The 121,896-nt window shown below is 43.8% G+C and overlaps 4 protein-coding genes across 4 annotated transcripts; all 4 read left to right on the forward strand.

The window, feature by feature from the left end:
* Positions 1 to 69,086: 69,086 nt before the first annotated feature.
* On the forward strand, positions 69,087 to 70,059 carry LOC106026232 (keratin-associated protein 5-5-like). Its single transcript, XM_013145933.2, has one exon. It carries the CDS (start codon positions 69,121 to 69,123, stop codon positions 69,724 to 69,726), a length of 606 nt encoding a protein of 201 aa, XP_013001387.1. The 5' UTR covers positions 69,087 to 69,120; the 3' UTR covers positions 69,727 to 70,059.
* A 23,309-nt stretch (positions 70,060 to 93,368) lies between these two features.
* On the forward strand, positions 93,369 to 94,460 carry LOC111755213 (keratin-associated protein 5-4-like). Its single transcript, XM_023562443.2, has one exon. It carries the CDS (start codon positions 93,411 to 93,413, stop codon positions 94,113 to 94,115), a length of 705 nt encoding a protein of 234 aa, XP_023418211.2. The 5' UTR covers positions 93,369 to 93,410; the 3' UTR covers positions 94,116 to 94,460.
* An 11,805-nt stretch (positions 94,461 to 106,265) lies between these two features.
* LOC106026231 (keratin-associated protein 5-5-like) lies at positions 106,266 to 107,963 on the forward strand. Its single transcript, XM_013145932.3, has one exon. It carries the CDS (start codon positions 107,005 to 107,007, stop codon positions 107,614 to 107,616), a length of 612 nt encoding a protein of 203 aa, XP_013001386.1. The 5' UTR covers positions 106,266 to 107,004; the 3' UTR covers positions 107,617 to 107,963.
* An 8,591-nt stretch (positions 107,964 to 116,554) lies between these two features.
* LOC106026238 (keratin-associated protein 5-5-like) lies at positions 116,555 to 117,642 on the forward strand. The gene has a single exon (XM_013145971.3). It carries the CDS (start codon positions 116,596 to 116,598, stop codon positions 117,286 to 117,288), a length of 693 nt encoding a protein of 230 aa, XP_013001425.1. The 5' UTR covers positions 116,555 to 116,595; the 3' UTR covers positions 117,289 to 117,642.
* Positions 117,643 to 121,896: the final 4,254 nt, after the last annotated feature.

Consider the following 121,896-nt stretch of genomic DNA (forward strand, 5'->3'; position numbering starts at 1 on the left):
CATGGTTGGTGGTTTGTGTATTTGCCCTGTGGAAGCTGCCGCGCCCCGCTGTAACCGGATTCCCAGTGAGTGGCAAAGTCCCAGTGTCCTCGAAGACAAGTGTGCATTTCCTTTATGTCCAACAGCAGACGCCAGCTCTTAGCTTTGTCAGATTATCTGCTTTCCTTTCTTTCCTACTTAATTTATGTTATCTTTAGCTTCTCTCTCTTTCTGTTTAAAAAACTTAGGACATTAAAAGCCTTGCTTCTAATTTCTCTATTTTTTAACTAAAGAGCAGACCCATCACGTACATGTTTCTCTGCATCCTGATTAGTTTTCTTTCTTTCCTTTGATTGATTAACAGCTTTAATTACATGAGGAAAGTCTGATGGTGGTTAGCTGGCAGGTAGCATTGTGGTAAATTAGGGAGAGCCCCCGCCAAACCTCTTGTCTTTCTGTCCCTTGTTCCGCAATGAATTTGAATTTTCACTTGACTTTCTGTGCTAAATCAGACATGTGCACGTATTTCTTTTCTTTTTTTTTTTTTACTTAAAAAAATGGAAATATTTTAAGGTCAGCACTTTCAGACATCCCTCATCTTTCCTCATACTATCCCTTAGCGGCGTCGCACCCTTCCAAGTTCCTGGTGGAAGATTGCTGCATTTCCACATCATTTGTTTAGTGTTGTTCTGCTGTTCCCATGACACAGAGTGCAGCTGTGGATACCCTTGTTTATGAATACCTTTGTGCTGACATGTTACCGTTCTGAAACAGGGTGGAAGAGCCAAAGGATATTCACATTTCAATTTTTTAAAATGAAGACAAAAAAGACAAGCAGAAATGTGAGCACACAATGTGCTGGTAGAGTTCCTGGAGCACAGGAGAGCAAAGGAGCCAGCAGTGTCCTGCAAATGTCAAGGACGCAGCCGACCAGGTGCCACACATGCGGGCGAGCAGCAGATGGCATCGTGATCGTGGCTGGTGGCAACCATACATGTGGATGCCCTAAAGTGTTTTTTGTTTTTTTTTAAATTCTCATTGTGTATGTTACTGAAAACCCAACATCCCAGGAAACCTTCTATATCTGGAAAAATCAGGCAACCCAAGGGATCAGAGGGAGCAAATAGTTTAAGTAATCCTTCAGTAGCAGGCTGAACATTTAACATGCCCTTTCCGCCCGCCTGTCCTGCCCCAGCAGCCGTGTTCCTCTCCCATGGCTCACATCACGTCCTCATCCGTGCATGGCTCGGGCCCAGAACAAACACGGTGGTAACAGTGAAACTCCTGATCTAGTCTCCATTTTAATGGCAGTGGTTTGGGCTTTGTATTTTAGAATCTGGGTTTGCCACCGTCTTTGCGAGAGTTCTTTTTCTCATGTTTCAGCAGTTTCTAACTTTGGTGGCTGTTGAGTTTTGTTAGAAATGGTGGTTACAATTTGCATTTTAGCCAGCGCTTCTTGGGCTTTATTTGGTTTTCCAGCAACCATCTTTCCTGTCGGCACTGTTGTTTCTGGAGAAGCCCCAGCATATACAGCTTTGTGGAATGGAGTAGTTCTTTCCCAGTGACCAGCTGGCCTCTTGGGGACCAGCTCTTCTCAATGTCTAGAATGCAGAGGGGTAGGCGTCCTGCCTTCCAGGGTGTGTGACATCCTGGCTTCCTCAGAGAGCGATGGCCTTTTGTCAATATGATGGTGCTTATATCATTCAAGGGCAATTGACGTTGGATTCGTGGGGACAGAGGGCTCCGAGGCCATCTGCCATGAGAGCGACACTGCATAGAAAGCAGAGCGATGGTGGGATGACAATGCAGGCTCACCCCAGGGCTGGCCCAGCACAGATAGCACATCGGTCCTGCATTCTACATTTGTCCTTCAGCCACTGGAAAGCAGACCACAGTGACCAGCAGGCCCTCCATATTGGTTAAGACAACATGTGAAAAGGATCACTGATCCAGCAGCTGACAATCAAGGGAATAATGAGAAAGCCCACAGCAGAGTCAGCGTTCCCATCATAGCTCCAGTCCCAGCAGTATGTGCGTGGGAGTGTGAGCTTGGGCTCAGAGCACGAGTGCAGTTGGACCAGACTATGACAGCGGCTCCTGTCAGGCGGGTCTCCCTGGAGCACAATGTCCTGCATCTGCAGCTGCATGGGAACCGAGACCCTGGCAGTTAGCCTCCATCTGGAGGCAGAATACGTGCGAACTCACTTAGGTCTCCCGGACATCGCTATCCTTGGGAGATCCGCCTGTCTCACTGCCTCTCCAGAGTCCATAGCACCCCATGGGTCTCCCTGGCCTGGCACACAGAGGTCATTGTGCCTAGAAGGCTGGAGAGAGGCTGATATACATACTCAGGAAACCTCGGAGAAGGGAAGACAGCTAGGCGTGGTGGTGCGTGTCTGTAATCCCAGCTCAGGAGGCTGAGGCAGGATTGCCGCAAGTTCAAGGCAATCCTGGGCTACAGAGTGAGCTCAAGGTCAGTCTGTAATATACAGCAAGGCACAGTCTCAAAAAAATTAAGAATAAAGGGAGAAGGACAAACCAGGTGGACTCCAGAGTGTGCCATTTTGGGGCCTGACCCTGCTCCTCCTCTCTTCAGGGCAGAGACTGGTCCTCTCATCCTCTGCTGCTAAGAGAGATGAGCAAGAACTATGTGAAGTTAGAGGCATCCTAAGTGATAGCTCCCTGTGTGGCTGGCACAGAGGACCCTCAAGGTGGTTGGCCTTGCCTGAGGCCAAGGTGCCCTGGCTTCCAGCAGGGCCTCCCCATCCTCAGTTCTAACCTCAAGTGTACAGTGGATGCCAAGCAGGGTTGGATCCCATATGAAAGCTTCAGAACATTCTAGAAAGAGTTGACTGAGCAGGACCTGGGTCTTGGAACAAAACAATGCCTTCTTCATTAAAAAAAAAAAATTAAAACTCCCAGACTGGGGCTGTAATTCAGGGGGAGAGCACTTGTGCCAAGCGTGTGTGAGGCTCTAGGTCCCATCCCCAGTGCTGCAAAACAGTCCATAGCTCCCACTGTCTCCTGGGCTGCCACGGGAGAACAAAGACTGCAATCGACACCGAGTGGCTGTGGGACTCCAATGTCTGTGTGATCCGATCCTAAGTGATGCACCTCATCAGTAAGGGCAGCGGGCTCCGAGGTGGCCCTAATGAAGAAGAGTGTGCTGCAGGGACCTGGCTGGGGCTTGTCCTGGAAGCAGAAGGAAGGTGTGGGTACAGATCTCAGCCCTGCCACCTACTGCTCCCGACAGCACCATCCTCAGGCCCTCAAGGATGCACAGTGAGCAGCTGCATCCGCCTGGAGAAGTCCCTGAGTGTTGCTGTGGGGGTCCCAAAGGAGCCCTGAAGTCACAGTGACGCTTTTAGTCTGTGATTCTCAGAAACACTGAGAAGCAGTTTGAGAGCAAGCGGGAGACCCGGGGGAGAGATCTCAGGAAGACGTGGGACAAAGTGAAAGGCAACAGGCTGTGCGTGTGCGGAACATGCCACAGGGACCCTCTGCTGCAGGACGCTTGAGACCTGTCGTGCTGAGTTCCTTCTCCAGCCTCTGTCCTTTCTTCATAGAGCTTTCCTGACCCCAGGCTCCTCCACAGAGAGGCCAGGACACTGGGGCCTCCCCTGCTGACTGGAAACCCTTTCTTTACGGTTATGTGAGGAGGGAAGGGAAGAGAGACAGCGAGACAGAGACAGAGGCTTCTCTAAACAGGGCAGCACACAGATGGGGCTTGTGATATGTAGCTAACGTCTGCTTCTCGGGGCTATTTTTAAAATAATTCAGTGCATAAAATTTTGGGGTGTTGCTTGTAGGCTTTTGAGCTGACAGAAGCTGACAGAAGTGGAAAATAAGTAGTCAGAGGCCACGTGGAAGTCACCTCTGTCACGAGTTTGTGTCATGACTGCTTCAAGCTTCCTTCCTGTTGCAGTGAGTGAGCAGTTTGGGCCCTGAGGAAAGTCCACCAGGAGAGACAGGAGTGGCCTCCTTTCATCACTACCAGGCCATCCTGGGCTCCAAAAGCCACTGCACACATGCGTAAAGCAGGCATCAGGTGGTGGCCAGGGACTGCAGAGTCCTGCTCAAAGATGGAGGCACATGGAGGAATTTCCCCATTAACTCCTGTTCTGATAGTGTGTGAAAGCCGATGTGTGAAACCCTATGTTGCTGCCCTTGGCAGAACAGGATGCCCAGATCCCAGCCACATGCCACCCACCCTGGGTCTCTGTGTTCCAGTGTGTGGTTCCCAGGCCTTGGACCTTAGAGTCAGCCCAAAGAGGACCAGAGACTACATTGGCCCTCGGGGCAGCTGGAGGCTGAGGCTGGAGAATCCCCAGCATATCCCACCCAGTGCATCCACACTGAGCCCACAGTCAGCCTTGTCTTGTACCAGAGCATCCACCTGGTGGTCAGAGTCACAATAATGACCAAGCCCCGAGGACGGGCACAGCCCAGGTGGGAAGGGGTAGTCATAGAATACAGGGACCTCACAGGTACACACATCCGCCTGGGGACAAGGAAGTCCCAGAGGCTGTTTCTGAGGTTCACAGCTACATCCTGCGGATGGAAAGAGTGGGGGCGCCCACAGGAAATGGTGTGTCCGCCTGCCCCCTTGACTAAGAGAAAAACAGACCAGGACAAAAGGAAGGCCTAGCGCCTCATGATCACAGGGCTGCACTTTCCAGGACATCCCCGCAGGGTCAGGGGCCAACTCTGCAGACTTGGGCACTGATACACAAACACGAACATGCGCACCCAGTTTTAGGCGGAAAGCAAGTCTCTGCTGTCACAATGGGCTCTACTTCTCTTTTGCCATTCAACAGCACCACCTGGTGGCATCGTGGCGCAGCTACACCTGGCTCACCCGCAGTTTTCCACATTTGAAAAGGACATTTTGGAGCCCAAGGACCCTGGACATTTTGGAGCCATGGCTTTGGGGCTTTGGCTTGTTTTTAAATCACTGAGCCAAGAAAAGGTGTCAGCCTTGAATTAAAAAACGCTGGTCTCGAACTTGCAGTGATCCTCCTGCCTCAGTCTCCTAAATGCTGTGGTTACAGGAGTGTGCCACCACGTCCAGCTAGGAGTTAAATTTTCTAGAATTACTCTTGTAAAAGTCACTTGGGGCTCTAGCCCTACATGAACAGCATATACATACTCAGAAAAGGTAAGCCTCTCAGACCAAAATCAAGCGCAGTTCTGTAGCATGACACAGTGAATTAAGGACTGAAAGTTAATTTAAGGTAAACTAGTTATCACTTTCCCCTCCATTAGTTCCCCAAATGTCTAATGTTTAGCATGGCCAGCAGCGGGTGCCAGGCAATGATTCTTCAGGGTCCACTGAGGCAACAGGAAGGAGAAGCCCTCTTGTCACAAGTCCAGGGACCTGCACCACAGGGTGCTCACATCAGCCCCAGTGCATCCCCTGCAGCTGGCAGCCCTGTCTCTCAGTAAATGTGTGGGCACCCTTGGGTCAGCTCATGCTGGCCTAGATACCGTGGGACTGACCCTTTCGGGCCTGTGCATCACGCCTTTCACAGGCTGAGGGAAGCAGCAACAGGAGTGCCACTCATCTGGTAGTGACCTTAGGATGCAGCAAAAAGCAGGGTCAACCGTGGGGACCAGGATGTGCAGCCCCATGACCTGGGGGGAGCCCACGCCTCTGGATGGCTCAGGGCTGATGCTCAGAGGGTGACCCGTGGTGTGGATGCGACTCTCCAAAATCCAGGCCCCAAAACTCTAATGGCCAACATGATGGATGGAGAGAAGGGTCCCTACAAGAAGGCCAAGCCACGGGGCTCTTTTGGCGTGAGCATGATTAAGGTCCTTGATATAGACACACACAGTGTTTGGCCCTTTCCCCTTCTGTCCCTTCTATCAAATATCCTAGCTCAGCACTTTCAAGTTCTCCCTGTACAAAGACAGAAACACAATTCAGCCAAATTCTTTGCCACTATGCAGCAACATGGCCTCTCCCCCACTTTCCAAAAAGATGTTCCTCATTCCCATCTGAGCCCTCATGAGAACGGCCTTCACAGCCCAGATTTCTCCTAGCATCTCGCCATGACCCCAGGTCCTCTCTGGAGAGACTGAGACTTTCTGTGCAGCTCATCTTCTGCTTGGATTCTGTTCCTACCAGCCTGGGATTTTCCCAGAAGGCTCCTCCTCCTTATTCTTCCAGCCTCTGCCCAGCTCCAAAACTGCCTCCACATGGGCAGGTATTTGTTTCCACAGTGGGCAGGCTCGCTCACTGTCCCGCCATCTCCATGTGAGGACACAGCCCCATCTGGAAGCAGAGAGCAGCCCTTAACAGACCTGAACCTCAGGTGCCTCAGTCTTGAACCCCCAGCTTCCAGAATTGGGAAACAAATATCTGGTTTCTTTTTTTGTTTGTTTGTTTGTTTGAGACGGGGTCTCGCTATGCAGTTCAAGCAGGCCTTGAGCTCACTTTGTAGCCCAGGCTGGTCTCGAACTTGCAAGGATCCTCCTGCCTCAGCCTCCCGAGTGCTGGGATTACGGGCGTGAGCCACCACACCTGGCAAAACATCTGTTTAAGTCATCCAGTCTCAGATTTCTTGTTACAGCCATGCAGACTAACAAGGAGACAACATAGGAGCTTTTCACAGCTACGTACAGAAACGAGCTAGCTCTTGACCTGCTACTCAAGCAGTGGAGCAAAGGGAAAACAGGAAGAGGGGCCCCAGTGAATTCAGAGTGGCTTTAGCGATGGTGGCCCCAGCCATGAGCCCTTGATTTGGAGGGCGGAGGGAATCACACCAGCGTGGTCCACCAGCCAGTATGTCTACTATGGAGGGCATGGACTTGGATACAACTACCTCAAGCATCCCCACAAAAATTTGCTGACTGCCTGCTGATTACTTCCCCCATTTGAAAGGGTGAGACTTTTACTGCAGGAATTGCTAGACCATCCCAGCAGCCACTGCCCTTCAATGCAGGAAAATCACATGACAGCAGAGCTGCTGTAGCAGTTAAGACAGTACCAGCACCACAGAGAAGAGGGAGACTACTTTAACAGCATCCGGTGGGCGACTCCGGCAGTTACCCATGTGATGTGTCTCTGTAGCTGAGCTGTGGATGCTGCATGGTGCCATGTTTTAGATGAAGCTAATTCAGAGCAGTGTACTTTGAAATAGCAGATGACCTTCCATAGCATGGGTGGGCCTCACCCAATCAGTTGAAGGCACTGATATAAAAATACTGATCTCCATGAAGAAAATGTTGCCTTCAGAGTCAGTTTTAGACTCAAGATCATATCAATTCCTCCTGGAATTTCAGGCCTGGCCTGCAAATTTTGAACTTGCCAGTTTATCACAATAGTACAAGCAAATTCCTTTTTTAAAAAATTTTACTTTAAAGGGGGTAAAATTAAATACAACAAAACAGAACATAAGAAAGCAATGTAAGAGACACATATTTCAAAGCAAGACAACTGGAGATCTTCACTGTCTATCATATTGTCTCTTGTTTTCTTCCAAATTGTTGTCCATACCTTCACACACAGTGAATTCATACAAAACAACATGGTATGGAACTGATCAGAACAGAATGATGAAAGCATTTTGGATCTTCACGATCAGACAATAAAGAAGTCAACAGCGGCTGCCATAGTGTCTCTCGTTCTCTTCAAAATAGCTGTCCATACCTTCGCGTGTGTTGAAATTAAACAAAACAAAACAGACTTAAAAAATCACTCTGAACAAAGAATAATAGTATTGCTGGATTTCACATCATGACACCTCGGAATCAGCACTGGGTACCTTAGTGTCTTTTCTTCTTTAAAGTAGTTGTGCATTTTATCATGCATTATATGATCAGTTCTCATAAACTGTTTATGAGTTCTACGCATGCATGGGTCTCTACACATATTATCTATCCTTTCTGTATAACAGGATAAAACAAAACAAAACAGATTCCTAGAAGAACTTGAAATGAAAAAGTCATATAAAACCACAATACAAGGTGATCTACAGTGGTTACTATGATGTCTCTTGGTATCTTCAATGGAATTGTTTATATCACCAAGCACAATATAACTGAATATAGCAGTACATAACAATATTAATAAAAACAAAACACTAGAGACATTATAAGACTTCAAAAGCAGGTAATAATAAGTGGGTATCCTAGTGAATCTTGTCATCCTCAGTGTAGTTGCCTATACTCTCAGATTGATACTGTCAATCGTAACAGATTTGAATAAAATCAGTCAATACAAAACAGCAATCTAACAAACCAGATTCAAATAAGATCAGTCCTAACAAGACAGTGTAAGTTATACAGGGCTTCAGATTAAGTTAATAAGAATTTAAGGATGATTACCATAATATATTCTGTTATTTTGGGGATAGCTGTCTGTACCCTCAAATCTAGTACAAATAGACAAACTGGAATAGGATATAATCCATATAAACAGAGCAGTGAGAATAATGTGGGTTTTAAATCCTGATACACTGTTAACAATATCCTCTGCCTTCCTTTTTTAGACAGTTCCTCCCCTTTCACTCCCACAGGGTGCACTGCACATTTTGGGTCCCACCAACTCCCTCAATTTTTAGATTGGAGGGTAACCTGCTATTTACCTAAGTGGTTTAAACCATCTAAAGTTGTATTTTTAACCTACAAAAGCCTCAACGTTTTCCTTCGTTATAGCTGAGTAGTTCTCTACTGCACAAAAGTATTACATCTTTCCAACCTATCTGCAGGTGCTGGTTGAGTTGCCCCTGTTTCTCTCTGGTTCCCTATCACGCAGAACATTGCTTTTTCATATTTGATTTTTGATCCATAAACCCTTTTTTGGATTAATTATACTTCCTATACAGAGCATCTCGATGGACCCTACCTCCTGATCTACTCTACCTGTGTTTCTTTTTGTTAGTCTGTCAAGGCCATCTATGTTGGAGATTATAGCCAACCTTCTCTGCCTCATTTCTGTTATGCTACTTTTCTGCCATTGGTTGTTTACTTTTCCTTGATTCCAACTGTCTTCCCTGTTCATCGAGGCCTCTCTGATACTGTTCCTGAAATCCTGGTATTTTCTTTTTCTCTCTAGAAGGTTTTTCAGTATTTTTTTTACAGTTAGATTGGTGGTTACAAACTCTTTGTCATGGAAGCATCTTGTTTCTCCATTAATTTTGAGAGACAGTTTTAGAGGATACATCAGTCTGGGTTGGAGGTTATTTTTGTTCAGAGCTTGGAATATTTCACTCCAAGCTGTTCTTGTCTTGATGGTTTGTGTCGAGAAATCTGTCATGATTCTGATGGGTTTTCCTTTATAGGTGTTTTGTTTCTTTTCTCTGACAGCTTTTACTATTCTGTTCTTGTGATGAATTTCTGGGATTTTGATTATTATATGCCTGGGTGTAGCTCTGTTTTGGTTATAGGTGGCTGGAGTTCTTTACACCTCATACATCTGAGTATCATTTCCTTTTTCGATGCTTGGGAAGTTTTCCTAAATTATTTCTGTGAATAGCCTTTCTATTTCCTTTGTATGTACCCCTGCTTCTTCACTCAGATTTTTAATTCCTAAGTTATAGATCCTCTTGTCATCTTCTAGCCTTTGTATTGTTGCTGCCTGTTTCCTTGTTATTTTTAAGAGATCTTTCCTTTCACGATCAGACATTGCAAACCTATCTTCAAGTTTTGTTACTCTATCTCTAGTTCCTGTCAGGCAGTTTTTTCAGCTTTTGATGGAGTTTTTAATTTCCTGGTAATCTGTTTGAATCTGTTTCATATATTCTAGGTTTTCTTTATATTCTTCATCGAACATTTTTCTCCTTTTTTGTTCCTCCATTTTTCCATCTGCATCTTCTTGAGAGGTGCTTAGCATTTATTAATCTTCTTACATCTTGCTTTACTTGAATTAATATTTCAGTTTTAAGCTCATCTATGATGTCACGAAGACATCTCTTTATGTCAGCTGATGCCATGTCCGATATTGCATGTTTGCTGCCCTCAATCTCTTCTGTATTTACCTCTCCTGAATCAGTATTCACTGGGTTGGAGGCTGGGGCTTTTTCTTATTTCTTTCTCTTGTCATGTTTTTGGTTTCTTCCATACAAGTATATAGTGGAGGTCCCAGCTTGTTGCTTATGGTTCTTCTGAAGCACAGTGGCTAGGGATTTCTGCCATCTTCAGTTTGCTGTTGGTCGCTGAGGTGCAAGCAGGGGTGATGTATGCAGACCCCTCCCTCTGAGCCAGTCAGCCCATGGGGGCCTTCACCACATTAGTGTGTGCCACGTGTATGGAATCGGTTTGGGACAACTTCGGGGACAATTTTGTCCCTAGCTATTGAGTCTGGTCAGAGGCATTATCCAGCCCAAGTGGATCTTACCAATCTGCTCTGGGCAGGGAGCAACCAACTGAAGTCACTGCCATTCCCTGTTCATGCCCATCCTGCCTGATTCCAATACATCCTCCAGTCTCTCGCCCCTTTCCTGTGGGAGTCTTATTCTGAGCATTCACGACGGCTTAGTACAGGTCTCCACGCTGGCTCTGTTCTCCACTGGCCTCATCAACCCCCAACTTCAAGGTGGCTGTGGCTCTGGGGGCAAGCACTGCAACCTTGAGTCTGGGTGGCTCCAGTGAGAGAACCGTGGCCATGAATCTGAGCGAATCTGGGCGGCTCCAATGGTAGCACTGCGACCATGAGTTTGACCAGCTCCCTTCCCTTCGGTCTCTTCCTGGGTGTAGAGGGTCCGTTTCACTCCTCTGGTCTTCCCCAGGATGTCTTATTCTGGCAGCTGACCTTTTTCTCCCAGGGAGTTTCTATTTTGCTGCTTACTGATCTGCCATTTTTACCTACGCTGCTAATTCCTTTAAAAAAAAATTTATCTCCTCTCCTTTCCTCTCCCCTCTTTTCTCCCTCTCCCTCTCCTTTTCCCCTCCATCTCTCCCCTCCTCTCTCTCTCCCACCTTGCAATTCAGTTCATTAACTTCATTGTTTCCACAGTTCTGATTGCAAACTGAGGTAGATGAAAACAAAATCCAATTCAGTGCTTAGGTTCAGTGTTGCCTGGGGTGGGGGAGGATTGGATTCGATCTTCATCTAATTCAGTTTGTGACCAGGATCATGCAGAGAATTGATTTCATGAACTGAGGGCCCTCTGTACATTCTTATGCAGTATACATGAGTTTATTTGTAGATAAATGATAGAATGTGACTATAGAGAGCGATCCAGAGGAATATCGGTATCTATGATCCATATACCTAAATCTCTGTCTCCATATATTTATAATCTGCTTCTAGAAGGACAGAGAGAAAGAACTCAGGATCCATACACACGCTCTAGACTGCTTTGCTGGAGGTCCCTGCTGTGCTTGTGTGTATTAGGAAACCACCAGGAAGAGTCCCCTTGGCCTGAGCGGGACATAACAGGAGCTCACTAAGAGTCTTCAGCCAGGGGAGGGTGAGACGCCCTCTCTCTTGCTTGCTTTAGCTCCCTGTAGCCTTTGTGTTGGGGGCTGAAGACACTGTAGACCGCGGGTTTGTCCAGTCAACCAGGGAATGAACCCTTGGGTCAGTGGGCAACATACATGTATTGGGAGCCCCTGAGTGCTTCTACCTCATCCCACAGAGATAAAGCCAGTGTCAGTGGTGACCCTGAGATTTTTAACTTTGTGACTTGGTGATCTTTCTGAACAATGGGCTCTCTATTCCCCAAACAGGAAGACAGCAGCTTCTTTTTCATCCTGTTTATCTGGTTTCAGTGTCACGTAGGAACTCCTGGGGCAGCCCTGTTTGCTTTGACCTTGGAATGAGGAAATGATGGCTGTAAACCTGAATGTGAGCCTGTGCACTTGTCTCCAAACAGGTGTGCAGGCTTGTCCTGGCTCCACCGCCTTCCAGGTTCTGCTCCTGAGCAGTTACAACTGGCTAAAAATGTCGTCCTTGGCTAAAAATGCCTAAGGATGTCTCATGGCCCAAAGCTTTCCTCTGGCTCTACAGACAGCTGTCTTCATCTTATACCAGAAGCCCGAGGGAGGAGTGAGTTTAGACCCAGGTCTGAGCCCCTGACATCAGTTCAGGGACAACAGTGTCTCTGCCACTTCTATTCTGCAGTGCTCACAAGTCGGACAGGGGCACGGACACAGAGGGCAGGAGGGCAAGGCGAGCTCCTTGTCTGGGATGAGACAGACAACAAGGAGTTGACCCCAGCCTCGGCCACAGTACCTTGGGTACCAACAGTGGTGGGCACGGGCCAGCCCACAGCAGAGACTCCCTCTCATTTGCACGGATAGCCAACCTCCTCACTGCCTGGGTCCTTTGCCTTCAGCTATAAACTGAGGTGCCCGCTACATGATCCCCTTGTCCCTGGGCCAAATAAACAAAAACAAACAGACAAACAAAAGAAAACCTCTTCCAACCAGGGTTGGTCCACAGTGAGATGGTGGGGGCTATGCGTCAGGATGCTGATTGATCAGTGGGGAGTCCAAAAGCACCACAGTAACAGCACAGCTAAGGTATCCATGCATTCTCAGAGCTCTGCTATCTCAGGAGCAGCTGCCCCTCTGGAAAAATCAGCCTGCTCAGGCAGGCGATGCGCCCTCTGGCGGTTAACCAGCGTCATTTTCCAAGTGGAAAATTCAAGTGGTTTTTCAAAGGCAGTCAATAAATAGGTAGAGGTGAAGGATGGATATCTGTGATGCGTTCCAAAATCAGACACACTGGATCACCATGCAGCGCCATCCCCTGTACCTGCTACAGCCTCACCTGCAAGTTCAGCACCGCTTGGAACCCAGCAGGTCAGGGGTCTCTGCAAAAGACAGTAGGGTCCCCGAAATGGCTCCGTAGTGTCCCTGACAGCTACGTGCATGGAAACGGTACCTCCAGGTGGACTCTGGAGTTATGACAGCAGGAGCTTTCCCGCTGTTCTACGTGTGTCCTTTTCTTGCTTAACCATGAACGTGTATTGTTATATCATTTAACAATTCTTAAATGTGAGGATTCAGTTATTGTGTTAAAGACATGAAACAAAACGGGGATGATGAGCTTCAGTTCTTGCTCCTGCTAAGGAGAAAGTGCCAAAATAGTCTGCCTGCTTTCTTTTAAACGAAGAAGTAGAAGAGAAGGAGGGGCCTGAGGAGGAAGACTAGATAGAGAAATCCAGAAATCTATGTCATTTCCATTTCAAAGGCACTATTTTACCAAGAGAAAAGATATGATTAAAAGTAGCTAATTTCCAACACAGAAGCAAGCATTCTTGGTTTTAGGGGTGACAAATATCTCCCATTAGGAGTGAAAATTAGTGCAAAATAGGAATATGGCAGACTTGATGTTGAGGTACAGGGACCTTGGTTTCAGAATCCTCTAGGGCACCAAAATTCTTGAGCGCTCTCCAGCTACATACAGTACAGTCACTTTTAGTATTTTTACAGAACCTATATACACACTTGTGTGTACATCCAGCTAGCTCTAGCTTAGTTATAACACGTAGCACACGGTAATGCTATGTAATTTTTACACTACACTGTTTAACAATAAAAAATCTAAATCTTTGCCCTGTCTAAATGGGGGAAGTACGTAAGAGGAAGACATTAGGAACCATTTATCTTAAAATCTATCACCTAACTTTGAGAATTTTGTAAGAATCTGTGTTTCCTTTTTGCAAGACAGATGTCATCATTAACCTACCTTCTGCATATGTGGTGTGCACACACACGTGTGCACAAACACACAATTTCAAACTGCTACCATGTGGTAACATCAGCTCTCATCCCTGAATCCACTATAAAAACATCTACCCCCTAATGTTGTTATTAGTGGTAGGCTTGGAGCACAGGACCTTGCACATGCTAGACCTTACTCTCCTGGTGAGATATACTCCCAGCCCCAAGGTCCCAGATTTGAATGTTCTAATGCAAAAGTTACGAGTCTTAATGTATCGTTTTCTGTGCTGTGTGATTTCATCTGATTGCCAGGACCCCTAAGCTTCTGGGGTTGGAAGTCAAGACTACAGCCACTTGTCACAGTGAGGGTGTCCAGGATTAAAGGAGCGTGCTCAACATGCTACAAGGATGTCTCCTCCTGGTGCATTTACACAGGATAAAACATCACAAAGAATTTAGTAATATAATGATGATCTTTCAGAACATTATAATTATTTATATCAACCTTTTACTATGAGGTTAGAAGGCTTCATTTTGATGTGACGAGTGGACCTGTAGTGGTTAAACTGATTTCATAGAATCTACAAAGTTGTAAATGCTGAAGGGAAGAAACTGGAAAAACATACAGAAGGATACTGCTGATTTGTCTGTCCAGTCCCAGCAGAAGGGCAGAAGAGGACAGACCCACCCACAGCGAGACGGGGCGGGCACTGCGGCCAGACCCTGCGGGCAGCAGGGAGCCCACGCCCTGGGGCGCCTCCTTTCCCTGACCTTTGGAGTCTTCAAATAAATTAACCTTTGATGTTATGAAGCTGTGGTTCTCAACATATAAGAATTTTGCCCTCAGAGGCTACTGAGAAATACCTGGGGATATTTGGGGATATTTTTGTTGTCAAAATTGGGAAAGGGGTGTCACTGATATCTGGAAATTACTTTTTGTTTCTTACACCAGGGATTGAACTCACAACTCTGGGTTTGTGTTTGCCAAGCAGGCACCTATGCCGCTGGGCTAAGCCCCTGGCCTCCTGGCAATTACTTCTAAACACTGTACACCAACCTGGGCAACTTAGCCAATTAGCAAGACTCTGAATAAAAACTAAACGTTAAAAAACATTTTAATAGGGCTGGAAATGTAACTCAGTGGGAAGGCTGTGGGTTCCATCATCAGCACTACAAAACAAACAAACAAACAAATAAACAAACCATACAGGCACAGAAGAATCTCCTCACGAAGAATCACACAGCTCAAAGCACCAATCTCTGGGCTCAGGTAGGTGTTAGCAAGAGGAGGAGTCTCAGTGGCATCAAAGGAGGAGAGGGGGACTTTGCTGTGGGTGGCAGCAGACAAGGAGAAAGGACCTCCTGCAGCATCTGTTGAGTGCTGATGTTCCAGCCTGAGCTCCGGGAGCCCCAGTTGTGATGGAATTGAGTAGCATGGGGGCACTGGGGTAAAACACGGCCCCTGGATGCAGCATTCAGTTCTTCTGACTCATCAGCCCCAAGCAGCTGTTTTGCTCAGTCCTGCCCCAGTCACAGCTCATGCTTGTTTTCTGGGGTTGTTGTGACACTAGACTGCAGCCCATGTGCTCACAGAAGCAGAATCTCCCTGAGCCCAGGCCAGAGCCTGAGAGCGGGCGTGGGGAGTGCCCTCCACGGCTGAGAGGGGTCTGCCCCAGCCTCTTCTGCAGTGCTGGTGGTTGGCAGTGATCTTTGGTGTGGCCCTGGCCTCAGAACACATCACCCAGACCACTGCTTTTTGTCATTGTAGCGTCCTCCCTGTGAGCATGTTCACACTTCCCCTTTCCATCAGGGCCCCAGGGTCCACTCTGCTGAACACATTGACTTGATTATGTCCAGAAAGACCTGGTTTGCAAACAAGGTTCCAGTCTGTAGTCTAGAAGTGATGGCTACAGCACATGAATTTGAGAGAGACAGTATATCCTCTGACACAGCATCCCGTCCTACACAAGTCTTTCTGCAATCCTGTCTTTTGTCACTGGCTTTTCCCACATGTCCCATGACATTCAGGACAGAACTCAGCAATCTGCCGTGCTCCAGGCACTCAGGCTTCTCTGATGTCTCTCTCTCCCTGCGCTGGAAGGATCTGTGTCCCTTCCCACAGGCTGGTGGCACCATGGTCACTGCACTCTCTCTCCCTCTAGTGCCGCATGGAGCTTTGCCCTGCTCTTTGTCCTAGGAGCACAAGGAGAGTGACAGAGGAGAAAGCTCTACCCTGAGTGGACACTGGATCACTGCATGAAGATGCCATGGGGAGAAGCTGAGCAGGCTGGCGTGGGCAGGGAGCCAATGTCCAGGGATCTGGAGAAAAGAAGGAAAGGACTAGAGGGCAGGAGCTTTATACCATGGCCAGTGTTTATTCACAGGGCCCAGGATGACGACTTGATACACAGAGAGCCAAGGAGATCAACAGTGGGTCAAACTCCTGGGAGAAGAGGCAGCTTTCAGCATAGAGGGATCTGAGTTGCAATCTGGACCTCAGACCCAGTTTGTATCTAAAGGGAGAGACAAAGGGGGCGGCAGGTGGGAGGGGGTAGGAACTGACTGGAGAAGATGCCGGCCAGGAGCCGGGATAAGGCACCGTTAGTGGGAAGGCATCCTTGGTTCTGTGAATCCTGATGATGTGTTTCAGAAGTTCTCAGGTGAAGAGCATGAAGTCAGTGGGCAGTGGACGTTCATGGCCCCTGGACAAGGCCAAAGACACCAGCATCAGTGCAGGCTGCTAGTGTGGGGACAGAGCCTCAGATCTTCCACTGGCAACACACAGGGACACAGCAGCTGGACTGGCCTCAGCAGGGGTCGCATCAGGGCTTCCCACGTTTGAAAGGGCGAGATGTTTACTGCACAAATTGTAGACCACCCAAGCAGCCAGTGCCTTTCACTGCAGCACAATCACATCATAGCAGAATTGTTGGAGCAATGAAGACAAAACCAGCACCGCACAGCAGAGGGAGACCATTTTAATAGCCCCGGTGGACACTGAGATGGTTATCCATGTGATGTGTCCCCATAGATGAGCTGTGGCAGCTGCATGGTGCTGTTTTAGATGAAGCTAATTCAGATCAGAGTACTATGAAAGAAGCAAATGCCTCTCCATAGCATGGGTGGGCCTCATCCAATAAGTTGAAGGCACTAATTTAAAAAATGCTGAGCTTCTCCATAAAGAAAATTTTGCCTTTAGATTCCCCCTTTAGACTCCAAACATAAATGCCTCCTGGAATTTCTGGGTTATCCTGCAATTTTTTTTTTTTTTTTTTTTGGTCTTTTTCCTTTTTATCAGCACCAGGGATCGAACTCACAACTGCCTGCTTGCAAGGCAGGCACTTATGCCGCTGAGCTAAATCCCCAGCCCCACCCTGCAAATTTTGAACTTTTCAGTTTATCACGTAGTAGGAGCTAATTTCTTATTTTTTTTTTTAAACCCATCTCCTCTCCTTTGCCCTGCCCTCTCTCCTCCCCCTCTCCTTCCCCTCCATTCCCTCTCTCCCCTCCTCTCTCTCTCCCACCTTGCACTTCAGTTCATTAACTTGACTGTTTCCACAGTTCTGGTTGCAAACTGAGTAGGGTGAGAACAGAATTCAATTCAGTGCTTAGGTTCAATGTTGACCTTGGAGAGAACTGGACCCCATCTTCATCTAATCAGTTTGTGACCGGGATCATGGGGAGAATTGACTTCATGAACTGAGGCCCCACCTCATATTCCTATGCAGCATTATGAGTTTATATGAGATAAATGACAGAATGTGACTATAGAGAGCAATCCAGAGGGAGATCAGTATCTATGATCCATGTTTACATGTACCCACATCTCTGTCTCTATATATTTATAATCTGCTTCTAGAAGGACAGAGAGAAAAACTCAGGATCCATACACATGGTCCAGCCTGCTTTGCTGAATGTCCCTGCTGTGATTGTGTGTATTAGGAAACCACCAGGAAGAATCCCCTTGGCCTGAGCGGGACGTGATCGGAGCTCACTGAGTCTTCAGCCAGGGGAGAGTGAGACGCTGTCTCTCCTGCCTGCTTTGGCTCCATGTAGCCTTTGTGTTGGGGGCTGAAGACACTGTAGACCAGGGTTTGTCCAGCCAGGTCAACAACCCTTGGGTGAGTGGCTGGAGCACATGTATTGGGGGCTCCTGAATGCTTCCACCTGATCCCACAGAGATAAAGCCAGGGTCAGTGGTGGTCCTGAGATTTTTAACTTTATGTCTTGGTGATCTTTCTGAGCAATGGGCTCTTTACTCCCCACACAGGAAGACAGCAGCTTTAATGTCATGGTGTTTATCCTGTTTCAGTGTCACACAGGAGCCCCTAGGGCAGCCTTATTTGCTTAGACCTTGGAGTGAGCAGGTGATGTCTGTAAATGTGAATCTGAGCCTGTGCACCTGTCCCCACAGAGGTGGAGGGCCTTGTCCCAGCTCTACCGCCTTCCAGGTTCTGCTCCTAAGAAGTTACAACTGGCTCGAAGTGTGGTCCTCATGCCTAAGGATGTCTCATGGCCCAAAGCTTTCCTCTGGCTCTACAGACTGGTGTGCTCTACTGCTACCCGCAGCCAGGGAGAGGAATGAGTTCAGACCCAGGTCTGATCCCCAATGAGGACCACACTCCTGGCATCAGATCAGGGACAACAGTGTCTCTGCAACTTCTAGTCTGCAGTGCTCACAGGTCCGACAGGGCATAGACACACGGGGTGGGAGGGTAAGGCGACCTCCTGCCTGAGATGAGACAGCCACACACTGAGCTGAGCCTGACTTTGGCCACTGTATGCCGGGTACTGATAATGGTGGGCACGGCCTGCACACAGCAGAGACCTTGTCTCCTCCACACAGATACCCAGCCTCCTCATTGCCTGAGTCCTTTGCCATTAACTGTAAATTGAAGTGCCTTCTACCTGACCCCCTTTACCCTCTGTCAACAAAACAAAACAAACAAACAAAAGAAAACCTCACCCAGTCAGAGTTGGTCCGCAGTGACATGGTGGGGGCTTTGCGTCAGGATGCTGACCCATCAGTCTGGAGTCCAAAAGCACCACAATTTCAGCACAGCTAAGGTATCCACGCATTCTCAGAGCTCTGCTGGCCTCTGAGCAGCTGCCCCTCTGTGTTTGGGAAAATCAGCCTGCTCAGGCAGGGCATGCGCCCTCTGGCGGTTGTCCAGCGCCATATTCCAAATGAAACATTGAAGTGGTGCCATTTCCAAGGCAGGCCACAGGGCGAGGGGAAGGTGGCTATCTGTGATGTGTTCAAAATTCAGACACACTGAATCACCATGCAGCGCCATCCCCTGTACCTGCTACAGCCTCACCTCCAAGTTCAGCACCGCTTGGAACCCAGTTGGCCCGCGGTCTCTGCAAAAGATAGTAGGGTCCCTGAAATGGCTCCATAGTGTCCCTGCTAGCTTACCTGCATGGAAACGGGATCTCCAGGTGGACTCTGGAGTTATGACAGCAGGAGCGCCCCCCCCCCCCGCCGCCTGTTCTTCATGTGCCCTTTCCTTGCTTAACCATGAACTTGTAATATTACATCATTTAAGAATCTTCAAACGTGAAAATTCAGTTTCTGTGTTAAAGGCATGAAACCAAACTGGGATGGTGAGCTTCAATTCTTGCGCCTGCTACAAGGGGCAAGTTCCAGAATAGTCTGCCTGCTTTCTTCTAAAGCAAGAAGATGTAGAGGAGGAGGAGGAGCATGAGGAGGAAGAAAGGGAAGGAAAAGAGGAGGAGATACAGAAAAATCTAGAAATCTATGTCTTTTCTATTTCAAAGGTACTATTTCCCAAGAGAAAAGACACTATTAAAAATAGATCTAGAGAAATCACTCCTAAAATTCATCTGGATCCAAAGAGACCTAGAATAGCAAAGGCAATTCTAAGCAGCAAAGGCAAGGCAGGAGGCATCACAATCCCTGACTTGAAGTTATACTACAAAGCAACAGTAGTAAAATCAACATGGTAGTGGAATCAAAACACAGCCGAAGATCAATGGACTAGATTAGAAGATACAACCACAACTAAAACCACACTCAATCACCTTATCTTTGATTAAGAGGCCAAACATATTCACTGGAAGAAGGAACAGTGTCTTTAATAAATGGTGCCGGAAAAACTGGCTTTCCATATGCCGAAAACTAAAACTAGACTCATGCCTATCACCATGTAGTAAACTAAAATCTAAATGGATCAAAGATTTGAATATTAAAACAGAAACACTAAATCTGATGGAAAACAAATTTGGTAAAAATCTTGAAGACATAGGGGTAGGTAGAGAATTCATGAACAGGAATTAAACCACACGGGAAATACTTCCCAGAATCAATAACTGGGATCATGTCTTAGTAACATGTTTCTCCACATCAAAAAAAAATCTCCAGCAGAGTGAAAAGAAAACCCACAAACTGGGAAAAAGTCTTAGTGAACTGTTCCTCAGACAAAGGACTTCTGTCTAAAACATGTAAAGAATTTTAAAAAATCAGACCCCCAAAATTCAAAGATCAAACCGAAAAATGGGCATCTGAGATGAATACACAGCTCTCAGATGAAGAAATACAAATGGCAAACAAACATATGAAAAAATGTTCATCATCATTACTCATTAGCGAAATGCAAATTAAAACCACTAAGATTCTATCTCACTCCAGAAAGAATGGCCAGGATGAGGAAAAATACCAATAAAAAATACTGGAGAGGCTGTTGGGAAAAAGAACTCTCCTACACTGTTGGTGGGTATACAGACTGGTGCAACCATTGTGGAGGTCAGTCTAGAGATTTCTCAAAATGCTGGGATTGAAAGTTACATTTAATCAAGCTATTTCAGTTCTAGGCATATTCCCAGAAGAATTGAAAACATGATACCACCATGATATACGTGCACCCATGTTACAGCAGCACAAGTTGTAGTAGCCAGATCTTGGAAACAGCCTAAGTGTCCATCAACTAAGGAATGGATAAAAAAGTTGTGGTATTTTTATACAATGGAGTACTACTCAGCTATAAAGAATGATCACATTTAGATATTTATAAATAAATGCATGTAGCTTGAGACCATACTCATAAGTGAAATAAATCAAACTCACATGTATAAATACCGTACAGTCTCCCTAGTGTAAGAAATGGTAAGAATACATCAAAGTATGTGGCATTCATGATTCTCCATTGCATTGAAGCCTTATAAAGTTTTCATTCATTAGCTGAAATGATTTTATGCTGGGTTGTTTGATTTCATTGTCTGTGATGGTATGAACAGCTATTTTAAAGACAACAAGACATTATAATGGCCAGGGCTGATTTAATATCATCTTGTTTTGAAGTCCCACCAAGCTTATGTTCTTCCATCTCCATCGGTTTTATCATATTATATCTTATTGGACTTCATTATATGTGATAGTATAAACAAAAATTTTTATTGACAAGGAGATAATACAGAAAACATTGTTCATTTTCTTTTAGTTGGTTCTGAATACCCTGTAATACTTTCATTCTCTTGAATGGTTTTATACTGTTTTGTTATGTTTGATACTATAGTGTATGAAGATATACTCAAATATTTCAAGGAAAGAAACAGTATGGTAGTTACTGCTATGTCGGGTGGTCTTGTGGTGAAATATTGTGTAAATTGTTTTGTTCTGATCTGTTTTGTTATGTCTCTTTTATCTTAATTTTTAAAAATTAAAATATTTTTTAAAAAAAGCATCAGGTGGGCGACTGAGGCAGTTACCCATGTGATGTGTCCCCGTAGCTGAGCCGTGGCAGCTGCATGGTGCCATGCTTTAGATGAAGCTAATTCAGAACAGAGCACTTTGAATAGAGCAGATGACCCTCCATAGCATGGGTGGGCCTCTTCCAATCAGTTGAAGGCACTGATATAAAAATATGGAGCTTCTCCAAGAAGAAAATGTTGCCTTTAGAGTCAGTTTTAGACTGAAGATCATATCAATTCCTCCTGGATTTTCTGGCCTGGCCTGCAAATTTTGAACTTGCCACTTTATCACAATAGCACGAGCTAATTTCTGTTTTTTTTTTTAATAATGTGTCTCTTCTCCTTTCCTCTACCCTCTTTTCTCCCCCTCCCTGTCCTCTCCCTTCCATCTCTTTCCCTTGGTCTCTCTCTCCTACTTTGCACTTCATTAACTCGATTATTTCCACAGTTCTGGTTGCAAACTGAGTAGGGTGAGAACAGAATCCAATTCAGTGCTTAGGTTCAATGTTGACCTTGGAGGGAACTAGATCTCATCTTCATCTAATCAGTTTATGACTGGGATCGTGGGGAGAATTGACTTCATGAACTGAGGCCCCACCCCGTATTCCTATGCAGCATTATGAGTTTATATGTAGATAAATGATAGAACGTGACTATAGAGAGCGATCCAGAGGGAGATCAGTATCTATGATCCATGTTTACATGGACCCACATCTCTGTCTCTATATATTTATATGCTGCTTCTAGAAGGACAGAGAGAAAGAACTCAGGATCCATACACACGCTCTAGGCTGCTTTGCTGGAGGTCCCTGCTGTGATTGTGTGTATTAGGAACCCACCAGGAAGAGTCCCCTTGGCCTGAGCGGACATGACAGGAGCTCACTGAGTCTTCAGCCAGGGGAGGGTGAGATGCCTTCTCTCCTGCCTGCTTTGGCTCCCTGCAGCCTTTGTCTCCTGGGAGCTGAAGACATTCTGAACCGGGGGTTTCTCCAGTCAACCAGGGCATCAACCTTGGGTCAGTTGTCAACGCCTATGTATTGGGAGCTATGTATTGGGAATGCTTCCACCTGATTCCACAGAGACACAGCCAGGGTGAGTGGTAACACTGAGATTTTTAGCTTTGTGACTTGGTGACCTTTCTGAACAATGGGACCTCTAATCCCAAAACAGAAAGACAGCAGCTTTTTGTTGTGCTGTGTATCCTGTTTCAGTGTCACATAGGAGCCCCTGGGGTAGCCTTATTTGCTTTGACCTTGGAGTGAGCAGGTGATGTCTGTAAATGTGAATGTGAGCCTGTGCACCTGACAGTTGTGTGTGTGTGGGGGTGCTTGTCCTGGCTCCACCACCTTCCAGGTTCTGCTTCTGAGGAGTTACCACAAGTCCAAAGTCTGGTCCTCTTGCCTAAGGACATCTCATGGACAAAAGCTTTCCTCTGGCTCTACAGACTGCTGTCCGAAACTGCTACCAACACCCCAGGGGAGGAATGAGTTTAGACCCAGGTTTGAGCCCCAGTGAGGACCACACTCCTGGCATCAGTTCAGGGACAGCAGTGTGTCTGTCACTTTTAGTCTACAGTGCTCACAGGTCGGCCAGAGGCCCGAACGCAGAGGGTAGGAAGGCAAGATTGAGCTCCCCGCCTGGGATGAGACAGGAAACACTGAGCTGGCCCCAGCTTCAGCCACTGTTACAGGGATACGGACATCGGTGGACACGGGCTGGCACACAGTAGAGACACCCTCTCACTGAGTTGATGGCCAACCTCCTCACTGCCTGGTCCTTTGCCTTCAGCTATAAACTTAGGTGGAAGCTGCCTGACCCACTTTCCCTCTGCCAAAAAGCAAAAGCAAGCAAGCAAACAAACAAAAATCAAACCTCCCTCAGACAGGGTTAGTCTGAAGTGAAATGGTGGGGCTATGCATCAGGGTGCTGATCCATCAGTCTGGAGTCCAAAAGCATCACAGTTTCAGCACAGCTAAGGTATCCGTGCATTCTCAGAGCTCTGCTGGTCTCAAGAGTAGCTAGCTAGCTGCTCCTGTGTGTTTGGGAAAATCCCACTCCTCAGGCTGGTGATCCGCCCTCTGGGAGTTGTGCAGCGTCACGTTCCAAGTGGAAAATTCAGGAGGTGCCATTTCCAAGGGCAGCGAATAGTGCGAGGTCAAGGATGGCTATCTGTGATGTGTTCAAAATTCAGACACACTGAATCACCATGCAGCATGACCCCCGGTACCTGCTACAGCCTCGCCTGAAAGTTCAACATGGCTTGGAATCCAGGTGGCCAGCGGTCTCTGCAAAAGACAGTAGTGTCCGCGAAATGGCTCTGTAGTGTCCCTGCCAGCTGCCTGCATGGAAAGGGATCAACAGCTGGACACTGCAGTAGAGATATGACAGCAGGAACGTCCCGCTGTTCTTCATGTGCCCTTTTAGTGCTTAATCATGAACTTGTAATGTTACATCATTTAAGAATCTTTAATTCAGTTTCTGTGTTAAAGGCATGAAACAAAACTGGGATGGTGAGCTTCTACTCTTGCTCCTGCTACAAGGGGAAAGTTCCAGAATAGTCTGCCTGCTCTCTTTTAATGGAAGAAGAAGTAAAGGAGGAGCAGGAGGAGGTGGTGGAGGAAGACTACATAGAGAAAAATCCAGAAATCTATGTCATTTCCATTTCAAAGGCACTATTTTCCCAAGAGAAAAGACACTACTAAAAATAGATCTAGTGAAATCACCCTAAAGTTCATCTGGAACCACAAGAGACCTAGAGTAATAAAGACGGTTCTAAGCAGCAAAGGCAAGGCAGGAGGCATCACAATCCCTGACTTGAAGTTATACTACAAAGCAACGGTTGTAAAATCAACATGGTATTGGAATCAAAACAGAGCCGAAGATCAATGGAATAGATTAGAAGATACAACCACAACTACAAACACACTCAACCACCTTGTCTTTGATAAAGGGGCCAAGCAGGTTCACTGGAAGAACGACAGTCTCTTTTAACAAATGGTGCTGGAAAACCTGGCTCTCCATATGTTGAAAACTAAAACTAGACCCATGCCTATCACGATGTACTAAACTAAAATCTAAATGGATAAAATATCTGAATATTAAAACAGAAACTATAAATCTGTTGGAAGACAAATTGGGTAAAAATCTTGAAGACATAGGGGTAGGTACAGAATTCATGACCAGGACTCAAACAGCACGGGAAATACTTCCCAGAATCAATAACTGGGATCATGTCTTATTAACGTGTTTCTGCACATCCAAAGAAATCTCCAGTAGAGTGAAAAGAAAACCCACAAATTGGGAAAAAGTCTTAGTGAATTATCCCTCAAACAAAGGACTACTGTCTAAAATATATAAAGAATTTTAAAAAATCAGACCCCCAAAATTCAAAGATCCAATCCAAAACTGGGCATTTGAGATGAATACACAATTCTCAGATGAAGAAATAGAAATGGCAAATAAATACATGAAAAATGTTTATCATCATTACTCATTAGAGAAATTCAAATTAAAACCACTGAGATTCCATCTCACTCCTGAAAGAATGGCCAGGATCAAGAAAACTACCAACAACAAATGCTGGAGAGGCTGTGGGGAAAAAGGAACTCTGCACTGTTGGTGGGAGTGTAGACTGGTGCAATCATTGTGGAGGTCAGTCTGGAGATTTCTCAAAAAGCTGGGATTGGAAGTCCCATTTGTTCCAGCTATTCCACTTCTACGTATATTCCGAGAAAGACTGAAAACATCATATCACAGTGATATTTGTGCACCCATATTTATAGGAGAACAATTTGTATTAGCCAGATCTTGGAAACAATCTAAGTGTCTCTCAACTGAGGAATGGATAAAAAAGATGTGGTATTTTTATACAAAGAAGTACTATTCAGCTATAAAGAATGATCACATTGAGATATTTATAAACAAATGATTGTAACTTGAGACTATACTCATAAGCTAAATCAATCAAACTCACATGTATAAATACTGTACAGTCTCCCTAGTGTAAGAAATGGTAAGAATACATTAAAGTACATCGTAATCATGATTCCCCATTACATTGAAGCCTTATAAAGTTTTCATTCATTAGTTGGAATGGTTTTTGTGGGGGATGAGGTGTCACTTTGTAGGCCCAACCCCCTCTAACCTGCAATTTACAATAGCCGCCCTGGTATGCGAGAAGGAGGTAGAACGGGAATGCCTGTTCTCAGTGAGCCCTCACCCTCTGGAATCCATACTGTGAGCTGGCTTTGTTTTGCAGAAGTCTTGAGGAAGTGGCTGGCCACCCTTTGTGACACTAACAGCAGACAAATTAACAACATTCTTGAGCTAATGAATTTCTTCCTGGGCTAGAGAAGTTGTGAGAACTGGTTGTGATTATTTACTTCACTTAGATAGTTTTAGAATAAACATTGTAGTCTGTCACGTTGTAGCTTGCCACAAAGAATGCCTTTTCACTACTTAATTATCTGGGCTCTGTGAATTGATCGGGTTTACTATATATGAATCCTAAAATAAAGATTGTGCGTACAGTGCAGTGCAGTGCAGTGTAACGCGGTGCAGACAGCAAAGGTGTCTCTCCTGTCTTTCTTTTCCAAGCGCTGTACCCCCCGTGTCCCGACAAGGCGTGCGTGTTTACCTTGCCCGGAGTTCAGAGTGCTCTAGACACTCACGACAAGTGGCGCCCGAATTCAGGGACTCCGAAGGTCGCTTAGGAAGGTAAGTATAATTTTATTACGGGGAAATGGGACAATCTGCTTCCTCTCCTTTCTTAAAAATTCTTAAACATTTATTATCTATATATGGCATATCGCTCAGGTCAGCTGACTTGGATATGTGTATTGATACAATTAAAGAATATAATCCTTGGTTTCCAGATGAAGGAACTTTGGATGTAGAAGTATGGAGGAAGGCAAGGGTTAGTATAGAAAGGGCTATGCAACAGGAGGAAAAGATTCCTTTACGTTTTTGGGCTATTTGGTCGGTTGTGTACTCTTTATTAAAAGCTATGGAAGATGAACATATTGTAGAAAATCTTCAACTAGAAATTAAGCCAGTTATTCAGGAATTGCCCCTCACAGAGGAGGAGCAGAATGTAGTTCAAAATGACGCTATCGCTTTAAGTAGTGAAAAGGCGTCCAAACTAAAAGTAAAATCCACTACAGCCGACTCAGCTTTAGCTGCCGCAGCAATATCAAATTATGACAATCGCCCAATTTTACAGGCTATACAACATTTAACACAAGAGGTGAAACAACTCTCCGTTAAGCAAAACCCGCCTATAGTTCCCTCTGCACCTCCTCCATCTAACCCTAATTGGAGTAAAGCCAAGCTAGCTTTGGCTGATCTACCAAAATTAGGGGATTCTGATGAGGAAAAGCCTGCCTTTGCTTTCCCTGTAATCAGACCTCAGCCAATAGATGGAGAGGCAGTTCCCCCTAGATGGGAAGCATTTAATATGGATGATTTAGCAAAATTAAAAAAGGCTGTAACCCTTTATGGCCCTCAGGCTCATTACACTAGAGAATTAATAACATCAGTAGCAGATCAGTATGGTAATCTTGCTCCTTATGATTGGAAAGCCTTGGCCAAAATTCTTTTAAAGGAGCCAGAATATTTACAGTGGCACATGTGGTTTATGAAAGGTTGTGCGAAAAAGGCAAGACAAAAATGCTAATATAGTGATAGAAATGTTTTAGAAGATATTTTAAAAACTTTACCTCAATATTTTTCTCCGTTTGGACTTGTAATAGCACAGGATAAAATTCAAAAGGAAGAAGTTAGTCATTATTTGGGATATATTCTTACTAGACAAAAGGTGATTCCACAAAAAATGTCTATTAGGAGAGATAAGTTATCCACTTTAAATGATTTTCAAAAATTATTAGGGGATATTAATTGGCTTCGTCCCACACTAGGTATTCCTACCCATGCATTACAACATTTGTTTGCTACTCTACAGGGCTCTTCAGATCCATCCAGCCCTCGTTCTTTAACAGCAAAAGCAGAGCAAGAATTACAGTTTGTAGAACAACGAATTAAGGATGCATTTTTAATTAGGATTGATCCTAAATTGCCTCTAACTTTATATATTATTAATACTTTTCAATATCCCTCTGCAGTTTTAGGTCAAAATGCTATGCCAGTAGAATGGGTATTCACTAAAACTAAGCAATCTAAAAATGTTATGCCTTATATTGACATGATTGCAGCTTTAATTATGAATGGTAGAGCTCGTTCTATAACTTTGATAGGAGAAGATATAAACAATATAGTTATCCCTTTAACTAAGGAACAATGGAAATATTTGTTGTCAATTACTGAAACCTTACAAATTGCTTTAGCAGATTTCATGGGAACTTTTTCATATCATTTTCCTAAAAGTAAATTATGGGATTTTTTTAGACGTCAACAATTTGTGGTTAATACCTTATTAGCTGTACAGCCAATTCCACAAGCTTTGACTATATTTACAGATGGATCTAAAAATAAAGCTGCATATTGGACTCAAAAATCTTACTGGGTACGTCAGACAAATTTTAACTCTGTACAACAAAATGAACTTTTTGCTATATTACAAGTGTTTTTAGATTTTCATAACCAACCTATTAATATTATAGCCGATTCGGCCTATTCTGTTGGAGTAGTGACAAATATCTATTCAGCTGTGTTATATTCTAATAAGCCTGCTTTATTGTCTTTATTTCAAAATTTACAAACACATGTTCAAAAAAGAAATCATTCTTATTTTATTACTCATTTACGTTCTCATTCTCAGTTACCCGGACCATTAGTATCAGGTAACAATGCAGTGGATTCCTTAGTTATGTTCACCACACCCGTTGAAGAACATCAATTTAATCATGCAAATGCAGGACATTTGCATCTTAAATATAAGATACCTTTTACAAAAGCTAAACAGATTGTAAAAGCCTGCCCTATTTGTAGACCATTACATTTAAGAATTATTCCCGCAGGTGTCAACCCTCGAGGAACTCAACCTAATGAATTATGGCAAATGGATATTACACATGTACCTTCTTTTGGTCGGCTTTCTTATGTACATGTAGTTATTGATACCTATTCTTCATTTCTATGGGCTGCTGCTCAACAGGGAGAATCCACTAAAAATGTTATTGTACATTTATTGGAGACTTTTGCAGTTATGGGAATTCCTTCTAAAATCAAAACAGATAATAGACCTGCTTATACTAGCAAAACATTTAAACAATTTTGCGATCTCCATAATATTATTCATATTACAGGGATTGAATATAACCCCCAGGGTCAAGCTATTGTTGAAAGAGCACATGGCACTCTTAAGTTGCAAATTAAAAAATTAAAAAGGAGGAGTCAGGAGGATATTCAGATACCAATACTGTTTAAATTGCAAAACAGTCCAAAAACATTACTGCATCAAGCATTGTTTATTTTAAATTTTCTCAATTTACCACAAGGTGAAATATTAACTAGAGCTGAAAAACATTTTGAACAGCAACAACAGCCCTTTGTGATTAATGAACCTATTTGGACTAAAACAGCTCCAGAGGCTGAATGGGAGAGGGGCACATTGCTCTATAAGGGGAGAGGTTTTGGTTATATCTCCACAGAAAATGGAATTCAGCAGTGGGTCCCTGGACGATGGATCAGGATCCGCGTCTCCAGATCCTGTTCACCAGCCCCGGAGACAACTCCCCAAGGAACCGGAACCGTGCCTTCAGAAGCGAGCGCGAAACCAGCTAGAAGCTGAGGATGCTGAGTTTGTTCCTATCGCAGCCATGGCCAGATTACAGCTAAGAAAATCCCGCCGCTCACAGCGACCAAATTTAAATCCCCTCCCTACATGGGGACAATTAAAGAAATTGACCATAGAAGGGCAACGGCTTGTCCTTCAAGCAGGAAAGCCTTTAAACCCCGAAAACTTGTTTTTAGCTTTATGTGCCTTGCTCACTGTTGCGTCGGGGACTGAGGTACCTCCGCATTCGTACTGGGCATATATTCCAAACCCCCCTTTATTAGAACCTGTAAAATGGGGAACTAGTGATATTTTACTTTATACCACACCTAGAGAAATTTTGTCAGCACCGTGGGCTGATTTAACCCCCCACAATCAAGATGATGGGACACTATTCAATTTTACTTATTATGGTAATCAAAGGCCTATTTGCATTGGGGAACCGCCTTGCATCCCTCTGGGATGGCAGTATTGGATTCAACATGGAATAAAAGCAGGCAACAAAAGGACAAGGCTTCAAGCCTTGGCTGCTCAAACCTTTAATGTTACCTGGAAAAATTTAACAGCACCTGATACAAATACATTTCCTGTATGCCCTGAATTCACTTATAAAAATATTTCTTATAATCCCATAATTTGGCAACTATGTATGGGAAAATTTGCTAAAAATATTGATGGGTATATTATTTGGGGACCATTTGGAAAATTCGTTAATGGATGTGCTGAATGGAATGAGACAAGATGTAATCTCTCTGTTGTGTATAGTCTTCCAGATCCAAAGAAAATAACTGACGGAGCTCCTATATTTCAACAAAAGACGGCTCTCTTGTGGTGGGGAGATGGTGGAATCGCTAACCCTGCTGTTGCAGCCGAAGAATACCCTCATCACCTTCAAAATCATATTTGGAAGATCCCAGCCGCTATGCAACCTGTAACCTTGTACAATGTTTCATATTCAGGGACTAGTCGATCTGTATCTACTACTTATAATTTTACTAGGTTTAAAATGTATAATATTACTGTTTGTGCACCTCTACCTTATGTCTTTTTAGTGGGAACTTTTAATTTTACACATTTTTCTTGTACTTGTTTAAATTGTCAATTGTTTACATGCTTAAATAGCACACTAAATTTCACTAAGCCTTATACAGTTATGCTGTTACAACAAAAAACTCATATTTGGTTGCCTGTAAATTTAACTCGACCATGGTCTCAAGACCCGGTAATTTCTGTTACTACTGAATTTTTTAAACATCTGTTAAAACGTACAAAAAGATTTATTGGAATAGTGGTTGCTGTACTGTTAAGTCTGATAACTGTAGCCTCCCTAGCAGCAGTCTCAGGAATAGCTTTACAAACCTCTTTGCAAGAAAAACATGTTGTAGAATTATGGCATGAAAATTCTCATGAACTTTGGTTAACTCAGTGGCAAATAAACGCCAAACTACAACAACAAATAGACCTCCTTAAACAAACAGTTGAATGGATGGGTAGAAAAATATTGGCTCTTCAGCATCAAGTGTTTTTAAAATGTGATTGGAATTCAACTACTTTCTGTATAACCCAACGACCTTATAATCAGACAGAACATGAATGGGAAATGATTAGAATGTATTTAAATGGAAACACCTCTGCCCAGGAGGAAATAGAATCTTTGCATAATCAAATTGACAAGGATTTTGCAAAGCAAAATGATGATGAATCTCTAGCACAATTCGCGCAATTGCTTGCTCAATCTTTGAAAGGATTAGATTCCAAAGGAATCTGGCAGAGCATTACCCACACTTTTAGTGGCATGGGACTTAGTTTAATTATAGTTCTCATTGCCATAGTTCTTGTGTATTTTTACTGCATAAGACGAAATGCTATTAATAACCTGATCTTATGGAAATTATTGTTAAAAAATAAAAAGGAAGGAAGTGTGGGGGATGAGGTGTCACTTTGTAGGCCCAACCCCCTCTAACCTGCAATTTACAATAGCCGCCCTGGTATGCGAGAAGGAGGTAGAACGGGAATGCCTGTTCTCAGTGAGCCCTCACCCTCTGGAATCCATACTGTGAGCTGGCTTTGTTTTGCAGAAGTCTTGAGGAAGTGGCTGGCCACCCTTTGTGACACTAACAGCAGACAAATTAACAACATTCTTGAGCTAATGAATTTCTTCCTGGGCTAGAGAAGTTGTGAGAACTGGTTGTGATTATTTACTTCACTTAGATAGTTTTAGAATAAACATTGTAGTCTGTCACGTTGTAGCTTGCCACAAAGAATGCCTTTTCACTACTTAATTATCTGGGCTCTGTGAATTGATCGGGTTTACTATATATGAATCCTAAAATAAAGATTGTGCGTACAGTGCAGTGCAGTGCAGTGTAACGCGGTGCAGACAGCAAAGGTGTCTCTCCTGTCTTTCTTTTCCAAGCGCTGTACCCCCCGTGTCCCGACAAGGCGTGCGTGTTTACCTTGCCCGGAGTTCAGAGTGCTCTAGACACTCACGACAGGTTTTATCCTGGGTTGTTTGATTTTATTGTCTGTGATGGTATGAACAGCTATTTTGAAGAAAACAAGACATTATAGTAGCCAGTGCTGATTTAATACCACTTGTGTTGAAGACGCTTTTGTTCTTCTGTCTCCATCGGTTCTATCATGTTGTATCTCATTGGATTTTATTATGTGTGACACTATAAACAAAATTTTTTATGGACAAGGAGATAATGTAGTAACGATTGTTGATTTTCTTTTAGTTGGTTCTGAATATCCTGCAATACTTTCATTCTCTTGAATCATTTAATACTGTTTTGTTATGTTGGATACTATAATGTATGAAGTATACTCAAATATTTCAAGTATGGTAGGAACTGTTATGTTGGGTTGTCTTGTCGTGAAATATTATGTTGTGTAAATTGTTCTGTTCTGATCTGTTTTGTTACGTCTCTTTTATCTTAATTTTTTAAAATTAAAAAGCTAAAAAAAAAAAACAGCATCCACTGGGCGATTAAGGCATTGACCGATGTGATGTGTCCCCATAGCTGAGCCATGGCAGCTGCATGGTGCCATGCTTTAGATGAAGCTAATTCAGAGCAGAGCACTTTGAATAGAGCAGATGACCCTCCATAGCATGGGTGGGCCTCATCTAATCAGTTGAAGACACTGATATAAAAATACGGAGCTTCTCCATGAAGAAAATGTTGCCTTTAGATTCCCTTTTAGACTCCAGAACATATCAATTCCTCCTGGAATTTTTGGCCTGGGCTGCAAATTTTGAACTTGCCACTTTATCACAATAGCACCAGCTAATTCCTCTTTTTTATATATCTCCTCTCCTTTCCCCTCTCCTCTTTTCTCCCCCTCCCTATCCCCTCCCTTCCATCTCTTTCCCTTGGTCTCTCTCTCCCACCTGGCACTTCAGTTCATTAAGTTGATTGTTTCCACAGTTCTGGTTGCAAACTGAGTAGGGTGAGAACAGAATCCAATTCAGTGCTTAGGTTCAATGTTGACCTTGGAGGGAACTAGATCCCATCTTCATCTAATCAGTTTGTGACCAGGATCATGGAGAGAATTGAGTTCATGAACTGAGGCCCCACCCCATATTCTTAGGCAGCATTATGAGTTTATACGTAGATAAATGATAGAATGTGACTATAGAGAGCGATGTAGAGGGAGACCAGTATCTTTGACCCATGTTTACCTGCATCTCTGTCTCTATATATTTATAATCTGCTTGTAGAAGGAGAGAGAAAGTTCTAGGCTGCTGTTCTCAAGGTTCCTGCTGTGTTTCTGTGTATGGTCCATGTCGATGTCGCTCCCGGCCGGCAGGAAGGACACACGACAAAGTCTGGCAGTGGACAACCTTTTCTTTTATTTTCTCTCCGTACAGCCTGCCCTGGGATCGCTCCCAGCCGAAGCCTCCTCTGGTCCGCTCCCCGCGGCTCCTTCCGTGCTTCGCTCCGAAGCCTCTACCGGTCCGCTCTCCGCGGCTCCTTCCGGGCTTCTACTTCCCCCCAGGGGTGGCACCAGTATATATACGGATACAGTGTCCAATCATATTAAAGTAAGCAAGGCAAGCTGATTGGCTAACATATTATTGAGCGGGTTGTTTACGCGGTAAGCAGGAAACTAACGTGCTCGATGGGAGGGGTAATCTAACTCAGGCTTTGCTCTTTACCACAGGCCGCATGATCGCTATATGCGGCGGCTCGGCAATGTGGTGGCTCCCAACATCTCCCCCTTTTTTATTTTAAATAAGTCTACGCATCGCAGCCCGTCCTGAATTGAGTGTAGAGGCCTATGCCCTGATAGGAGGCCCACCAAGGGCTCTCGGCGTCGGCCCGGGTCGGCCGTCCCCGAGTCTGCCGAGGCCCCGAGGCCCTCGTCCTTTTTCCAGGGCCAGGAAGGAACCGGACGGAACCTGGATGCACACAGGCATACACTCATGTCGCTCCGCATGATCCCCCCGGGGCGACATTTGGTTCGGGCGGAACCTAGTAATTCAGCGGCTTTCGTGCGGTATGGGGTAGGGCCTGTCTTAGGTTGAGTCATGCTGGGGAGGCATGCTCTTACCCGTCATTGACTCATCTACCCTGCTATATCATAATTTTTTAGAGGAGGAGTGTGGGAAGCTCACCGTCCCTAGACTCGGTCGTAGGCTAGGCGAGCGAGCCATGCATATGCCTGAGGATCTTCTTGTCCATTTCGGGCTACCGCTATTTCTATTCATCTTGTTGGTTGGTCTGTGATGGATCTCCGGTAGGGCAGGTCTGATCTTCAGTCGCGGGCTTTGTCGCCCGTGTCAGTCTCTCCGGTACCCACAGTGGTTCTCGTCCCGATTCCTGTGGGAAGACACAAACCGCACCTAGGTTCCAGCTGACCACTGGATCCGGGCCCATCCATTGTCCTGTCAGGACATCTTTCCACTTCACCCACCCTTTATGGTTGGGGGAAGGGTTGCAGTGCTCCACAGCTGGGGAGCAATTATCATTATTTAAATTTAAAAAATTGTGTGTGAATAGTGCCATGGATAATCGTGCCTTTGGGGCCAGGCCTTGGCCTACTCCCCCTTTTTGTTTAGCTAGAATTGCTTTGAGACTTCTATGGGCTCTTTCAATGATTCCTTGACCTTGGGGATTGTATGGGATACCATGTTTTAATTGAACCTCCATCATTTTGCAGAACTCATTGAAGGCTTTGCCTATATAGGCTGGTCCATTATCAGTCTTTAATATTTTTGGTTTGCCCCATGCGGCCCAAGCCGCCAGGCAATGATTGATCACATTAGACACTTTTTCACCTGTTTCTGCTGTTGCAAATATGACGTGAGAACAGGTGTCTGTGGAAACATGAACATATTTAAGAGTCCCAAACTCCTGTATATGTGTGATGTCCATCTGCCAAACATCACCAGGGATCAAACCTCGAGGGTTTACTCCCATCGGTATGGCAGGTTTGTATGTGGCACAGGAGCCACATAGTCGCACGATATCTCGTGCATCTGCTCTGGAAACATGGAAATGGTTTGCTAGTGTCCTGGCATTGACATGAAACTTATCATGGAAGGCACGGGCTCGCTCGATTGGTGTTAGTAAGGTAAAAATCCATAACGGGCGAGTGGCAGTGTCAGCAGCCGCATTCCCCTGTGCCATAGGCCCTGGCAGGGATGTATGTGCTCTTATGTGGGTGGTGAAGACCTTATGGTGTCTGTTCTGGAGCAATGTCTGGATAGACAGGAACAGCCCAGCCACTGTGGAAGTGGATCTAATTAAACCGGCAGTCTCAAGCACTTGCATAGCATTGACCACATACCTAGAATCGGAGACAATGTTAATGGCTCCTGAGAACCGTTCAAGAATCATTTTAACGATCTGCAGTTCCACCACCTGAGGCTGATCAGGTTCAAATTGTATGGTAACCGGGGGCTTGCCTAGGATCACATAGGCGCCTATCCCCGTCTTGGAGCCATCTGTATATATTGTAGTTGCTGGGACTAATGGCTCAGAGGCAGTAACCTTTGGAAAAATTACAGGGTGCTGAGTAACAAATGACAAGATAGGGTCTTTAGGGTATTGATTGTTTATATCCCCATGGAAAACACATCTCAAAATGGCCCAAGTATCTATGCAGGCAGCCAGGGTCTTGATCTGGCTGGCGGTATAGGGTACTCGGATGGCTTGTGGTCCTGAGCCAAAATGTTGGACAGCTCTATCATGCGCTTCAAGGGCCAATGAAGCGACTGCCTCCGGGTAATGCTCTATGACTTTTGCAGGTGAGACCTTAGGGTGTATCCACAATAGTGGTCCTTTCTGCCAAATCACCGCTGTGGGCTGTAGACTAGTCTGTAGCAAACAGACATCAAAGGGTCGCCCTGGTTCAATTCTGTGTAAGGTAGCCCCACCTAAGGCTTCCTCCACTCTCTGTAAGGCAGCTCTTGCCTCAGGAGTGAGCCTCCTGTGGGAGGCTATATCTGGGTCTCCCTTCAGAAGGTCGAACAGGGGTTTGAGATCTGAATTTGGTATATGTAAATATGGCCTAATCCAATTAATGTCTCCCAATAGCTTTTGCATGTCATTTAGGGTCCTAACGCCATCCGTCCTAATGGTGACCTTCTGCGGAGAGACTAGCATAGGGGAGATTCTCGCGCCTAAGTAGGTCACCATTTCTCCTCCCTGAATCTTGTCGGGGGCAACATGCAGATTGGCTTGTCTCAGGGCCTCGACCAACTGGCCGAGCATATTATTTAGCATGTCTGGGTCCCTGCCGCTGAGCAAAAGGTCGTCCATGTAATGCACACATCTTATCTTGGGAAAGGATTTCCGTAGGGGGGCCAGTAGGGAATCAAGGTAAATCTGACACATAGTGGGACTGTTGGCCATACCTTGGGGCAGCGTTATCCACTCGTATCTGAGATCAGGGCTTTCTTGGTTAATGGTGGGTAAAGTAAAGGCGAACCTATGGGTGTCCTCTGGATGCAGGGGGATTGAGAAGAAACAGTCTCTAAGATCTATAACATAAATCGGCCAAGACTGAGGGATGGCTGAGAGAGCTGGCAGCCCCCTCTGGACCGCCCCCAGGGACTGCATCTGCGCGTTGACCGCCCTTAGATCATGGAGCAGCCTCCACTTGCCAGACTTTTTCTTAATTATAAAAATGGGGGTGTTCCATGGGGAGGTCGACGGCTTAATGTGTCCTAATCTAAGTTGTGCACTGACTATTTCTGACAAGGCTAATAGCTTCTCCTTAGGCAGGGGCCACTGAGGTACCCAGACCGGATCATTTGATTTCCAGGTGATTTTGATCGAAGTGGGTAGGAGAGCTTCTTCAGCGGCCCCTAAGAAAAACCCAGCCCTTGCCTACCTTTTTTGTTCTCTACTGGTATTGGGGATGTCCGACCCTGTAGGGCATTGCCCAAGCCTTTGCTGGGGGTATATCCCTGGTTCCTGAGTATATCCTTAGCCTGGGGGGAGCAGTTTGACGTAAGCGTGACATCCATCTGAGTGAGGATGTCCCTTCCCCATAGAGACACTGGCAACTGCAACACAAATGGTTGGAAATGGCCCTGATGACCCTCCTCATCGCACCAGAGCAGGGTTGAAGCACTAACCTGAGGAGCTGACACCATCCCCAGGCCCTGCAGCGTGTTATCTGCAGTGTTGGTGGGCCAGTTGGAAGGCCAATCCTTTTTGGAGATAATGGAACGGTCAGCTCCTGTATCTAGGAGCCCTGTTATATTCTTGCCATTGACCTTAAGTGAGAGCATGGGCCTTTTATCAAGTGTCATATGGAGTCCCTCGAAGACTTCCCCTGAGGAACCGAAACCTTGACTTTCTCTAATTTTCTGCTTTGAGGGAAATCTCTTGTGGAGACTGGGGAGCAGCAAGAGCTGCGCTATCTTGTCTCCTTTATTGATTACCATAGTACCCACAAGAGATTGAACCATAATTTTAATATGTCCTGTGTAGTCTGAGTCTATGACCCCCGGGACTACTGTGAGACCCCGAAGGGCCGTGGAGGATCTCCCGATCACCAGACCCACGGAATTTTCGGGTAACGGTCCCTTAAAGGTGGTTTCAACCACTTGAACACCCATGTCAGGCACTAATATAAGTCTGGAGGCGACACTGAGGTCCACACCTGCTGACCCAGGGGTGGCCCTTGTTGAAGGCTGCCATCCTGAGCTGTCCTGTCTCTGGGGCGGGGGCCCGCCTGTGAGGGGGGCCCCCTCTGGCCGTTTTTTGGCTCTCTAGCATCTCGTCCACAAATACGGTTGCCCTGAGCATCAAAGACCGACCTACACTCCTCAGCTTTGTGTGATCCCTTCTTGCATCGCCCACAAACATATGGTTCTTCATTCCTAGGACGGGGCCTAGCATCTGCATTGTTTGGGCAATGACGTTTAATGTGTCCTGGCTCCCCGCAGGCAAAACACCCTCTGGCCTTACATTCCCCTCCTGACCCGCGAGGTCCCCTCTGCTGTACAGCCGCGGCCAGGAGAGCAGCCACTCCCGAGTTGGAGAGCGGCCCCCCTATCTCTCTGCATATCCTAATCCAGGTGTTGAGGTCCTTGTTCTTATGAGGGGCTATCGCTGCCTTGCACTCCTTTGTACATTGTTCGAAAATCAGCTGCCTTACCAGCGGTCGAGCCACTCCCGGATCAGAAAATATTTTATCAGCAGCATCTTGCATTCGGGCCACAAAGTCAACAAATGGCTCTGTGGTACCCTGAATTATTTTTGAAAGACACAAGGAGGCTGTTCCGGCACCACTTACCTGCTTCCAGGCGCGGAGCCCTATGGCATTGATTTGTTCATAGACAGCGCCGGGGAACTGAGTCTGATCATCAGCGTGCCGACCTTCTCCCATAAGCATTTCCTTGTTCCACCCCCGGTTTCCCCGACTGGCGTTTCTCTCAGCCTGCTCTGCAGAGAACTCTGCGTACCAGGCTCGCCAATCCAGGTAACTACCCGAGGGCAGACACGCCTTTGCCAGCTGAATCCAGTCCGCGGGGGTGAGGGGCCCAGAAGACAGGTTCTCCAGCATGGCAATGGTGTAAGGCGCAGTCGGCCCAAAGGTTGTAACTGCATTTTTAAGTTCTCTAATCTGCTTTATCTCAAAAGGCTCCCATGCATTACGTCCCTGGCCCATAGCTACTTGTACAGGAAATATCCCGTAGGGGCCACTATCTATCCCAGGTGGTGGATGTACCTCATGAGACAAACGTCCCCCCTGCCAAAGCCGCCTGTAAAAATACCGACCCGCCGGCGGCGGAGCATAAGACGGCGGCCGTGATTGGGCGGAAAATGGGGGCCCGTGCATCACTTCCTGTTCTGGCGAAAGGGGAGGGAGCTCCCACGCGGCCGCCTCGTGGCGAGGGATCGCTTCCGGGAACAGCCCCCAAGGTGGGGCGGAAGGCTTCGCCTCCCTCTCGCGCCAGGGGGCGCTCAGGAGCTCTCTACTCCTCCGCAGACCAAGTTGAGCGGAGCGCAATTCGCGGCGCAACGCTGGGAAAGAACCCTGCGACTCCTTATCGAGCGGCCTATCCTCTTGGCATCTAGGCTCCTTGGTCTCATCGTTGTCTAAGCCTTCCTCGTTCTCGGAGTCAGACGACTCCGAGGCCTGAGCCCCGTCTTCCTCCTTTATATCTTTGTCTCCTTTGACGGACCCCTCCGGGGAGCTCCCTGACTGGGCCTGTTCGAATGCCCTACGCACTTTAATGAGCTCTTGAGAACCTTCCCTGCAACCACCCTCGCTCTTCAAGCATGCATATATCATTTCCCACAGTGGCCGAGCGAAGACCGAAGCCCCGCCCTCCCTTTCCGCTAGAGAAAGATCCCTGCCCAACTTCTCCCACGAGGGCAGGTTTAAGTGCCCTGTGGGCAAGAACCAGGGAGCGAAACTATCAATCTCCTCAAAAAAGCTCTCCAGCGTTTTGCGTCCCACCTTGAGGTCTCTGGACTTTAAGAGCTTCCGGAGGACCTGTACCAAGGGCTGGGTGTCGTTACTCGGTACGTTACCCATATTTAATATGTTACTCACCGCGTGAGGCCCAAAAATCCGCCACTTACGCGTGAGCCTGAGGGGAGTCTAAAAACCCTGTAGGTGCGCGCCACCCAGGGCCCAGGTTTATCCCCTGCTCACCTGTCTCGCAGTGCTGTATCAAGGAACGTTGTCCACTACCACGTCTCGGGGGTGATCAGTTGTTCCCCGTGCGGGCCACCAAATGTTGATGTCGCTCCCGGCCGGCAGGAAGGACACACGACAAAGTCTGGCAGTGGACAACCTTTTCTTTTATTTTCTCTCCGTACAGCCTGCCCTGGGATCGCTCCCAGCCGAAGCCTCCTCTGGTCCGCTCCCCGCGGCTCCTTCCGTGCTTCGCTCCAAAGCCTCTACTGGTCCGCTCTCCGCGGCTCCTTCCGGGCTTCTACTTCCCCCCAGGGGTGGCACCAGTATATATACGGATACAGTGTCCAATCATATTAAAGTAAGCAAGGCAAGCTGATTGGCTAACATATTATTGAGCGGGTTGTTTACGCGGTAAGCAGGAAACTAACGTGCTCGATGGGAGGGGTAATCTAACTCAGGCTTTGCTCTTTACCACAGGCCGCATGATCGCTATATGCGGCGGCTCGGCAATGTGGTGGCTCCCAACAGGTCCACAGTAAGATGGCGGGGGCTATGCGTCAGGATGCTGATCGATCAATCTGGAGTCCAAAAGCACCCCAGTTGCAGCACAGCTAAGGTATCCATGCATTGTCAGAGCTGTGCTGGTCTCAGGAGCAGCTGCCCTTCCGTTTTTGTGAAAATCAGCCTGCTCAGACAGGGCATGTGCCCTCTGGTGGTTGTTCAGCGTCATGTTCTGAATGGAAAATTCAAGTGGTGCCATTTCCAACAGCAGTCAATAGGTCGAGGTGAAGGATGGCTGTCTGTGATGTGTTCAAAATTCAGACACACTGAATCACCATGCAGGGCGATCACCCGTACCTGCTACAGCCTCACCTGCAAGTTCAGCACCGCTTGGAGCCCAGGTGGCCAGGGGTCCCTACAAAAGACAGTAGGGTCCCCGAAATGGCTCCTTACTGTCCCTGCTAGTTACCTGCATGGAAACGGTATCTCCAGGTGGACTCTGCAGTGCAGTTATGACAGCAGGAGCTTCCCCATGTGCTTCATGTGCCCTTTTCTTGCTTAGCCATGATTGTGCATGGTGGAACTGAGTGGCATGGGGCAATTGGGGCAAAATACTCCCCCTTCTCTGGCATTCTGTTCTTCTGACTCATCAATCCCATATAGCTTCTTTGCTCAGGCCTGCCCCAGTCACAGCTCATGCTTGTATACTGGGGCTGTTGTGACACCAGATGGCAGCCCATGTGCTAACAGAAGCAAATTCTCCCTGAGCCCAGGCCAGAGCCCGGTAGTGGACTTTGGTGGGCTGCCCCTGCACAGCTGAGAGGGGTCTGCCCCAGCCTCTTCTGCGGTGCTGGTGGTTGACAGTGATCTTTGGTGTGGCCCTGGCCTCAGGACATTTCACCTAGACCACTACTTTTTGTCATTATTAGTGTTCTCCCTGTGTTCCTGTCCACACTTCCCCTTCCCATCAGGGCCCCAGGGTCCACTCTGGTGACCACATTGACTTGATTACATCCACAAAGACCCAGTTTCCAAATAAGTTTCCAGTCTGTAGTCCAGAAGTGAGGGCTAAAGCACATGAATTTGGGGGAGACAGTTTATCCCCGACATAGCACCCCATCCTACACAAGTCTTGTTGCAATCCTGTCTTTGTCACTGGCTTTTCCCACATGTCCCATGACACTCAGGACAAAACTCAGCAATCTGGCTTCCTACAGGCACTGGAGCTTCTCTGATGCCTCTCTCTCTGCTGGAAGAATCTGTGTCCCTTCCCACAGGGTGGTGGCACCTTGGTCACTGCCCTCTCTCTCCCTCTAGTGGCCCCACAGAGCTTTGCACTGCTCTTTGTCCCAGAAGCACAAGGAGAGTGACAGAGGAGAAAGCTCTGCCCTGAGTGGACACTGGATCGCTGAATGAAGATGCCATGGGGAGAAGCTGAGCAGGCTGGCGTGGGCAGGGAGGCAATGTCCAGGGATCTGGAGAAAAGAAGGAAAGGACTAGAGAGCAGGAGCTTTATACCATGGCCAGGGTGACGACTTGATACACAGAGAGCCAAGGAGATCAACAGTGGAGCAAACTCCTGGGAGAAGAGGCAGCTTTCAGGACAGCATCGATGTGAGCTGGACCTCAGGCCCAGTTTGCTTCTAAAGGGAGTGAGAACTGGGTGGCAGGGGGGAGATGGGATGGGGGAGGGACTGGCTGGAGAAGAGGCAGGTAAGGAAGAGGACAGGGCACCATTAGTGGGAAGGCACCCTTCGTTCTTTCCATCATGATGATGTGTTTCAGAAGTTTGCAGGTAAAGAGCATGAAGTCAGTGGGCAGTGGACATTCATGGCCCCCAGACATTGCCACGGGCACCAGCATCAGTGCAGGCTGCCAGTGTGTGGACAGGGCCTCAGATCTTACACTGGCAGCACACAGAGCCACAGCAGCTGGACTGGCAGTAGCAGTGCTTGCAGCTGGGCTTCCCACATTTGAAAGGGCAGGACTTTTACAGCAGGAATTGCTAGTCCACCCCAGCAGCCACTGCCCTTCACTGCAGGAAAATCACATGATAGCAGAGTTGTTGGAGCATTGAAGACAGGACCAGCACAATACAGAAGTGGGAGGCCACTTTAATAGCATCCGGTGGGCGACTGAGGCAGGTACCCATGTGATGTGTCCCTGTAGCTGAGCCATGGAAGCCGCATGGTGCCATGTTTTAGATGAAGCTGATTGAGAGCACTGTACTTTGAAAGAGCAGATGATCTTCCAGAGCATGGGTGGGCATCATCCAATCATTTGAAGACACTAATATAAAAATACTGAGCTTCTCCATGAAGAAAATGTTGCCTTTAGATTCCCTTTTAGCCTCCAGAACATATAAATACCTCCTGTAATTTCTGGCTTAGCCTGCAAATTTTGAATTTGCCTGTTTATCACAATAGCAGGAGATAATGTTTTCTTGTTTTAAGAAAAAAAAAAAAACGCATCTCCTCTCCTTTGATCTCCCCTCTTTCTTCCCCTCCCCTTCCCTCTCTACCCTCCTCTCTCTCTCCCACCACCAACTTCAGTTCATTAACTTGATCGTTTCCATAGTTCAGGTTACAAACTGAGTTGTATGAGAACAGAATCCAATTCAGCGTTTAGGTTCAATGTTGACCTTGGGTGGAAATTGGATCCATCCTCATCTAATGCAGTTTGTGGCCAGGATCATGGGGAGAATTGAGTTCATGAACTGAGGCCCCATCTCGTATCCATATGCAGCACGCATGATTTTATACATAGATAAATGACAGAATGTGACTCTAGAGTGTGATTCAGAGGGAGATGGGTATCTAAAATCCATGTTTATATGTTCCCACATTTCTGTCTCTCTGTATTTATATTCTGCTTCTAGAAGGAGAGAGAGAAAGAACTCAGGATCCATACACACGCTCTAGGCTGCTTTGCTGGAGGTCCCTGCTGTGCTTGTGTGTATTAGGAAACCACCAGGAAGAGTCCCCTTGGCCTGAGCGGGACATAACAGGAGCTCACTGAGTCTTCAGCCAGGGGAGGGTGAGACGCCCTCTCTCCTGCCTGCTTTGGTTCCTGGCAGCCTTGGTGAGGGGGGAGCTGAAGACACTGTGTCCTGGGGGCTTTGTCCAGTCAACCAGGGCATCAACCCTTGGGTCAGTGGTCAATGCACATGTATGGGGAGCCCCTGAATGCCTCCACCTGATCCCACAGAGATAAAGCCAGGGTCAGTGGTGACCCTGAGACTTTTAACTTTGTGACTTGGAGAATTTTCTGAACAATGGGCTCTCTACTTCTCAAACAGGAAGACAACACCTATTTTGTCATGCTGTTTATCCTGCTTCGGTGTGATGGAGGAGCCCTGGGGCAGCCCTGTTTGCTTTACCTTGGTTTGAGGAGCTGATGGGTGTAAACCTGAATCTGATCATGTGCACTTGTCCCCACAGAAGTGGGGGGGCTTGTCCCAGCTACAATGCCGTCCAGCTTCTGCCCCTGCGGAGTTACAACTGGCTCAAAGTGGGGTCCCAAGGACATCTGATGGCCCCAAGCTTTTCTTGGCTCTACAGACAGCTGTCCTCACCTTCTACCAGCAGCCTGAGGGAAGGACGAGTTTAGACCCAGGTCTGAGCACCAGTGAGGACCACACACCCGGCGTCAGTTTCGGGACAGCCGTGTCTCTGCCACTTCTAGTCTGCAGTGCTCACAGGTGGGACAGGGGCGTGGACGCTGAGGGCAGGAGGGCAAGGCGAGCTCCCTGCCTGGGATGACACAGACAACTTGAACCTGGGCCCTTCCCTGGCCACTGGATCCTGTGTACTCAAGGCGGTGGGCACAGGCCGGCACCCGGCAGAGACTCCCTCTCATTCGAACAGATAGCCGACCGCCTCACTGCCTGGGTCCTATGGCTCAGCTATAAACTGAGGTGCCAGCTAGCTGACCCCCTTTTCCTGAGCCAAAAAACCAAGCACAAACAAAAGAAGACCTCTCTCAGGCAGGATTGGTCCCCAGTGAGATGGTGGGTACTATCCATCATGATGCGGATCTATCAGTCTGGAGTCCAAAAGCACGACAGTTTCAGCACAGCTAAGGTATCCGTGCATTTTCAGAGCTCTGCTGGTCTCAGGAGCAGCTGCCCTTGTGTTTGGGAAAATCAGCCTGCTCAGGCCGGACATGCGCCCTCTGGCGGTTTTCCAGTGTCATGTTCCAAGTGGAAATTTCAAGTGGTGCCATTTCCAAAGGCAGTCAATAGGCCGAGGTGAAGGATGGCTATCTGTGATGTGTTCAAAATTCAGACACACTGAATCACCATGCAGCACCATCCCCTGTACCTGCTTCAGCTTCATCTCCAAGTTCAGCACCGCTTGGAACCCAGCAGGTCAGGGTTCTCTGCAAAAGACAATAGTGGCTGTGTAGTGTCCCTGCCAGCTATCTGCAAGGAAACGGGATCTCCAGGTGGACTCTGCAGTAGAGTTATGAGAGCAGGAGCTTCCCAACTGTTCGGCATGTGCCCTTTTCTGGCTTAGCTTTGAACTTGTAATATTACATCATTTAACAATCCTTAAAGGTGAGAATTCAGTTACTATGTTAAAGCATTAAACAAAACCTGGATGGTGAGTTTCAACTCTTGCTCCTATTACAAGGAGAAAGTTTCAGAACACTCTAGCTGTTTTCTTTTAAAGGAAGAAGAAGGAGAGGAGGTGGAGCAATATGAGGAGAAAGAGAAGGAGGGAAGGGAACAGGATGAGGAGGAAGACTATATAGAGAAAAATACAGAAATCTATGTCTTTTCCATTTGTAAGGCACTACTTTACCAAGAGGAAATACACTACTAAAGATCTAGCGAAATCACTCCTAAAATTCATCTGGAGTGAGAAGAGACCTAGAATAGCAAAGACAGTTCTAAGCAACAAAGGCAAGGCAGGAGGCATCACAATCCCTGACTCGAAGTTATAGTACAAAGCTACTGTAGTAAAATCAACATGGTACTGGAATAAAAACAGATTTGAAGATCAATGGAATAGATCAGAAGATACAACCACAACTACAAACACACTCAACCAACTTATCTTTGATAAAGGGGCCAAACACATTCACTGGGAGAACGACAGTTTCTTTAATAAATGATGCTGGAAAAACTGGCTCTCCATATGCCGAAAAATAAGACTAGACCCATGCCTAACACCATGTACTAAACTAAAATCTAAATGGATCAAAGATCTGAATTTTAAAACAGAAACACTAAATCTGTTGGAAGACAACTTGGATAAGAACCTTGAAGACATAAGGGTAGGTAGAGAATTCATGAACAAGAATCAAACCACACAGGAAGTATTTCCCAGAATCAACAACTGGTATCATGTCTTATTCAAAAGTTTCGGCACATCTAAAGAAGTCTCCAGCATAGTGAAAAGAAAACCCACAAACTGGCAAAAAATCATAATGAACTGTCCCTCAGAAAAAGGACTTCTGTCTAAAACATATAGAAAATTTTTAAAAAATCAGAACCCCATAATACAAAGATCCAATCCAAAAATCAGCATCTGAGATGAATACACAGTTTTCAGATGAAGAAATACAAATAGCAAATAAATACATGAAAAAATGTTCATCATCATTATTCATTAGAGAAATGTAAATTGAAACCACACTGAGATTCGATCTTAAAAGAATGGCCAGGATCAAGAAAACTACCAACAACAAATGCTGGAAAGGCTGTGGGAAAAAAGGAACTCTCCTGCACTGTTGGTGGGAGTGTAGACTAGTGCAACCATTGTGGAGGTCAGTCTGGAGATTTCTCACAAAGCTGGGATTGGAAGTCCCATTTGTTCCAGGTATTCCACTTTTAGGCATATTCCCAGAAGAACTGAAAGCATCATACCACAGTGATATATGTATATCCATGTTTATAGCAGCACGATTTGTAAGAGCTAGATCTTGGAAACAACCTAAGTGTCTATCAACTGAGGAATGGATAAAAATTTGCAGTATTTTCATACAATGGAGTACTGCTCATCAATAAAGAATGATCACATTGAGAAATTTATAAATAAATAGACGCAACTTGAAATAAATCCAACTCACATATATAAATACCATATAGTCTCCCTAGTGTAAGAAATGGTAAGACTATATAAAAGTATTTGGTAATCATGATTCCCCATTACATTGAAGCTTATAATGCTCTCATTCATTGGTGGAAATGGTTTTATTCTGGATTGTTTGATTTTATTGTCTGTGATGATATGAACAGCTATTTTGAAGAAAACAAAACATTATAATAGCCAGTGCTGATTAATTATCATCTTGCTTTGAAGTCCTACCCTACTTTTGTTCTTCTGTCTCTATCATGTTGTATCTTATTGGATTTTATTATATGTGATAGTATAAACAAAATTTTTTATGGACAAGGAGATAATATAGTAACCATTGTTCATTTTCTGTTAGTTGGTTCTGAATACCCTGTAATACTTCCATTCTCTTGAATGGTTTTATACTGTTTTGTTATGTTGGATACTATAGTGTATGAAGATATACTCAAATATTTCAAGGAAAGAGACACTATGGGAGCTACTGCTATGCCGGGTTGTCCTGTGGTGAAACATTATGTTGCTTAAATTGTTCTGTTCTGATCTGTTTTGTTGTCTCCTTTTATCTTAATCTTTTTAAAATAAAAAAATTAAAAAACAGCATTTGGTGGGCGACTGAGGCAGTTACCCATGTGATGTGTCCCATAGCTGAGCCGCGGAAGCTGCATGGTACCATGTTTTAGATGTTTTAGATGAAGCTAATTCAAAGCAGTGTACTTTGAAAGAGCATAGCATGGGTGGGCCTATCCAATCAGTTGAAGGCACTAATATAAAAATACTGAGCTTCTCCATGAAGAAAATGTTGCCTTTAGATTCCCTTTTAGACTCCAGAACACATCATTTCTTGCTGGAATTTCTGGCTTAGTGTGCAAGTTTTGAACTTGCCAGTTTATCACAATATCAGGAGCTAATTCCTTCTTTTAAAAAAATATGCATCTCCTTTCCTTTCCTCTCCCTCTCTCCTCCCCTCTCCTCCTCTCCCCTGTTTCTCTCCTCTCCTCTCTCTCTCCCACTTGGCACTTCAGTTCATTAACTCGATTGTTTCCACAGTTCTGGTTGCAAACTGAGTAGGATGAGAACAGAATCCAATTCAGTGCTTAGGTTTAATGTTGATCTTGGGTGGAAATTGGATCCCATCTCTATCTAATCAGTTTGTGACCAGGATCATGGAGAGAATTGAGTCCATGAACTGAGGCCCCAGCCTGTATTCCTATGCAGCATTATGAGTTTATATGTAGATAAATGATAGAATGTGACTATAGAGAGCGATGCAAGGCACATCGGTATCTATGACCCATGTTTACACGTACCTGCATCTCTGTCTTTATATATTTATATTCTGCTTCTAGGAGAGAGAGAAAGAACTCAGGATCCATATACAGGCTCTAGGCTGTTTTGCTGGAGGTCCCTGCTGTGCTCCTGTGTATGAGGAAACCACCAGGAAGAGTCCCCTTGCCCTGAGCAGGACATTACAGGAGCTCACTAAGAGTCCTCAGCCAGGGGAGGGTGAGATGCCTTCTCTCCTGCCTGCTTTGGCTCATTGCAGCCTTCCTGGGCTGGGAGCTGAAGACAGTGTAGACTGGGGTTTGTCCAGTCAACCAGGGAATCAACTCTTGGGTCAGTGGTAGACACACATGTATTCAGCGCCCTTAAATGCTTCCATCTGAGCCCACAGAGATAAAGCTAGGGTCGGTGATGATCCTGAGATTTTTAACTTTGTGACTTGGTGATTTTTCTGAACAATGGGCGCTCTGCTCCCCAAACAGGAAGACAGCAGCTTTTTTGTTGTGCTGTTTATACTGCTTCAGTGTGATGTAGGGGCCCCTGGGGCCGCGCTGTTTGCTTTGACCTTGAAGTCAGGAGGTGATGGTTATCAAAAGGAATCTGAGCCTGTGTACTTGTCCCCACAGAGGTATGCAGGCTTGTCCAGGCTCCTCCCCCTTCTAGGTTCTCCTCCTGATGAGCTCCAAGTGTGCTCCCGTAGCCTAAGGACGTCTCACCGCCCAAACCTTTCCTCTGACTCTACACACTGGTAAGTCCTCAACTGCTACCAGCAGCCCAAGGCAGGAATGAGTTTAGACCAGGTCTGAGCCTCAGTGATGACCACACTCCTGACATCAGTTCAGGGACAACAGTGTCTCTGCGACTTCTAGTCTGCACAACTCACAGGTTGGCCAGGAGCAAGGACGCGGAGGATAGGAGGGCAAGGCGAGCTGCCTGCCTGGGATGAGACAGGCAACAAGGAGCTGAGCTCGGCCTCGGCCACTGTATCCCGGGTTCCGATAACAGCGAACACGGACCTGAACACAGCAGAGACTCCCTCTCATCCGTGCAGGTAGCCAGCCTCCTCACTGCCCGGGTTCTTTAACTTCAGCTATAAACTGAGATGGCAGGTACCTGACCCCCTTTCCCTCTGCCAAAAAAAGAGAAACAAACAAAACAAAACCTCTTCCATCCTGGTTCGGTCCGCAGTGAGATTGTGGCGGCTATGTGTCAGGATGCTGATCGATCAGTCTGGAGTCCAGAAGCACCCCAGTTTCAGCACAGCTAAGGTATCCATGCATTCTCAGCTCTGCTGGTCTCGGGAGTAGCTAGCTAGCTGCTCCTGTGTGTTTGGGAAAATCAGCCTGCTCAGGAAGGGATGCGCCCTCTGGCGGTTGTCCAGCGTCATGTTCCAAGGGGAAAATTGAAGTGGTGCCATTTGCAAGGGCACTCAATAAGTCTAGGTGAAGGATGGCTGTCTGTGATGTGTTCAAAATTCAGACACACTGAATCACCATGCAGCGCGATGACCCGTACCCGCTACAGCCTCACCTGCAAGTTCAGCACCGCTTGGAACCCAGGTGGCCAGGGGTCCCTACAAAAGACAGTAGGGTCCCTGAAATGGCTCCTTACTGTCCCTACTAGCTACCTGCATGGAAACGGGATCTCCAGGTGGACTCTGCAGTGCAGTTATGACAGCAGGAGCTTCCCCATGTGCTTCATGTGTCCTTTTCTTGCTTAGCTATGAATGTGTATTGTCATATCATTTAAGAATCCTTAAACATGAGGTTTCAGTTACTGTGTCAAAGGCATGAAACAAAACCAGGATGGGGGAACTTCAACTGTTGTTTCTGCACAAGGGCAAATTCTAGAATAGTCTGCCTGCTGTCTTTTAAAGGAAGAAGCAGTAGAGGATGAAAAGGAGGAGCAGGGAGTGATGCAGGAGGAGGACGAGGAGGAGGAAGAAGAGAAGGACGAGGAAGAATAGATAGAGAAAAATCCAGAAATCTATGTCATTTCCATTTATAAGGCACTGTTTTCCCAAGAAAAAAGATCCTAATAAAATTGCCAATTTCCCCCACACAAGGAGGCAATGTTGGCTTTAGGGGTGAGAAATATTTCCCATTAGGAGTGAAAATTAGTGGAAAATAGGAATATGGCAGACTTCATGGTGAGGGACCGGGGCCTAGCTCTCAAAATCCTCTAGGGCACCAAATTTCTTGAGTGCTCTCCAGCCACATAGAGTACAGTTCCTTTTAATATTTTAATCCAGCTAGCTCTAGCTTACTTATAACACCTAGCATATGGTAATGCTACGTATTTTTTATACTACATTGTTTAATAATAAAAATTCTAAATCTTTGCCCTATCTAAATGGGGAAAATACATAGGAGGAAGACATTAGGAACCATTTATCTTAAAATCCATCACCTAACTTTGAGAATTTTGTAAGAATCTGTGATTCTTCTTTGCAAGCCAGATGTCACCATTAACCCACCTTCTGCATATCAGGTGTGCACACACGTGTGCACAAGCACACACTTTTAAACTGCTACCATGTGTTAATATTAGCTCTCATCCCTGAATCCACTTACAGTCTCTCTATAAAAGCATCTACTCCCTAATGTTATCGGTGCTGGGCTTGGAGCCCAGGACCTTGCACATGCTAGACATTGTTGTTCTCTTGGTGAGTTACACTCCTAGCCCCGAGGCCCCCACATTTGAATGCTCTAATGCAAAAGTTAGGAGTCTTAATGCAACTTTTTCTGTACTGTGTGATTTCATCTGATTGCAGTTTATGGGCAGGCACCCTTAAGCTTTCGGGGTTGGCAGTCAAGACTACAGCCACTTGTCACAATGCGGGTATCCAGGATTAAATGAGCATGCTCAACATGGTACAGGGCTCACTCCACCTGGTGGTGTAAACAGGATAGAACATCACAAAGAATTTAGTAATATGATGATCTTTCAGGGCATTATAATTATTTAGATCAACCTTTTAATGTGAGGTTAGAAGGCATTGCTTTGATGTGATGAGTGGACCTATACTGGTTAAACTTATAGAATCTAACACAGTTTTAAATGATGAAGGGAAAAAACTGGAAAAAGACACTGAAGGATGCTACAGAATTTTTCTGTCCAGTGCCAGCAGAAGGGCAAAGGAGGATAGAACCAGCCACAGCGAGATGGGGAAGGCATTGTGGCCAGACACCTCGGGCAGCAGGGAGCCGGCGCCCTCAGGCGCCTCCTTTCCCTGACCTTTGGAGTCTCCATATGAATTAACCTTTTGGTGTTATGAAGCTGTGGTTCTCAACATATAAGGATTTTGCCCTCAGAGGCTACTGAGAAATACCTGGGGATATTTGGGGACATTTTTGTTGTCAAAATTGGGAAAGGGGTGCCAGTGATATCTGGCAACTATTTTTTATTTTTTGGTACTGGGGATTGAACTCAAATTTGAGTTTGTGTTTGCCAAGCAGGCATTTAGAATATAGTAGTAGGCAACTACTTCTAAACACTGCACACCAACCTGGGCAAGTTAGCCAATTAGCAAGACCCCAAATAAAAACTAAAAGTTAAAAAAAATGTTAATAGGGCTGGGAATGTAGCCCCGTGGGAAGGCTCTGGGTTCCATCCTCAGCACTACAAAACAAACAAACAAACAAATAAACAAAACATACAGTGCACAGAAGAGACCCTCCTCACCAAGAATTTCACAGCCCAATGCACCAATCTCTGGGCTCAGGTAGGTGTTGGCAACGGTAGGAGTCTCAGTGGCATCAACGGAGGAGAGGGGACTTTGCTTTTGGTGGCAGCAGACAAGGAGAAAGGACCTCCTCCACAATCTGTTGAGTGCTGATGCTCAAGCCTGAGCTCCGGGAGCCCCAGTTGTGATGGAATTGAGTGGCATGGGGCAATTGGGGCAAAATACTCCCCCTTCTCTGGCATTCTGTTCTTCTGACTCATCAGCCCCATGTAGCTTCTTTGCTCAGGCCTGCCCCAGTCACAGCTCATGCTTGTTTCCTGGGGCTGTTGTGACATGAGACTGCTGCCCATATGCTCACAGAAGCCGATTCTCCCTGAGCCCAGGCCAGAGCCCAGCAGTGGGCATGGGTGGGCTGCCCCTGCGGCTCAGAGAGGTCTGCCCCAGCCTCTTCTGCAGTGCTGATGGTTGGCAGTGATTTTGGGTGTGGCCCTGACCTCAGAACACATCATCCAGACCACTGCTTTTTGTCATTATGGTGTCCTCCCTGTGTGCCTGTTCACACTTCCCCTTTCCTTCAGGGCCCCAGGGTCCACTCTGGTGACCACATTGAGTTGATTATCTCCAGAAAGACCTGGTTTGCAAACAAAGTTCCGGTGTGTAGTCCAGAAGTGAGGGCTCCAGCAAATGAATTTGGGGGAGACAGTTTATCCCCGACATAGCACCCCGTCCTACACAAGTCTTCCTGCGATCCTGTCTTTTGTCACTGGCTTTCCCCACATGTCCCATGACACTCAGGACAAAACTTAGCAATCTGGTTTGCTCCAGGCACTCAGACTTCTCTGATACCTCTCTCTCTCTCTCTCTCTCTGCTGGAAGGATCTGTGTCCCTTCCCACAGGCTGGTGGCACCATGGTCACTGCCCTCTCTCTCCCTCTAGTGGCCCCACAGAGCTTTGCACTGCTCTTTGTCCCAGAAGCACAAGGAGAGTGACAGAGGAGAAAGCTCTGCCCTGAGTGGACACTGGATGGCTGAATGAAGATGCCAGGAGGAGAAGCTGAGCAGGCTGGCGTGGGGCAGGGAGGCAATGTCCAGGGATCTGGAGAAAAGACGGAAAGGACTAGAGGGCAGGAGCTTTAAACCTTGGGCAGTGTTTATTCAGAGGGTCCAGGGTGAGGACTTGATATAGAGAGAGCCAAGGAGATCAACCATGGGTCAAACTCCTGGGAGAAGAGACAGCTTTCAGGACCGCAGGGATCTGAGCTGCAACCTTGACCTCAGACCCCGTTTGTATCTATAGGGAGGCATAAAGGGGGCAGCAGGTGTTTGGGGGTAGGAACTGACTGGAGAAGATGTGGGTAAGGAGCCAGGATAAGGCACCATTAGTGGGAAGGTTCTGTCTATCCTGATGACATGTTTCAGAAGTTCTCAGGTGAAGAGCATGAAGTCAGTGGGCAGTGGACGTTCATCGCCCCTGGACAAGGCCAAGGGCACCAGCATCCGTGCAGGCTGCCAGTGTGTGGACAGGGCCTCAGATCTTACACTGGCAGCACACGGGGACACAGCAGCTGGACTGGCAGCAGCAGGGGTTGCAGCAGGGCCTCCCACATTTGAAAGGGCGGGACTTTTACAGCAGGAGTTGTAGACCACCCCCCAGCCACTGCCCTTCACTCCAGGAAAATCACATGATAGCAGAGTTGTTGAAGCACTGAAGACAGAACCAGCACCACACAGAAGTGTGAGACCACTTTAACAGCATCTGGTGGGCAACTGAGGCAGTTACTAATGTGATGTGTCCATAGAGCTGAGTTGTGGCAGCTGCACTGTCCATGTTTCAGATGAAGCTAATTGAGAGCAGTGTACTTTGAATAGAGCAGATAAAACTCCATAGCATGGGTGTTATAGTATAATTTAGATTCCCTTTTAGACTCAAGACTGGATCAAATCTCCCTGGAATTTCTGGCCTGGCCTGCTAATTTTGAACTTGCCAGTTTACCACAATAGCATGAGCTAATTCATTTTTTAAAAAGTGTATCTCCTCGTCTTTCCTCTCCCCTCTCTTCTCCCCCTCCTTCTACCCTCCTCTACCATCTCTTCCCTTTCCTGTCTCTCTCCCACATCCCACTTAACACTTTATTAACTTGATTTTTTCCACAGTTCCGGTTGCAAACTGAGTTGGATGATAACAGAATCATATTCAGTGGTTAGGTTCAATTTTTGCCTTGAGGGGAAATTGGATCCTATTTTCTTCTACTTCAGTTTGTGACCAGGATCATGGGGAGAATTGAGTTCATGAACTGAGGCCCCATCCCATATTCATATGCAGCATGCATGATTTTATACGTAGATAAATGATAGAATGTGACTATAGAGAGCGATCCAGAGGGAGATCAGTATCTATGATCTATGTTTACATGTACCCGCATTTCTGTTTCTATATATTTATAATCTGCTTCTAGAAGGAGAGACAAAGAACTCAGGATCCATACACACGCTCTAGATGCTTTGCTGGAGGTCCCTGCTGTGCTTGTGTGTATTAGGAAACCACCAGGAAGACTTCCCTTGGCCTGATAAGGACATGACAGGAAATCACTCAGAGTCTCAGCCAGGGGAGGGTGAGACGCCCTCTCTCCTGCCTCCTTTGGCTCCCTGCAGCCTTGATGAGGTGGGAGCTGAAGACACTGTAGACTGCGGGTTTGTCCAGTCAACCAGGGCATGAACCCTTGGGTCAGTGGTCGACGCACACGTATTGGGAGCCCCTGAGTGCTTCTACCTGATCCCACAGAGATAAAGCCAGGGTCAGTGGTGACCCTGAGACTTTTAACTTTGTGACTTGGTGAGCTTTCTGAACAATGGGCTCTCTACTCCCTAAACAGGAAGACAGCAGCTTTTTTTGGTCATGCTGTTTATCCTGCTTCAGTGTGATGGAGGAGCCCCTGGGACAGCCCTGTTTGCTCTACCTTGGTTTGAGGAACTGATGGGTGTAAACCTGAATTTGAGCCTGTGCACTTGTCCCCAAAGAGTTGTGCAGGCTTGTCCCAGCTCCACTGCCTTCCAGGATCTGCTCCTGAAGAGTTACCACTAGCTCAAAATGTGGTCCTTTGCCTGAGGACATCTCATGTCCAAAAGCTTTTTTCTGGCTCTACAGACTGGTGTCCACAACTGCTACCAGCAGTCCAGGGGAGGAACAAGTTTAGACTCAGGTCTGAGCACCAGTGATGATCACACTCCTGCCATTAGTTCAGGGACAACAGTGTCTCTGTCACTTCTAGTCTGTAGTGCTCACAGGTCAGACAGGAGTACGGATGCAGAGGGTACTAGGGCAAGGCAAGCTCCCTGCCTGGGATGAGACAGGCAACACAGAGCTAGCTCCAGCCTTGGCCACTGTATCCCGGGTACTCACAGCGGTGGGCACATGCCAGCACACAACAGAGATCCCCTCTCATTTGCACAGATAGCCAACCTGCTTACTGCCTAGGTCTTTTACCTTCAGTTATAAACTCAGGTGGCATCTACCTGACCGCCTTGTTCTTGGGCCAAGAAAACAATAACAAACAAACAAACAAAAGAAAAACTCTTCTATCCAGGGTTGGTCCCCAGTGAGATGGTGGAGCTATGCATCAGGATGCTGACCGATCAGTCAGGAGTCCAGAAGCACCCCAGTTTCAGCACAGCTAAGGTATCCATGCATTCTCAGAGCTCTTCTGGTCTCAGGAGCAGCTGCCCCTGTGTGTTTGGAAAAATCAGCCTGCTCAGGCAGGGCATGCGCCCTCTGGCGGTTTCCAGTGTCATGTTCCAAGTGGAAATTTCGAGTGGTGCAGTCAAAGGCAGTCAATAGGTCCAGGTGAAGTATGGCTATCTGTTATGTGTTCAAAATTCAGACACACTGAATCACCATGTGGTGTGATCACCCGTACCTGCTACAGCCTCACCTCCAGGTTCAGCACCGCTTGGAACCCAGCTGGCCGGGGGGCTCTGCAAAACACAGTAGGATCCCAGACGGTAGTGTCCCTGCTAGATGCTTGTATGGAATCGAGATCTCCTGGTGGACTCTGCAGTTGACTTATGACAGCAGAAGCTTTGCCATTGCTCTTCATGTGCCCTTTTCTTGCTAAACCATGAATGTGTATTGTTACATCATTTAACAATCCTTAAACCTGAGGATTCAGTTACTGTGTTAAAGGCAAGAAACAAAACTGGGATGGTGAGCTTCAACTCCTGCTCCTGCTAAGAGGCAAGTTCCAGAATAGTCTGCCTGCTGTCTTTTAAAGGAAGAAGCAGTAGAGGAGGAGGAGGAGGGGGAGAAGTAGGAGGTGGGGGAAAAAGACTAAATAGAGAAAAATCCAGAAATCTATGTCGTTTCCATTTAAAAGGCACTGTTTTCCCCAGATAAAAGATACAATCAAAAATAGCTAATTTCCACCCAGAATCAGGCAATCTTGGTTTTAGGTGTGACAAATTTTTCCCATTAGGAGTGAAAATTGGTGGAAAATAGGAATATGGCAGACTTGATGATAAGGGACAGGGTCTTTGATCTCAGAATCCTCTAGGGCACCAAAATTCGTAAGTGCTCTCCAGCCATATACATTACAGGCCCTTTTAATAACTTTACAGAACCTATACACACCCTTGTGTACACATCCAGCTCAGTCTAGATTAGTTATAACACCTAGCACACGGTAATGCTATGTAGTTTGTACGCTGTGCTGTTTAATAATAAAAAGTCTAAATCAATGCCCTCACTGTATGGGGGAAATATGTAGGCGGAAGACACTAAGAACCATTTATCTTAAAATCCATCATCTACCTTTGAGAATTTTGTAAGAATCTGTGATTCTTTTGTACAAGACAGATGTCACCATTAACCCTTCTTTTGCATATCTGATGTGCACAAGCACACACTTTCAAACTACTACCATGTGTGTTAATATTAGCTATTTTCCCTGAATCCACTTAGAGTCTTTACATAAAAACATCTACTCCCTAATGTTGTTATCAGTGCTGGGCTTGGAGCACAGGACCTTGCACATGCTAGACCTTGCTCTCCTGGTTACACTCTCATCCCCAAGGCTATCAGATTTGAATGCTCTAATGCAAATTTTAGCGTCTTAATGCAACTTTTTATGTGCTGTGTGATTTCTTCTGATGCTGTTTATTTTTTTCAGAACAGAATAATTTAAGCAATATAGTGTTTCAATACAAGACAATCCAACATAACAGTAGCTACCATAGTGTCTCTTTCCTTGAAATATTTGAATATACCTTGATATACTATACTATCCAACATAAAAAGACACTGTAAAACCATTCAAGAGAATGAAAGTATTACAGGGTATTCAGAGCCAACTAACAGAAAACGAACAATGGTTTCTATATTATCTCCTTGTCTAAAAAATTTTGTTTATGCTATCACATATAATAAAATCCAATAAGTTACAACATGATAAAACTGATGGAGACAGAAGAACATAAGCTTGGTGGGACTTCAAAACAAGATGGTATTAAATCATCACTAGGTATTATAATGTCTTTTTTCTTCAAAATAGCTGTTCATACTATCACAGACAACCAAATCAAACAACCCAGAATAACATCATTCCACTTAATGAATGAAAACATTATCACTCTTCAAAGCAATATAATGGGGAATCATGATTACCACATACTTTGAGGTATTCTTACACTAAGGAAACTGTTCAGTATTTATACATGTGAGTTTGATTTATTTTGCTTATTAGTATGGTCTCAAGCTATGTCCATTCATTTATAAATATCTCAGTATGACCACTTTATAGCTGAATAGTATTGCATTGTACAAAAATACCACAACTTTTTTTTATCTATTCCTCAGTTGATGGACACTTAGGTTGTTTCCAAGATCTGGCTATTACAAATTGTGCTGCTATAAACATGGGTGCACATATATCACTGTGGTATGATGCTTTCAGTTCTTCTAGGAGTATGCCTAAAAGTGGAATTGCTGGAACAAATGGGAGTTCTAATCCCAGCTTTGTGAGAAATCTCCAGACAGACCTCCACAGTGGTTGCACCAGTCTATTCTCTCACCAACAGTGCAGAAGAGTTCTTTTTCCCCACAGCCTCTCCAGCATTTGTTGTTGGGGATTTTCTTGATCCTGGCCATTCTTTCAGGAGTGAGATGGAATCTCAGTGTGGTTCTAATTTGCATGTCTCTAATGAGTAATGATGATGAGCATTTTTCATGTATTTATTTGCCATTTGTATTTCTTCATCTGAAAACTGTGTATTCTCAGATGCGCATTTTTGGATTGGATGTTTGAATTTTGGCGGTCTGATTTTTAAAAATTCTTTATATGTTTTAGACAGAATTTCTTTGTCAGTTCACTAAGACTTTTTGCCAGTTTGTGGGTTTTCTTTTCACTCTGCTGGAGATTTCTTTTGACATGCAGAAACATGTTAATAAGACATGATCCCAGTATTGATTCTGGGAAGTGTTTCCCATGTGGTTTAATTCCTGTTCAGGAATTCTCTACCTACCCATATGTCTTCAAGGTTTTTACCCAACTTGTCTTCCAATAGATTTAGTGTTTCTGATTTTTTTGTTGTTGTTGTCTTTTTTTGTTTGTTTGTTTTTTATCAGTACCAGGGATCGAACTCACGACTGCCTGCTTGGAAGGCAGGCGCTTATGCCACTGAGCTAAATCCCTAGCCCATAGTGTTTCTGTTTTAATATTCAGATCTTTGATCTATTTAGATTTTAATTTAGTACATGGTGAGAGGCATGGGTCTAGTCTTAGTTTTCGGCATTGGAGAGCCTCTTTCCAACACCATTTATTAAAGAGACTGTCATTCTTCCAGTGAACCTGTTTGGCCCCTTTATCAAAGATAAGGTCATTGAGTGTGTTTGTAATTGTGGTTGTATCTTCTAATCTATTCCATTGATTTTCGGCTCTGTTTTTATTCCAGTACCATGTTGATTTTACTACAGTTGCTTTGTTGTATTACTTCAAGTCAGGGATTGTGATGCCTCCTGCCTTGCCTTTGCTCCTTAGAATTGCCTTCACTATTCTAGGTCTCTTCTGGTTCCAGCTGAAGTTTAGGAGTGATTTCTCTAGATCTATGAAGTATGTTGATGGTATTTTTATTGGGATTGCCCTGAATCTGTATAACAGTTTTGGCCATTTTCACAATATTTATTCGTCCTATCCATAAGCAAGGGATGTCTTTCCATTTTCTGAGATCCTCTTCAATTTCTTTTTTCAGTGTATAATAATTTTCTTTATATAGATCTTTCACTTCTTTTGTGAGAATAATTACTAAATATTTCATTTTCTTGGTTGCTAGTGTGAAGGGTGTGGCTTCTTTTATTTCTCTGTGATTTTGTTGTTAGTGTATAGAAATGCTATTGATTTTTGAGTATTGATGTTGTATCAAGCTTTATTGCTGAATTTATTTATTATATCTAGGAGACTTTCAATGAAGTTTTGGGGGTCTTCTATGTAGAGTATCGTGCCATCTGCAAATAATGATAATTTAACTTCGTTTCTATCTTATGCCTTTTATTTCTCTCTCTTGTCTAATTGCTCTGGCTAGTATTTGCAGTACTATATTGAATAAGAGCAGTGATAAGGGACATCCTTGTCTTGTGCCTGATTTTAAAGTAAAAGCCTTCAGTTTTGGCCATTTAGTATGATACTGGCTGTTGGTTTGTCATAGATGGCCTTTATCATATTGAGGTAAAGACCATCTATTCCATCTATTTCAATTTTCTGTAAGGTTCTTATCATGAATGAATGTTGGACCTTTTCAAAAGCTTTTTCTGCATCTATAGAAATGATCATGTGATTCTTACTTTTGGCTTTATTGATATGGTGGCTTACATTTATTGATTTACGTGTGTTGAACCATTCCTGCATGCCTGGGATGAATCCCACTTGGTCATGGTGTATAATCTTCTTGATGATTTGCTGCATCGTATTTGCCAATATTTTATTGAGGATTTTTGCATCTGTGTTCATTAGGGAGATTGGTTTGTAGTTCTCTTTTTCAGTTGGGTCTTTCTCAGGTTTTGGTACTAGAGCAATATTTGCTTCCAGGAATGACTTAGGAAGGACTGCTTCCCTTTCAGTTTCATTGAAGAGTTTGAGGAGTGTCGGCATTAGGTCTTCTTTGTATTTCTTGTAGAATTCCACAGTGAATCTGTCTGGGCCTGGTCTTTTCTTTGTAGGTAAGGACTTAATTACATTTTCAATTTCATTAATAGAGATTGGGTTATTCAGCAGTTTTACGTCTTCTTGACCTAGCTTTGGCACTTCATATGTTTCTAGGAATCTGTCAATCTCTTCTGTATTATCAAACCTATGAGAGTAGAGGTTTTCGAAATAGATGTTGATGATCTTCTGTATTTCTACAGAGTCTGTAGTGATTTTGCCTTTTTCATTCCTTATTGCATGAATTTGAGCTTTTTCTTCCCTTTTTAAAATAAGATTGGCTAGGGGCTGATCAATTTTATTTATTCTTTCAAAGAACCAACTCTTTGATTCATTGATTCTTTGGATTGTTTTTTTTAGTTTCTATTGCATTAATTTCTTCTCTGATTTTTATAATTTCCTCCCTTCTTTTGGCTTTGGGCCTGACTTGATCTTCTTTTTCTTGATGTTTGAGGTGTAACATCAAGTTATTTATTTGTATTCATTCTGTTTTCCTGATGTGGGAACTCAGTGCAATAAATTTTCCTCTGAGGACAGCTTTCATTGCATCCCACAGATTCCGGTAAGTTGTATTTGTATTTTTGTTTGCTTATAGGTATTGTTTAATTTCTTTTTTAATTTCTCCTGTGACCCACTGATTACTCAAGAGTGTGTTATTCAGTTTCCATGTGTTTGCGGGATTTTTGCAATATCTTTTATCATTAATTTCTAATTTCATGGCGCTATGATCCAATAACATGCATGGGATAATTTCAACTCTTTTGCATTTATTTAAATATGTTCTGTGAGCTAATATATGGTCTATTTTAGAGAATGACCCATGTACTGCTGAGAAGAATGTGTATTCTGATGTTGTTGGATGGAACACTCTGTATATGTCTATCAAGTCCATTTGTTGACAGGTGTGATTCAGTTCTGTTGTTTCTTTGCTGATTTTCTGTCTGGTTGTTCTGTCCCTTGGTTTCAATGGTGTGTTAAGGTCTCCTGTTATAATTGTGTTATTTACTAATTACATAATAGCTACCCCTGCCTTTTGGGGGGGATCCTGTTGCATGAAGTATTGTTTTCCATTCTTTGACTTTCAGTCTGTGAGTATCCATTTGGGTTAGATGGGTTTCTTGTAAACAACATATGGTTGGATGTTGTTTCTGCCTGTCTGTTTCTTTTAATTGGTGCATTGAGACCATTTATATTAATGGCTATAACTGTTATATATTGTTATATAACTGTTACATATTGGTTTTATATATGTATAAAACTGTTATATATTGGTTTATTGTTGACATGTTATCTTTCTGCTGTTGCATCTTTATCTTTCTGTTCTGTTTAATTGTCTGCTTTGCTTAGTGGTTTCTTCCTAAGTGTATCTAAACTGTCTTTCAGTATTCTTTTCAGGGTGGTGTGGTGATCATGAAGTTTTTCAGCTGTTCTTTGTCATGGAAGTATCTTATTTCTCCATCAATTTTGAAGGATAGTTTTGCAGGGTACATCAGTCTAGGTTGGAAATCATTTTCCTTTAGGATCTGAAATACTTCACTCCATGCTCTTCTTGACTTTATTGTTTGTTCTGAGAAGTCTGCTGTGATTCCGATATGTTTTCCTGTCTTTTCCCTCTGACAACTTTTAATATTCTATTCTTATGTTGGATTTCAAGGATGGTGATTATTATATGTCTGGGTATAGTTTTATTTTGGTTATGGCTATTTGAAGCTCCATATGCTTCACTGAAACTGATGTCAGTTTCCATTCTCATGTTTGGGAAATTTTTAGCTTTTATTTCTCTAAATATCCTCTTGACATCCTTTATGTTTTCTCCTTCTTTTTCATTTATCCCTATCAATCTTATGTTGTTTTTCTTTACATCATCTTGCAGCTGTTCAATTGTTATTTCCTGATTTCTTGTTATTTTTAAAAGATCTTTCCTTTCCTGTTCACTAGCTGCAATCTTGTCTTCAAGGTCTGAAATTCTATCTTCACTGTCATTGAGGTGGTTTTTACAACTTTCAGTGGAGTTTTTTATTTCCTGTATATCTCTTTGCATCTGCTTCATGTGTTCTGTTTGTTTCTTATATTGTTCATCCAGGGATTCTACCTTTTTGTTTAGTTCCTCCAATTTTTTAACTGTGTCTTCTTTAGGTATATTCAACATCTCTTTCATTTCTTTTATCATTTCTTCTTTTACCTGGGAGATTATTTCTAGTTTGAATTTTTTTAAAGCTTCCTGTAGTGGCTTCTTTATTTCAGTCACTATTTTTCCAGGTATTTCAGTTTACGGCATATGTTTTCTTCTATGTACATAGCTCCTAAGGTTACTTGGGATGGCCTGGAGGCTTGAGATTGTAATTTGGTCTTTTGTTTTGTCACTTTCCTATATTTCCATGTTTCAAGTGTTATTCCAAGGCTTCCCCTGGGCCTGTTGGAAATCCTCTTCTATGTTCTCAGCTTCTGTGATGGAGAGAGGGTCACTGGGGTTGGGGCAGGCAGACTCAAGCCCTACTGAGTGGGTCCAGTGCAGCAGGAAGATGTAAAGTTCCCTGGCAGGTGGGAGCAAGGATCTTAACTCCCTCCCGGGGCTCAGGATGGTTGGGGACACTCACCCCAGGCCACCAAACTCCAGAGTTGAGGGCATAGGCAGGCAGGCCCAAATCCCTGGAGCTGGCCGAGCATGGCAGCTGTAAAGTTGGTCCTGATTGCTGTTTATTGATAGGCACCCCTAAGCTTTTGGGGTTGAAAGTCAAGACTACAGCCTCTTTTCACAGTGAAGGTGTCCACAATTAAGAGCATGCTCAACATGCTACAGAACTCTCTCCTACGGGTGCATTTACATAGGATAAAACATAACAAAGAATTTAGTAATATAATGGTGATCTTTCAATGCATTATAATTATTTATATCAACCTTAATATGAGGTTAGAAGGCACCATTTTGATGTGAGAAGTGGACCTGTAGTGGTTAATTTAACTTCATATAATCTACAAAGTTTTAAGTGCTGAAGGGAAGAAACTAGAAAAAGATACATTTTGTGAATTTGTCCATCCTGTCCCAGCGGAAGGGCAGGAGAGGATAGAACTACCCAGAACGACATGGGGCAGCTGCTGTGGCCAGACCCTGAGGGCAGCCGGCATCCTTGGACATGTCCTTGTCCTGACCTTTGGAGTCTCCATAGGAATTAACCTTTTGGTTTTATGAAGCTGTGCTTCTCAGCATAGGATTTTGCCCTCATAGGCTACCTGGAAATACCTGAGGATATTTTTGTTGTGAAAATTGGAAAAGGGGTGTCACTGATATCTGGCAATTGCTTCTTTTTTGTTTGTTGTTTTGTTTTTTATACCGGGATTGAACTCAGGACTATTCGTTTGAATTTGCCAAGCAGGCACTTAGGCTGCTGGGCTAAACTCCTGGCCTCTTGGCAATTACTTCTAAACACTGTACACCAACCTGGGCAACTTAGCCAATTAGCAAGACCCTGAATAAAAACTAAAAATTAAAACAAATTTTAATAGGGCTGGAAACGTAGCTCAGTGGGAAGGCTCTAGGTTCCATTCTCAGCACTACAAAACAAAGAAACAAACCACACAGTGCACAGAAGAAACCCTCCTCACAAAGAATTACACAACCCAAAGCACTAATTTCTGGGCTCAGGTAGGTGTTGGCAACAGTAGGAGTCTCAGTGGCATCAAAGGAGGAGAGGGGACTTTGCTTTTGGTGGCAGCAGACAAGGAGAAAGGACTTTCTCCACAATCTGTTGAGTGCTGATGCGCAAGCCTGAGCTCTGGGAGCCCCAGTTGTGATGGAATTGAGTGGCATGGGGCAATTGGGGCAAAATACTCCCCCTTCTCTGGCATTCTGTTCTTCTGACTCATCAGTCCCATGTAGCTTCTTTGCTCAGGCCTGCCCCAGTCACAGCTCATGCTTGTATCCTGGGGCTGTTGTGACACCAGACGGCAGCCCATGTGCTAACAGAAGCAAATTCTCCCTGAGCGCAGGCCGGAGCCCGGTAGTGGACATTGGTGGGCTGCCCCTGCACAGCTGAGAGGGGTCTGCCCCAGCCTCTTCTGCAGTGCTGGTGGTTGACAGTGATCTTTGGTGTGGCCCTGACCTCAGGCATTTCACCTAGACCACTACTTTTTGTCATTATTAGTGTTCTCCCTGTGTTCCTGTCCACACTTCCCCTTCCCATCAGGGCCCCAGGGTCTACTCTGGTAACCACATTGACTTGATTATCTCCACAAAGACCCAGTTTCCAAATAAGGTTCCAGTCTGTAGTCCAGAGTGAGGGCTACAGCACATGAATTTGGGGGAGACAGTTTATCTCCTGACATAGCATCCCAACCTACACAAGTCTTCCTGCAATCCTGTCTCTTGTCACAGGCTTTTCCCACATGTCGCATGACACTCAGGACAAAACTCAGCAATCTGCCTTCCTCCAGGCACTGGGGCTTCTCTGATGCCTCTCTCTCTGCTAGAAGGATCTGTGTCCCTTCCCACAGACTGGTGGCACCTTGGTCACTGCACTCTCTCTCGCTCTAGTGGCCCCACAATGCAGCACTTTTCTCGCTCTTTGTTCCAGAGCCACAAGGAGAGTGACAGAGGAGAAATCTCTGCCCTGAGTGGACACCGAATCACTGCATGAAGATGCCAGGAAGAGAAGCTGGCATGGGACAAGGAGTCAATATCCAGGGATCTGGAGAAAAGAAGGCAAGGACTACAGAGCAGGAGCTTTCTACCATGGGCAGTGTTTATTTAGAGGGTCCAGGATTAGAACTTGATATACAGAGAGCCAAGGAGATCAACATTGGGTCAAACTACTGGGAGAAGAGGCAGCTTTCAGGATAGCAGGCATCAGAACTGCATCCTGGACCTCTGGCCCAGTTTCCATGTAAAGGGAGGGAGAAATGGGGTGCATGAGAGGGCATAGGTACTGGCTGGAGAAGATGCGGGTAAGCAACAAGGATAAGGTATCATTAGTGGGAAGGCATCCTTCACTCTGTCCATTCTGATGATGTGCTTCAGAAGTTTTTGGGTGAAAAGCATAAAGTCAGTAGGCAATGGAACATTCATGGCCCCTGGACAACGCCAAGGGCACCAGCATCAGTGCAGGCTGCCAGCGTATGGACAGAGCCTCAGATCTTACACTGGCAGCACACGGGGACACAGCAGCTGGACTGGCTGCAGCAAGGCTTGCAGCAGCTGGACTGGCAGCAGCACGGCTTGCAGCAGCTGGACTGGCAGCAGCAGGGCTGGCAGCAGCTGGACTGGCAGCAGCAGGGCTTGCAGCAGCTGGACTGGCAACAGCAGGGCTTGCAGCAGCTGGACTGGCAGCAGCAGGGCTTGCAGCAGCTGGACTGGCAGCAGCAGGGCTTGCAGCAGCTGGACTGGCAACAGCAGGGCTTGCAGCAGCTGCTCTTACAGCCCCCACAGGACCCACAGCCCCCCTTGGAGCACCCACAGGATCCACAGCCACCCTTACAGCCCCCACAGGAGCCACAGCCCCCCTTGGAGCTTCCACAGGATCCACAGCTCCCTTTGCCACAGCTGGAGCAGGAACAGGCTGGCACACAGCAGCAGACAGGCTTGCAGCAGCACACGGGAACGCAGCAGCAGCTGGAGCCACAGCCTCCACAGCTGGAGCCACAGCCCCCACAGCTGGAGCCACAGCCCCCACAGCTGGAGCCACAGCCCCCACAGCTGGAGCCACAGCCTCCGGAACAGCCACAGCAGGTCATGGTTCTGGTGATAGAGGTGGAGAGGTGAGAGGAGCAGCTGGAGGGGGAGGTATGTAGATGTGGAACCTTTGGCCTTAGGGCCTTTATATACCTGCCCAGTTCAGGTGTCTGCTAGACACGTGGTCACTTCCTACTTCCTGTTTGTGTCCAAGGACCACAGATTTCCTTTTGCATTGTAATTTCTGTAAACTGTGTCTTCATTGTGCCTTTCCCAAGATGTCTCCATAGATGTCTCCGGGGAATGCTGTTCCTCAGCCAATATCAGCGAGGGCCCAACAGGAGCCTCCCCTTTCACTGGGGTGGTTAGAGGCACAGCGAGAACAGTGACTCAGGCACTGTGATTACATTTCTTGTGAGTTGGCTCTTGCACATAACACATCTCAATTTTTTCTCTCCCTTTTCCCCCACCCTTTCTCTCCCTGCCTCTCTTGATCCCCTTCTTGGTGGAAAAAGCTCTATATTCCTACTTCCTGTTATCTCTTTTTCATTTTGCTCTCAGTTATATTTTGGTCTTTTTCTATATGAGAAAACATGCCGTATTTAAACTTATGTGTCTGACATATTTATTTATTTCACTTAAACTTCTGGTTTCAAAGTGCACCAATTTTATTATGAATAACTCATTTGTCCTTCTTTACGGCAGAGTAGTACTTCATCGTGTATAAACGCCATGTTTGCTTTATTTTGTCATCTGTCGGTGGACATAGAAGCTGCTTCCAAGGCCTAGCTCTTACGAATTGTGCTGTTACAAAAGTGGGGGTGCATGCATCCCTGTAATATAGTAGCTTTTTCTCTTTTAAGAAAATACTTAGAATGGAAAATCAAACTAGGTCACAGAACTAACAAAAATGCTTAAAACAAAAACATTTAACCTGCTGGAAGATAAAATAGATAAAAATCTTGAGGACATAGATGTAGGCAGGTACTTTCTGAAGAGAAGCTAATGGCACAAGAAATAGTGTCATGAGTCAACAGAGAGAATCAGATTAAACTGAAAAGTTTCTGCACAGCCAGGAAAGAATCAATAGAATCAAGAAACGACTTACAGAACAGGAAAAGAAATTTACCAATTATTCATCACAGCACTAATATCTAGAACATAAAAGAATTTAAAAAAAAAAATCAGACCCTCCCCTCCATAAAAAGACCAAGGCAGAAATGAGCAAGTGAAATGAATGGATACTTCTCAGAAGTACAAACAGCCAATAAATATATATATTTTTTAAAATGTTCAGTATCGCTGGTCACTAGAGAAAAGCCCCAAATCCTTCCCAGCATGACACCCGTGCACAGACACAAGGTCTCCGTGCTGTTTCCACCACCACCGCGCGGTGTCGCTGTGGGGACCCCTCCCCCCACCGGCTTCCGCAGTGGCAAAGTTTGCGAGGCGTAGGTGCTCCAGAAGGCCTCGCTAACCAGCACGCCTTTCTGCCGCCCAGCAGGGTGGGGATTTCCGCCTCATGCCATTGTCAGCCTGTGCGTCCTTGCCGCCCGCTCAGTCTAGCCAGCTCCCTGCTGCTGTACTGATCTCTGATGGCTATTCAGTGCTTAAGCTCCCCTCTCTCTTCTTACACTTGTACAAGTTTGCCGTGTCATCTGGGAGCCCTTTCCACGTCGTTTTTTAATTTGCTCTACATCTCATCCATTTGCAGTAAATTTTTGCTTACTGGATTATGTATTCACACTAGGGTATCCCTCCCTTCCTCCCTCCTCCTCCCCTTCCCACCCTTCCTCTCTCCCTTCCTCCCCTCTTCCTCCCTTCCTTCCTCTCTCCTTCCACCTTCTCTCCCTCTTTCTTCCCTTATTTTCTTTTTTCTTCTTCTCTTCCCTTTCTTCTTTCCTCCTTTCCTTCCTGCCATCCATGTTTCCTTCTCTCTCCCTTCCTTCCTTCCTTTCTACCTCCCCTCCCCTCTTCTTTGTGATGTACTTGTGTTTTTATCTGAACATCCCTTTCTGCCCTTTCAGGTCTGGCAGGTTTGTCCAGACCTTCTACTTACACGGAAAAGAGAAGGGTTCTCCTGCCTCCCTGCACAGAGCTACAGTACTGGGGGCTCCGACCACTTCCCACATGGGCCTCCAGGCACTGCAAGTTGGGGAATGCCAGGACCCCTGGGTTCCCCTCCACTTCTCAGGGGACATGAAATGTGTCGCCTGGGAGATGTGAGTTGTGCATGGCTGAGCACACTTATGGTCCAGTGCCTTCTGAGGGTGGGAGGTATAAACCAGCTCCTGCAAATGCATGACTTAAGCCTGTCTCTGTCACCTGTATAGCTATTCATTTTTGTGCCATCTAAAGCAGTTGGCTACGCAGGTTGTAGATGACAACTAAGAAAAGGGGAAAAGGCTGTGGGATAGAACAGAAGACCCAGGAAGAGTCCTAGAAGAAAGGACAGATTCTTTTTACCACAGACCCTGGGGAAACTGGATATCCACATGCGGAAGATGGAAACAAGTTGTCTGTCTCTCACACTGTACTAAAATAAAATCAAAGTGGATAAAAGACCTAGATATAAAAACAGAAACTTGAAATTGTTGGAAGATAACATAGAGGAACACTTGAAGCTATAGGGACCGGTTGGTAAGGACTTCCTGGACAGAATTCCAATAGCACAGGAAATTATTTTAAGAACCAGTGAATAGGATGACAACAAATGTAAAATTTCTGGATGACAAATGAAATGACACAATGAGGTGACAACTTACAGAACAGGAGAAAGTTTTTGCTTGCTACTCTTTAGAGACAAGAATCATACCTAGAATATACAAAGAACTTGAAAAATTAACCCTCCAAAACCAAATAGTCCAATAAAAAAGGGGGAATTGAACTGAAAAGATATATCTCAAAAGAAATACAGATGGTCAATAAGGATATGAAAAAAATGTTCAACCATGAAAATCAAAAGAACTAGGAATCTCACCCTAGGCAGAATGGCTACCATCAAGGCTACAAAAAACAGTGACCCCTGGGGAGGATGTGGGGAAAACACATCCACATTGTTGGAAGAGATGTTAACTAGTGAAGCCAGGGTAGAAATCAGGATGAATTCCTCAGAGGAGTGAAAACAGAAGCTTCGTTTGGCACAGTTGTTTCTGTCCTGGAGATAATCCTGAAAGGATGAGACACCTTAGTGTAGTGACATATTTGTACCCAGATTGATAGCTGGTAAGTTCTGAAAACAGTCTAGGTGCTCACCAACAGATAGATGGGTAAAGAAAGGTGGAATATGTACAAAATGGGATATCATTCAGCTGTAAAGGAAAATCAAATCATGTCATTCCATTGAAAAATGAATAGAACTCACAATCATCACGGTAAGCAAAATAAGCCAGACCTGGAAACATCACCGTCACTTGTTTTCTCTTATATTATCAACATAAAATTTAAAAATCAATCAACAAGTAAAACAAAGGAGAGATGATAGGAAACTAGCTGGAAAGGAAGAAAAGGATAGAGGGAAAAAAAGAGAGAAAGGGTAAAGGGATTGAAAACTACCAAGAAATGTCATATGCATATATCAGTTCCCCAAAAAGAGCATCTGAGTTCTTTATTACAGACACTCATAGTAAAAAGTCATGAAACAAAAAAGAAAAATGAGAGGAATATAAAAACACACGGGGCTGGCGGTGTAGCTCAGTGATAGGGCACGGGCCCAGAAACCCAAGGCTCTGAGTTCCATCCCTACTATAACAAAATATTAATAAGAATCATAAGAGTAATAATAAAAATATAATATATTAAAGACATACCAAAATAATCGTGGAAAACAAAACAGATTCAGGGCAAGTAATTTATTCCATCAATTTAGAAAGCTAATTTTGTTTTATTTTGCTGGAATATAAATGTGTGCCACTACATCAGGTACACAGATAAAACAATTAAAGCAATAAGGGAGATACCCGTCTCTCTCTAGGAAATTAGTGAAGATTAATAAAACATAGTCAGTGTGCTGAAGTTGTAAAACTGACTGCCAAACATTATAAGCTGCCAGATGAGCTGAGAACAACAAAGGTGAAATAAACACATGTGACTCCCCAGCCTGGCAGACGGAAGGAACATTTTTAGACCTCTCTAGTCATATGGACAAAAGCTCATCCTGAGAAATTATATAAACACAAGGTTATATTTTCAAAGAAAGTAGAGGTGCACAGTTGGTTAGAGCAGATGGAGAGAGATCAATCAGGATGGGCCTTGTGGTAAACACACTCTTGATCTCACGCAGGGAAAGCAGAAGGAAGGAAGTCAGGTGAGTCTCAGGCTCGAGGACAATGAGGAAGGAGCCACACGTAGATCCTCAAGAAACTGAGTGCTGCATGGGGCAAGTAAGAGCCTGAAATCCAGCAAACAAATAAACACATCCCCCCAGCAAGTGCTGTACACAGCAGTGACTCAGTGAGTGAGGACTCAGAGAGACCCCTGGGCAGGTATATAAGGCTCCCAGGCAGGAGGAGCCACATCTACACACCTCCCTCCTCACCTGCTCCTCTCACCTCTCCACCTCCATCACCAGAACCATGACTTGCTGTGGCTGTTCCGGAGGCTGTGGCTCCAGCTGTGGGGGCTGTGGCTCCAGCTGTGGAGGCTGTGGCTCCAGCTGCTGCTGTGTGCCCGTGTGCTGCTGCAAGCCTGTGTGCTGCTGTGTGCCAGCCTGTTCCTGCTCCAGCTGTAGCAAAGGGGGTTGTGGCTCTTGTGGCTGCTCCAAGGGTGGCTGTGGCTCTTGTGGCTGCTCCAAGGGTGGCTGTGGTTCTTGTGGCTGCTCCAAGGGTGGCTGTGGCTCCTGTGGGTGCTCCAAGGGGGGCTGTGGCTCTTGTGGCTGTTCCAAGGGGGGTTGTGGCTCCTGTGGGGGCTGTAAGAGCAGCTGCTGCCAGTCCAGTTGCTGCAAGCCCTGCTGCTGCCAGTCCAGCTGCTGCAAGCCCTGCTGCTGCCAGTCCAGCTGCTGCCAGCCCTGCTGCTGCCAGTCCAGCTGCTGCAAGCCCTGCTGTTGCCAGTCCAGTTGTTGCAAGCCCTGCTGCTGCCAGTCCAGCTGCTGCCAGCCCTGCTGCTGCCAATCCAGCTGCTGCAAGCCCTGCTGCTGCCAGTCCAGCTGCTGTGGCCCTGTGTGCTGCCAGTGTAAGATCTGAGCTTCTAAGCTTAGATGAGCCAGCCACAATTCAAGGCTAACCCTCTCTGTTGGATGAACCCAGCTGTGCCTCCCACTTCCTAAGTAGAGCCCGTGCACTCACGCACTGTCTCCTCTCAGGCTCTCCTCCCAAGTCACCCTCTGGCTCAATTGGCCTGCTGTTTCACTCAGCAGCCTGAGCACTGAACACCTTCTATCCTGCCTTTTGGTCTAGGAGAACCCTTCCTTTGGAGTCCCATTTGGAAAGATGTGGGGTAAAGATTTGCTGGAACTTTCTGTGGGCTATATACTATTGTCTCTTAACCTGAATGTTGCAAACCAATAAAACCACACGGCCACAAACCAAGGCATGTGTCTTGCTCATTTCTTTTTTTTTTTTTTAAAGATTTTATTCAAAGAGAAATAAATGCAAAACAGAAAAATGGTAGAAGTAATACAGTGTTTCAAAAAAAAACAGTAAGAAATCATTACTTGATAGATTACATACTGTCATCTTCAAAGTCACTGTTCAAGTTACACAATTAAAGCATACAAAGTCGACATTTAAACAGTGAGACTGCAAACCGTTCTGTTCAATGATCCAACAAAAACTTGGCAATGTGGTTATTTGTTTTATATACTTAAACATACATGTGGTTATATCCTTTAGAGCACTTTCTTTTCCTCTTGTTTTATAATAACAATTACACACTTTAGGTTTTATTACTCCTACAGTTATTATTACTTTGTTTTAAGAGAATAAAACCAAATGTGACAAAGCAAAATGAAGCCAATAAAAACAAGAATAGACGTAGTATATGAGGTAAAAACAGAATATAAGGTGATCAACAATGGCTACTACAATGCCTCTTGCTATCTTCAAAAGAATTGCCCATATCTTAAAAAGGGTAAGATTAAACATACCAAAATGAAACAAAACAGATCATAAGTAAAAATATTTAAGAAACACTAATTTCAAAGCAAGTTCATTGGATATCTTCACTGTCTGTCTTATTGTCTCTAGTTTTCTTCCAAATAGCTGTCCCCCTCTTCACACACAGTAAATACATACTGAACATTATAGCACTAATTTGATCATAATAGGGTGATGAAGGCTTTTTAGGTCTTCAAGACCTGCCATTGGGAAGTCAATAGTGACTGCCACAATGTTCCTCATTCTCTCCATAGCAGCTGTCCTTATCTTTAGGTACACTGAAATTGAACATAAGAGACTAGACTAGTATCACTCTGAACAGTGAATAATAGTTTTGCTCGATTTTATATCATAATGTTACAGAATTAGCACTGGGTTTCTTAGTGTCTCTTCTTCAGTGTATCTGTTGATTGCATTGTGCATTATATAATCTGTTTCCTGTAAACTGTTTAGAAATTCTCCCCATGTGTGAATGTCTACATGTATATCTATCCTGTCTGTATTATAGGTAAAAACAGATCAAAACAAGACAAAAAACAACCCAAATTCTTAGAAAAACATAAAACGAAAAAGACATACAAAACCACATTATTAGATGATCTATAGTAGTTACTATGCTTTCTCTTATTATTTTCAATAAAGTTGCCCACATCCTCAGATATAGAGTAATTGAACATAGCATTATATAGCTATTTTAATAAAAACACAACTCTGGAGACATTGTAGGACTTCAAAAGCAGTTAATAATCAAACCAGAATGGGTATGTGATTACATCTTGTCATCTTCAGAGTGGTTGCCTCTACTCTTAGACTCGATAATATCAACCATACCAAATTCGAATAAAATCAGTCAAGGCAAAACAGCAGTTTAACAAACCAGCATCAAATAAGACCAGTCTTAGTAAGACAATGTAAGTAATACAGGGCTTCAGTTTAAGTTAATAGGAAATTAAGAATAGTTACCATGGCATAGCTTGCTACTTTGGGGTTAGCTATCTGTGCTCTCAAATCTAGTAAGAGTAGACTGACCTGAACAAAATAAAATCAAACTAAGCAGAGCGATAAGATTATTGTGGCTTTTAAATCCTGATACACTATTAACAATGTCCTCTGCCTTCCTTTTTTAAGCAACTACTCACCTTTCTCCTTTTAGGTGCTTTGTATATTTTGGGTCCCACTAACTCCTTTACTTTTTAGATTAAGGGGGCAACTCGTTACCTACCTGAGTGGTGCTGAACATTTTTACCTCTGACCTTGATCTTGAGCTGTATTCTTTTACTTACTAAAGCCACAAGGTTTTCCTTCCTTCTAGCTTTGTAGTTCTACACTGCACAAAAGTGTCATAATTTTACAATCTATCTGCAGCTGCTGGATGTGTTGTCCCTATTTTCTCTGGTTCCCTGTCACTTAGAGCTTTGTTTTCTCATCTTTGACTTTCAGTTTATTAAGCTTCTTTCAGGTTGAGTATATTTCCTATTCAGAGCATCTCGATGGGTCCTGCCTTCTAATATACTCTGCCTGTGTTTCTTTTTGTTAGTATATCTAGGCTATCTATGTTAAAAATTGTAACCCATCTTCTCTGCCTCAACTCTGCTATTATTTGTCCATTTTTCGCCTTCAGTCCACTGTCCTCCTTGTTCACTGAGGCCTCTCTGCCACTGTTGCTGGAATCCTGGTATTCTCTCTCTCTCTCTCTCTCTCTCTCTCTCTCTCTCTCTCTCTCTAATATCCTTTAGTATTTTCTGTAGGGTTGGGTTGGTGGCCATGAACCCCCACAGTTCCTCTTTGTCTTGGAAACATCTGTTTCTCCATTAATTTTGAGAGAGAGATTTTCTGTATACATTAATCTTCGTTGGAGGTTATTTTCTTTCAGGGCGTGGACTATTTTCCCACAGGCTCTTCTCGATTTGAAAGTTTGTGTTGATAAGTTTGTCATTATTTTGATGATTTGTCCTTTGTAGGTGATGTGCTTCTTTTCTCTGGTCGCTTTTAATATTCTGTTCATGTGGTGGATTTCTAGAATCTTGATCATTGTATGTTTGGGTGTAGATATGTTTTGGTTGTAGTTGGCTGGAGTTCTGTATGCCTCATTTATCTGGATATCATTTCTTTTTCCTATTCTTGGGAAATTTTCCTTAGTTATATCTGTGAAGAGTCTTTGTAGTACATTTGTGGTTACTCCTGCTTCTTCGCTCACGTTTTTTATTCTTAAGTTATAAATCCTCTTTTCGTCTTCTAGCCTTTGAATTGTTTCTTCATGATTTCTTGTTATTTTTAAGAGGTCTTTTCTTTTACAATCACATATCATAAATCTCTCTTCAAGTTTAAAAAGGCTAAGTTTAGTTTCTGTCAAGGCATTTCATCAGCTTTCAATGGAGTTTTTAGTTTCCTGGTAATCCCTTTGGATCTGTTTCATGTATTCTAGATTTTTTATATTCTTCATCAAAGGTTTCTCTTCCATTTCTTCCATTCTTCCACCTGTGTTCTCTTGGGAGTGGCTTATCATTTCTTTAATTAACCTTTTTGTCTTGCCTCACCTGGATGAGAAGCACAGATTTAAATTCGCCTGTGAGGTCACACAGGTATTTCTTTATATCTGCTGATATTGTGTCTAATATTGCATTATTACTGCACTGGTTCACTTCTGTATTTACCTCTCCTGGGCTTATTTTCCCAGGGTCAGTGGCTGGAGTTTTTTTTCCTATCTCCTGTCATGTTTCTGGTTTCTTCCAGACAGGTGTGTCCTGGGGGTTCTCTGGCCCTCTCAGTATTGCCTAGCATCATTCTGAAGTATGCTGAAGCATGCTGACTGAGGTTTTGCTGCCCTCCCCAATTTGCTGTTATCTGAGGTACATGCAGGGACATAGGGACGGTGCAGGCTAGCCTCTTGTTCTGAAGCAGTTGACCCACAATTTCCTTCAGGGACTTAGGCTGTGCTATGTGGATGTCACAGAGTTGTGACCTTTTGCCCTGGCTACTGGGTGCCAACCAGAGGTGTAGCTCAGCCCCAGCAGATTCCACCAATCCTCTCTGTGCCAGGGGCGGCTGACGGATGCCACTTTGGCACCAGGCTCTGCCCAACTCCAAGACATCCTCCATCCAGCAACAGCAGCCATGGGACCCAATCCCCAGCACTCACCGGGAATCAATGCACTTCTCTATCTTGGCTCCAGTCCATGCTGCACTGTGTCCTCCCTCCAAGGGCTTGAGACTCAACAATTCCTATTATCAGCAGCCGTGGCTTCAGCTTGACCTTGAATTTCGTGACTCCATGGTACTCCCAGCACAGCACAGCCCAGTCTCAGTGAGTGCATAAGTTTCCAGCCCTCCACTCATGTTTTTTCTTCCTCTGCAGAGGTAGATTCTAGCTTGATGTGGTTTTTCCATGTCTAGAGCAGCCTTCTGCCTTTTTGAAAACTGTGGGGTGCCTGGCTTTGGCGCCCAGGAGCATGGTCTTCCCCATGGCCTCCTCCAGCACGGCCAGGCAGTTCCGGCTGTGCTGTGGGGCCCTGGGACCCAATTTCCAGTACTCACCAAGAGCCAATAAAGTTATCCACCTTGGATCCACTCCAAACTGCACCGCATTCTCCCATCAAGGGCCAAGGACTCATCGACGCCTGTTATTGGCAGCTGTTTTCAGTGCAACTTTGGATTGTCTGACACTAGCGCATGCTCAGCACAGCGCAGATCATTCTCAGTGAGTGTGTTGGCTTTAACCCTCCACCCGTAGTTTTTATTACTCTTCCTATTTTTATTTTTCCCGTTGGTTATCTCCTGGCTGAATAAGAATCATTCTCCAATTGTCTGGCCCTCCCCATGTTGTCAAATTCTAGCATCTGAGTTATTTTTCCCCACAGAGGTCTCTATCCAGCTTCCTATCAAGCTGCCATTTTTTCCAGTCAATTTTCTGATTTTCTACAGATAGATTACTTTTGAGATAAAGGCAGTGGTTTGGCATCATTTCCTCATTTTGTCACATTGCACAGCTTGAGGTTCTCTTATAGTCTTTCCTATACAGGCTGCTTCTTGTAGAAGTCACAGACAGCAGCCCATCCAGCTAGAGTCTTCTCCCCAATGTACTAGTAACAAGCACTTTAGCACCATGACCATTTCCTTTTTCCATGCTTGGAAAGTTTTCCTTAATTATTTCTGTGAATAGTCTTTCTAATTCGTTTGTGGTTACTCCTGCTTCCTTGCTTACATTTTTTAATCTTAAGTTAAACATCCTCTTGTTGTCTTCTAGTCTTTGAATGGTTATTTCTTGGCTCCTTGTTATTTTCAATAGGTCTTTTCTTTCATGAACACACACTGCAATTCTCTCTTCAAATTTCGAAAGGCTAACTTTTGTTTCTGTAAAGGTATTTTGCCAGCTTTCCATGGAGTTTTTAGTTTCCTGGTAGTCTCTTTGGATCTGTTTCATGTATTCTAGATTTTGCTTATATTCTTCACCAAAGGTTTCTCTTCCTCTTCTGGATTTCTCCCTTCTTTCCTCTGTTTTCTTGGGAGGGGCTTAGCATTTCTTTAATTAACTATTTTATTTTTTGTCTCACTTGGGTTAGAATTTCAGTTTTAAGTTCATCTATGAAGTCATGAATGTATTTCTTTATGTCTGATGGTGTTGTGGGTAACATTGCATGGTTGCTGGACTGGGACTCTTCTGTATTTACCTCTCCTGGGCGTATTTTCCCAGGGTCAATGTCTGGAGGCTTTGTCTTATCTTTTGCTCCTGTCATGTTTCTGGTTTCTTTCAGACAGGTGTGTGGAGGAGGTCTCAGGCCGTCTCTGTTTACGTACAGTTTTTCTAAGGCTTGCTGGCTGGGGGCTTGCTTCTCTCTCCATTTTGCTGATATATGAGGTGGTACACAAGGACCCTGCACATTAGCCCCACCCCTCTGAGGTAGTCAAGCTGCAAGTGCCTTTAACACTTTACACTGTGCTGTGGTGGACATCACAGGGTCGGAACAATTTCATCCCTTGCTATTGGTTCCGGACTGGTGGTGGGGCTCAACCTTAGCTGCTCCTACCAGTCCTCTCTGGGATAGGGGCTGTTGACTGATTCCACCAGGGCACCAGGCTCTGCCCTACTCCAAGCTATCTTCCAGTCAGCCTCCCATGCCATTGGACCCAATTTCCAGCACTCACTGAAGGCCAATAAAGCTCTCTACCTTGGCACCAGTCCTCACTGCACCATGTCCTCCTGCCAAGGGCCTGTGACTCACCAATTCCCATTATTGGCAGCCGCAGGTTTGGGATGACCTTGAATCATCCAATTCCACAGCCTGCCCAGCACAGCACAGAACGGGTCTCAGGGAGTGTGTGTGGCTTTGGCCCTCCACCTGTGCTTTTCCTTTTCCTTCCTAATTTTATTTTTCTTTTGGTTTCCTCCTGGGTTAGTGAGAATCCTGCTATAAATGCTCTGAACCCCGCCAGGTTGTCAGATTCTAGCATGTGGGCTGCTTTCCTGGAGAGGTTCCCTATCCAGCTTCCTAGCAAGCCACCATTTTTTTCCTCTTGCTCATTTTTGTCCTCTTCATCATCACTGCCATGGCTATTGGCCTTCGTGTTTCTGTTGAGTGAGGACCTTCTCACGGCTCTTTGGGTGGTATGTGGCTCTGAGCCCTGCTAGGATGAGGAATGGAGGCTACTTGTGCCTCTAATCTCCCTCCAGATCTACTCCTCCTCTCTTGGGATTCCTCTCTGCCCATGTATTGTCACCGCTGACCAAGTGGGGACAAGACTGCACCTGGGTCCAGACTAATAAAATCTCCAAGACTGGGAAAGCCCCTGGGTATTTCAGACTGTCCCCACCTTCTGTCCACTTTTCCATCTCCCCTTGGATGGTTCTTACAACTGATTTGCTCTGATTTTCACTATTAATCTTTACAAAGGCCTTTTTCCTCACTAAACAAACACATTTCTAAGGATTCTATCAAATCCTTGCCACTGAGGGTCTTCTCTTCCACCATGCCACAAGCATATTGCTCAGTCTGCGGCAGGACCAGGAACTGAGATGGAACAATCATACCTGTAATATGGGGTGGTTGTACACATAGACCTTGCTACCATATGCTCTGCAAGCCCACCGGCCTTTGGTACAGTGACCAACTCCTCATCTTCATCTGTCTACCTTGAAGTGATACTGATCAGGCATTAGAACAAATCAAATGGCTTTTCTGTATCAATAATGAGTGTGCCCCACGCCTTGATGACTTTATCAGAGAGCCAGCAGCTAGAATGTGAAAAATGGAACTCGCTACACCAATGGTCATAGTAGAGATCTATGGTGGTTGTGACACTATGGTGCCTCTGAAGGCAAGATAACACTGGAGTTGAGAGCAATAATCAGAACTCAGGACAATAGTGCTAAACTCAGACATCAGGTAGTTCCCTTGTTCAGCAAAGATTTACCACATGGAATGTCTTTGTTCCACTTAACAAGTCCTGGCTTACTTCACAAGTCCTTGCTTGCTGCCTCCCTCAGATATTCCCTTCACTTCCTTGAACCCCTGATGCACCTTTACCCAATCAATAGTAGGCAATTGGGGAATGCTTTGTCTAACCACAAGAGCTCTGACCTCCTGGAATCCTGACAAATATATTCCACTCTCTTGTTTATTTTAGCTTTGCCAAAAGCTCATCTGTAACATTGGGAGACTGATCAGCTCCTGATAATTGACAGTTCTTCATTCCAATCTGCACTGCATATAAGAAATTATCAGGAAACAGAAAAACAATAGCTGATTCCCAAACTCAGGACCTTGGGGATTGCATCTGCAAGCTCTGGCCTTCTGCTCTAAAATTGGAGTAATGTTATTTCAAAGTTCCTGGGGTTGGGGACTTAGCTCAGCGGTACAAGCCCCTGCTTGGCAAACTCAAGGTTGTGAGTTCAATCCCCAGTAACAAAAACAAAACTCAACAAGTTCCTAAGAGGAAGTATTAACAGGGATAAAGCATTTCAGCTGTTTAAAAAAACAGTTTACTAGTGGGACATGCCAAAGCATGAGAATAGATATAAAAATTAAAATCCAGCTGTTTTCAGGAGCCCTGTTGGTGGTAATTAGTGAGGTTATTACTATTTGAGACTTATACAGAGTTTTATGGGAAAAGCAAATGCATTAGATACTTGACTCAAGCTACAATTTGCAGGAATTTAATGAGGTTAAGAAAACTTGAATTATTTTTTTGATATCCATTTCATTTCAAAGAAGAAAAAAAGAAAAAATTTCAAAATATATCAATCGGGAGCCACAATGGTGTATACATTGCCGACTGTCATCCCAAAATCATTCATCCAGAGCACAAGCCATCTGCATTCAATTGTTCAAACAATATCAGTACAAATCATTCTCTTCAATGAACTCAGAGACATAACTAATATAACTATCTTAAATGTATATATTGCTTCAGTTTCTCATGCTAGCGAGACAATACAATGTTTATACATGTGAGTTTGATTTATTTCACTTATTAATATGCTCTTAAGTTGCATGCATTGACCTATACAAATCTCCAGTTCATCCATCTTTATGGCTGAGTAGTACTCCATCATATAAAAATATCAAATCTTTGAAAATTTAAATTCTTGAATTAGACCTATCTCTATGTCATAATGACATAGTTTACTGCTTTTTTTAAAAAGTAGTTTACTCCACCTTTGAAAGACCTAGAAATAATAATCTACCTATTATCAATAAAATCTCCCAGCACCAAGACAGTTGCCTTTAAGTATGACCTTTTTACCTAAACAGAACCTGAGGGTTCTTGAGAAATGGGGTAGACTTGAACAGGTTGAGCATGACATGTCTTGTTAGAAAGCTAGAAAGACAGCAGACACTAGTGACTTCACATCAGAAAGAAGAAGGCATTAGACCCAAAAACCAGTTCAGAATTGCCCTGTGCAAGACAATTTCTTAAATACACTGGCACACACCAAATGTGTCTCAATTTATAAGCACGTAATGCACAAAGAGTGGTGCCCATAATATGCAAAATATCGAAGTTCCCAATTGCCATCACAAGATGATGAAAATCAGGTTTTTTTGTGAACATAAATTAGTAAAGAGAAATAATCAGGCATCTCTTCAGTCTTTAAGTCATCATAACTAAAAAAAGAAAGGAAATGTTACAGTTTATAGGTAAAGAAGAAATTATAAAATGAGAAATTTACCATTTTATATACCATATAGAACAATAGATTGAATGTTTCCAAATCAGACCTTAGAAGAAAATTTACAGCTTTAAATATATATGGTGGAAGTGGGGATATAGCTCAGAGGTGCAGCACCGAGCTGGCCAGCACAAGGTCCTGAGTTTTATTCCCAGGATTCCCCAAATATATATAGCCAAAATCCCATCTGCAAGGCTGACAGAGTTCCCCAGCAGAGCACCAAGTGAACTGATATTTGAGACCAGTCATGGTTTTCTGGGTCTCTCAACTTGTGGAGACTGGTGTGGTATACAGGAAATAGCAGAGGCCCTCTCCACAAACACCCTCAGTGTCTGATATGCCATCTGATTGCTTGTCTCAGGAGATAGAAGCTTGAAATGCCCAGGGCAGCTTTCTACCCTTACTTTTCCTCCTCTGACAGTGACCACTAATGTTCCACCCAGTGGACCCAGCAAAAGTCCTCATGAGAACAGCCTCCAGGTCCCCTGCAGAGGCATCCAGGAGAGCAAGAATTAAGTCTGTGTCCTGCCTGCCGAGGTCATGCAGTTCAAGGATGGCTTGTTGGAGCAGTATAAGCAGCCTACCCTGGTTGATTTAGAAATCTACCATTCGAAGCACAGAGAATGGTGATGTGGTTTGTTGACCAGGTGGTAGGTGGACAGAGAGTTACGGGTGCTGGAAAGCAGTTTGTGTACATTTGGCAAGACTGTTCCAGGGGGCATATTTCCGGGCAAGAAACACACACCGTGATGTTACTTGCACGCTGGTTTCTAGGACTGCAGTGTGCAGTTTTATGGAGTCAGCCCAAGAGATACGGACCACGTGGTCCTAGGCCCAGTTCCCTGCTTGTCGTTGCCACTTAGTAGGCCAACCAAATCCCAGTTGACCTCCTTGTCCTGCCTCAGCAGCCAGCTCTCTCTCTCTCTACCTCCACCTATTGTATTGATGGTGGTCTCAGCCTGTGAGATTCTCAGGTCAAAACCCAGGCATACACTATTGATTCTAACCCCTAATTATCTTTAGGGCCTAATTTGCTAATCATATGGCTGGTGATTTAACTAATGACCAACATCCTCAGCACACCAACTCCCCAGCACATGCACCACTTACTGCTTGTTCTTTCATGCACTTTACAAACAGGACCTCCTTCTGTGATCATGTGTACCATTCAAACTCCCCCTTTGAAATAGTTGTGAATCTACCCTCTTCAAGACAGCTATAGATTTTATTTTGGGGTAGTTTGGATAGTTTGGAGTTTGTAAGCAAAAAGAGTAGTGACCCTACATACCCTGGAGCCTGCCCAAGGCAGCACTACAAAAAGTTCATCAACAATCTTTTACCCAGCATATGGACATTTGAAGTTTCCATCACAAGGAAGCTGCCCTAAGAAGGAACCATAGGTCCTAAGATCCCCATGCCATCCTCCCAATCCATGGGAAATACAGAGGGGTTGTCCTTACCAGTTACTCAGTCATTTCTTTTTTGGGTCTTTTTCATTTTTATCGGTACCAGGGATCGAACTCAGGACTGCCTGCTTACAAGGCAGGCGCTCATGCTACTGAACTAAATCTCCAGTCCCAAGTTACTTAGTCATTTCCAGGATGTTGTATCCATTCCACAAGAACATGGCAGATAGATAACAGCAGCTATGGAGGCTCCCTGAGATAGCCAGCTTAGATTCCAGGAATGGTGCAGTGTGTGGAGTCCTAAGAAGGGGGAGACATACCATGCCAGCTCAGGAATGAACTAAGCTGAGAGAAAACAACTGGACATGCAATCCCGGTGCTATGACTGGAAGAGCTAAATTCTCAGTGCCAAAGCTGGAACCTGCACCTCTGAAAATTGTGACTTGAATTCCTTGCTGGTGCTGCATCTGAATCGGCACAGCAGGGATAGAGACACGAAAGCTCTGAGAGTGGGAATCGGTGAGTTGAAATGAAAGCAGAGCTGGCAGGGAGCCCTGCATTGACCTGCAGTTAGTGAGACGAATGGGGACCTTTGCATAGACTAGGAGGCTCCAAAAGAGGATATTCTGGGACCAGGGAGACTAGCTGGAAGAGTACGCTGCAGTGACTTCAATCACATATTCCCCTCTCAAGTGGGATTGGTGGGAGTGCTTGACCTGGGTGATGCCGCAGAGTAACACCCAGTGGGCTAGCCCAAACCAGGTCCCTGTGCCTGGCAGTGCACCCTAATGCAGTGAAGCCTTCAGCAGGTTGACTGACCGGGAGGGATGGACCCAGCATAGGCTGCCCAGGTCCGTGTCTCCCTAGTACACTGCCAAGGGCAGGAACATCTAGCCGGTGTGATTCAAACAAACTGTAACCGACAAAGAAAGAAACTGGGCCTCCCATAAATGCTCGTATGGAAGTAACAAAATATATGGGAAGAGGGAGCAACAAAAAAGGGTCCTCAGTCCCCAATCCTGAGAACACTGATCCAGGAAAGGTAAATGCAAAGGAAAATGAGGACAGAAAACATGCAATATTAGGCACAGCACCAACAGACATAAAGCGATATCTCCGGGACCTCCTAGATCGGTTCAAAGTGGAGTAGTTAACCAAGTAAATTAAGATATAAGTAGAACAGTCAAAGAAATGCTAAGCACCTCTCAAGAAAAAAAACAGATGGCAGAATGGAAGAACAGAAAAAAGGGGGAGAATTGTTTGGTGGAGAAAATAGAGAAAACATAGAATACATGAAGCAGGTTCAAAAGGATTACCAGAAAACTAAAAATTCTATTGAAACCTGGCATAACAGCTTGAAAGAAATTACAGATAGATTATCTGAATTGGAGGGGAGCTTTGTAATGTGGGAGCATGAAAGGAAAAACGTCTTAAAAATAACAAGGAAACAAACAGTAACAATATAAAGGCTAGAAGATGAGAAAAGGATCTATAACTTATGATGTAAGAATGTAAAGGAAGAAGCAGAAACACAAATGAACTGAAAAGGCTATTCACAGAAATAATCAAGAACTTCCCTAATATGGGAAAAGGTAAAAGATACTAAGATTTATGAGGCATACAGGACCCCAGCCACCACCTACACCCAAACAGAAATATACCTAGGCATATAGTAATCAAAATTCCAGAAATCCAATATAAGAACAGAATTTTAAAAGCTGTCAGAGACAAGAAACAGATCACTTACAAGGGAACAACCATCAGAATTACAGCAGACTTCTCAGCACACACCATCAAATCACAAAGAGCATGGGGAAAAATAATTCAAGTTTTGTAGATAATAACCTCCAGCCAAGATTGATATATCCTGCACAACTGTCCCTAGAAATTAATCAAGAAACAAGGTGCTTCCAGGATAAAGAGGAACTAGGGGAATTTGCAGCCACCAATTCAACTCTACAGAGAACACTGCAGGACCTTCTAAAAGAGAAAAATGCCAAGATTCTAGAAACAGTGACAAAGAGGCCACAATTAATGGAGCAGAAAGTGAAATGAAGAAGACAAACTGATAACTAATGACAAAAAAAGAGATCACCAGAAATGAGGCAGAGAAGGTTGGATGGTATGAACAGCTATTTTGGAGAAAACAAGACATCATACTAGGTAGTACTGATTTAATATCATCTTGTTTTGAAGTCTCATCAAGCTTTTGTTCTGTCTCCATCGGTCTTAACATGTTGTATCTTATTGGATTTTATTATATGTGATAATATAAACAATAACTTTTATAGACAAGATAATACATAAACCATTATTCATTTTCTGTTAGTTGGTTCTAAATACCCTGTAATACTGTCATTCTCTTGAATGGTTTTACATTGTCTTAAAATGATGGATGGTACAGTATACAAATTATACTCAAACATTTCAGGGAAAGAGACAATATGGTAACTACTTGTATGTCAGGATATCTTGTGGTGAAACATTATTTTGCTTAAATGGTTATGTTCTGACCTATGGTGTTTTGTTGCTATGTCCTCTTTTATCTCAAATCTCCTTTTTTATTATTTATTTTTTATTTTTATCTTTTTATTTAAGGGAAAAATAAATAAAAAATAGTAGGATATATTATAGTAACCCACTTTGATTTCATATTAACATGATTTGAAACCCTGTATTGCTCTCACAACCTTGTTTTGACTGATTTTATTCTATTCTGTTTTGCTTGATAGTACCAAGTTTGAGAGTATAGGCAACAACTGTGAAGACAATAAGATTCACTATGATGTCAATTCTGGTTTGACTATTATCTTATTTTGAAGTCCTGTAATGTCTCCAGTGTTTTGGTTTTATTGGTTTTGTTCTTTACTGTTTTGTTCAATTTTTTATAACTGATGATATAGGCAATTCTTTTTAAGATAGCAAGAGGCATTATGATAACCACTGTTGATCACTTTGTATTCTGTTTTTACATTATGTTTTATGCCCATCATTTTGATTTGACTGACACTGTTTTATTATGTCACAATTGGTTTTATACTCTTCAAAAAAAGTAGTAAGAACTGTGAGAGTAATAAAACCCAAAATTTGTAACTGTCATTGTAAAAAAGAGAGGAAAAGAAAGTCCTCTAAAAGATATAACTGCATGTATATTTAAGTGTATAACATAGATAACCCTATTGCTGAGTTTTGTTGGATCATAGAACAGAACTGTTTGCAGTCTCACTGTTTGAATGTCCACTTTATAGGCTTTAATTTTGTAACTTGAATAACTATTTCTAAGATGACAATATGTAATCTATTGACTAGTGATTTCTTACTGTTTCTTTTTTTGAAATTCTGTATAATATGTACCCGTTTGCTGTTTTTTTTCTTTTTCTCCTTAAATATAAAAAGTCTCCGGTTTATCCTTCTTTATGGTTGAGTAGTACTCCATATTATAAAAATACCACATCTACCCAAACTTACATTATTGAATTAGTCCTATCTCTATGGGATAATGACGTACTTTTTTGCTTTTTTAAAAATTAGTTTCCTCCTCCTTTTAAAGACCTAGAAATATTGATCTACCTATTATCAGTAAACTCTCTCACCGACAAGACCACTGCTTTAAGTATGACCTCCTGTACCTAAACACAACCTGGGAGCTCTGGAGAAATGAGGTAGACCTGAATAGGTTGCACATGGAATGTCCTAGGAGAAAGCTAGACAGATAACAGTCATTAGTGACTTCACATCAGAAGGAAGAAAGCATTAGACTCAAACACCAGTGCAGAATTGCCCTATGCATGACAATTACTTATATATACTGGCACACAACAAATATGTCTCAATCTATAAGCATGTAATACACAAAGAGTGGTGCGCATATATGCAAAATGTAGAAGTTCCCAGCTGCCACCACAAGATGATGAAAATCAATTCGTCATTGTGAACATGAATTAGTAAAAAGAAATAATCAGGCATCTCTTCAGTCGTTAATGTAGTCATCATAACTGAAAAATGAAAGGAAATGTTCCAGTCTATAAGTAAAGAAGAAATTATAAAATGAGAAATTCACCACTTTCTATCCCATGTAGAAGAGTAAGTTTGTGAAATCTACTGAATGTTGCGAAATCAGAGCTTAGAAGAACATTGACATAAAAATATATGGTGGAGTTGGGGATATAGCTCTGAGATGTGGCACCTGGCTGGCAAGCACAAGGTCCTGAGTTTGATTCCCAGTACTCCCCAAATATACATAGTGGAGTAAGATAGAAATATTACTCAGCCAAAACCCCATCTGTAAGGCTGACAGAGTTCCCCAGCAGAGCACCAAGAGAACTAACATTTGAGACCAATCATGGTTTTCTGGGTCTCTCACCTTGTGGGGACTGGTGCAGTATGCAGGAAATAACCTAGGCTCCCTCCACAAACACCCTCAATGTCTGATATGCCATCTGATTGTTTGTCTCAGGACACAGAAGTTTGAAATGCCCAGGGCAGCTTTCTACACTCACTTTTCCTCCTCTGACAGAGACCATTTATGTTCCACCCAGTGGCCCCAGAGAAATCCCTCATGAGTACAGCCACCAGTTCCTCTGCACAGGCATCCAGTAGAGCAATAATTAAGTCTGGGTCATGCCTTCCGAAGTCATGCAATCCAGGGATGGCTTGATAGGGCAGTATAAGCATCCTACACTGGTTGACTCAGAAACCTACCATTCCAAGCACAGATAATGGTGGCCTTGGTTTGTTAACCAGGTGTAGGTGGACAGAGAGTTAGGGATGTTGGAAAACAGTTTGTATACATTTGGCAAGGCTGTGCCAGGCTGCACATCTCTGGGCAAGAAACTCAGAAACCATGATGCTACGTGCATCCTGGTTCCTAGGACTGCAGTATGCAAAGTTTTATGGAGTCAGCCCCAGAGCTACAGACCACATGCTCATAGGCCCAAGGCCCTGCTTGTCATGGCCATATAGCCACTCCAACCAAACCAATCCCAGCTGACCTCCTTGTCCTGCCTCTGAAGCCAGCTCTCTATCTCCAGCCCCTCCTAGAGTATTGATTGTGGCCCCAGCCTCCGAGATCCTCAGGTCAAGTCCAGGCATACACTAGAGTGTAACCCTTAATTATCTTTAGGGTCTAATTTGCTAACCATACGGCTGGTAATTTACTTAATGACCACCTTCCCCAGCACACCAACTCCCCAGCACCCTCACCACATACTGCTTGCTCTTTCATGCACTTTACAAACATGACCTCCTTCCGTGATAATCCATAGGATTCAAACTCTTCCTTTGAAACAGTTGTGAATCCACCTACTTCAAGACAGCTATAGATTTCATTTTGGGGTAGTTTGGAGAGTTGTAAGAAAAACAGTAGTGACTACACATGGGCAAGGTCCCTGGGGCTTGCTCAAGGAAGCACTACCAGAAAGTCATTGCCAATCTTATACCCAGGATATGGACATTTGACGTTTCCATCACAAGGAGGCTGCCTGAAGAGAGGAAGTGCAGGTCCTAAGACCCCCACCCCATCCTCCCAATCCATGGCAACCACAGAGCGGTTGTACATCCCAGTTACTTACTGGTTTCAAGGATTTTGTTTCCAGAGAATCAGGAGATGGGTAACTGCTGACACTGGCTCTGTTCCTACATCATAACTCTCAGGACAGTCATCTAAGATTCTGTGAACATCAGAGTTCACTGCATCTTACTTCTGGGACATGCTCCATGATAATAAATGGACAACAGCATAGGGGGACCATGGTATGGACCTACCTCAGCACAACTGGGCCACAGCACAGATGGTCTGTCGTTTGTTTAATCACCCTACAAAAGACTTTGGATTCTTTCTAGTGTGTCACAGTCATGATGATAAAGTTACTATAAGCATTCACAGACATATTTTTCTGTGATCAAAGGTTTTTTTCCCTCTGGGATATGAACCCACAAGTGAGATTTCTGCTATGTACAGACAGTACTTGCATGTCCTGTTTTCTCTTAAGATGCAGCTAATCTTTTTCAGAACGGCCATATCATTCCACTGTCCTACAGTCAGTGTAAGAAGGATTCTGGTGTTTTCTTTGTTTTGTTTTGTTTTGTTTTGCTTTCTTTCATTTTGTATGTTTGTGTGGTGTTGGAGGTGAAACCTAGGACCTGTCACATGCTAGGCAAGTGCTCTACCTCTGAGCTACATTCTTGCCTTTACGATTGTATGTTTTAAGATAGGATCTCACTAAGTTGCCCATGCTAGGATTAAACTACCGAACCTTTCTGCTGAGCATCCAATGTATCGGGGGTTGCAGGCATGCAGTACTGTGCCCAGAGTATTATAATTTTAGCACACGTTTCCTAATGCCTGCAGACAGTCAGCAGACCTTTATGTCCTCATTTGCCCTCTGTGCTTCCTCTCCTCTGAAAGGCCTCTTCAAGTCTTATGTCCATGTTCTAACTGGGATGGGTTGTTTTTCCTGTCTTGTGATTGAGCTTTGTTTACATATCCTGACTAAGAGTCCTTTGCCAGATGTGACGTTTGTAAACATTTTGGTTCTTGTGCATGATTCTTTTAAAAATATTTCTGAGCGCTATTAGGAGAAATTTTCCCCTCTGCCAGTGGCTGGTACCTTGTCTACAGGATGAGAAGCAGAGCCCTGGTGTCTCACGAAGGGCATGAGCATGAGTTCTTTGAGCCACTGGAATCTGAATGGTTTGCTTCTGCAGTGGAGTCTGAGCCATGCTAATACACACACCAAGCAGGTGACAGTCGGGGTAGTGAACAGAAAGTGCAGGGACAGAAATTTCCACACCAGGAGACAAGAGTCTATGCTCTACGGGTCTGGGTTCCACCTTCCTTCTCCCTGTCTCTTTCTTTCCATTTTTCTTTCTTCCTTCCTGCCTGTCTGCCTCCCTCCTTCCCATTCCTCCTCTTTATATTTTTCGTGCCTGTCCTCCTTCCTTTTTCCTTCCTTGCTCCTTCCCTTGCTTCCTCCTTCCCTTCTTTCCTTCCTCCCTGTGCTCTCCCCTTCTCAGTGAAGGAGGTGTGCATTATTCCAACATCTAGTCTTATCCGTAGCCCGGGACAGCACATTAGAGGGATGCCTGTGTGCCTCGGTTTCCGCCACATCTTAGAGCTCATAAAACGAGACAAACTGTGGAACTGGAGGAGGCTCCTGGCTATTCTTCTGAGAGAGGACTGCTATCTAGAATATATTTAAAAATTCAAAAATTTAGCCCCCCACACGAAATATCTCAATCAGTAAAATGATCAATTATACTGAAAAGATTTTTCTTAAAAGCAGAAGCACAACTCACATATACATATATGAAAAAATATTCAACATGTTTAACTGTTAGGGAACTGCCATCAGAACAACTGAGAACCCAACCCAGTCAAAGTGACTATCATCACAAACATAAAAAATGACACAGGCTGACAAGAATGTGGGGATAAAGAAACCCTTCTAGACTGTGGATGGAAACATAAACTTGTAGAGGTTATGCTGGGTCTGGGAGAAACACATCAAGAAGCTTGCTCAAGCTTTCCATAGGTCATGCAATCCAGGTGGGGTGTAGGAAAGACAGAAGCCAGGTCTCCTTTTCTGTTAGCTGACTGGTACACGGGCTGAGAATCAAGGAAACTCCCATCCCACCCCCATAAGCAACTGGCTGACTCAGAGGACAGGCTGAGTTGAGAGCAACTGAGCTAGAAAAAAAGCTAAATGCTTGAGTTGATGGATTTTTCAGGACTAAGGCTGGTAGTGTGAGCGTCTCCTGTGTGGAGAACAGTATGCAATATGGCGAACATGGGGGATTTCCTTCTGTCTTATGTTTGAAATCCAATATTTTTCTCATTGCTTTGTTTTATCCCAATTTATTGTTTTGTTTTGTTTAATGCTCTGCATTGATTGATTTTATTTTGCTTTGTTTTATTCAATTTTACTATGTCTGAGGGAATCGACAGTGACTGTGAAGATAACAACATACATTGTGGTAACCATTTTTGCTAAACGATTGTCCTGTTTTGAAGTCCTGTACCACCTTCACTGTTTTATTTTGATTGATCTTATTCTGTTTCATATTGTTAGGTTTTATTCTAATTACAAAAAAAGAAATAAAAGCAAACTAAAGCCGTGCAAGAACTGTTGAAATCTGTATGCAGATAACTCAAAAACCTAAAAACAGGAAATAATCATAGTTAATTTTTTGGTTGCTGAGACAAAATATTCAACACCCCAAAGTTAAAAGAAGGAAGATTTATTTTAGTCATAGTTTTAGAAGTTTCAATCTATAATCGATTGTCTCCATGGCAAGGTGGCATGGCAGCAGGATACCACAGAAGAGAAGCAGTTTATGACAGTGAAAACAGGAGGCAGCAGGTAGGCTGAAGCAGGCTGTACACAGTGGCAAGACCAGCATCCCTTCCTCTCCAAAGTACAAATCCTTACATTATCTTCACCCAGAACTATGGTAAACCAAATAGTGGATTTATCCAGTGTCACAGCACCCTTAATACCAGTACCACAGCCTAGATCCAGCTACATTGAAAAGCTGCACCTATGAACCCATGAGGCTTTAGGGGACATCTGTATACAAGCTGTAGAAGTTTCTTTGACATAACTATACCTGCCCTGAATGTCAGAAATACTAAAGTCAGAAATACTAAAGTCATCAATCTGTGGTGATACATTCATTCACATGTTGGTAGTTGCTCAAGTCACAAAGGCTACTCTGAAAAAAGTCTAGCTGTTCATCAATAGATACATAGATAAAGCAAATGTGGCATATCTACACAATGGTATATCATTAGACATAAAGATGAAATCACATCATTGGCAAGCAAACAGATCGAATTAGAGATCATCATGTTAAACAAAATAAACCATACTCAAAAACTTAAACATATCATGTTTTCCCTTTTACTAGGAACCTAAAATATTAAGTAAACAAACAAATTAAATAAGATATGATGGGAAAGTAGACAAGAGATTCCTGGAGATGAGGAAAGAATGGCTGAGGGAGGACAGTGGTTGTGTGGCATAATGGGTTGCAAATGATCACAATCTGTCCTGTGTGTGTGTTTATTCCTCAAAAGGAACATCACTAACTTTGCATAGTCATAAAGGCTAAACTAAATTAGAAAAAAAAGTAAAATAAATGTTTTAAATGTCGCACCCTGGGCTGGGGATGTAGCTTAGTGGTAGAGAGCTTGCTTCCCAAGCCCAAGATCCTGGGTTTCCTGTCCACTACCAGAGACTGTAACGAGAATAATGATAGTAGTTTCTTTCTTTTTTTTTAAAATTTTATTTAAGGAGAAAAAGAAAAAAGCAGAAAAAGGGTACAAGTTATACAGAATTTCAGAAAAAAAATAAACAGTAGGAAATCACTAGTTAATGGATTATATACTGTCATCTTAGAAATATTTGTTTAAGTTACAAAATTAAAGCTTATACAGTGGACATTCAAACAGTGAGACCAAACAGTTCTGCTCAATGATCCAACAAAACTCAGTAATATCATTGTCTATCTTATACATATAAATATACATGCAGTTATATCGTTTAGAGCACTTTCTTTTACTCTCTTTTGTACAATGACTATTACACATTTTGGGTTTTATTGCTCCCACAGTTCTTATTACTTTTTTTGGAAGAGAGTAAAACCAAATGTGACATAACATAACAGAGTCGGTCAAATCAAAAGGATGGACATAATAGATAATGTAAAAACGTAATACAAGGTGATCAACAATGGTTACCATAATGCCTCTTGCTATCTCTAATAGAGTTGCCTATATCATCAGTTATAATAAAATTGAACGAAACAGTAAAGAACGAAACCAACAAAACCAAAACATTGGAGAAATTACAGGTCTTCAAATGTAAATAATAGTCAATCAGAATGGGCATCATAATGAATCCCACTATTTTCACAGCTGTTGCCTAAACTTTTGAACCTGGTACTATCAAGCAAAACAGAATAGAAGAACATCAGTCAAAACAAGATGGTGAGAGAAATACAGGGCTTCAAATCAAGTTAATAGAAAATCAAAGTGAGTTACTATAATATATCCTGCTATTTTTACTTATTTTTCCCTTAATTAAAAGGATAAAAATAAAAAAGTAAATAATAAAAGGGAGATCGAGATAAAAGAGGGCATAACAACAAAACAGTACAGATCAAAACATAACCATGTAAGCAAAATAGTGTTTTACCACAAGATCATCCCGACATAAAAGTAGTTACCATATTGTCTCTTTCCTGGAAATCTTTGAGTATAATTTCCTATACTGTAGCATCAAATATATCAAGGCAATGTAAAACCATTCAATGGAATGACAGTATTACAGGATATTTAGAATCAACTAACAGAAAATGAACAATGGTTTCTGTATAATCTCCTTTTATATAAGTTTTTGTTTATACTACCACATATAATAAGATCCAATAAGATACAACATGTTAAGACCGATGGAGACAGAAGAACAAAAGCTTGATGAGACTTCAAAACAAGATGATACTAAATCAGCATTACTTATTATGATGTCGTTTTCTCTAAAATAGCTGTTCCTATCATCAAATCTTCTCTGCCTCATTTCTATTGAGCTCTTTTTCTGTCATTAGTTGTCAGTTTGTCTTCTTCATTTTATTTTCTGCTCCATCTATTGTGGCCTCTCTGCCACTATTTCTGGATTCTTCATATTTTTCTTTTTTAGAATAGCCTGTAGTATTCTCTGTAGAGTTGAATTGGTGGTTGCATATTCCCCTAGTTCCTCTTTATCCTGGAAGCACCTTGTTTTTCCATCAATTTCCAGGGATAGTTGTGCAGGATATATCAATCTTGGCTGGAGGTTATTATCTTTCAAAGCTTGAATTATTTCCCCCAACGCTCTTCATGATTTGATGGTTTGTTTCGAGAAGTCTGCTGTAATTCTGATGGGTGTTCCCTTGTAAGTGATCTGTTTCTTGTCTCTGATGGCTTTTAATATTCTGTTCGTATATTGGATTTCTGAAAGTTTGATTATTATATGCCTGGGTGTACCTCTGTTTGGGTTGTAGGTGGCTGCGGTCCTGTATTCTTCATACATCTGAGTATCTTTACCTTTTGCTAAATTAGGAAAATTCTCCTGGATTATTTCTGCGAGTAGCTTTTGTAGTTCCTTTGTTTGTGTCCCTACCTCTCCTTTTATGTTCTTAATTCTTAAGTTATAGATCTTCTTATCATCTTCTAGTCTTTGTATTATTGTTGTTTGTTTCTTTGTTATTTTTAAGAAGTTTTTCATTTCATGCTCCCATATTACAAATCTGGCCTCCAGTTCAGATAATCTGTCCTTAGTTTCGTTCAAGCTGTTATGCCAGCTTTCGATAGAGTTTTTAGTTTCCTGGTAATCTCTTTGAACCTGCTTCACGTATTCTATGCTTTCTCTATTTTCTCCATCAAACAATTCTTCCCTCTTTTTCTGTTCTTCCATTCCACCATCTGTTTTTTCTTGGGTGGTGCTTAGCATTTCTCTAACTATTCTGCTTATGTCTAGCTTCAGGTCATTAATAACTTCATTCCTGAACTCGTCTATAAGGCTCTGGAGATAGTGCTTTATGTCTATTGGTGCTGTGTCTGCTATTGCCTGTTTCTCAGGGTTGGGGATGAGGGGCCTTTCTTGTTGCTCCCTCTTCCCATATTCTTTGTTCCTTATATATGCAACCGTATATAGGAGGCCCAGCTTCCTTCCCTGTTGGCCACAGTCTGTTTCAATTGCACCGGCTAGGTGTTCCCGCCCACCACAGCACACCAGGGAGTTACAGACTGAGCAGCCTATGCGGGGCCCACCCCTCCAGGTCACCTTCAGGCACTGGGACCTGGGTTGTGCTAGCGTACCGGGTCTTAGCCAGCAGCATCACCTAAGCTAGGCACTGCTCACCACTCCTGCTTTTGAGGGGGATATGTGACTGAAGTCACTACAGTGCCCTGTTCAGCAAGTCTACCCAGTCTGAAAATGTCCTCTGTTGGAGCCTCTAGACTAAGGAAGAGTCCCAGTTTCCCTCACTCACTGCAGGTCGATGTACAGCTCCCCGCCTGTCCTGCTCTCAACTCCATTCACCGACTCCCGTTCTCAGAGCTTTCGTGCATCTCTCTTCCTGCCGAGCCGATTCAGACGCAGCCGTGGTGGCAGGAAACCCAAATCATGGCTTCCACTGGCGAGGGCTCCAGCTTCCACGCTTAGGCTTTATCTGTCCTGTTATAGCACCACGATTGCATTCCCAGTTGGTTTCTCTCAGCTCAGTTCATTCTTGGGTCAGCAGGGCGTATCTCCTCTTGCTTAGGATTCCTCACTACGCACCATTCCTGGATTCTAAGCTGGGTCTTTCAGAAAGATTCCATAGCTGCTGCTATCTGTCCAGCATGTTCTCCCGGAAGTCATGATAGTGGTTTCTTAAAGGTAGCCATAAATTCACGAACAGACATTCATGGAGAACGAATGCATTGGAAATAAGGAATTTGCTCCGTTCATTTACAAATAACTTCCAGGACAAGGGAGACAATTACAACTTAGGACTTATATGACAGTAAAAAATGCTCCCACACAGATAATTAAAGAAATTAAACCAGAAAGGGAAATACCATCTTGCATTTGTGAATCAGTAGTATGCACTGTCCTAAATTGTAAACTACATTGTCAACAACCATGAGCAACCATATGTCTTGAACAAACAAGATAAACCTGACTATTCTATCTTTATATGCAGGGACAAAATGAGAAAAGTCTTCTTCAATAAGACCACAGTGATATGGATGGAAGTTCACGATGAGGAAACATTCACACAAGATCACATTCTCAAAGGAAATAGTTGCAAAGTTGGAACATGCAGATGCGGAGAGATCAATCAGGATGGGCCTTGTGGTAAACACACCCTTGATCTCACACAGGGAAAGCAGAAGTAAGGAAGTCAGGTGATTCTTGGGCTCCAGGACAATGAGGAAGAAAACACATGTAGATCCTCAAGAAACTGAGTGCTGCATGGGGCAAGTAAGAGCCTGAAATCCAGCAAACAAATAAACACATCCCCGCAAAAAGTGCTGTACACATCAGTGACTCAGTGAATGAGGGCTCAGAGAGACCCCTGGGCAGGTATATAAGGCTCCCAGGCAAGAGGAGCCACATCTACACACCTCCCTCTCCACCTGCTCCTCTCACCTCTCCACCTCCATCACCAGAACCATGACCTGCTGTGGCTGTTCCGGAGGCTGTGGTTCCAGCTGTGGGGGCTGTGGCTCCAGCTGCTGCTGTGTGCCTGTGTGCTGCTGCAAGCCTGTGTGCTGCTGTGTGCCAGCCTGTTCCTGCTCTAGCTGTAGCAAAGGGGGTTGTGGCTCTTGTGGCTGCTCTAAGGGTGGCTGTTCCTCCTGTGTGTGCTCCAAGGGTGGCTGTGGCTCTTGTGGCTGCTCCAAGGGTGGCTGTGGTTCCTGTGGCTGCTCCAAGGGTGGCTGTGGTTCCTGTGGCTGCTCCAAGGGTGGCTGTGGTTCTTGTGGGTGCTCCAAGGGGGGCTGTGGCTCCTGTGGGTGCTCCAAGGGGGGCTGTGGCTCTTGCGGCTGTTCCAAGGGGGGCTGTGGCTCCTGTGGGTGCTCCAAGGGGGGTTGTGGCTCCTGTGGGGGCTGTAAGAGCAGCTGCTGCCAGTCCAGCTGCTGCAAACCCTGCTGCTGCCAGTCCAGCTGCTGCAAGCCCTGCTGCTGCCAGTCCAGCTGCTGCCAGCCCTGCTGCTGCCAGTCCAGCTGCTGCCAGCCCTGCTGCTGCCAGTCCAGCTGCTGCCAGCCCTGCTGCTGCAAGCCCTGCTGCAGCCAGTCCAGCTGCTGCCAGCCCTGCTGTTGCAAGCCCTGCTGCTGCCAGTCCAGCTGCTGTGGCCCTGTGTGCTGCCAGTGTAAGATCTGAGCTTCTAAGCTTAGATGAGCCAGCCACAATTCAAGGCTAACCCTCTGTGTTGGATGAACCCAGCTGTGCCTCCCACTTCCTAAGTAGAGCCCGTGCACTCACGTAATGTCTCCTCTCAGGCTCTCCTCCCAAGTCACCCTCTGGCTCAATTGGCATGCTGTTTCACTCAGCAGCCTGAGCAATGAACACCTTCTATCCTGCCTTTGGGTCTAGGAGAACCCTTCCGTTGGAGTCCCCTTTGGAAAGATGTGGGGTAAAGATTTGCTGGAACTTTCTGTGGGCTATACACTATTGTCTCTTAACCTGAATGTTGCAAACCAATAAAACCACACGACCACAAACCAAGGCATGTGTCTTGCTCATTTCTTTTTTTTTTAAAGATTTTATTCAAAGAGAAATAAAAGCAAAACAGAAGAATGGTAGAAATAAAACAGGAAGAAATCATTACTTGATAGGTTACATATTGTCATCTTCGAAGTCACTGTTCAAGTTACAAAATTAAAGCATACAAAGTGGACATTTAAACAGTGAGACTGCAAACCGTTCTGTTCTATGATCCAACAAAAACTTGGTAATATGGTTATTTGTTTTACACACTTAAACATACATGCGATTATATCCGTTACAGCACTTTCTTTTCCTCCCTTTTTTATAATAACAATTACACACTTTAGGTTTTATTACTCCTACTGTTATTATTACTTTGTTTGAAGAGAATAAAACCAAATATGACAAAGCAAAATGAAATCAGTTAAAACAAGAATAGACATAGTATATGAGGTAAAAACAAAATATAAGGTGATCAACAATGGCTACTACAATGCCTCTTGCTAACCCTAACCCTAAGGGGTGGTTGTACACATAGACCTTGCTACCATATGCTCTGCAAGCCCACCGGCCTTTGGTACAGTGACCAACTCCACATCTTCATCTGTCTACCTTGAAGTGATACTGATCAGGCATTAGAACAAATCAAATGGCTTTTCTGTATTAACTGATGAGTGTGCCCCTGGCCTTGCTGGCTTTCTCAGAGAGCCAGCAGCTAGAATGTGAAAAATGGAACTCGCCACACCAATGGTCATAGTAGAGATCTATGGTGGTTGTGATACTATGGTGCCTCTAAAGGCAAGATAACACTGGAGTTGAGAGCAGTAATTCAGAACTCAGGACAATAGTGCTAAACTCAGACATCAGGTAGTTCCCTTGTTAAGCAAAGATTTACCACATGGAATGTCTTTGCTCCACTTCACAAGTCCTTGCTTACTAATATGCTGCCTCCCTCAGATGTTCCCTACACTTCCTTGAACCCCTGATGCACCTTTACCCAATCAATAGTAGGCAATAGGGGAAGGCTTTGTCTAACCACAAGAGCTCTGACCTCCTGGACTCCTGACAAACATACTCCACTCTCTCGTTTATTTTAGCTTTGCCAAAAGCTCATCTGTAACTTTGGGAAACTGATCAGCTCCTGATAATTGACAGTTCTTCATTCCAATCTGCACTGCATATAAGAAATTATCAGGAAACAAAAAAACAATGGCTGATTCAAAAACTCAGGACCTTGGGGATTGCCTCTGCCAGCTCTGGCCTTCTGCTCTAAAATTAGAGCAATGTTATTTCAAAGTTCCTGGGGTTGGGGACTTAACTCAGCGGTACAAGCCCCTGCCTGGCAAACTCAAGGTTGTGAGTTCAATCCCCAGTAACAAAAACAAAACTCAACAAGTTCCCAAGAAGAAGTATTAACAGGGATAAAGCATTTCAGCTGTTTAAAAAGACAGTTTACTAGTGGGACATGCCAAAGCATGAGAATAGATATAAAAATTAAAATCCAGCTGTTTTCAGGAGCCCTGTTGGTGGTAATTAGTGAGGTTATTACTATTTGAGACTTGTACAGAGTTTTATGGGAAAAGCAAATGCGTTAGATACTTGACTCAAGCTACAGTTTGCAGGAATTTAATGAGGTTAAGAAAACTTGAATTATTTTTTTGATATCCATTTCATTTCAAAGAAGAAAAAAAGAAAAAATTTCAAAATATATCAATCGGGAGCCACAATGGTGTATACATTGCCGACTGTCATCCCAAAATCATTCATCCAGAGCACAAGCCATCTGCATTCAATTGTTCAAACAATATCAGCACAAATCATTCTCTTCAATGAACTCAGAGACATAACTAGTATAACTATCTTAAATGTATATATTGCTTCAGTTTCTCATGCTAGCGAGACAATACAATGTTTATATATGTGAGTTTAATTTATTTCACTTATTAATATGCTCTTAAGTTGCATTCATTGACCTATACAAGTCTCCAGTTTATCCATCTTTATGGCTGAGTAGTACTCCATCATATAAAAATATCAAATCTTTGAAAATTTAAATTCTTGAATTATACCTATCTCTATGTCATAATGACATAGTTTACTGCTTTTTTAAAAAGTAGTTTCTTCCTCCTTTGAAAGATCTAGAAATAATGATCTACCTATTATCAATAAAATCTCCCAGCACCAAGACAGTTACCTTTAAGTATGACCTTTTTACCTAAACAGAACCTGAGAGTTCTTGAGAAATGGGGTAGACTTGAACAAGTTGAGCATGACATGTCTTGTTAGAAAGCTAGAAAGACAGCAGACACTAGTGACTTCACATCAGAAAGAAGAAGGTGTTAGACCCAAAAACCAGTTCAAAATTGCCCTGTGCAAGACAATTACTTAAATACACTGGCACACACCAAATGTGTCTCAATTTATAAGCACGTAATGCACAAAGAGTGGTGCCCATAATATGCAAAATATCGAAGTTCTCAATTGCCATGACAAGATGATGAAAATCAGGTTTTTTTTGTGAACATAAATTAGTAAAGAGAAATAATCAGGCATCTCTTCAGTCTTTAATATAGTCATCATAACTAAAAAAGAAAGGAAATGTTACAGTTTATAGGTAAAGTAGGTAAAGAAGAAATTATAAAATGAGAAATTTACCACTTTATATACCATATAGAACAATAGATTTGTCAAATTTAATGAATGTTTCCAAATCAGACCTTAGAAGAAAATTTACACCTTTAAATATATATGGTGGAAGTGGGGATATAGCTCAGAGGTGCAGCACCGAGCTGGCAAGCACAAGGTCCTGAGTTTTATTCCCAGGATTCCCCAAATATATATAGCCAAAATCCCATCTGCAAGGCTGACAGAGTTCCCCAGCAGAGCACCAAGTGAACTGATATTTGAGACCAGTTGTGGTTTTCTGGGTCTCTCACATTGTGGAGACTGGTGGGGTATACAGGAAATAGCAGAGGCCCTCTCCACAAACACCCTCAATGTCTCATATGCCATCTGATTGCTTGTCTCAGGAGATAGAAGCTTGAAATGCCCAGGGCAGCTTTCTACCCTTACTTTTTTTCCTCTGACAGTGATCACTAATGTTCCACCCAGTGGACCCAGCAAAAGTCCTTATGAGAACAGCCTCCAGGTCCCCTGCAGAGGCATCCAGGAGAGCAAGAATTAAGTCTGTGTCCCGCCTGCCGAGGTCATGCAGTTCAAGGATGGCTTGTTGGAGCGGTATAAGCAGCCTACCCTGGTTGATTCAGAAATCTACCATTCGAAGCACAGAGAATGGTGACTGTGGTTTGTTGACCAGGTGGTAGGTGGACAGAGAGTTACGGGTGCTGGAAAGCAGTTTGTGTACATTTGGCAAGACTGTTCCAGGTGGCACATTTCTGGGCAAGAAACACACACTGTGATGTTACTTGCACACTGTTTTCTAGGACTGCAGTATGGAGTCAGCCCAAGAGATACGGACCACATGGTCCTAGGCCCAGTTCCCTGTTTGTCTTTGCCCCTTAGTAGGTCCAACCAAACCAATTCCAGTTGACCTCCTTGTCCTGCATCAGCAACCAGTTCTCTCTCTCTAGCTCCAACTATTGTATTGATGCTGGCCCCAGCCTGCCAAATTCTCAGGTCAAAACCCAGGCATACTCTATTGACTCTAACCCTTAATTATCTTTAGGGCCTAATTTGCTAATCATATGACTGGTAATTTGCTTAATGACCACCTTCCTCAGCACACCGGCTCCCCAGCACACTCACCACTTACTGCTTGTTCTTTCATGCACTTTACAAACTGGACCTCCTTCTGTGATCATGTGTATCATTCAAACTTCCCCTTTGAAAGAGTTGTCAATCCATTTTCTTCAAGACAGCTATAGATTTTATTTTGGGGTAGTTTGGATAGTTTGGAGAGTTGTAAGCAAAAACAGTACTGACCCCACATATCCTGGAGCCTGCCCAAGGCAGTACTACAAAAAGTTCATCGACAATCTTTTACCCAGCATGTGGAAATTTGAAGTTTCCATCACAAGGAAGCTGCCCTAAGAAGAAACCACAGGTCCTAAGATTCCCACGCCATCCTCCCATTCCAAATGACTGAGGGGTTGTCCTTACCAGTTACTTAGTCATTTCAAGGATGCTGTATCCATTCCACAAGAACATGGCAGATAGATAACAGCAGCTATGGAGGCTCCCTGAGATAGCCAGCTTAGATTCCAGGAATGGTGCAGTGTGGGGAGTCCAAGCAGGGGGAGCAAGACATACCATGCCGACTCAGGAATGAACTAAGCTGAGAGAAAACAACTGGACATGCAAACCCAGTGCTACGACTGGAACAGCTAAATTCTCAGTGCCAAAGCTGGAAGCTGCACCTCTGCAAATTGTGGCTTGAATTTCCTGCTGCTGCTGCATCTGAATCGGCACAGCAGGGATAGCGACATGAAAGCTCTGAGAGTGGGAATTGGTGAGCTGAATTGAAAGCAGAGCTGGCAGGGAGCCCTGCATCAACCTGCAGTGAGTGAGAGGAATGGGGACCTTTGCATAGACTAGGAGGCTCCAAAAGAGGACATTCTGGGACTGGGCAGACTAGCTGGAATAGGACGCTGCAGTGACTTCAGTCACATATTCCCCTCTCAAGTGGGATTGGTAGGGAGCACTTGACCTGAGTGATGCCATAGACTAAGACCCAGTAGGCTAGCCCAAACCAGGTCCCTGTGCCTGGCAGAGCACCCTAATGCAGTGAAGCCTTCAGCAGATTGACTAACTGGGAGGGGTGGACCCAGCATATACTGCCCAGGTCTGTGTCTCCCTATTACACTGCCATGGGCGGGAACACCTAGCCAGCATGATTCAAACAAACTGTAACCGACAAACAAAGAAACCCGGCCTCCTATAAACGCTTGTATGGAAGTAACAAAAAGGATGGGAAGAGGGAGCAACAAGAAAGGGTCCTCAGTCCCCAATCCTGAGAACACTGATCCAGGAAAGGTAAATGCAAAGGAAAATGAGGACAGAAAACATGCAATATCAGGCACAGCACCAAAAGACATAAAGCGATATCTCTGGGACATTATAGATCAGTTCAACAGTGGAGTAGTTAACCAAGTAAAGCAAGATATAAGTAGAACAGTTAAAGAAATGCTAAGCACCTCCCAAGAAAAAAACAGATGGTGGAATGGAAGAACAGAAAAAAAGGGGAGGATTGTTTGGTGGAGAAAATAGAGAAAATGTAGAACACACGAAGCAGGTTCAAAAAGATTACTAGGAAATTAAAAAGTCTATTGAAACCTGGCATACAGCTTGAAAGAAACTACAGATAGATTATTTGAATTGGAGGGCAGATTTGTAATGTGGGAGCATGAAAGGAAAAAACTGCTTAAAAATAACAAGGAAACAAGCAGTAACAGTATAAAGGCTAGAAGATGAGAAGAGGATCTATAACTTAAGTAAGAATGTAAAGGAAGAAGCAGGAACACAAACAAATGAACTGAAAAGGCTATTCACAGAAATAATCAAGAATTTCTTCATATGGGAAAAGGTAAAGATACTCAGATTTATGACGCACACAGCACCCCAGCCATCACCTACAACCCAAACAGAAATATACCTAGGCATATAGTAATCAAAATTCCAGAAATCGAGTATAAGAACAGAATTTTAAAAGCTGTCAGAGACAAGAAACAGATCACTTACAAGGGAACAACCATCAGAATTACAGCAGACTTCTCAGCACACACCATCAAATCACAAAGAGCATGGGGAAAAATAATTCAAGCTTCGTAAGATAATAATCTCCAGCCAAGATTGATATATCCTGCACAACTGTCCCTAGAAATTAATCGAGAAACAAGGTGCTTCCAGGATAAAGAGGAACTGGGGGAATTTGCAGCCACCAATTCAACTCTACAGAGAACACAGCAGGACATTCTAAAAGAGAAAAATGCCAAGAATCCAGAAACAGTGGCAGATTGGCCACAATTAATGGAGCAGAAAGTGAAATGAAGAAGACAAACGGACAACTAATGACAAAAAAAGAGATCACCAGAAATGAGGCAGAGAAGGTTGGATGGTACGAACAGCTATTTTGGAGAAAACAAGACATCATAATTGCTAGTGCTGAATTAATATCATCTTGTTTTGAAGTCCCATCAAGCTTTTGTTCTGTCTCCATCGGTCTTAACATGTTGTATCTTATTGGATTTTATTATATGTGATAATATAAACAATAACTTTTATAGACAAGGCAATAGTACATAAACCATTGTTCATTTTCTGTTAGTTGGTTCTAAATACCCTGTAATACTGTCATTCTCTTGAATGGTTTTACATTGTCTTAAAATGATTGATGGTACAGTATACAAAGTTATACTCAAAAATTTCAGCGAAAGAGACAATATGGTAACTACTTGTATGTCAGGATATCTTGTGGTGAAACATTATTTTGCTTAAATGGTTATGTTCTGACCTGTGCTGTTTTGTTGTTATGTCCTCTTTTATCTCAAATCTCCTTTTTTATTAATTTTTTATTTTTATCTTTTTAATTAAGGGAAAATAAATTAAAAATAGCAGGATATATTATAGTAACCCACTTTGATTTCCTATTAACTTGGTTTGAAACCCTGTATTGCTCTCACCACCTTGTTTTGACTGATTTTATTCTATTCTGTTTTGCTTGATAGTACCAAGTTTGAGAATATAGACAACAACTGTGAAGACAATAAGATTCACTATGACGCCCATTCTGGCTTGACTATTATCTTCTTTTGAAGTCCTGTAATGTCTCTAGTGTTTTGGTTTTGTTCTTTACTGTTTTGTTCAATTTTTTATAATGGATGATATAGGCAATTCTTTTTAAGATAGCAAGTGGCATTATGATAACCACCGTTGATCACTTTGTATTCTGTTTTTACATTATGTTCTGTGTCCATCATTTTGATTTGACTGACACTTTTTGTTATGTCACAATTGGTTTTATACTCTTAAAAAAAAGTAATAAGAACTGTGAGAGTAATAAAACCCAAAATGTGTAACCGTCATTGTAAAAAAGAGAGGAAAAGAAAGTGCTCTAAAGAATATGACTGCATGTATATTTAAGTGTATAACATAGATAATCCTATTACTGAGTTTTTGTTGGATCAAAGAACAGAACTGTTTGCAGTCTCACTGCTTGAATATCCACTTTATAGGCTTTAATTTTGTATTGAATAACTATTTCTAAGATGACAATATGTAATCTATTAACTAGTGATTTCTTACTGTTTATTTTTTTTTTTTTTGGAAATTCTGTAAAACTTGTACCCTTTTTCTGTTTTTTTTTTCTCCTTAAATAAAATTTTTTTTAAAAGGATGCTGTATCCAGAGTATGAGGAGATGGGTAACTGCTGACACTGGCTCTGTTCCTACATCATAACTGTCAGGACAGTCATCTAAGATGTTGTGAACATCAGAGTTCACTGCATGTTACTGCTGGGTCATGCTCCATGATATGGATGGACAACAGCATGGGGAGACCATGGTATGGACCTATCTCAGCACAACTGGGCCACAGCACAGATTGTCAGTCATTTGTTTAATCATCCTATGAAGGGCTTTGGGGTCTTTCTAGAGTGTGATGGTCACGAATAAAAACCCACAATAAGTATTCTAAGACATATTTTTCTGTGATCAAAAAGTTTTGTTCCTCTGGGACTTGAACCCACAAGTGAGATTTCTGCTGTATACAGACAGTACTTGCATGTCCTTTTATCTCTTAAGATACAGCCAAAAGTTTTGCAGAATGGCCATATCATTCCTCTTTCCTACTGTCAGTGTAAGAAGGATTCTGGTGTTTTCTTTGTTTTGTTTTGCTTTGCTTTGTTTCATTTTGTATTGTTTGTGTGGTGTTGAAGGTGAACCCTAGGACCTGTCACATGCTAGGCAAGTGCTCTACCACTGAGCTACATTATTGCCTTTTCGATTGTTTAAGATAGGATTTCCTAAGTTGCCCATGCTACCTAGGATTAAACTACCAAACCTTTCTGCCGAGCATCCAGCATATATGGGATTCCAGGCATGCAGCACTGTACCCAGAGTATTATAGTTTTAGCACACGTCTCCTAAAGCCTGCAGATACTAAGCAGACCTTCATATCCTTATTTGTCGTCTGTCTTTCCTCTCCTCTGAAAGGCCTTTTCAAGTCTTATGTCCATGTTCTAATTGGGTGAGTTGTTTTTCCTGTTGTGGTTGAGATTTCTTTATATATATTGCATAAGAGTGCTTTGCCAGATGCACCATGTGTAAACATTTTGGTTCTTGTGCATGATTCTTTTAAAAATGTTTCTGAGCTCTATTAGTAGAAATTTTCCCCCTGTGCTAATGGCTGGCGGCTTGGGGTACAGGATGAGAAGCAGAGCCCTGGTGTCTCATGATGGGCATGAGCATGAGTTCTTTGAGCCACTGGAATCTGAGTGGTTTGCTTCTGCAGTGGAGTCTGAGCCATCCTAACATACACACCAAGCAGGTGACAGTCGGGCTAGTGAACAAAAAGTGCAGGAACACAAATTTCCACACCCGGAGACTAGAGTCTATGCTCTATGGGTCAGGGTTCCACTTTCTTTCCCTGTCTCTTTCTTTCCATTTTTCTCTCTTCCTTCCTGCCTGTCTGCTCACTCCTTCCCATTCCTTCTCTTTATATTTTTCGTTCCTGTCCTTCTTTTTTCTTCCTTGCCTCTCTTGGTTGTATCGTGCTTCTCTTGTTTCCTTCCTCCCTGTGCTTTCCTCTTCTCAGTGAAGGAGGTGTGCATTTATTCCAACATCTAGTCTTATCCATAGCCCGGGACAGCACGTTAGAGGGATGCCTGTGTGCCTGGGTTCCCGCCACATCTTAGAGCTCATAAAATGAGACAAACTGTGGAACTGGAGGAGGCTCCTGGCTATTCTTCTGAGAGAGGACTGCTACCTAGAATATATTTAAAAATTCAAAAACCTAGCCCCTCAAACCAAATAACTCAATCAGTAAAATGATCAATTAAACTGAAAAGATATTTCTTAAAAGCAGAAGCACAACTCACATATAAATATATGAAAAAAAGGAACATGTTTAACTGTTAGGGAACTGCCATCAGAACAACTGAGATCCCAACCCAGTGAATGTGACTGTCGTCACAAACATAAAAAACGACGAAGGCTGACAAGAATGTGGGGATAAAGAAACCCCTCTAGACTGTGGATGGAAAAATAAACTTGTAGAGGCCATGCTGGGTCTGGGAGGAACACATCAAGAAGCTAGCTCAAGCTTTCCATAGGTCATGCAATCCAGGTGGGGTATAGGAAAAACAGAAGCCAGGTCTCCTTTCCCGTTAGCTGACTGGTGCACAGGCTGAGAATCAAGGAATCTCCCATCCCACCCCCAGAAGCAACTGGATGATTCAGAGGACAGGCTGAGTTGAGAGCAACTGAGGTACAAAAACAGCTAAATGCTTGTGTTGATGGATTTTTCAGGACTAAGGCTGGTGGTGGTCTGAGCATATCCTGAGTGGAGAACGATATGCAATATGGCCAACATGGGGAATTTCCTTCTGTCTTGTTTTTGAAATCCAATATTGTTCTCACTGGTTTGTTTTACCCAACTTATTGTTTTGTTTTGTTTAATGCTCTGTTTTGATTGATTTTATTTTGCTTTGTTTTATTCCATTTTAGTATGTCTGAGGGAATGGACAGTTATTGTAAATATAACAACATACATTGTTGTAACCTTTGTTGAAAAACTATTGTCCTGTTTTGAAGTCCTGTACCACCTTCTCTCTTTTGTTTTGATTGGTCTTATTCTGTTTCATATCATTGGGTTTTATTCTATTTTTAAAAATGAAAGAAAAGTAAAGTAAAGTCGTGCAACTACTGTCAAATCTTTATGCACATAACTCAAAAACCTAAAAACAGAAAATAATCATAGTTACTTTTTTGGTTGCTGAGACAAAATATTCAACACCCCAAAGTTAAAAGAAGGAAGATTTATTTTAGCTCATAGTTTGTAGAGGTTTCAATCCATAATCGATCGTCTCCATGGCCAGGTGGCATGGCAGAGGGGTACCACAGAGGAGAATCAGTTTATGACAGAGCAGACAGGAGGCAGCAGATAGGCAGGACCAGCATCCCTGTCTCTCCCTTTGACCCCTCCAAAGTACAAATCCTTACATTATGTACACCCAGAACTATGGTAAACCAAATAGTGGATTTATCCTGTGTCACAGCACCCTTAATACCAGTACCACAGCCTACATCCAGCCACATTGAAAAGCTGCACCTATGAACTCATGAGGCTTTAGGAGACAACTATATACAAGCTATAGAAGTTTCTTTGACATAACTATACCTGCCCTGAATATTTTATCAGAAGGACTGAAGACATCGAACTGTGGCAATACATTCATTCCCATGTTGGTAGTGGCACAAGTCACAGTGGCTATTGTTGGATTAAGTACTGGTGGTCAACTTAACACCAGCTTGATTACATCAGCATGGCACTGAGCATAGTTGTCTCACCTGAGGAAAGTTGTCAGCAAAAATAGAGAAGTGGAGAAGGAGAAGCTAAGCATTGATGCATTATTGCACTGAGGCATTGTGGGTTCTCCTACAAGTTGCTGTTTGAGCCATTGGTTCTCCTGGAGAAGCTCTGGTCCTCACATCGAGCATTGCTTCCTGGCTCCGGAGGGGAAGATGTGTGCAGCTTGGTCTCTAGGATGAACTCGTCATGCTGGCTTCCTGGCAGGTACTCAACTGTGCTTGTCAGAGGATGAGCTCTGAGCTCCCTGTCACTGAGGATGGTGCTTTTCAGGACAGCTCTGGTCTTGTTGTAAATGTGACTTCTTGGCTCCAGAGTAGAACCCTCAGCTCATCAGCACAGCTCCTTCCCCTTTCTGGCATAGACTTCCTGGCTTCCACTGCTGACATTTGAGTTTCCCCAACATAGATCCATTAAAGAGACTGGCGTGAGTTCTCCTTGTGGGCTCTGGACCTCCAACTGGACTCATGGGAGGCATTGTTATGAGCTCTGGGTTTTCATCTGGACTCATGAGGGACACTGCTGTGGGATTTTCGCCCTTGACTAAATATTCTATGTTTTTGGTATTGCGGATAGATTTCCTGCCTTTTCTTGTAAGTCCTGGTGACTATTATTACAATAATATTATAAATGCCATGTCCTCATTCTAATTGTTCTCTACATGAACCCTAAGTACAACAGCTACTCTGAAAACAGCATAGCTGTTCATCAACAGACACATAAATAAAGAAAATGTGGCATATCTATACAATTGCATATTATCCATAAAGATGAAATCACATCATTGGCAGGAAAACAGACAGAATTTGAGATCATCGTGCTAACCAAAACAAACAAGAACCAGAAACTTAAACATGTCATGTTTTCCTTTTTACTAGAAACCTAAAGTATTAAATAAACAAACAAACAAATAAGGGATGATGAGAAGTAAACAAGAGATTCCTGGAGATGAGGAAAGTGATGGGGAAGAGAGGACAGTGGTTGTGGGGCGTAAAGTGTTGCAAATGATCCCAATCTGTCCTATGTGTATGTTTATTCCCCAAAAGGAACAAGACTAACGTTGCATAGTCATAAAGGCTAAACTAAAAAAGAAACCAAAAGAGAAAATGAATGTTTTAAATGTCGCACCCTGGGCTAGGGATGTAGCTTAGTGGTAGAGTGCTTGCTTCCCCAGCCCACGATCCTGGGTTCTCTGTCTGATACCTGAAGACAGTAACGAGAATAATGATAGTGCTTTCTTAAAAGATAGCAATAAATTCACACACAGACAGTCATGGAGAACAAATGCACTGGGAACAAGGAATTTGTTCCATTTATTTACAAATAACTTCCAGGGCAAGGGAGACAACTAAAAACTTAGGATTTATATGACAGTAAAAAAAAATGCACCCACACAGATAATTAAAGAAATTAAACCAGAAAAGGAAATACCATTTTTCATTTGAGAAATATGTAATACACACTGTCTTGAAGTTCTAAACTACATTGCCAACAAACATGAGCAACCACATGTCTTGAACAAACAAGTAAATCTGACTAATCTGTCTTCACATGCAGAGACAAAATGATAAAAGTCTTTTCCAATAAAACTCTAGTGATATGGATGAAAGTTCAGCTTCAGGAACCATTTACAGAAGATCGTGTTTCTGAAGGAAATAGTTGCAAAGTTGGGACATGCAGATGGGGCGAGATCAATCAGGATGGGCCTTGTGATAAACACACCATCAATGTCACACAAGGAAGGAAGTCAGGTGAGTCTTGGGCTCCAGGACAATAAGGAAGGAGCCACACGTAGGCCCTTAAGAAACTGAGTGATGCATGGGACATGCAACAGCCTGAAATGCAACAAACAAAGAAACACATGCCCCCAGCAAGTGCTGTACACAGCAGTGACTCACTGAGTGAGGGCTCAGAGAGACCCCTGGACAGGTATATAAGGCTCCCAGGCAGGAGGAGCCACATCTACACACCTCCCTCTCCACCTGCTCCTCTCACCTCTCCACCTCCATCACCAGAACCATGACCTGCTGTGGCTGTTCCGGAGGCTGTGGCTCCAGCTGTGGGGGCTGTGGCTCCAGCTGTGGGGGCTGTGGCTCCAGCTGTGGGGGCTGTGGCTCCAGCTGCTGCTGTGTGCCCGTGTGCTGCTGCAAGCCTGTATGCTGCTGTGTGCCAGCTTGTTCCTGCTCCAGCTGTGGCAAAGGGGGCTGTGGGTCCTGTGGGTGTTCCAAGGGGGGCTGTGGCTCTTGTGGCTGCTCCAAGGGGGGCTGTGGCTCCTGTGGCTGCTCCAAGGGTGGCTGTGGCTCCTGTGGGTGCTCCAAGGGTGGCTGTGGCTCCTGTGGGTGCTCCAAGGGGGCTTGTGGCTCCTGTGGGGGCTGTAAGAGCAGCTGCTGCCAGTCTAGTTGCTGCAAGCCCTGCTGTTGCCAGTCCAGCTGCTGCAAGCCCTGCTGCTGCCAGTCCAGCTGCTGCCAGCCCTGCTGCTGCCAGTCCAGTTGCTGCAAGCCCTGCTGCTGCCAGTCCAGCTGCTGCAAGCCCTGCTGCTGCCAGTCCAGCTGCTGCCAGCCCTGCTGCTGCAAGCCCTGCTGCTGCCAGTCCAGCTGCAGTGGCCCTGTGTGCTGCCAGTGTAAGATCTGAGCTTCTAAGCTTAGATGAGCCAGCCACAATTCAAGGCTAACCCTCTCTGTTGGATGAACCCAGCTGTGCCTCCCACTTCCTAAGTAGAGCCCGTGCACTCACGCACTGTCTCCTCTCAGGATCTCCTCCCAAGTCACCGTCTGGCTCAACTGGCCATGCTTTCCCACTCAGCAGCCTAAGCACTAAACACATTCTATCCTGTCTTTTGGTCTAGGAAAATTCTTCGTTTGGAGTCTCATTTAGAAAGATGTGGGGTAAAGATTTGCTGGAACTGTCTGTGAGCTATACACTATTTTCTCTTAAATTGAATGTTGCAATCCAATAAAACCACACAGCCACAAACCAAAGCATGTGTCTTGCTCTTTTCTCTGTTCTTCATCATCACTACCATGGCTATTGGCCTTCATGGTTCTGTTGACTGAAGGCCTTCTCACGGCTCTGTGGGTGGTGTGTGGCTCTGAGCCCTAATAGGATGAGAAATGGTGGCTACTTGTGCCTCCAGACTCGCTCCTGACCCACTCTCAACTCACTTTGGATTCCTCTCTGCCCATGTACTGTCACTGCTGACCCAGTGGGGACAAGACTGCGCCTGGGCCCAGACCTATAAATTCTCCAAGACAGAGAATGCCCTTGGGTATTGCAGACTGTCCCATCCTTCTGTCCACTTTGACATCACCCCTTGGACAGTCCTGGCAACTGATTTGTTCTGATTTTCACTGTTAATCTTTACAAAGGCTTTTTACCTCAGTAAACAAATACATTTCTAAGGGTACCAGAACCTTGTCACTGAGGGTCCTCTCCTCTACCCTCCCCCAGGAAGGTTGCTCCGTCTGCATTGATGTGGCAGGACTAGGAACGGAGATGAAATCACCATACCCACAGTAAGGGATGGTCGTACACACATATGCTACCATATGCTCTCCAGCCCACCGGCCTTTGGTACAGTGAAAAACTCCACATCTTCATCTGTTTACCTTGAAGCAATACTGATCAAGCCTTAGAATTAAACAACTAGCTTTCCTATATTAACTGACGAGTGTGCCCCAGGCCTTGGTGACTTCCCAGAGAGCCAGCAGCTGGCATGTATAAAATGGGACTCTCCACACCAATGGTCATAGTAGAGATCTATGGTGGTCGCAAAACTATGGTGCCCCTGAAAGCAAGATAACACTGCACCTGAGGGCAGTAATCAAAACTCAGTACAATAGTGCTAAACTCAGACATCAGGTGGTTCCCTTGTTAAGCAAAGATTTACCACATGGAATGTCTTTGCTCCACTTCACAAGTCCTTGCTTCCTAACATGCTGTCTCCCTCAGATGTTCCCTTCACTTCCTTGCTCCCCTGATGCGCCTTTACCCAATCAATAGTAGGCAATCCTGGGAATTCTTTATCTTTGCCACAAGAGCTCTGATCTTCCTGGGCTCCCAACAAACATACTCCATAGTCTATTTTATTTTAACTTCACCTCAAGCTCATCTGTAACATTGGGAGCCTGATCAGCTCGTGATAATTGACAGTTCTTCATTCCAATCTGCATAACACATAAGAAATTATCAGGAAACAGAAAAACAGTTCCTGATTCCCAATCTCAGGACCTTGGGGAATGCCTCTGCCAGCTCTGGCCTTCTGCTCTACAATTGGAGCAATGATGTTTCAAAGTTCTTGGGGTTGGGGACTTAGATCAGTGGTACAAGCGCCTGCCTGGCAAACTCAAGGTTGTGACTTCAATCATCAGTACAAAACCCAAAAGCTCACAAAGTTCCTAAGAGGCAGTATTAATAGGGATAAATTATTTCAGCTGTTTAAAAAGACAGTTTACTAGTGAGACATGCCAAAGCACGAGAATAGATAAAAGGATAAAAATCCAGCTGTTTTCTGGAGCCCTGTTGGTGGTAATCAGTGAGGTTATTACTATTTGAGACTTCTACAGAGTTTTATGGGAAAAGAAAATGCATTATTAGATACTTCACTTGAGCTGCAATTTGTAGTAGGAGCTTATTGAGGTTAACAAAACTTGAATTCTTTTTTTTAAAAATCCATTTCACTTCAAAGAAGAAAAAAAGTAAAGCATTGCAAAAAACATCAATTGGGAGCAATAACAGTATATACATTGCCCACTATCATCCCAAATCATTCACCTCTGGGTGACATCTGCATTCAATTGTTCAAACAATACCAGCACAAATCAATCTCTTCTATGAACTCAGAGAAATCAGTAGTATAACAATCTTAAATGTAAATATTGTTTCAGCTTCTCACACTTGCGAGACAATACAATGTTTACATATGTGTGTCTTATTTATTTCACTTACGAATATGTTCTCAAGTTGCATCCATTGACCTAGAAAAGTCTCCAGTTTATCCTTCTTTATGGTTGAGTAGTACTCCATTGTATAAAAATACCACATCTTCCCAAAATTAAATTCTTGATTTAGACCTATCTCTATGGGATAATGACATACTTTACTGCTTTTTAAAAAAGTAGTTTCCTCCTCCTTTGAAAGACCTTAGAAATAATGATCTACATATTATTAGTAAACTCTCCCAGCAACAAGACCATTGCCTTTAAGTATGACCTCCCGTACCTAAACACAATCTGGGAGCTCTGGAGAAATGGGGTAGACCTGAATAGGCTGCGCATAGAATGTCTTACTAGAAAGCTAGAAAGATAACAGTCATTAGTGACTTCACATCAAAAGGACGAAAGCATCAGATCCAAACACCAGTGCAGAATTGCCCTGTGCATGACAATTACTTATATATACTGGCACACAACAAATATGTCTCAATCTATAAGCATGTAATACACAAAGAGTGGTGCGCATATATGCAAAATGTAGAAGTTCTCAGCTGCCACCACAAGATGATGAAAATCAATTCATCATTGTGAACATGAATTAATAAAAAGAAATAATCAGGCATTTCTTCAGTCTTTAATATAGCCATCATGACTGAAAAATGAAAATAAATGTTTCAGTCTATAAGTAAAGAAGAAATTATAAAATGAGGAATTCACCACTTTATATCCTATGTAGAAGAGTAGGTTTGTGAAATCTACTGAATGTTGCAAAATCAGACCTTAGAAGAACATTGACATAAAAATATATGGTGGAGCTCAGAAATGTGGCACCTAGCTGGCAAGCACAAGGTCCTGAGTTTGATTCCCAGTACTCCCCAAATATACATAGTGGAGTAAGATAGAAATATTACTCAGCCAAAACCCATCTGTAAGGCTGTCAGAGTTCCCCAGCAGAGCACCAAGGGAAGTAACATTTGAGATCAATCATGGTTTTCTGGGTCTCTCACCTTGTCGAGACTGGTGGGGTACAGAGGAAATAACAGAAGCTCCCTCCCCAAACACCCTCAATGTCTGATATGCCACCTGATTGTCTCAGGAGACAGAAGTTTGAAATGCCCAGGGCAGCTTTCTACACTCACTTTTCCTCCTCTGACAGAGACCATTTGTGTTCCACCCAGTGGCCCCAGAGAAATCCCTCATGAGTACAGCCACCAGTTCCTCTGCACAGGCATCCAGTTGAGCAATAATTAAGTCTGGGTCATGCCTTCCGAGGTCATGCAATCCAGGGATGGCTTGATAGGGCAGTATAAGGTAGACTCAGAAACCTACCATTCCAAGCACAGAGAATGGTGGCCTTGGTTTGTTAACCAGGTGTAGGTGGACAGAGAGTTACGGGTGTTGGAAAGCAGTTTGTATACATTTGGCAAAACTGCCAGGCTGTACATCCCTGGGCAAGAAACTCAGAAACCATGGTGCTACTTGCATGCTGGTTCCTAGGACTGTAGTATGTAAAGTTTTATGGAGTCGGCCTCAGAGCTACTCAGCTCATGCTCTTAGGCCTAAGGCCCTGCCTGTCATGGCCATATAGCCACTCCAACCAAACCAATCTCAGCTGACCTCTTTGTCCTGCCTCTGAAGCCAGCTCTCTCTCTCTAACCCCTCCTTGAGTATTGATTGTGGCCCTAGCCTCTGAGATCCTCAGGTCAAAACCCAGGCATACACTACGGATTCTAACCCTTTATTATTTTTAGGGCCTAATTTGCTAATCATATGACTGGTAATTCACTTAATGACCACCTTCCCCAGCACACCAACTCCCCAGCACACTCACCACTTACTGCTTGTTCTTTCATGTACTTTACAAACATGACCTCCTTCCGTGATCATCTATAGGATTCAATCTCTTCATTTGAAATAGTTGTGAATCCACCTACTTCAAGACAGCTATAGATTTCATTTTGGGGTAGTTTGGATAGTTTGGACAGTTGTAAGCAAGACAGTAGTGACTCCACATACCCTAGGGCTTGCCCAAGGCAGCACTACCAGAAAGTCATTGTCAATCTTATACCCAGGATATGGACATTTGACGTTTCCATCACAAGGAGGCTGCCTGAACAGAGGAACTGCAGGTCCTAAGATCCCCACCCCATCCTCCCCATCCATGGCAACCACAGAGCGGTTGTACATCCCAGTTACTTACTGGTTTCAAGGATTTTGTTTCCAGAGAATCAGGAGATGGGTAACTGCTGACACTGGCTCTGTTCCTACTTCAGAACTCTCAGGACAGTCATCTAAGATGTTGTGAACATCAGAGTTCACTGCATCTTACTGCTGGGTCATGCTCCATGATATCAATGGACAACAGCATAGGGGGACCATGGTATGGACCTACCTCAGCACAGCTGGGCCACAGCACAGATGGTCTGTCCTTAGTTTAATCACCCTACAAAAGACTTTGGGTTCTTTCTAGTGTGTGACTGTCATGACGAGAAAGCTACTCTAAGCATTCACAAACATATTTTTCTGTGATCAAAGGTTTTTTCCCTCGGGATATGAACGCACAAGTGAGATTTCTGCGATGTACGGACAGTACTTCCATGTCCTGTTTTATCTTAAGATGCAGTCAATCTTTTTCTGAACGGCTTATCATTCCACTGTCCTACCGTCAGTGTAAGAAGGATTCTGGTGGTTTCTTTGTCTTGTTTTGCTTTGCTTTCTTTCATTTTGTATGTTTGTGTGGTGTTGAAGGTGAAACCTAGGACCTGTCACATGCTAGGCAAGTGCTCTACCTCTGAGCTACATTCTTGCCTTTATGATTGCTTGTTTTAAGATAGGATCTCACTAAGTTGCCCATGCTAGGATTAAACTACCGAACCTTTCTGCTGAGCATCCAATGTATCTGGGGTTGCAGGCATGCAGTACTGTGCCCAGAGTATTATAGTTTTAGCACACGTTTCCTAATGCCTGCAGACAGTCAGCAGACCTTTGTGTCTTTATTTGCCCTCTGTGCTTCCTCTCCTCTGAAAGGCCTCTTCAAGTCTTATGTCCATGTTCTAACTGGGATGGGTTGTTTTTCCTGTCTTGTGATTGAGCTTTGTTTACATATCCTGACTAAGAGTCCTTTGCCAGATGTGACGTTTGTAAACATTTTGGTTCTTGTGCATGATTCTTTTAAAAATATTTCTGAGCGCTATTAGGAGAAATTTTCCCCTCTGTCAGTGGCTGGCATCTTGGGGTACAGGATGAGAAGCAGAGCCCTGGTGTCTTACGATGGACATGAGCATGAGTTGATTGAGCCACTGAAATCTGAGTGGTTTGCTTCTGCAGTGGAGTCTGAGCCATGCTAATACACACACCAAGCAGGTCACAGTCGGACTAGTGAGCAAAAACTGCAGGGACAGAAATTTCCACACCAGGAGACAAGAGTCGATGCTCTATGTGTCAGGATTCCACCTTCCTTCCCCCCGTCTCTTTCCCTCCATTTTTCTTTCTTCCTTCCTGCCTGTCTACCTCCCTCCTTCCCTTTCCTTTTCTTTATATTTTTCGTGCCTGTCCTCCTTCCTTTCTCCTTTCGTTGCTTCCTCCTTCCCTTCTTTCCTTCCTCCCTCTGCTCCCCTCTTCTCAGTGAAGGAGGTGTGCATTTATTCCAACATCTAGTCTTATCTGTAGCCCGGGACAGCACATTACAGGGATGCCTGTGTGCCTGGGTTCCCGCCACATCTTAGAGCTCATAAAATGAGACAAACTGTGGAACGGGAGGAGGCTGCTGATTATTCTTCTGAGAGAGGACTGCTATCTAGAATATATTTAAAAATTCAAAAACCTAGCGCCCCAAACCAAATATTTCAATCAGTAAAATAATCAATTAAACTGAAAAGATATTTCTTAAAAGCAGAAGCACAACTCACATATAAATATATGAAAAAATATTCAACATGTTTAACTGTTAGGGAACTGCCATCAGAACAACTGTGATCCCAACCCAGTCAAAGTGACTATCATCACAAACATAAAAAATGACAAAGGCTGACAAGAATGTGGGGATAAAGAAACCCCTCTAGACTGTGGATAGAAAAATAATCTTGTAGAGACTCTGCTGGGTCTGGGAGAAACACATCAAGAAGCTAGTTCGAGCTTTCCATAGGTCGTGCAATCCAGGTGGGGTGTAGGAAAGACAGAAGCCAGGTCTCCTTTCCTGTTAGCTGACTGGTGCACGGGCTGAGAATCAAGGAAACTCCCATCCCACCCCCAGAAGCAACTGGCTGACTCAGAGGACAGGCTGAGTTGAGAGCAACTGAGGTACAAAAAAAGCTAAATGCTTGAGTTGATGGATTTTTCAGGACTAAGGCTGGTAGTGTGAGCGTCTCCTGTGTGGAGAACAGTATGCAATATGGCGAACATGGGGGATTTCCTTCTGTCTTATGTTTGAAATCCAATATTTTTCTCACTGCTTTGTTTTATCCCAATTTATTGTTTTGTTTTGTTTAATGCTCTGCATTGATTGATTTTATTTTGCTTTGTTTTATTCAATTTTACTATGTCTGAGGGAATCGACAGTTACTGGGAAGATAACAACATACATTGTGGTAACCATTTTTGCTAACCTATTTTCCTGTTTTGAAGTCCTGTACCACCTTCACTGTTTTATTTTGATTGGTGTTATTCTGTTTCATATTGTTGGGTTTTATTCTATTTACAAAAAAAAGAAAGAAAAGTAAACTAAAGTCGTGCAACTACTGTCGAAATCTGTATGCAGATAACTCAAAAACCTAAAAACAGAAAATGATCGTAGTTACTTTTCTCATTGCTGAGACAAAATATTCAACACCCCAAAGTTAAAAGAAGGAAGATTTATTTTAGTCATAGTTTGTAGAGGTTTCAATCCATAATTTATTGTCTCCATGGCAAGGTGGCATGACAGCGGGGTACCACAAAGGAGTATCAGTTCATGACAGTGAAGACAGGAGGCAGCAGGTAGGCTGAAGCAAGCTGTATACAGTGGCAAAAGCAGCATCCCTTCCTCTCCCTTTGACCCCTGCAAAGCACAAATCCTTACATTATCTACACCCAGAACTATGGTAAACCAAATAGTGGATTTATCCTGTGTCACAGCATCCTTAATACCAGTACCACAGCCTAGATCCAGCTACATTGAAAAGCTGCACCTATGAAACCATGAGGCTTTAGGGGACATCTATATACAAGCTATAGTACAGAAGTTTCTTTGATATAACTATACCTGCCCTGAATATTTTATCAGAAGGACTAAAGACATCAAACTGTGGTGATACATTCATTCCCATGTTGGTAGTCGCACAAGTCACAATGGCTACTCTGAAAAGAGCCTAGCTGTTCATCAACAGATATATAGATAAAGCAAATGTGGCATATCTACACAATAGTATATCATTATCCATAAAGATGAAATCACATCATTGGCAAGAAAACAGATCAAATTAGAGATCATCATGTTAAACCAAATAAACCATACTCAAAAACTTAAACATGTCATGTTTTCCCTTTTACTAGAAACCAAAATATTAAATAAACAAACAAATTAAATAAGGTATGGTGGACAAGTAGACAAGAGATTCCTGGAGATGAGGAAAGAATGGCTGAGGGAGGACAGTGGTTGTGTGTCATAACAGGTTGCAAATGATCACAATCTGTCCTGTGTGTGTGTTTATTCCTCAAAAGGAACATCACTAACTTTGCATAGTCATAAAGGCTAAACTAAATTAGAAAAAAAAGTAAAATAAATGTTTTAAATGTCACACCCTGGGCTGGGGATGTAGCTTAGTGGTAGAGAGCTTGTTTCCAAGCCCAAGATCCTGGGTTTCCTGTCCGCTACCAGAGACTGTAACGAGAATATTGATAGTAGTTTCTTAAAAGGTAGCAATAAATTCACAAACAGACATTCATGGAGAACAAATGCATTGGAAACAAGGAATTTGCTCTGTTCATTTACAAATAACTTCCAGGGCAAGGGAGACAATTACAACTTAGGATTTATATGACAGTAAAAAATGCTCCCACACAGATAATTAAAGAAATTAAACCAGAAAGGGAAATACCATCTTGCATTTGTGAATCAGTAGTATGCACTGTCCTAAATTGTAAACTACATTGTCAACAACCATGAGCAACCAGATGTCTTGAACAAACAAGATAAACCCGACTATTCTATCTTTATATGCAGAGACAAAATGAGTAAAGTGTTTTTTAATAAACCATAGTGATATGGATGGAAGTTCAGCTTGAGGAAACATTTGCACAAAATCACATTCTAAAAGGAAATAGTTGCAAAGTTAGGACATGCAGATGTGAAGAGATCAATCAGGATGGGCCTTCTGGTAAACACACCATTGATCTCACACAGGGAAAGCAGAAGGAAGGAAGTCAGGTGATTCTTGGGCTCCAGGACAATGAGGAAGAAAACATACGTAGAACCTCAAGAAACTGATTGCTGCATGGGGCAAGCAAGAGCCTGAAATCTAGCAAACAAACACATCTCCCCCAGAAAGTGCTGTACACAGCAGTGACTCACAGCAGTGACTCTGAATGAGGGCTCAGAGAGACCCCTGGACAGGTATATAAGGCTCCCAGGCAGGAGGAGCCACATCTACACACCTCCCTCTCCACCTGCTCCTCTCACCTCTCCACCTCCATCACCAGAACCATGACCTGCTGTGGCTGTTCCGGAGGCTGTGGCTCCAGCTGTGGGGGCTGTAGCTCCAGCTGTGGAGGCTGTGGCTCCAGCTGCTGCTGTGTGCCCGTGTGCTGCTGCAAGCCCGTGTGCTGCTGTGTGCCAGCCTGTTCCTGCTCCAGCTGTGGCAAAGGGGGCTGTGGCTCCTGTGGTGGCTGCAAGGGTGGCTGTGGTACTTGTGGGGGGTGTAAGGGTGGCTGTGGCTCCTGTGGGGTGTGCAAGGGGGGCTGTTCCTCCTGTGGGTGCTCCAAGGGGGGCTGTGGCTCCTGTGGGGGCTCCAAGGGGTGCTGTACCTCCTGTGGGGGATCTAAGGGAGGCTGTAGCTCCTGTGGGTGCACAAAGGGAGGCTGTGGCTCCTGTGGGTGCTCCAAGGGGGGCTGCAAGCCCTGCTGTTCCCAGTCGAGCTGTTGCCAGTCCAGCTGCTGCAATCCCTGCTGCTGCCAGTCCAGCTGCTGCAAGCTCTGCTGCTGCCAGTCCAGCTGTTGCAAGCCCTGCTGCTGCCAGTCCAGCTGCTGCAATCCCTGCTGCTGCCAGTCTAGCTGCTGCAAGCCCTCCTGCTGCCAGTCTAGCTGCTGCAAGCCGTGCTGCTGTGAGTCCAGCTGCTGCAAGCCATGCTGTTGCCAGTCCAGCTGCTGTGGCCCTGTGTGCTGCCAGTGTAAGATCTGAGCTTCTAAACTCAGACAAGTCATCCTGAGCCAGACACTGTTCAAGGCTCATCCTCTCTGTAGGATGAACCCAGCTGTCCCCGCCCCCCACTTCCTAAGAAGAGGCTGTGCAGTCATGCTCCGTCTCCTCACAGGCTCTCCTCCCAAGTCACCTTTTGGCTCAAACGGCCACGCTGTTCCACTCAGCAGACTGAGCACTAAACACCTCCTATCCTGCCTTTTGGTTTAGGAGGACCCTCCCCTTGGAGTCCCATTTGGAATGACGTGGGGTAAAGATTGTCTGGAACTTTCTGTAGGCTATACACTATTGTCTCTTAAATTGAATGCTGCAAATCAATAAAACCACACGGCCACAAACCAAGGCATGTGTCTTGCTCATTTCTCTGCTCTTCATCATCACTACCATGGCTATTGGCCTTCGTGTTTCTGTTGAGCGAGGGCTTTCTCGTGGGTCTGTTGGTGGTGCGTGGCTCTGAGCCCTGCTAGATGAGAAATGGAGGTTACTTGTGCTTCTAGCCTCTCTCCTGACCCAGCCCCACCTCTCTTTGGATTCCTCTCTGCCCATGTGCGGTCATCGCTGACCCAGTGGCGACAAAATGAACCTGGGCCCAGACCAATAAAATCTCCAAGACTGCGGAAGCCCCTAGGTATTTCACACTGTCCCCTCCTATCCACTTTGCAGTCTCCCTTTGGACAGTCCTTGCAACTGATTTGCTCTGATTTTCACTGTTAATATTTACAAAGGCCTTTTATCTCAGTAAACAAACACATTTCTAAGGGTACCAGAACCTTGTCATTGAGGGTTCTCTCCTCCACCCTTCCCCAGAAAGAATACCTAAGTCTGCATTGGTGTGGCAGGACTGGGAACGGAGATGAAACCACCATATACATATCTAGAGATGGCCATACATTCCTAAATTTTCTGGAAATACAGAAACACTGATTCCCAAACTCAGGGTCTTGGGGAACATTTCTGTAAGTTCTCTCCTTTTGCCTTAAAATTGGACCAATATTTTTCAAGATTCTTTTTTTTAAATTTTATTTAAGGAGAAAAAAGAAAAAAAACAGAAAAAGGGTACAAGTTATACAGAATTTCAGAAAAAACAAATAGTAGGAAATCACTAGTTAATTACATATTGTCATCTTAGAAATAGTTGTTCAAGTTACAAAATTAAAGCATATAGAGGGGACTTTCAGTGAGACTGCAAACAGTTTTGTTAAATGATCCAACAAAACTCAGTAATATGGTTATCTATCTTATACACTTAAATATATATGCAGTTATATCTTTTAGAGAACTTTCTTTTCCTTTCTTTTGTACAATGACAATTACACATTTTGGGTTTTATTACTCCCACAGTTCTTATTACTTTTTTTTTTGAAGAAAGTAAAACCAAATGTGACATACCAGGACAGAGTCAGTCAAATCAAAAGGATGGACATAATACATAATGTAAAAACAAAATACAAGGTGATCAACAATGGTTACCATAATGCCTCTTGTTATCTTAAAAAGAATTGCCTATATCATCAGTTATAATAAAATTGAACAAAACAGTAAAGAATAAGACCAATAGAACCAAAACATTGGAGACATTAGAGGACTTCAAAAGAAGATAATAGTCAACCAGAATGGGCTTCACAATGAATCTTATTGTCTTCATAGTTGTTGCCTATACTTTCAAACTTGGTACTATCAAGCATAACAGAATAGAGGAAAATCAGTCATAAGAAGATGGTGAGAGCAATACAGAGTTTCAAATCAAGTTAATAGGAAATCAAAGTTGGTTACTATAATATATCCTGCTATTTTTTATTTTCCCTTAATTAAAAGGATAAACATGAAAAAGTAGATAATAAAAAGGAGATTGAGATAAAAAAAAAAAAGAGGGCATAACAACAAAACAGTGCAGGTCAAACATAGCCATTTAAGCAAAATAGTGTTTCACCACAAGATAATCTCGACATAATAGTAGTTACCATAGTGTCTCTTCCCTTAAAATCTTTGGGTATGACTTCGTATACTGTAGCATCAAACATATCAAGACAATGTAAAACTGTTCAAGAGAAATGACAGTATTACAGGGTATTTAGAATCAACTAACAGAAAATGAACAATGGTTTCGGTATAATCTCCTTGTCTATATTTTTCAAGATTCTTGAGGCAATATTAATAAACTCTTTCAAATTATTTTTAAAAACATTTGTTTATTCATAGGAAATGCCAATGCACAAGAGAAGACATTAAATACCTTGAAAGTCTCCAGTTGTTTTTAGGAGCCCTGATGGTAATGGTAATATTGGTTATTCTGAGACTATATGAGTGTTTTGTGCAAAAAATCAAATTAATAACTAGTTTGTTTTCTCATTGTGAAGTTGATGTGCTTAATTCAAAGAAAAATTTCATTTTCCAATCAGACATATGAATATCTTATTGTTTTAAAAATAGGATTTGCTACTCCACTGAAAGACCTAGAAATAGTCACCTACCTAGTATAAATGAACTCGCATTGCACCAAGATTTATTTCTTTAAATACGATTTATTGTACCTAAACAGAACCTGGCTACTCTGGAGAAAAAGTCTCAAGGTAGACAAGATAAACCTGAAGTAACTTCTTATTCTAGAGATCAAGGAAGATAACCTAACCAGTAAGGTCAAACCAGCAAAACAATGATGTCAAATACGGACAGCAGAATTGCACACTTGGTCCATCTACATTTCAATTATTTCTACGCACTGACACATATCACATGTGTCTCAATCCAGGGCCAGAGAGAGAGCTCAACAGCACACAGCCTGCCTGGCAAGCACAGGTTTTGAGTTCAAGTCCCGGTACTGCTCCACAAAAAATGTCTCAACCTATAAAGATGTTGCATTGGCATAAATAACAAATACATCTCAACCTACTATGCACAAATAGTAATGCAGAAATTAAGCAAACTGCAAAACTTACTAACTGCCTTTAGAAGATGCTGAAAACCAACTCATTCTTTCACAATACTTGATAAACTATCTTATGATAGTCAAAAATGAGACAGATGTTCTGATTTTTAAACAGAGAAGAAATCATGAAATGAGAAATTCATCATTTTGTACCCCCATGAAAATAGTGGGTTTCAGCACTTAAAGGAAAACTTACAGCCTTATATGCATTATTAAAGTAAGAAGAAAGATTACTGGGTTCAAAATCCTTTTGTAGGACTAACAGAGGTCACACTAGAGAACCAAATGGAGTGGCAATTAGTACTAACCACACATCCTTCTTTTCTTCTCCTTCTTGGAACTGGTGGAGTACAAGGCCATGGTAGGAGGCACCCTCCATAAACTGCCTGGAAGTCAGATATGCCATCTGATTGCTTGAGCCAGGGGGTAAAAGCTTGAAATGCCCATTGTAGCTTTCCAGTGTCTTTTCCTCCTCCCATGGTGAACACTAAGGCTCTACCTACTGGCCAGAGAAAAGACACTTGAAAGGAGCCACCAGCCTTCTTTCAGAGTCAGGCAGGAAGAATAGGAATTAAGACTCTGTCCTGTTAATCTCTGACATTGGGCACTGGGGCATGGATTTGGGATAGCATAACCAGCCTATCCATTACCAAAACAGCAAACTGCCACCTTGGTTTATTGATCAGGGACTGGGTAGAAAAAGAGCTAGAGACTCTGCAAAGGGGATTCGTACACATTTGGTAAGTCTATCTAGGATCAGGTGTGGTAGAGGAACTCTGAAAACATGATGCTATTTGTGTGCTGATCACTAGGGCTTCAGTTAATAATGCATTATGAAGTTAGTCCCAAAGCACTGGCACACTTACAAACCAGAAGACAAGGAAGAGAAAGCATAAAGAAATTTGAGAAACTATAACTTGTCATGGTAATGACAACTCTTAACCAAACTAAAATGAGCCCATTTTAAATGTCCACCTCCAAGAGGTTGCATGATGACTGCTGAGGGTATAGGTGGCCCAAAAGGGGAAGTTGGACACACTGTTCCCCAGTGCTTGGGTTGGCGTTCCTTTCTGGCTGGCAGGCAGTTCCTGTGGGCAAATCACAGCCCTTCTGCACAAGAAAAAGTCCTCTTCAGGAAAGAGGGATGGAGCCAGAAGGGCAGGAGCACTTTAGTGCATCTTTGATTCAAAACTTTAGGGAAAACTTTATCCATGACCACGTTGGTAAATTATAGCTCAGGCTCGCAACTTCCTTCCTGTGCCATCAGAGACTATGTCTTTGTCTCTTGTGCAGAATTCTCTCCCCAGCCTTCAAGCCTTGGACAGGACCAGATTGTGCTATGGATCCTTCTCTCTCCTGCAAACTCAAATGTGTGTCTTGCTCCATCAGCCCTGCTTACCATGGTTCCTTGGCAGCTGCAACAAAACCCACCCCAGCTTGAAGCCCTTGTCCTCTCCCTGAAGCCAACTCTCTCTCCAGCTCTTCTTGTTATGTTAATGGTGGTCCCGGCCTCTGGACTGTGGTCTATCAGTCTCCAACCCAAATCCTAAAGCAAATACCATTGGTTCTACCCTTTAAACATATTTAGAGCCTGATTTGCCAATGCCTGACTGGTAATTTATCTAAGGACCACCTTCAGCAGCACACTTTATTCCCAAGTTTTC

Source organism: Cavia porcellus, unplaced genomic scaffold (assembly GCF_034190915.1).
Source record: "Cavia porcellus strain 051 isolate PalLab524CR breed Dunkin Hartley unplaced genomic scaffold, mCavPor4.1 scaffold_17, whole genome shotgun sequence".
In the NCBI taxonomy this organism is placed as follows: Eukaryota; Metazoa; Chordata; class Mammalia; order Rodentia; family Caviidae; genus Cavia; species Cavia porcellus.

Coding starts and splice junctions, on each gene's coding strand:
- LOC111755213 (XM_023562443.2), top strand. CDS start 93,411: ATGACCTGCTGTGGCTGTTCCGGAGGCTGTGGTTCCAGCTGTGGGGGC.
- LOC106026232 (XM_013145933.2), top strand. CDS start 69,121: ATGACTTGCTGTGGCTGTTCCGGAGGCTGTGGCTCCAGCTGTGGGGGC.
- LOC106026238 (XM_013145971.3), top strand. CDS start 116,596: ATGACCTGCTGTGGCTGTTCCGGAGGCTGTGGCTCCAGCTGTGGGGGC.
- LOC106026231 (XM_013145932.3), top strand. CDS start 107,005: ATGACCTGCTGTGGCTGTTCCGGAGGCTGTGGCTCCAGCTGTGGGGGC.